Source organism: Cyrtonyx montezumae, unplaced genomic scaffold, assembly GCF_038088225.1.
Source record: "Cyrtonyx montezumae isolate F1298 unplaced genomic scaffold, pur_monq_1.0 scaffold_6, whole genome shotgun sequence".
In the NCBI taxonomy this organism is placed as follows: domain Eukaryota; kingdom Metazoa; phylum Chordata; class Aves; order Galliformes; family Odontophoridae; genus Cyrtonyx; species Cyrtonyx montezumae.
Genome location: NW_027072067.1, coordinates 15919763 through 16035579, shown reverse-complemented (window position 1 = coordinate 16035579; position 115817 = coordinate 15919763). Strand labels below are relative to the sequence as shown.

Here is a 115817-nt window from a genome sequence, read left to right as displayed (position 1 = left end):
CCCACTAGGAAAGTCCTACTCCCTCCCACTCTCCAGTTAGCAGCTCTTTATTCTCCGCTACAAACGTTGCAGGCAGGCAGGGAAGTCACCTCTACTGGGATCATGATTACGAAGAGGAATGTAAAATCTTTTCTGAGCTCTACTTATGCTCCATGCTCTACACGGATGTGACAAGGATGTCTCCCAAAGTCACTTGTAGTTGTCAAAGCACGTACAGCAGTGAGAGCAGGACAGAAGAGGTTCTCGCAGCACTCAGACCCTCAGCTGTGCTAACTGAGCTCCAAGGCCTTGCTCTGAGGAACTCAGTTCATTTCTCCCACGTAGGGCAGCTGCAACCAATGAGATTCATATTGATGCAAAGGACCCAGCTGTATGGCAATGAGGATGTGGGAAATCATGGTTCAGACCCCATCCTCTGAATCACAAAGGCAGATAAATGCCTGTCCTGTTTGCTGTTGCATCCATCTTGCTTCTGCCTACCCTGTACTTTGGAAAATCTGTGCATGCATTCCCCACATATTTCAGTACTGACTAAAGCCATGTTTGCTAGTGAAAATCTTGGATCACAACTGCACAGACCAGGTTGATCAGAGAGCACATAATGGAACACCACACAATGACACACTTCCCATGCCCAAAATGAAGAAACACTGCATCAATTCACAGCTGACCTTACCTTTTCTCACAAATTCCAATGGGAGTCTTATTCTCAACATACCACACAGCTGAGTAATTTGAGCAAACGAGAAAACAATTTCACCACCAGGCAGACTGCTGGCTTGGATGCAAGCTTCTATCACACAGAGGTGTTGTAGCAAAACCACGGACACTGCAGCAGTGATCATACAAGAGTGCCAAAATAAATAAATAAAGGGGGGAGAGGGGTGTTAAATGGTACACAATGACCAAAATCCCTTAAATGCTACAGAAGATTCAAGAAAGGCCACAAGGGCAAGTCCCACTGCACCATGCAGTACAGCAAAGTGAGAAGATGTGCATTTTAAATGCAACAACAGGTTAAAAGAGGTCGTTTCCCTGAAGCCACACTTCTGCCCATCTTTTAACATTCACAGGAAAAGGCCAAAACGTACCAGAGAATACCACAGTCTCACTGAAATCAAAGAACAGAATTCACTGAATTCTGGTGACATATATACAAAGAAACTAACTCTTCAGAAAGGACATAGAAAAAAAGACTACACTGGAAGGTTAATGTCACTACTACTAATCCAGCTCCGCAAGACCCAGTGCACACACACCTTCTTAAAAAAAAAAAAAAAAAAACACTACAAAAATACAGAGCTTGCTTAAAAAGTCATTTATTTGTACTTTAAGCCAGAGGATCTTAATCAACACAGAAATGCACTGCTATGCCTCCTTGGGAGCTATAAACAACCGGTGCACTTGTCAAATAAAAATACACAAGAATTGAATGATACAGAAAAGCTACATAGTTCCTTACAGGTACACCCATGTTGTGTAGGTGTACACATGCATACACTCACAGAGCAGTTTCCAGTTTCCACTTGTAAGAAAAAGAAACGATAGCAAAGCTATCTAAGCCCACTTGGTAATATACAGGCAATCAACTCAGAAGAACTCTCACCTTTTAGAAATGCAACCAAGTGCTTCCTACTCCGCAGTTCTTTGTTGTACAACATGCATTTGTAACCTGATGCCGTCTTAAATGGCTTTGGGCTAAAAGGAGGTGCTCAGCAGCTCTTCACATAAAGCCCCTACATATCTACCTTCAGCAAGTTCAAGTATAACACAGCAAATTTAAAACCTGAATACTTGACGCTGATACAGCAAGGTCTTGGTTACACACTTAACTTTATGCACTGCATATCAGCCTACCAACTGGAGACAAAATGCAGAGTACCAAATAGATGCTGGGTAAGGGCTTACCTTCACACGACTGGGACACAGTTGCTGGGGCTGCACCCCGTTGTTTCTTTGTCAGCATGAAAGGAGATTCGTTGTTAGCAACACGTTCAGTATGTTGGAGTTTCTACTAATTCACAGAAAACGATTTTGGTTTTCCTTTCTGCATTACAATGACAATGCTCAGTGTGTTATACCACTGGATATAATTAAAATATGAAAGGAAGGGGAAAAGAGGATATAAGGCCCATCTAATTATTTACACATCCCATTACAGAAATAAATGATGGCTGATTTACATGAATTAGCCACGAGTACGAAATATGAAATAAATGAAAACTGGTTCCTAAATAAGATTAATATTGGAGCCAACTACAAATCAAATGTAATATGGTTTTGGAAGCTGTAATAGAATATAAATTAATAATTCCAACAACAAAAAAATCAAAGTTAAGTAATTGTTTTAATACATTTTGGAGAGCTCAAATTACAGCTTTTTTTATGCTGAGAAAAAGCACAGCGGGGAGAACTCTCCCGTTCCTCTGGCAAGTTGCTATACTAACAGGAATCTGCATGTTTAAGCATATACTTCATATATTTTAATAGTTTTTTCTTTCTAAAAATAACATAGCACCTTCTGTAAACATAAAAAGCACTGTTTTGATTTCTAAACATTTTATATGTAATAATGCCTTTGCTTTGTAATGAATTCCATTCCTTCATTTTAATGTGCCCATAGTTAGAGGGTTCTGCTGAATCAGAGCTTACACAGCCACAGCTTTCTAAACTTCAGAGACCTATCACCAGAGGTAAACTGTCTGGGCAACAAGGCTTTTGCTCTGCAACTTCCTGTGCCTCATAGACAACACAAAAATGATGGATTCAGAGTGGCCAGCGTGCATCTTATCCACCCTCATTTGAGCTAGTCAGCTTTACTCTGGTATTTGAAAATATAGTAACAATAAAGCCAACTAGGACTTCTGGATGTTCTCCTTACTGCTAACTTAAAAGGCTTACCTCTTATCACAGGCTTACATTATCTTAAACTTTTCAGAACAGCATGCTGAGTTTTCCTTTCATTGCCTTCTGCTTTTGAAGGTTAGCTTGTGTTACATTTCCAAACTTCTCTGCGTTCAGAAACACAGTGTTGTCTTTTTTTTTTTTGAGAGGCAACTAAAACTTCAATTGAAATAGAAAATAGGACACATTGTGGGAGACAGTAACACTGACACTTAAGTTGAAACGCGCTCTGGTTCCCATTGTGAAACTCTGGGCTTTCCATCAAAACAAATGCAGAGGTGCCTCTGTCCTTAATGAGACCATTTACACTTACCGGGCAAAGCCTGTAAGATAACATCTCTGAGTCACACAAACTGTTGATTGCAATTTGCAGCACAGAGGTGTGAACAGACGTTTCTGTTTGCCTGCCGTGCTGTGTAGGACCAGCAGAGGCCTGCAGTGAAACTGCTAAAACCAGGGCAGCATGCTCCCCATCTTAACACCTTCTCCACTCGGATGATTCTGTCGCAATGCAGTTTGCCATGTTGTGTCTTTCACACATCACTCTTACGGATGTGTCACAGACACTGTCACACCTCATGCGCTTGGAAAAAGATGCCTGCCCTGTCATTTGAAGTTATATTCCACACATATGAAATAGCTCAAACTGCCATTTCTTTGTTGAGCCTAAGTTCAGAACCAACTTCTGCACAACTTAAAAAAAAAACAAAAAAACAGAAATTATAGCAAATACTGATGTTCTTAAACAAATAACCAAAGTAAAGTCATCAAACAGAAGTGAGAATCATCAACTCTCCCTGTTGCAACCAAAAATTAAAAAAAAAGACAAGTAGGAAAAGAACAAAAGGCCATGAAAGGGCTGTTCATGTGAATCTCCGGGACTTCTTCAGACTTCAAAACTTCAGAGAGTTATTAGGAAATTGAATAAGGATTATTTTTCTGAGATTAAGAGGTAACATTCTCCATTTCAATGCTTTAAGACATCCAGGTGCCAGCCACCTAGGTGCAAATTTCATATAAAAATACAACTACATTTAATATCTGTGGTTGGCCCCCAGATAGACAATGACACGATTTTCGTACACCTTCTTCATCGTTTTCTCAATTTGCTTCAAAAACACTTGTGGAATTCTCCCACATAAAGTGTGCACTGTATCCAGGAACTTAGACTGCAGAGGATAGTACAAAGACTGGAAGAGATTGTCTTCAAATGGAAACTAAAGAAAAAAAAAGAGAAAAACGGTTATTAGTTCTCAGTTCAGCTCTCCTGGTTAAGGACAAGAAGGGAAGGCTGCTGCAATGTTCTTCAAGAAGAAAGAATGAGGGAACTTCAGCACAAATTCACACATCCACGCACATGCAGATAACGTTTCACTACATTAGTTGGTGACAGTCTGTTACTTTGCACATGGATCAGGAAGCTTACAAGCTGAGCTCTTCCTTGAAGAGGAAACAGACCTGTGTCTGTATGCGAGCTGCTGAAATGCTTCCCTGCCTCCCATGTGATGGAGGAGGCTCCAGGCATTCAGAGAGTACAAGATTTTATTGGGCATTTGTGAACCAGAGATGCTGTGCCAGCAGAAAGAACTGTTCAATCACTTCTATCTCCAGTACTACAGAAAAGCAGTTTATCAGACCTGATTTCAGCTTTACCATAACATGAAGGATTGTTCAATCCCTCTCTGTACAGCAGGACAGACTTACAACACCTTCATCATCTGTGACTGATGGGTATACTCAGCTTGATCTGCTGTAATAGCAATCTGAGTGACTGCTAAAGCCATAACCCATACTGAAATAAAAGGACAGCCCCTATCAAAATCCAAGACTTACATCACGTATCACTTCATAGAGTGCCTTGAACGTAGGCTGCTTATCATCGTGGTAGACACCTCTATTTCCATGCAGGATAGAGACACCTTCTTCTTCTGCACCTTTACAGTTACTCCCATACATACAGTGGTCAGGCCGGTAGTTCCACTGACATGGAAACACATAGAGACACTCTACCAATGTCAGTCAGGGGCAAGGGGGAGGAAAAAAACAATAAAAAAGGCATGTTAAATGTGTTACAAGTTAAACCAAGTTTCTGAAGAAAAGCAGGGATTGATAGTCAGGAAAAAAAAAACCTTTTACAAAGGTCCAAAGCAGCAATTAGACATCGAAGCTTCCTCTCCTCTGAGGATGGCTACACCTCTCTCAGCACTGTGAGACTGGAACTAACCACAAAAGTAGGCAATGCAAAGGCCAGGTACACCACAAAGAATAGGTGCAAACACAACCCAACAGTTTGTTTTACAAAGTTAAAAATGACAGAACCAAATCTAGAGAGTATGTGCTGCATGGCACTGGTGAGAGGTTTCTGCCCTAGGAAGGAGTTTCGAGAGTTACACAACAATTTGTTATATGGACACAACGCAGAGCACAAGAGGCACTGTATCTTATCCATAGTCCTCCTGAGAGTTGTTATCTGGTAAATTCTAGGACCTAGGCTATTTTATAAAGGTGAGTCTAATTTCTCAAAGGACCTTGAAGTCTTGTTTCTCTACTGATCTTTCTTCTTTTTTTTTTTTTTGGCTTCCTCCATGCATGTATTTGCAATATCCTTACAACGAATCATGCCAGTGCCTGTGATCTTTTTGCCATAGAAATGGAGAACAATGAATCATTGCACTATGCTGGCAGTCTCTGTCAGAAGCACTGAAGACAGAATTCTCCACTTGGCCTTTCTTAGCTTCCCAGAAAGTCTGCAGCTGGTCCTGTGTGATTGCTGAGGAAGAAAACACAATTCTGATATATTTCTTCCCCTAAGGCCTCTCTAGCAGAAGACTGCTCCAGAGAGAGCAAATTGTAAGTGGTTTCCACTTAGTATGACCTATCACACATCCAGAATTGCTCCCCAGTGTTGCTGAAAGGACAAGAGCTGCAGTGCCCCAATCCAAACCCTGCTACAGTTAACAGGGACCTTTCAGTAAGCCTGAGCAGATGTTCCTGAGCACAACTGCTCAGCAGGTTACTATGAGGAGAGGATGTCATCCGGTGCTTATCAGCTTTTTCTATGTCATTTGAGTATTCTTGATCTTCTTCTCACCATGACTCTTTCACACATTTTTTGCTGTCTCAGCTGGGCTTGGACTCCAGCTGCTCAGCAATCCTTCAAATACATTAATCATCAGCCTTGGGAGACAGGAAGAAGGGTGCATCTTTTCAGGAGCCAGGTAACACAGATCCATGCAGTCCTAAGCCAGCACACTGCATCTATAAAAAGCCATCTGCAGCAGTCTCAGGTGATTCCTTCCCAGACCAGTTTTAACAATCCAGCAATTTAACTCCAAAGTCTGGTATGCTGTTTTAGTAGCATCCGGTTATTTGGTTTTCTTTTTTTACAAACTAACATTAGACAGCACAAGAAAACTATAAGTTACAAGGAGAAGGTACACAAGAGTTCCAACGTGTGGATTTCACAGAGAATGCTTATATTATTATTGTTGGTTTATCTCCCCTCTTCCACACTTAGATTAGCAGCTTGAGTTTGACTTCACAACTAATCTAATTTCATGTCTTCCTCTAGAAGACCCTAACATTTGTGGGGTTTTTTTTGGAAATTAATTTATAGTCTCATAAATAAGATTTCTTCCACTTCATTTTTCCCCAAGATTGAGGCTAACACGTGGCATACCAAGGACACTGATGTTTGGCATCAGCCTGCCATTATCAAATGCTAGTTTGCTTTGCTTTTGCTTTCCCTTATTTTGGCTGAATTTCAATTACCAACACTATGACTCCTTAGAGTAGAAGAAAAGGAGATGGAATAAAGGAAGATAAATCCAAACTGGTCCTGTTCCTAAGTTCACCTGCAGGTGTACTTGCACATTATCCTCATGCCAGAGTACACTATACATATCCGGAGTAACAAACAGCACTTTTTTGCACATAGTAAAGTCAATACATTTTCTTAGCACAGATAAACATCACTTCAAGAATCCTTACCTGGGTTGAAGTAAAAAATAATATTTAGTAAATCCTGGTCTCCCCACGTGATATAATTTTTGTACTTTTGATATAACGGATATAACATTTCCTCCCAAGTCAAACCAGTCGGTATCACGCTGTTCTGCAGGGAAGAAAAACAGAAACAATGAATTAATACTGTGATTGTTGACATGATATATGACTCAGAGCAGCACCCACGTATCTGTAGGTCTGCAAAGCCGTGTCAAGATACCTAGAAAAAAGAACTGCTAAGAAATTTTAACCTGTTAGGGCTGGAACAGTGAAGCTGATTGTGCTCTATTCGTCTAACTAAACAGGAAAAGAAAGTCTTCTGGGTCTAGCTCTGATATTAGCTCCTGCTATTCAGAACCCTCCTATACTGAGCAACACTAGGGAGAAAAAGTGGAAAATAAATTCAGGGATGAACTGAAAACTGAGGTAGAGAGGTGAGAAAAAATGCAAACTGAAAATTATTGTCCTTTCTTAGGGAATTCTGATATTGAGAGCAAGTTAGTTTAATTTCTTCAATCAAGCTGTTCCTGAGATGTTATAGGTAACCTCAGGCCTTGAATGAGGAATAAGATCGCTCTGGGGTACATACAAGTCACAGAAAACATGCTCAACAAAACAAGCAATTTAACAAGTCAAGCCTTCCATAAAAAAAAGAGGAGATGTCAGTTGAGGCAGTGAAAACATTCCCTTCTCATTGTTATAAACTCACAGAATCACTCCTTCTGCAGTAGAAAACAAAATTTTATTAACAGTAGATGCAAACGATTCCCAGTTTCTCTGGATATTACAGTGAGCTTCTCAGTTTTAAAACACAACAGTGATTGCACTGAAGGTCCCCAACACTATTCTTTAATGTACTTGTGAAGGAAGAGTGAAATGCTGAAGAAGCCAGTTTCACTACTGCAAGACTGCTTCAGCTGCAAGTCCTCAGCGCTCCAGCCTCATGAGGACACCCCTCTCGTTTTAATAATCACTTTCATTTAGGTACTAGAACTGTAATAAGCACTCTGTATTCTTCAGATTCTTCACAATACAAACTTCACTTATTTTTGTACTACACTTTAAAGATGTGGAAAACCCATAAATCGCTAGCTTCTGCAACAGCTGTATTTCTTCTCACCCTGAACTGAGTGCTGCGTATCCGTGTTAAATTCATTAGCATCACTCCAGAATTGACTCCAGTTGTCCCATAATACGGGTGACGTGCAAATCGACTATACCAGCCAATCTTTGGTATTTCATGTTCCGGGGCCATGGCAGCTAGCTGCGTGGAGTTGAATTCTTTCAGGATGTGCCAGATGTCATCAATGGGCCTCAGGAAGAGAACATCGGTGTCCACATAAAGGAGAGAATCCACATCCTTTAAAATAACCTTTTGGGTTTGAACAGTACGGAGAGGGAGAGATAAAAAAGAAACCAGACAGACAACGAAAAGGAAGATTACTGTCAAAAGGTACTTCTACATCAAAGTGCTCTTATCAAGTAAGTTTCTGTTTTATTGTCTGAAATGTGATTACAAACAGGAACAACAAACCTTCCTATTACAACCACGTGCTCCTACAAAGAAACTCATATTCAATATTAATACATATAAATGTTTTACATTAATAAGAAAACCTTTTTAATCACAAAAATGCACAAGTATCCTCCTGAGGAACAGAACATTTCCTGGTGAATAGAAATGTCCTATTAAAACTCATCAGATCAGATTCTGATCTCTGTTATCAGACTCCATATCAGGAATAAATGTAAAGTTAGTCAAATCACAGGGGTGTAAATGTAAATTAGATCCAGAATATTTCATCTACTCTTTTTAACAATGTTCCCCCTTGTGGCTATCCAAGTGCTTACATGCTCATTCCTTAATTTGAGCAGGGCAAATTATTATATATTGCTTCAGTAATTGAGAACACTCCCTGGCTGCCTGCACCAGCTATTTGAAAGGCACTAAATATCACTCGCTTGGGTTGACCATCAAGTTCAATTCAACTTTTGTTGCTCTTCGTTATTTGCTAATGAAAACTGCTGAGAAATTCCTGCTCTCATCTCCAAACCCCGTTTCTCACCCTCTTCGCTAGAAAGGTAAATCCAATGGGTTTGGACTTACACCAGGTGTTGGATTGGAACCATCAGATACTTGTCTGATTGTGGTGACACTAATGACAACCTCTCCTGTCTACGCAGATAACACTACCAAAGAAACTGAATTTTACATGAATTGAAACGTACCGTGACAAAGGTTATTTGTGGAAGACTGAGAGAACAATAAGATTTTGATCAAATGAACAAAATACTTTCTAAAACGTGGTCAGCAGACATCCATTAAGACGCCAGATCTGTGAGTACGGACCTGGGTGAGACTGTTCACCTGATGGAACGCTTTGCAATTGAACTGACATTCAATTCAACTTAAATTCCTGACATAACTGTACGTTCCTCCTACATAGCAGGAAGGGCAAGAGAAGGCAAATGGCCATACATCTGGCTAACGAGGATCTCCATCTAAACAAGCACTCTACTGTACAGGAGGTTGTAACAATGCACTGTCATTAATTCTTTTTTGACATAACGCTGTATGTGAAGGTACCAATCAATGAGTGACTCTAGTAGTTCAAGTAACACTCTAAAGAGCTGAAGTCCAATACTTAAAAAAAAAATTACTTTAAGTCAGCAGAGGACAGCTAGTTGAAAAGAAGAAAAGGATTTTTAGCTTAAGGATATTCTTGATACTGCATATTATTATGTAGCACCAACGAGACCTAATTCAGAGGGATCTACTGTATTAAGTCCTACAAAATGAAAGTATTAAAAAAGGAAAAATCCCCCCAGATTTAGTCCAAGACACGAGATAACACTCAAATATACAAAGAGCACGATAAGAAGCTATTAGATTTTGCCTGGGGATCTGCAGTGAACTGGAGAGCAAATCAGGATATATTTTTTTTAAATAGTGCCCTGGTAGAGAGACTCATTTAGGCACCTCCTAGCAGAGGATTAAGGGGAGAGCTCAATGTGCACGTGGAAACACCTCTGAAACCTAAGTGTCACTGTGAGTGCTGCCTCTTCCAGCAGAAAAACTTTTTTTTTTTCATTAACTGCAAACACATGCGTGAAACTAACTCTGTGATCGTTTTCCTACATATCAATGGAATTCCAATTTCATTGGAATTTCAATGGAGTTACAATGGGGATAAAAGTTTGTTTAAATAACTCTGGTGTTCCCATTGTCCCATAGCTTTCAGGGAGCTCTACTTTCAAACACGGTGTTCCAAACCTAGATACAGTTTTCAAACCATATTTTATGCTTTCCACTGACCTCAAAACAATATTTAACCTTTAATGATTCAAAAGCAAATGAGAGAAGGTTGTGCATTTCTGACTGCTGATTTTCAGATGTCAGAAACAGCCGAGCTACATAAAGCAGGTAGAGGTACCATCCTTCGCTCCCTGGGCTCTGCCCCAGTCAGGGCAACTGACTGCAGGTTAAGGCAGGTGCATGTCTGACCTGCAGCAGAAGCATCACAGGACTGCCTGGTACCCTGAGCTTGGCTGCTGGCGCAAACCACGCAGACATACCTGACAGGCTGTGATGTTAAAATGAACGGTCAGCTGCACTTGTCTCCTTCCTGGCTCTGTGGGCACATACTGCTTAAAAGAAGTGTGATTATTTTTTTTTCTCAGCTATAGGGAGCATTCTTAGTAAACACATCAAAATGTTCCACACAGAATTCACTATATTTAGCCTGACACTTCACTTAAATACTCAATTATCTGTAATTTCATTTCACAACTTCTGTCTCTGTAGATTCTCCCGTGTTAGCAAGACTGGCAAGTAATAACGTGCTACTGTGTAAACACATATTGGAATACTGGGAAGTTGTGTTACACAATGGTTTGCAACTGCTGGTGTGCCAACGTAGCAGAGCTTTATCCAAAATTAGGGATGAATCAGTGAGCCACAATTAAGTTTGTATCTTGATGCTAAAGTAGTACTGCAAATTTGAGTTACTAAATAAAGCTGTAATTACCAATTAACTCAAGTTACAACAGAATTTTGTCTAGATAAAGCCCTTGCATCTAGTGTTGCTCCACTGACTTACTGGGTAGGTCTCGAGGAGACCATCATTCTCAAGGAGCACACAGGGATAATGTTAATCTACCTTCAATAACCTGTAGTGTCTTGAGGAAGGTCCTAAGCTCTGATAACTATTATAAATAATATCTGTGTTAAAATCCACATCTTCCTTGTTCTGCCTTTGAAGCCCACACTGATGATTTTATTGAAACAGATTACAGCAAGGTATTTAGTTTTGAGTTTCCATGGAGTCTACCTGTGAGAGCACTCAAAGGCTACTGCGTATCTGTAGCAAAAATAAGATCAGATGTCACAGAATGCCTCTACAAAAATGCAGGCTGCCAAATGATCATCCCAAATATCTGAGTAACCCAAGCAGATACAACAAATTGCAAATACATTCATTAACCTGTTCCCCAGGAAAACCACTTAATTACTACAAGCTGTAGGATCGCATCCCATAGCTCTAGTTCCATCAGCCAGTGAAAACTCTGAAAGATTCTCACACAGTTTTCCTTTAACACATTCCTCATCCCCTCCTGCCCACTTTCACATGCCTGCTGGTGCTGCTGAAGAGATTCTTTGGCAGGAAAGGCACTTGTGAATCAAAGGCTCACATTCCACTCAGGCTTAGCATTATCAGGAACAAGACAATTTGCACGACTGAGGGCTAAACAGCTGATAAACTCAGCTACTGCTCTCCTGGGATCCTCCCTAAATCCAGTCATATTTTCCACTGCTGTGGCAGAAAATGCTTAGCACAGGAAAGGAAGAGAAATATATGTAAGTCAAATGAGTCCTCTACACAACAACACTAAATACATTCTGCTCCCACCATGTGCAGACTGGACTTTTACAGCACTGTCTTATTCAAAGGAGACATTAGAACCTGGTTATCAAGTAAGAATAAAAATAATGGTGGCTGAAATTACCCAGACTGAAGCTGTGAATTTGAGTAGCAGAAATCCAACTGGACACTTGCTACCCAGCTATCATGACAACTTGTTTTCCTCATTATATCCACATCAACTTGGCGTCAGCCACAGCTATTCTCAGACAGCTATGTGTACTGAAAGCCATAAACCTCAGCCTGACAACATGCAGCATCTTGCAATTGCCCCAAGAGAAACAAGCACTCACAGTTTGGGCTGCCTCACAGTTTTCCTAAGAAAACATGCAATGGTCTAATATTCCTTGCAAGAAGTTACTGGGGAACTCTTGTCTTTGGAACCAAAAAAAGCTCGGCCCAGCTTAAAGGAATCAGTGTGAAAGCATAACTTCTATCATCAGAAAGCTGATAACAAAACCATTTCTGTGACAAGTGTCTCTACCAAAAAGACAAAAACACTGCAGATCTAGAAAAAGCAGAGAATTGTGTTTACCTAGTGAAAACAGCCCCATCTGAGTAAACCCTTACAACCAGTCTGTATAGAACTAACACTGAAGGATTATTTTCCAGGTGACATAAATATTCACTCAGGGAACAGAGGATCCCAGTTGAAGACAAGAGTTACTTCCAGCCCATCTGGCCTTTGTGCATTTGAAAGCCTAGCCCTAAATGGCAGATAAACAGAACTGCTGACAGCACATATTTTCTCACATATGTATTCATAGTCTAAAGTATGTGGACGTGCAGCTGTCTCCTGACTGTTTCCATCTGAGAAAGTAAAGATTTCTTCGTCTCCCTATTTCTCAGAAGACACCAATGCACAAATCTGGACCATGTGAGCAGCATGTCACTATTGGAGTCACCCCAATCACCCAGCAATGCACAAGATATTTTGATGCATGTTCTCGATTCCACAGAAATTACTTTATGCCTAAGTTCTTTCAATTTTGCATATTTCAGCGCATGCAAAACTGTTACCAACATGTTACCTCTCTCCAGCAGCCTTAAATATTTTCCAAATTTACAGCTCTGTAAGTACACAAATTGTCCATGAACCTGAGTATCCCATAACACGAGGCACGTGCATGAAATCCGACCTTGTGTATGCTGGAATTATTACCTTAAGGGCACATCTTACACTCTCTGCTTACACAAGAGATTACTGAAAGCATCATTCTGAGGGCTAACATATGGAAAGGGAGATAGTGGATAAAGAGAATATGTTGACTGCACACTGAAAAGAATGTTATTTATGGAAAGCACGCAGCATCTACCCTGCAAGAGCTCTCACACTGAGTCTCAAGTGGAAGTTCCACTGAGAGCCTGGACAGAGACAAATAAGAAACATACTCTTCCCTAGCAGAAAAAAAAAATAAGGCTGGATTTCTGGTTTGTTTTTTTAAGCAGCAGAAGTACAGATCAAAATATCTTTAAGCAGATGTTTCAGCCTGAAAATTGTTTTCATATTACACCAGCAAAGCTTCCTTTCTGTGAAAATAATCTTTCTTTTTCTTATTTCTCCTTCTTTTTTCCCCTTCTGAAGCAACCTACTCAGAAAGCCAGGTGCCTTACCGGAAGAAAAAGGCGCTGGGCAGCACATGGTTTGAATAACTTTTTCCATTCCTGAGCGTTTCCCACTGAGAAGGTTATTGGGTAAATGTTGTATTCAAACTTCTTTGTATATGAGGAGGGCCATTCCTGTAACTGAAAGACATTAATGGAAGAATTAGACAGTACATATTATATAGGGTGTTGTTTTTGTTGTCTAATATGCACGTATAGGGAATTTAGAAACCACTTCCAGTAATAAAATACTCAGTTGTTACTCGTTGATGTCACTGTTGTGCTCTGGGATCTACAGCTTACAACTAACCCATGTATTTATTTACCAAACGACAAAGAAACTCACTTTCTTGTTGAATTCAGGCTTAAGGGAATCCTCGGAAAAAATGTGAAAGCAGAGCCTCCTGTTGCTAAAGAGAACTGCTGATTTCAGCATGATGAGCGTCTCTTCCAGCCGGTCCCCACACGCCACAACTGCCAGATGCATGCATTGTGGAGATGAAGGCTCTTTAGAACGTTTTTGTTCTCCAGGCTTCCTGAAAATTCATAAAAAGACACGTAAAAATACACTGAGGTAAACATGAAGAGATTTCTGAACCAAGAACGTTTTTTTTCTTCCTTGCCATAATGTAGAGGATCAGGAGGGTTTATTCCTTGATCAGACAACCACAGAAAATGCAAGCAGGATGCTGATTTCTGTCAATGGTACAAATCCAGAGTGTTAAAGTTACATTGCAAATAAATAAACTATTTTCAGAATTTTCCTACATTTCTGGTCTTGCATAATCCACTGCACTACATCCACACATGAAACCAATTCAAAAACACAGTAAGCTGCAGTCTGGTTTGCGAAGTGCTTTTCTTGCTAGCTTTGAGGATATGCAGCCAGAACGGCCAGTCTCCAAACACAGTGCAGGCTACAGAATTACAGCCACTAATTTCATTACCAGGATCACTACTTCTGGCTAGATTGGAATAAGACAACTAGTCCTTACTTAAAAAAAAAAAATCACCCATCCATCCATATGTAAATTACTCTAAAAGTTAATTAATTTTGCTTTTAAAAATGCAGGCCTTAATCCTGGCCTGAAGGTACTGGCACTGTTTCAAAGGACTGCTCTGTGTTTTACAGGGAGGAATCCCTGAGATTTTGCTAAAACACAGATTTTTTTACTTTATTTATTTATTTATTTTTAACAAACAAACATATTCATTTGTCCCAGATGAATCAGACTGCGTTCCACGAGCAGTCTAAGGCAGAACTGTAGGGTTTTCCACTTAGCCCCCATGTGTAGGCTTTAATAAAGTTTCATCTGGCCTGAGCCTGCTCAAACACGGCACACTCAGGCTAGCTGCTACTCAGAAATATCAGAGCTCTTTCTGGGGACTTGGAGATGTTTAGAAAATATGGCCTTTTGGTTTTATGCCCACCCCCTGCAGTAGTACAGAGGTGAAAATCACATCCTGCAAGAAAAATACTACTATATTGTATTCACATTCCAACAGATAGCATTTATGCCCCTTTAGATGGATTAGGGGTGATAAAGTAAGGAAATCACAAGCACCATAATCATTACAGTAAAGTTTGAAGGCTAATCATAGATCAATAGCAGCTCAGCAAAGAGAGGATATCAATCCCTGTCTCGGCACGATAATATTATTAATCAGTAAAGTTAACAATATTAACCAAAAGTTCTGAACAAAAATTATAGTTAGTGAAGCTGTCATTATCTTTTTTCTAGGCATTGAAGTGCTACTCAGTGTAACAGCAGCCTCCGCTACGTTGGAGAAACCAGTGTGTGTGTTAAGGAATATAAGCCAATGGTGCTTTACTTGCTATACAAAGCAATATGTTTCATTAATGGTCTGAAGTCTTGGGCTTTAGTCTTAATTAAACTTCAATTTTATCAGTGTATAAATAATAGAATACCACATCTACATGAAGTGGTATTTACTCTCCAACCTATTAGTGTAAAAACCATTGAATTATTGAAGTGAATAATTAGCTGCTCACACAGACCCTGCTTCGCCCCACCCCCCATCTCTTTAATGTTTCCTCTTAATTGAGTCTCTAAATCAAGCCATATGCAGGATGAGAACTGCTTTAATAGGGCCTGTGGCAGTACAGTTCACTGGGAGAGGGACTGAACTCGGAGCTTTAACTTTTCAAACCCTCACACCAACTCGCTAAGCTGGGGTTTCTTTGCAAATTTTAGCCACAGTGAACTCCCCTTCTGCAGCTATTTTGTACTGACAAAACCAGTATGCTCATACTGCACTTCCAAAGGACAGACCCAGCAGAAGAAATCCACTGACAGCAGCAGACAGTCCCACAAGCCAAGGGAGGCATGGAGGAACAAGGGAAACCCCTTCTGCCAACACAGGCACCTTCCTGACCCCAGAAGGGGGGAGAGAGATGGGCTCTAGAGTAATTACAAGTCACAAGAACCTGGTGTCAGTGTGAATAAAAAGATGAAAGCAGCAAGGAGGTACAGGAGAATGCTGGGAGATAACAGCACAAGAGTTTTTGTATTTTGTTCTTAAAAACAAACCTTAGGAAACCAAGAGGACTGTAAGAACAAAGGTGGGCTGGAAAGGAAGGTAGAAGGGTGCCATAGCAAGAAGCATTTACAAAAATGTCACCTTAGTCTTTACAAAATCATTATTATCTGGAAGCCTGGAAAAAAAAGTCAGACCTCAGGGAAGGCAAATAAGCAGATCTTTGTCACCTTGCTCTCCATCTTCTGATTCCCCACATAAATGTATTTTATTGATATATTAGAAATCTAACTACTATAACATTGCGTCAAACTCTTCTGTATCACCCATCTGTTCAGTGAGAATTATTTCCTGTTCTCCTTTTCCTCCTGCTCCCCCATTACATTATCATATGGCTTTAAAATTAAACACTTGCCTAAGATTAAGCATTGAAGAAAGCATAACAAAATAATTGCAGAATAGATCCCCGTGAAACAGCTGAAGCCAGACTCAGTGAGACACAATGCTATAGCAAAGGCCTTCCCACAAAACAGACCAACTCCCATCCAGTTACCCAACAGCATTTTATTTACTGCATACAACTTTTTCCTGACAGGCATGGTTATTGACATCACAGAAGCCTGAGTGCTCAAGCACAACAGCACACATTTCTAGGCCTTAAAGTTTAGATTACATGCAATTTTCTTATTAGTCACAGCCAAAGTGTCTCAAACATAATTAACCCAAAACCTGTCTAAATCAATCCAGATCCATTCAAAATAATGCATTCCCATCTCATTACGGAGCCTGCTAATCTATTCAAGCCTTCAAATTTATTCCAGAGAGAAAGATAATGCATGCAGATTCTTACAAAACGCAATATAGTTGTTAGCTTTTGAAACCTTCTTCTTATTATGATCTCATTTGCTCCCGCAGCGTAAACAAGGTTAGATTTAGGCAGTGTATCAAAACTGGTGATTCACCGAGCAGGCTCCTTCCCGGAGTCAGCGCTGAGTCAATGCCCCAACAGTGGCTCTGCTATATGAAACACATTCTCTCGCACACTTTAAAATATAAACTAGAAAGTGTCAGAAAGCTTTTAAAATAAGAGATCTCACTTCAGTGCTGTTGCATAAAATTCACTGAAAGGCATTGACAACCAAAAAAAAAAAAAAAGCTGCTGAAGCTTCAACCTCCTCCTACTGCTTCGACTGAGGGGGAAAACACTCCAAACCAGAATGAATGTTTCCATCTTCTTTTATAGAGAATGTTCTTTGTTAGCGAAGTATGAGGAATGTGGGCCACCAACATGTCATTATGGCCTATCAAACTCAAGCCAAACTTGCACACAGGCAGCAGGGAGAAAAAATACCTTGACCGGTTGCCACGTAAGATATGTTTTGCTTTGGAAGCATGTTTAGTTTCCTGGAAGAAAGCGTGGTCACATCTGCCGTTCAAATGTAAAAGGACTCGCTTGCTTTATGATACCTCACACACACTGATCCGGCACATACGTGTACCTCTTCATATGAGGAAAATCCCATTGAAGCCACAAGACTTGCCACTTCCAAAAGGAATCAGTAAAACCACCATCAAAAAGTAGCTCTCCAAGCTAACCAGAATGTAATGCTTGCCTTCAGATATGCCCAAGTTGTCTAACAACCAAGGCAGGGCACATTCCCCAATGGTTGCCAGGCACCAGCCAGCTGGTAATGCACAGCTAGTAAAGCCTTTATCACGTATGACTACTTAGATTAGAAGAAATATGCATGCCTTAAGAATTGAACGTGAATATCTTCTCTTGTTCCCATGCAACTACAGAAAGAAATACTAGAGAAGCACAGTGAAGCTACAGCTCACCAAGCCTGCAGCACGACCTCGGAAACGCAGAGCACACCCCATTCTTTCTGAGTTCAGAGAAAAACCTGCATTCTTCTGGCAAAACTACACTAATTAACTTGGGAAAAAGGAACTGAACAGCTTTCCACATTCACACAGACATGACTTTGCTAAAGTTACCTGAATTGCTCATGCAGTCCACAAACACACCACCTGCAGGCCACAAGATCTTCCATCATCACACGTCTCATCCTGGAGGACTCAAATCACATACCACATCCTCACATTGATTTAAAAAATCTCCCTTGGCTCGTAAGGAGTAATTAAAATAATCATTACATTATAGGAACGAACAGGGAGCACTGACCTCAATTCAGTATATCCCATTTGATGTGCTTTACTGTAAGCATCTGCACGAGGAAATCCCGCTGAAGGAATGGGAATGCTCACTGCTGAAGTGAACACCAAGTTAAAGCACTGTGTGTTTCCTCTGTTCCAAATTCAAGCCTCTGAGAACAGCCTTAGTGCATTTGGGACAGACTCGTTAAGACAAGTAGATCCCATTGCCTGACACCACCCCCGTGCTGCTGCACCCTACCAGCATGGCACCTGCTAGCAGATAGCTTCTTACCCCAAGAAGGAAGGCATCTCACCCAACCACTTCACATCATTCACCAAAAATACTACATTAACTAACTACATTTCATGATGGTATTATCCAACAAAATGCAGATGTTTTTTCAGGAAGCATGAGAATTGGGCACTTAAAAGTGGACTTCTCAACAGTACAGGACCGTACACTGCCAACAAACACGAGGGGAAAAAAAAAGACCAACCAGAAGTGGAAGCAAAGGCAAGGCTGAAACCTGTCATTTCACTCTATTATCGTTCTGCATTGCAGAACTACAACAAAAAGTCCACAGCTTTTGGAAGAAGTACTTGCAAAGTCACTAGATAACAGATAACGTCAACTTTAGGAACACGAAGATGCTCAGTGAAATGGAGCAGTTGTTTACACTCTGCTGCAGTTTCATACTTTCTGGGCTCCCTCTGTCAGAGCTCTTGATTTCCATGATAATTGCAGAGATATGCCTCAAAGAAAAATGACTTCAGGAGGTACAGTTGCTAGTGGAAATAATCCTGCTTTAATACACACATTTGAATTCTGTCCATGATGCATTCCCAGCCGCAGTAAACATCTCCTGCATTCAGCAGGGCAACAATGCTTGCACGAAACCAACTGCTTCAGTAAGTTAAGGCACAAGAGCTCAAGAAACAGGAGTGGCCTTTCATTCAGACCATCTCTGTGAAATCATGAATCAAAGACACAAAGGCATACCAAGTTAATTAGATATGAGGTCACACGGACCATAATATAGTTGGAATGCAACAGAGAAAGCAGTCCTCCACCCGCTGAAGGCACACTGCCCATATCGTTTTCTGAAGTAATCAGAATACTTTTTTTTTCTTATAAAAAAAAAAAGCAAAAGACAATCTATCCGTAAGGTCCTAAAAAGAGGAATAGACTACATCACAATTTCAAACTCTTTTCTGCTGCAGTTATGCACTCAAAACAAAACACGAACAGCTTCAAACGTTCCGGAGCCGAGCAGTTTGGAGCAGCGGTAAAGCAGCCAGGCAGCTCCCACGTCCCCGCAGCGTTCCATCAGAGCGGGTCTCGCTCCCCGCGCTGACAGCAGCTCCGGAGCCAGCGGGCTCCACATCCCGCACGCCAGCCTTCGGAACAAGGCCAGAGCTCCGGGAAAAGCCGGAGGATCGCTGCCACGCGCAGGAGCTCAGAGGCAAAGCCTCCGCTTTCGCGGCAGCTTCGGCGCACGCAAACCCGCACGCTCCAAGCGGAGCACCCCGGGGCGGCTTCCACCGCCGGGCAGCTCGGGCGCTCACCCGGGCTGAAGGAAGGGGTGCCCGGAGGGGAGCGAGCTCCCGGGGCAGGGCAGCCCGGGCACGGCGAGCAGCGCTCCCCCCGGGCGCGATGTGCGCGCCGTTACCTGGCAGCGGCGAGTCCGCCCCCGGGCGCGCTCCTCCGCGGAGGGCTCCGGCTGAGCCTCGGCTGCCGGCGGCCGAGGGGCGCGGCGGGGCGGGCGGGCGCGGAGGGCGGCGGGCGGGGGGGCGCGGCGGCGCTGCCGGCCAGCAGGTAGAGCAGCAGCAGGCTGCCCAGCGCCAGCAGCGCGGCCGCCACCTTGCAGGACAGCCGCATGGCGAGAGCTCAGCGCGCCCGCCCGCCCCTCCGCGCGCCCGCCGCCGCCATCGCCCGCGGTCCGGAGCGGGGACGTGGCCGCCGAGCCCCGGCCGGCGCCCGGCAGCGGGGGCGGGGCGCGCCCTACCGTACTCTCTGGAGTAGCCGCCCCCGGGCGGAGTTATCGGCAGCGGCGCGGGCGCTTTGTGGCGGAGCGCGGTGCCGGGGAATTGGCGGCAGTTACCGGTAGGAGGAGGCCGGGCTTCGCGCCGCGTTGCTGCAAGGTAGCTCCGGTTTCCAAGTACGCAAAGCTCGCTCCGCTCGCGTAGGAGTTCAGTGCGGACGGAATGGTGATGGGGGAGGGAGAGGAGAGAGGGGAAACGGGCTCTGCGTGGTGCGCTCGTGCCCAGGAGCCCTTCCCGCACCTCGTCCCACCTGCTGCAAGCTGCACTGTAACGGGGCCGGCTGCGCAGCGTGCATAGCAGCGAAGGAATACGAACATCGAGGAGCTCAAGTAATGTTTGAGGTTGTTTTTTTTTTTTTTTTGCTTTTTCAGTTGATGTCATAACGAAAGCAAACAATGCCGTCACCCGTTAGGACACCCGGGATCCCCCACGGCCACGCGCGGCGAAGCGGGGCAGAGCCGTTCGCTCCTGCGCATGCGCGCCGCCCGCCTCGGCTCCGCGCAGGCGCAGTGAGTGCTACTGCGCGGCTGTGGCGGGGCGGCGTGGGCTCGGCTCGGCCCGCCGGTCCCGGTCCTGGTGTTTGTCTGGCGGTATCTGGTGGATCGGTTACCGGATCCCTCGCGTGTCCCGGAAGCGCAGCCCTCGTGGGGGGCGACCCGAGTGCCGTAGGAGGTGCAGCGGTGCGCGGTCAGTGGTTTTGCTGCTGTTTCCCATTGTTTTAGGTGCTGGTTTGTGGCCAGCTCGCTGTGAGGCTTGAAGCTGAGCTTACAGCAGTGTCTGTTGTAGGAGTGAACGGCTGTAGTTAATTCCCTGTGCTCCAGATGTTTCTGTTTGTTTGCATAAAGTTGCTTTCTAGCAGCGCACCTTCAGATGACCAACGGCAACGCGTTTTGTTCCTGCTGTCATCGTGAGCGTTACTTTGTGACGGTTCAGTTATGTGAGAGTCTGAAACAACCTGAAAGAGCCTTCAGGAGTCGCTTCCTACCGCCATAAAGCGAGGCTGCTCTCAGCTTTTCTTCTTCCCCTCTTATAGGGCCGTTCTGCTGGTGCTGTTTCTGCCACATTCATCATGATAACCCCGGATTTTGAGCTCAGCCAGGATCCGGATTTTCTTACCATAATCATCAGAGTACCTCATGCACGACTGTCAGAGCTTGACTTGTTTTTCGAAGGGGAAGATTTCAAGTTTTATGCAAAGCCTTACTTTCTCAGGCAAGTAGCAAAAGCATTTAAAAATACTTCTGACTTCATAAAATAAGTGTTGGTAGAAAATGAACTTAAGTTTGGTTCCTTCTGAACATTTCTTGTCTTTAGCTCTTGCACTGTAGGCTGCACGCAGCCCATTTTCTGCAAGGAATTGTTTTTATGGATCTGGTATATTTGTTTCCAGGTGATAAGTCACCTTAAAAAGAGCTTAAGTAACTTTTTTCTAATTTCTTTTTAGTTTTACATTAGGAGTAAACTGACAACTGAGTTCTGTGGATGCACTTAAGTTGCAGAGTGTATCTTTTCCCCATTGAGAGTACAATATATTTTGTGAGGAAAGGATTTTGATGCACCCCTGATAAAACCACGCTGTGCGGGTGCTAGGGAGTGACGTTCCAGGCTTTGTCTTTTAGCAAGTTCCTTGCTGTGCTATAGGAAGGGAACAATCAGCAGTCTCAGAATGGAAATGCTGAGAGAACCTTTGACATGTAGGAGCTGATGAGCCATTAACCCTTCTTATTTTCTGTATCTTGTTTTGTTGCATATGCTTCTCCTGTATAGATATATTTATCAGTAGACCACAAAGAATGGAAGGCTCTGACTTGGCTGTCTCATGTCTTGTCACTGTGGATTAGTTTAGGATTTTTGAATTACAGAGTCCTCCAAATGCTGGAGTCAGTGCCAAGGATGTTGTGTCTGTGCTGGCTGTGACCTTGTCATTGACTTAGAGCCACAGAGGGATCTTCCAACAGAAATCTCCTGGTTAAGTTGTTTCTACAGCTTTTATAATGTGCCTTGCGTTTGTATGGGCTGAGATGTTAAGTTGCAGGATTAGTCTCATTGAATGCCTGGCATCTTTTTTTTTTTCCACACAGATTGACACTTCCTGGAAGAGTTGTGGAAAATGGGAGAGAAAAAGCATCTTATGATACAGACAAAGGTATCATTTCATATTTTTAATGTATTTGCCATAGAGAATGCTAACTCTTCACTAATTTAAGTTTTCTTGCAGTGGAAATGTACAGAACTTCAGCGAAGTGTACGATCCTGTAAATAAGTGTAACTTCTCCTGTGTTGCATGGTATTAAAAAAACAAACTTGCTGAGGATTTGTTGCATGTAGGCTGTCATTAAGCTCAAATGACATGTCTGCAATTGTCCTAATAATGAAAAAAATGTGTAAGTCCCCTTCAAGCTGTGTTGGAGGCAGATGTGCTGTTGTTCAAATACGTAGATTGTTCAAAGTCTTGTAAATCTGCAAAGAAGAAGAGTAGTACTAAGCAGAAATGAGTTAATCCTGAGCAATTCTCTTGGCTAAGTCTTGAGAGAATGCTTAATCCACACTTAAAGGTGGAAGGTGTTTCTGGAATAAAGTAAGGACCTTTTGGAATAAGTGTGTTCGTAAGCAAAAGGGCTTACAAAGCCTTCATTTCATACTTGAAACTATAATCAGAATGTCGAGTAGCTGCCTGTGATCATCTCTTGATGACAGTTTGTTGGAGGATTCAGAATAAACTGAAGTTTGTTTTCTGTTGGTGTGTAGGAGCCCACAGTTTAAATACTCCCTTTTGTGCTTTAACATCTTTGATTTCTGTGTAATTTGTTATGGAAGTTTACAAACATGCACAGAGTTTGGTGCATAATAAAATGTCACTGCATGTATCCTAATTTCTATGAGCCTTTTTCAATAGAGAAAAAAATGAACATTTTTGTTTGTCTTAATTATTTTAATGTGATAACTATATTCTGTCTTTACTGTAAGGGACTTTTACAATTCAGTTACCCAAGGAGAGTCCCGGGCAGTATTTTGAAGGACTGGACATGCTGACATCTCTTTTAGCACCGAAGAAATCAAGAACAGCAAAACATTTAGTGGAGGAGATAGGTATGACAAAAAACTTGTTTATGTTATCAATATGAGTACAAAATGAAATAGTTATGGAAATAGATCTACACTGTAATATGTGTAATAAAAAGAAGCATATTTCTGTTGTTGTCTAGTCCAAGGAATGAGCAGAGTTTGAATGAATCTGGAGTTACTGTGGGTTATTGAAAGGAACATCTTGTAGGAGTTGTTCTGTCTATAGGCTTAGTTATGATTTTTTCAAAATGTATTTAGTATTTGCTAATCCTCTGCAGATCTTTGTACCCCTCTAGTGGCTGTATGATAAGCACACATGTGAACCTTGTGCAAGATAGCACAACTAGTCTTTGGCTTTAAGGGCAGAAGCTAATTAAAACCACACATTCTAGTGGAAGTCTTGCTTAACTTAAGTATTTTACAGAAGATGTGGCTATCCGTGTTTAATTTTGTGAATATCTGTCTTAAATTATGGGTAACTTCATTATGTTCTTCTCATGGTGCTCTTAGAAAAAATCCTGATACTGTTGAAATCAGTGGAACAATTGTTTTAAATTTCAAGCATGTATACTCAAAGCTTCAGTTTTCCTGGTCTCTGTTCTTGAAATGTTTTTAATCTACAGCAGGACCTGTGGCTCATTGATGTATGCATCTGCTCTCTGAATCACCTGAGTAACCAGTGATTTTGTTTTTGTAGTTCACTGAACTCATTTGTGATAGAGGCAGTTTAGTCCAGTGTGAACATGGAGGCGTGTGCCACCCTTTGGTGTTAGGATGGGATTGGAAAGTGGGGCTTGTGTGTTAAAGCAAGTGATATTATTTGCGTGTTACAGGTGATAAGAGTTAAATGAGATGGCTGCCCTTTGGAAAGGGGGGCAGCAAAGCTCCAACTATTCTGAACATCTGCAGTTGGGAATTTGTGTGTTTCACCAACAGAGGAAACAAATGGTTGGCTTACTGCCTTCTTGCCTTTGAATAAAGTCTGTTGTGGCTGATTTTCATTCAGCCTGGTCTACTGCGTGAGGAAATTCTCAAGATATGCTCAGTCAACTAGATGAGATAAAGATGGATTTGGAGTTGTGTAGTTCATGTGTGTGTACCTCTTCTTCCCTTCTGTTTTCTGTAAGTTATAGCTAGCCTGGTGTTGCAAAAGTTTTCTTAAAAGATGGAAACAAGAATATGCTATTTTTTTTTATCAGTGTTTGCCTTTCCTTAAGTCATATATATTCCCTACATAATAGTTTTCTTTCTCGGATCATGCAATGTACCCAGGCGTCCCTGCTGAGTTGGAGGAGGAGGAGGAAGAAGAATTTGACTGGGAAATAGAGCAGACCCTGTATAAGGAAGTTGCTGAGAGCCCCCTACCCCTTCAGTGTTGCTATGGGTTTGGGAATTTGCGCTCAGGGGTATTCCAGCGGCTGCAGGTATGTGCATTCTTTTTTTTTCCTCTCATGAATGTGCCAAGTACCTTTCTCGTTGGGTGGGCTTCCTGGTTCAATCAGTCTCAGGAGGAGATTGTTGGGTAACATCAGTTCTACTCCATTGCCCAATTCTCAGTATATTTCTTCAGTGCATTAGTTGGTAGAACAGGAGCTTTAAAATGTCTTTACTTTGCTCCTGTATGTTCAGCAGTTCATTTTATTTGTAAACAGACAAAAGCTCATCTACAACCAGTAGAATGCTAGGTAGGATAATGATTTTCATGCATACACAGCTTTTATTAAAGTAGTGGATTATATTTCTTTAATTGTCTACTTAAGTTCTTTCACTACGCAATTAAAGTAAAATAAAGCCTTTTAAAACAAATCATATAACTTCATAAATCATTACTGCATGAATTGTAGTGGTTTCAGATCTTGGGGCAGAGCGATTGCTATTTATGGAGAAAGTATTTGTATTCTGTTAGGATATATATGCTGGCTTATTACCATGACATTTCTGAACCAGTACATTTCTCATCAGCATTGATGTACCTCTACTTACTGATGTTTCAGAGGGCACTGCAGTTGCCTGTTGATTAATGTATGGCCACTTCAGAGTGGAGAACTAATCTCAAGAGTCAAAAGAGCAGTATTTGATTTTTATCTCGTAGTGGTTGTGTGTTTTTGCTGAACAATACAGTTTTCATAATAATGTGAAATAACCTGGCTACTTTATGGTAAATTGTTGATGGTTTGGCCCGGTTCCATGATAAAACCATGACATAAATAGACCTTAATAGAATTTGTAATATTTGAAGGTGCCTTAGAATTTTTGATAATTGCAACTCCTTGAAATGTTGATGTTTTATTTGTACAACGGAGCCTGAATTTCAAAGATTTGAAAGGAAAATCAAACAGCATCCTTCCTAAACTTTTACTAAAGAAATCTTGCACACTTATCTGGGGATTTATCACTTTACCTTTGTTGTACTTAGGATGAACTTGGTGATGTTATAGATGTTAAGGATCCAGACCAAACTCCAACAGATGAACGTAAGATGAAGCGCCTAGAAGCTGAAGCTGCCAAGTTTGATCCTGATCATTACCTGTGAGTACTGATTTATTTCACCTGGTGAAGTGGAATTACTTCAGTTGAAATGTATACGCTTTCTCTATGGATGCTTGGGTTTAAAATCACTTTTGGAAATGATACCTTCACTTTTTGTCTGCCTCTGTCTCCTCAGACTGGGCCATGTGGGATAGTCACAAATGTGATGCGGGCACAAGGCATTTATTCTTATTTTGTGGTTACTCTACTGCTTAACTAAGCTTGGAAGTCAGTTGGTACACAGGCAGGTCTGCTGTGGACTGTTGACTTCATGGAGAATCTACATTGGCTAATATTTTGTTTTGTTTGTTTCGTAAGACACCTAAGGAGGAGGCATAAAAATTATTAGTGTGAAAGTAAAGCAAACTGTGGTCAGTGTTCAGTCATTTGGGCACCTTTTGTATCATGATCGAGGAAGTGTTAAGAAATGTACTGTGTTTACTTCTCAAATCCCAGTATTTATACTATTGTTTGACTTGAAGAGAAAGCAAGAGTGATAAGAGGAGGCTTAGAACTTGAATCCTTCAATATAAATCCTCACATCCTTGTCATATTGAGATTTAACTACCACTGCTTTGTGCTGGGATGCATTTCCTTTTCCACCTGGCAGAGGCATGCATCTGTTTACTTAGAAGTCAGTCCTTATCCCTGCGTTTATCTTTGCTCTTTAGCTACACACCATTTCTCTCCAAAGTAGGCTTGCTTTGAAAGTGAGTGAACTTACCACTAAAGTCAAGTTTGCTGCTGGTGTGGCACTCTGTGAGTAGTCTTCTCTTTGGAGTGTTTTCTTTCAGATAAATCCAAAACAGGTGAGGTTGTTTGCCTTCATATCATACTGCAAATTCAGTAATTTTCTAGGTTTCTGATTGGCCTAGGAAAGGTAGAGAAGTAAGGAGGGGATATTATAAGATGATTTAAAGAACAGATGGTGATCAGTTTGTTCTTACTTTTTGGAGTTGTATTTTTAAGTTTTGGAAAACACCCTGGAGCCAAGTTAGGTGTGTGTACACTGAAATATACCAACATACATTATTTATTTCAATTCATATTCTATTACTTTTTTCTTTTCTCAGAGCTGACTTTTTTGAAGATGAAGCTATTCAGCAAGTTTTGAAGTACAAACCATGGTGGGTTGATGCTCATAAAAAAATGATGGCCTCGCAGGGAGAAAGTAGTCAGAAACATGACAGTCATACATGTGGTGAGAACTATATATATACGTATGTGTCACTGAATAATAATTGCTAGGGAGCCTTGTTATATTCGAGATTATCATTTTTCAAGAAAAAAAAACCAGTATGACTTTACTCTGCAATCTTCAGCCTAGAAGGCAAATGTTCTGTTACTATCTTGCTGCTTTTTGAGGGACATTTATATACTCTGAAGTATTTAGTTTGTGTGGTGTAGTATGTGAACTCTTTGGTGTCTGTAATAAATTTTGGAGTGAACTGTTGTTAAAGGCCTTTTTAGAATTTCATCTATGGCAGAAGATGCCTTTTAAGAGTATTTGTGAGCCTCCAAATTTCAGAGTAGCTGCCAGGGTCAGCAACTCATGGTATCTGAATGGAAATCAAATCTGTCTGCTCACAAGTGAGTCATTTGTTTGTTCCTGGTGCTTATCCCATTCCCCTCCCCCCCCTTCCTCCCCCCTTTATTTGTTTAATCTAGGCTTTTCAAGTAGTTGTTCCTTTCCCAGTTTGAGCTGGTTTTTTGTGCCTACTTATGCATATGGTGTAGGCACTTCACAGTGAGTTTGCCAAGAATCAGCTGTGGATGATTGAACTGTTATCAGCCTTTATCTCTATTTGATGAGCATATTTTCTGTGGAATACTTTGTTTCATTTATACAGTATCACAGATGTTCACGGTGCTTGTATTGTACTGTTTTTATGGTTCTTAAAGAGTATTTTTTTTTTCCAAGGGAAAAATCTGCATCCACTCAGAAACTAAATGGGATGGTTTTGGGCTTAGTAGATGACCTTATAACAGTGCTGTTAACAGATCACAGATTACCTTTCTGAACATAATGATTGCAGAGAATGTTCCAAGATATTGTTCTGCATGTTCTTTTATTCTCCTCTGCTCATTTCCTATGCAGTATGAAAAGTCTGTTTCTGAAGTGGATAATGATAATCCCTTCAGCAGAGGTGCTGTAACAAATATGGTGTTAGTTCATGAATAATACCTGCACTTTCACATTTTCCACACAAGTAGAACAATGGAATTTAGGTAAATTCTCTGTATTTTACTATGAATATAATCCGAACTTCATTTCTGATCTCTTCAGCCTTTGAAGCCAGAAATTAATTATATCCATCATAAGCGTTTGGTTTAAAAAGCATTGGACAATGGTACTAGAGGCTTGAAAACTGAATAGTGGGGAGTTCTTTTGTTTGTTTTTTATCCGTTCACTCCTTTAGTAAATGAAATATTCATAATATTTGCCTATGTTAAGGGATATAAGAAAAACGAAGAGCTGCTGGAGGATTTTATTGATAAAGACTATTTTTTTTATTCCAAATTGAAATTCTGAAGAAAAACACGTGCATAGGTTTGTGTTGCATAATGACAGTAACCCCCATACGCCTTTCCCCCAATTTAAACCTCAGTTTTGATAACATTGTTTGAATGGTAGCAGCAGATAGTGGTGGCAAGCAGGTAAGTAAGGGTCTGAAACTGAGGTTCTGAAACCCGAATGAGTTGTGGTGAGAGAAACCGCCATGAGAGGGAGTACAGGTTCCACTTGAAGTGCCCTTATGTGGAAATACAAGAGGGGGCCCAGCCTACTCCATCTGGAATCTGATGAAGATAGGATGGGTTCCAGGTGTTCTTGTCTTGTTTCTGTGCTTTACCAAGTCAAAGGGATTGGATAATCTGCCTCACATGTGTGGATGATGTGAGTTACAGATTCAGGAACTCTTTCAAACTAGATATAATTTGATTACCTACCTGCATTAATATGTATTCTAGTATACGTGCTTAGGGAAGTGGAAATGACTGAAAGAGAGCACATAAAGAACTGTGCTAAGTGAAAGGCCTTCATAACTACGGGAGCAATCTTACATTATTTCCCTTAGAACTGAGGAGAAGTCTGAATGTATTAAGCCAAGGTATGTTACATACCTAGAAGGATCAGGAGGCTGTTGCTGGTGGTGGTGTGTGCTTGTAGTAAGAAGCCTTTGAACACCAGCACTCAGCTATAAAATTCAAGGTGCTATGATATATACTGTGAGATGTATTACTGAAGTGAGGTGTAGTGATTCTTTGTGCCTGTTTAATTATTCACCTGCTATGTGTCAGGTCAGACTTACTTTTATAATAATCAGATACAGTACTGCTCTGTTTACGTTTATATCTGTCTTAAGGATGTGAAGGAGGAAAAAAATGAAGCCTTCATGCAGTGAGGAATACCTCAGTTTAGTCTGAGTTCCAAACTCATGTCTGATCTGACTTCCATCACCTTGCTTGATGAGGTGAGCTACTTCCAAACATTCAGCTTGGAAAGAGACTGCAGATTTTGTGGTGTTTATAACTCACAGTAGGTTTAGTACCACAGACAGCTTGCAGAAGCATCCCTCTCTTCTGTGGGAGGAAAAATTATGTTCTTGACTATATGTACTGTCCAAAGCCTTTGCACAGGAGCATGGAAACTGAGAGGTATGTTAGCAATTATGCTATCAGAAGTGCAGCATCTTGTACTGGAGAAGTCTGCTGCTCTCAGACATAAAATGATGTATTGGTTTTTCATGAGTTGTTGATTAGAGGTTCTGTCTGATAGAAAGGAGAAGTAGGAATTACAGTGTTAAGCTGACAGGAGCTTATAGTGCAGCTCATCATGGTAGTAGGTTACTGGCTGTAGAATTTGATGCTTGCTGGTTCTCTTCTTGTCCTCTGTATTTTTTGCTCCCCTAGATGTGTTAGCCACCAGGCTGCTGTGGCACTGCCTTTGCAGTATCTTCATGGCAGAGCTTTGGAGGTCTCAAGTTTCTGCTTCCTCCATGTTCTGCAGAAATGGCCCCACATACAACTAAACAAGGACCTTCAGTAAATCTTCCGTGCAATCTTTTATGAATTCTGCAACATCTAAAAGGAAAGAGATGTTATCAGCATGTCAGCACTGCAGGAAGTTTGTGACCTTTCATACCTAATCAGAAGGCACTGGAGCACAAGAGACAAATCAATAGAAAATTTGCTTCATTAGTTCTGTTACTCACAGGTTTAAGTTTACAAGGCTATTTTTTTTTTAAGCAACACTGGGGGAAATGCTGATCCTATGCAAAGCTCCTTGTCATCTTTCTAGTCAGAGCAGCAGTGCCTGTTCTCTTTTCATATCTTGGCAAGAACTTGAAGAAACATGTTTGCTACTGATTAAAATCAAAAACTATCTTGATTCTTGATTTATCTGCTTTCCATTGGCTGATCTTCCCCTATATCTAGTGCTACCAGTTTCTAACCTGCAGAGAAGTACTCGTATAAAATCTTAGCACTGCAGCATAACAGAGGTAGTTACGGACCTCCAGCCTTGGCTTGACAGGACCTGTGAGCTGAGGCTGTGCTTCTGCTGGAGAGCTGGACAAGCTGAATCTCAGATGTCCTTTCTGACCTAGAGTTTCTGTGATTCTAGGAGGCTGACCACTGAGTTGGCTCCTTAAAGGAAGCATGTTTCATCTGAGTACCCCTAACCCGTTTAGGGTGGTGTGTTTCACAACAGTCTTGAGATACTTGTGTTACACTGAACTGATTGCTGAATACCCTGAACCTTATCTAGAATGTAAATGATGTTATCTGTTACATAAAATCTCACCCCACTGTAATGAAATGTGCTGTGTCAAACCTCCTCCCCCTATTTAGAGAATAGATTGTACTTCAATGACAGTTGGTTTCTGTCTGGGGGGTGGTTAGTACAAAATAAGAATGCAAGGTACATAACAAGTAAGGGTCATCTTGGTAGCATTATGTTAAGTTTGTGTGAGATGAACTTGTGTGTTTCCTTTATACATCCGTGTGTGAAAGCACAGGCATGCTGTTGCAGGAAGAAACACAGCTTAGGCACTGACAAATGTACAAATTATTTTAAAATCAAACTTCAGAAACTTAAGATTTTGTAAGTAGCAGCAGATGCTGCTTTTCAGTTATTGATGTGAATTACTGTGGAGGTATTGTTAGATAAAGTGTTGGTAATGGCAGTACACAAAACACAGGCTTAACACAGCAATGTTGTAATTATGATTTTGCTTGTTCTGATAATCCTTCACTGTGCACTTTTATTTTTGAATTAGAAAAACAAAGTAGGTGGTGATTTTGACATGTTAATAATTAGTTCCAGGCCTGGATAATTTATTCCTCAAAACGTTTGAGGAATGGATAGATCTTTGTTTGTAAACTTGAATTATTTTCTTCAGAGATAAATTTTATTAAGAAGACCTGGTGTGTTGCAGCAAGTGAACGAACATCTTGTCACGTTTACTTTTGGGAATTGATTTTACATCTTCTTTTCTGTTGTCTAGTAGACTTGTGTTTTTAGTCATTATGGTCCAGTTGTGTATGTTGCAGTGCTTCAGAGAGTTTGTGTTTGAAGGAGAAAAAGCTCTTTCAGGAGAGAAATGTCATGAAATTCACTAAATTGATTTCTGTTTTCTGCGTAAAAACATGGTTCACATGTACATATGCTTCTGGAGTATAGAGTTTGGGGAATCTAAGATGGATTTTGTAGTGGAAATATGAAGTCATGGCTTGAAGCAGTGATTGAATGCCTGGTGGGAAGACAGGGCCAACCTAAGGGAGCTCAGGTGCATGCAATGAACCTGAGTGAGCTGAAGGCAGGAACCAAGATCCACCCCTTCCCGTAGAGGCAAGGGTATCTTATTGGAGACCCCTGCATACCTGAGGTCTTCTGAAGGTAAGCATCTTCTTTCATTTATTTCTGTGCCCACGGCTGTTGCATTTGAGAGCAGATCCTTGCTTGCTGCAGCCTGGGACCTTGCTGCTCTGCCATGAGAGCACTGGGAAACTGTTCTGCATGCCTCAGAAATCCTATTGCCTGTGACTGATTCTTATGCTAGGAAGCATTTACTCAGTTTCTTTGTAAGAAATTGCTCTGCTGCTGCAGTCATTGAAAGTGATCTTAAGTTTTGTGATTCTGATGTGGGGTAGCAGCCTTTGCTTACAGACTTCTGGCTAGTTTTTATTTACAATTTCTTTTTCTTCTTTAGCTTTGGTTTCACCTCATTTTGTGCTGCTGTGGAAGCACCACTTGTGTATGTTATAGTAACAGACAGCGTGTTTGCCCAGGAAGGGGTTTTCTGTGAAAAATACCTTTTTTCTTCCCAGTTGCACCTTCTACCTGTAACACCCCTGATGTGATACCTCCTTGCACTCCCTCTGCAGCCACTTGCAGAGCAGGTTTATGCATTGTTTCTCTTTTCAAATGTGCTACAACACTGCACATACAGCTTTATGGATAATTGCTATAGGAATGACGGAGGTGACCCACTGAACAATCAGCTTACTTACCAAGTCCTTTTCTGGTAGAATATAGGTTGATCATCTCTATTACTGATTTGGGGCATAGTGCTGAACTGCATTGTGTTAATGGAAAAACGCAGTCCAACTGCCACAGTTTTACTAAATTGCCATTTTGTACTTGATCGTAGCAAGTGGAAGAGATTGGCTTTCTTAAGATGGCATAAAAGCAAGAAGTTTTTTTGTGGGAGCCTGTAAATAAATGGGGGCTGGCTCCATTCCAGAGAAGTGTTTAGCTCGTAAAGGAGTTTCAGTAGGAATTTAAATCAAGTATTTCACGGTTATGAAGCTGATAGAAACATTAAGAAAGTTCATAAAGAGGAAACGCTCAGAAATGTTTCTTCTAATTTGTAATTTGATGCCTTGAGATGAGGAATGCACATATGTATGTGCCTTTGGCATCATGAGGATTTGTTTCAAAGCAGCCATAAAATTAGGAGTCTCATAGATAGCTCCTGGGATAAAGGCAACCACGTGTCTTAGAGGGCTCCCCTCCATAGGATGTATGCAATGGTTTGAGGAGGAGCATCTCTAAGCATCTTTGTGGTCGTCATCCTTAGGAGAGAGAAGTAAGCAAGGGATGGAAGAAGCAACTTGATGTACTGGTTTGACTAGCTAGGCGAAGCTGGGGCAGCTTCTGGTGATGCTGGTACTTGCTCATAAGGGAGTGGGACCTCACAGGGCAGCAGAGTATCTGCTGTCGTGCTGTGAAGTGGCTCTTGGTCACTTTGGGGCTGACCCGATGTGCCTGCTACATCTCTCGGGACAGGAAATCAGAGCCTACTGACACGTACTGCCAGCACTCCATTGCCATCCTGGATGGAGATCTCTTAGCTCAGGCTTTTGGCTGCTTTAATTTTCTGAATGACTTCTTGATTTACTTTGAGTTTGTACAGAGATGGCTTTTAGCAGTTATCTACTTAATCTCTGCTGTTATTTTAAGGTAATTCTGTCATCCTCTCTGAAGTGCTTGGAGTGCTCTTCAGAAGCCTTACCATTCAGTATTCTCTCTTCAGCTCTTCATGCCCATACCACAGCTCCCTCGAGAACTTCTGTGATGCATTATTGCTGTATGACAGCTGTAGCAGTGGTGTTTTCCTCCTTATGAAACACAGAGCAGGTACAGGGTCAGATGGTTCGGTGGTCTGGCTCACAGTAGCTGTTTTTAACTGACTGGGATATCCCTGTATCTTTCCTTTTCTTCCTTCTTTGTTTCTTTAGTTCTTACTCTTCTCTAAAATAAAAATTGCAGCTGTTTTTGATCTCCTGTCTTCTTTTTATCTCATACACTGTGGACTTAACTAACTAGTTTACTGAGGTCTCATCTCTGTATTTGTCTCTGCAAGACACCTGTGCATCCACATAAACCTTAGGTGCTTTGAGGCCTTGTGCTCACTGGTGTGTACACGCAGTACTTGGCAGGGCTGGAACTTTGCGAAGGTTATAACAGAGTTAAATAAATAATGAAAGTAAGAATGATTTAGGCTTTTTCTCAAGTGATAAATGACTTGTGATTAGTAATGCTTCTTTTTAAAGAGACTATTAAAGTAGTATGATCACCTTTTAAAACGAAAGTGTCAGCTTTAAATTCGTTATCAATTAAACTTTTTTGTAGTGATCTTCTCTGAAGAAGAGAGAGAACAACTGAGGAAGTTCACAAATAAGTCTTATCTTCTGGATAAAAGAAGTCGTCACCATGTGTACCTTGGTTTAATTGATATCCTTCTGGCATACTGCTATGAAGTCTGTGTCAATGAAGGAGACAAAAATGTAAGTAATTGGAAAAAAAGAAATGGGGGAGGAAATATAGTATGTTTTACTAACGTATTGCTGGACCCTGTGCTGTCACTAGGGAATTACCTTTTGAAGTGAACTTGCAAACATTGAAAATATGTAATTGAGTAAGATAAAATGAAAAACATGATATCTGCATGTAGAGGTTATTTCAATTCTGAAAAACTACTTCTGGAGCAGCATTTTAGGTGTGGGAAAGAAGTGGAAGGAGATGGAATTTACTGACAGTTCTGTTCCTTCCTATTGTAATCTGTCTTGATTTATGTAAATACTGTAAATATAGATTTCATGAGATAATTTTTATATATATAATTTTTAACCATTTCATAACATGTTTATGCTGATTTGGATTCTGGAAAAGCATAAAAAACCATTAACTCTGTAGGGTTGAGACTGTAATGTTTTATATAGACAATTATTACATGTTTATAACAAAATAGATTTATTTATTTTTTTGATTGATTGATTTTTGGGTCTAAGTTTGTGGATTGAGTACAGAAAATATTTTTTGAGGTATTCTGGAAAATACAGTGAGCACTGTAAGGTCAGCAGATACCAATTTTCTTTTTCCTGGTATTCAAATACTGGAGGGAAGCAGGAAGGCAGATGTGGATTTTCAGTATTCTGGTGTTTGCTACCTCTTGCACAGAACAGCAGCCTGCTTTATTTTGTGTTGTGTTTCCTGGGCTTAGTGTAGGGTATAAGAATGAAGAAAAATAGAAAAAGTTAAGCATTGCTCTTTTGCAGTCCTTTGTGAGCTTATCTTTTTAAAGTGGGCTTGCTTCTCACTTGCAGTGTTGTTCCTAATATCTCCACTGCTGGTATTAGCCAAGGAGATGTTTTCTCTATACTTTTTAATCAGAATTTTGTGATGGAATCAAAACCATTCGATCCTAATCAGATTGAACTGCGAACCACAGACTTTAGTATTGCAGGCAGGAGTGTGCAGACCTACCTGTTCAATGCAGGAGTCATGGGGCTCTGTGTTGCCTGTTACTGCTGCATGGTATTGCAGATGTGAGGAACGTATACCAACCTTGATCAGTCTTTACAATAGCTGTGTATGGTATATGTGGGAAACACACTGTCATTCTTTGGCTTTTATGTAATGGGGAAACCAAGACATTCAGGCCATGGAAATCTTTACTAGAGCCAGGGTTATGGATCAAGGCTTCCTGGCTGTTGGCTGTGATCATCCCAGTAGCACAGGAATATTATGAATGTGTCACAATTAAGAATAATGGTGCTTTATGTGTACTGCTGCCTTTAGGATCCTCTCTGAAAGCCAGAAGTCTTGACCTGTTTTCACAAAACAAGGCATTGTAGCTTGAGCTAGATATTTCCAATATAGAAACCTTTTCACTTCTTTAACATCTACATTGCAATATCATTTTTTAATGCTGTCCTGTGATCATTTCAATGCACGTGTTATAATTACTCCTTTATATTCACAAAGGTTCTTAAATTGCTGCCAGAGCTTCATCTTAAATAGTTTGCCAGTGGTCTTGAATATGGAATTAGATAATACTTGTTTTATGCTCTTCACTTAAATCAGGTTGAATCATCTTGGAATATCAGGAAACTGAGTGCAACATTGTGCTGGCTGGAGGTAAGTTAAAGCACAAAACTGTATGTTTTGTATTTGGTGTATTATTTATTTTTGGTCTTGTGCCCTTCTTCCTGATTAGGGCAAGAAAATAGAGCCTTGTAGCTTCCAGATCTCTTCCCATTTAACTGGCTAAAGCAGTTCTGTGTGTTAAGATGGAAAAGGTGCAAAAAGCAGTTGTGATTTCTTCTGTCCTGTAAGGCTTGCTCTGTTGGCAGGCCTCAGTTAAGCAGTTTTTTGCCCACTTCTGGGAGTTTTGCTGCTACACTTTTCATCTTCTTAGTTCATTGCTCTGCACTTCTGGCTTGCTTCTTCTCTTGGCTGCAAATGAGGTGGCTTCTGGCATCTCTGTTCTTCTGCGTGGCTTCAGAGTGCACTGGAGAGTGCAGCTGGGAAGCCCAGAAGCATCTGCAAACCCAGTGATAGGAAATGTTCTTACAGGGATGTAACTTGGCCTGCATACCATTACTACTTATGGGGGCACTGAGCTAGAAGGGACTGTCCCTCCCGCACTGCTGACATTACCAAGCCAAGTTCTCAGTTTGCAGGAGCAAACATGAGATTTCTGCCAGGGTATTTGAGTCCCACAATCATTTCGAGGAGTGGGGAATGTTATATCTGGTAATAAGAACTTGTTCTGCTGACAACAGGTCAGTCAGTGCTCATTTGTGTGAGGCAGCAAGTCACAACAGAGTGCAGCTGAAGTACAGTTGCCTTAACGCCCCAATTCCTTCACTTCTGTGTCCCAGCAGAGAGGATGAGTGCACACAGAGATCTCCTTCACTACTGCAGTGGTTCTTGACACAGTCCATGCCAGCAGTATACTTCACACCCAGCAAATGCAGTCTCCTGGCACCAAGCTGTTAGTATCTCTATCTGTTCCATGAGCACGTAGGGGTGGGTCTTTGCATCAATCTGTAAACAGGATTGCCTCAGCTATGGGCTGCTGGAGCTGACTGCCATACATGCACACACACTAGGCCCTAAATATTAAATAACAGAGTAGAAATGATTAAAATCCTTATTGGTGATCCATTGAAATGAAAAGTGGTTTGAGGTGTACGTAGTCATATCATGCAAAAAAAGTGTTTGCTGCCAGCAAAGCATTTTTATTATTTTTAATAAATTGTGAATTCAAGATGCTGTAAGTATTTTTATTTAAACCCATAACTGGAATATTTTGTCTTTTGAAAATGAAAGCTGGAAAAGAAATTGTTCTCTTAAGAGAATATGTGATAACTCACTAATTTGTCTGGTCTGTGTAAATTAGAAGTCTTCCTCACTCATAAGGGAGGACGATGAGCTGCTTTCCCTGTCTTAAATATCTGTAATTTTCATGAGAGGCAGAGTCTTGTATCGTTTTTAAAGGACTTACATATGCACATGTATTTTGTTAATATCATGTGGTTTTAATTTTTTCTATATTCTTAAAAGGCTTTTTATAGGTTCTCCTTATATACATAATAATGTGAGGCAGATGTAATTTATTGCTTTAATTTAAGGAATGGCAAAGTCTTAGGTTAGATGTTTAATGTTCCCTAAATTCTATTTTTAATACAAAACCACCAAAATGTATAGAACTTCTCTTACCCTGCCATGCAAACTGAATGTGCAGTATCTTGTTTCTATTCATAGCATGTTGATTTTCATCAAAGTACAGATTTCGGATGCATAATATCTAAAACTGTGCCTTTTTTCTGTGCAGCTATGACTTTTCTTTCCTAAAGAAGTAGTAGTAGTTCTTTGTGTTGAAAGGTACACAATCTAATTGAGATTTTCCACTGACACAAACAGTGTTTCACGAGCATTCATGATGTCCTGGTATCTTTTGGAAGAAGAGTAGTGTGCTATCCACTGTACAGACATTTTGGATTGGTGACACGTGCCTTCAGTGATACGGTCATGATACTGCAGCTAGGTAAGTTACTTATAAAAATTTTTGTGCCACATTCACCTGAACTTGATGGCCACATTCCTGGACATCTTCTGTTTTTGGGACTTGGGAGGTAATAAAATTAGTGTAGTTACCAGGAAAGAGCCTGTGAAGCCACTTGTTTACTAGCCAGTGGCTAACATATACAATTGTGGTCTAAGTTTATTCCATAAAAGTGTTATAAATATCAAGCATTCAGGACCAGGCTGGATGGGGCTGTGAGCATCCTGGTCTAGAGGGAGGTGTCCCTGCCTACAGCAGGGGGTTGACACTATGTGATCTTAAAGGTCCCTTCCGACCCAAACCATTCTATGATCTCTACTTGGAAAAAGCTTTGATCAGTGCTAGTATCATAACAGATGTTGTCCAGCTGTGTTTTGTGAAGCTTTAGGAGAGGAGTCTTCAGTGAGACCTAGAGTGTCTGTGTTGAGCAGGCAGGAGCTGAGTTTGGCTAGAACTCCAGGCCCTCTGATGACAGGCCTGTGAAGGCCCACTAACGTAATCTAAAATTGTGATTTATGAAGAAAGATTTGTTGAGATTTGGTGTCACAGTCACTAATTTGCATTGTTACGTGGCAGATGAGTAAATGTAGTGGATGTTGTAAATGATTCAGGCTGGCAGCTTGACAGCTAGAACCAAAAAGTTTAGCAAAATTTTAATTCCACATATAATTTCTTCTTAAAAGAGCGCACTTCACTGTAGTCAAAATAGTTGAGTTTGACAAGCCTGGCTTGACAAGCATTGAAGGTGATAGACTCTAAAGTTCATCACTTATACTTGGGATTTTTTCTTTTGCATTCTGTCCTGACTTTATGTCAATGGCTTATCTTCCAGACCAGTATTGTTATTAGCTCTGTTTGCTTTACACTTGGCAGGTCTGTTCTCCACCCTACCACCTTCCACATCTTTTCACTTTAATTCTCTTGTCAGAATTTTTCAGCATGAATTTGCTGAAAAACAAGAAGCAAAAATGTTGTGCTCGAACAGCAGGGGGAGTTCTGATCTCTTTTTTCTTCAATATATATCTGTAAAAAGTAGTTCTATCCATGTTGAGGTTTCATAGCCTAGGAGGAGCCTGTCTCTTGGGAGAGGGTTATTAGATTCCATTTGCAGTAGTGGTTGTTTTCATTTGAATGTTTTTCTTTTTCCCCTCATTAAACAAGGAAAATAATTTATTTTTTATTTTTTTAGTGTTCCAGCACTTAACCCCTTAGCAACTTTCAAGCTAAGGCAGGTGATTCCAGCTAATTGCAAGTTGTATTAATCAGGTCTCCTTTTCCTAAAGGCTCATTGCTTATGGAGAGAAATAAACTGACTACAGAAAGATTTGTCTGTGGCACGAGAAAATGGTCAAGCTTTTTGTTTTTGAAATCATTTTCAGCATTTATCAACTGTACGTTAAACTGCACTTTTTTTGAGCCTGAAATGAATTTTTCCTGGAGGCTCAGTTGGCCAAATTACTATTTAAGAGGAGTAGAAAAAGTTCTGCTTGATTGAAAACCATGGTTGGATGCTAGGCAATGGTATCACTTACATTGGAGTACATGATTGCTGTGGTCCTGGGTACTGGATCCTGCAGTGAGCTACGTTTTTTTAACACAAATGTTTCTGTAGAATAAAGAAAAATTATGATTTGTTGGTTTTTTGGAAGGGAATGATAGGGCAAAACTGTTTAATTGTGAGTTACTTTACAGCTTAATCCATGTGGCTGTGCTAAAGTTTGGGGTGGCACAGTGCAGAGAGAAGAGGAAAGGGGATGCTGGGGAAGGGGGCTGCTTCAGCTGTGGAGAAGTACACTCCTGGCTGTGCCTTCAGGCTGGGGTCTTGCAGGGATTCCTGCTGAAGTCAGGCTCTGAGGGGCACAGTCATCTGGCTGCTGTTCTGAGGCTGTTACAGGGTGGGTGTAGACAGCAAAATTACTAACACCTCAGAGGGGAGGAAGCTGATAAAAATCTATTTCCAGGAAGAGCTGCCGTTTTGAAATGTTTGCTGGACGTCCACAAGATTTTTAGGGAGGGTGACCCTGCTTACATCCTTAATGACCTCTTCATTACAGACTACTGCATCTGGATTCAAAAAATCAAGTAAGTTCTGAAGTTGTTATTGGTGGGGGGGGATAGTGCCATCTTCAGAGGAGTTGTGTTTTTAAAAAGAGGTGTGAATTTTCTTTGGTTTTGGGAAAGAAAAGCTTTGGGGAAAACTCATGTTCAGGTTGAAGTTGTCTTGAAAAATAGTTATTTAATGCATCTTTCTCAAATATATGAGTTGCAGAATGACAATATCACTGCTGTGTGTATCAGTGAATATAATGCCTACGAAGTCAGCCATAAAAAAAAAAAACAATTTTTAAGTACAGCAGAAGAAAATGTACGTTAGATATAAGTGACTGATGCATTAACACGTTTACTCCCAGACAAATACATTATGTACCAGTTAAGCAGAACTGACAGCTTCTGGAATGAGGGCAATTAAGCTATCTTTTTGTCATAATGACATGGCACAATAGTTGTCTGTCATTAGGAGAACAAGAGAAACTGTAGAAACCACTGCCTATTTTTAGGATCTGAATTGGGAAAGCATTTAAGCATGTGCCCAAGTCATTCTTGTTCAGTTTATCAGTGGAGCATATGCTTGAAGTTAAACATGTTCTGAGTGAACAGGGATGCCTTTCCTTTTGCACATGTTGAAGGGAAGTACTAAATTGACTTTTTGTTCAGAAAATATGATCAGTCTGAGAACGAGGATTTCCAGTCAGTTTGTTACATCCCTCTGGCGATTGCCTCTGTAGGGAAATTTTGGGAGTGGGGGATATTTAGTGATAACTTTATGGTCTTTTAATGAAATTATTTGTGTCCATTCAGTCTGGATACTTTCTCTGTTTTTTTCCTAGCTGTTCTTTACTTAATTCAAGCTTCATTAACCTTCTTTGTCTCCATTTTCTCTTCTCTATTCATGGCTGTAATCCCCAGGTCACTCTTCAAAAATCTGTGAAGAACTCTTTTTTTTTCCCAAGAGCTTGGGGCCTCCTTGTTCAAACAGTTAAAACAGATTGTGGGTTCTTCTTCCTGGAGAATCTGGGCACATTAAGAACAGCTGAAAGCAACGTTGGTGGAGAAAACTCTGGGATATGCAGTTTTAGGAACAAAGCTAGTCTCAGGCAAAAAAATGTAATGGGTATGTCAAATGGTAGAAGGAGAATATCCTTTTTAATAGTGAGTTTCCAGGAAGGGAACACCACTGGTGATTACTAGCTTTTAAATTTCAGTGTGGGAACAAAACCTTATAGCCAATAGTGTGCCAATAGCTGATTACAAATTTGGTTTGAGATCATCGTTTGGCTGTGTCTTAATTAGATGAATAAGTGAATGTGTCACTGGTCTGGCAGGAGATGATTTATTTTAAGCAGTGTGTCTGGAATTGGAAACAATTAAGCTGCTGAGTAAAAACAAATGCAGGTGGCTGATAGTCAATTGGATATGGTGAATACAGTCTAGTTCTTCAGGGATTTTTCCAGATAAGCTGATTTTATTCAGGTACCTCTTACTTAGAGGAAAAAGAAGATTCCTAAAAGTATTAGTCAAAGCAAGATATTAGCAACTGAAGTTTCACCTTCCAGTTTGCGGTCTTAAAAAGCAGGGAAAACTAGGTTTAGGTTTTTAGCCTTTCTTTGAATTGCTTGTGAAGTTAATTATTTTACCTATTGCATAAAATGTGCTGTAAAATCATTTTTAACTGTTTGTTGGGTTTTGAAGAAAGGGAGCATGTTGCTCAGCAAGATCAGAAGGAAGGGAAGAGTAAATATTAACCTGGGTAACAAAAGCTATACAAAGACCTATGGAGGCAGCTTGTAGAAAGTCTTGGCAGGTGGTGTCAACATTTATGTTGAAAAGCCAGATGCAGCCAGATGGAAAATTGCATCTTTAACCCCTGAGGTCATAATGACATGTCATCACTTCATTTGATCACCCTGCTAAGTGAGCTTATCATCTGCCCTGCTGTCACTTCTGTTATGACTTTCATTTCCATAATAAAATTAAATTTAATTTGTCTGGTTTGCATGCCTTTTTTTTTTTTCCTGTAGGTCAGAGATTTTACAAACCACTGTGATACATATGGCAGCTTCTCCAAGGTGAAGTTAGAACCGAATTTGTATCGCTAGTCTGAGCTTCTCAGTTCTTCCACACTTCACTTCAGTGCAGAAAGCAGGAGATGAAGCAGAGGTGATCTTTGAGGAAACCAGTAGTTGTCTCACAGCTGCATATGGGCTGCTGAGAGCAGGAGAGTCAAATGCAGGTTTATTGCAGAACCCTTTCCCTTTTGGAGAGGAGTTCTGTCTGTGACCCCATAGCATCCTTTGTAGATGTCAGGGCAGTTTACCCAATGACTCGCACTGTGTTCCCTTACGCAGCCTGCTGTCTTTCTCCAGAGCTTTCTTTCCTTTTGCATGTAGTTATGACTTGTACAGCAAAGGAGCTCTATTACACTAAGAGAGATGAGCTGCTAAGTTATTTCAGCATATACCATGGAAGTTTGCCTGAAATGTGATTTATTATATCTGTGTATAGACTGCTTTAGTGTATGCATGTTCTGTGGTCACAATTTCACGTTGCAGAGTAGGTGTACTCGCACCTGACACAAGCGTAATCCTGCTAATTTTGGTAACATAGGTACAACATGCCAGTTCAAACATGGGCTGTTTGCTTTAGAGTTAAGAACCATGATTCCTGGTGGCATCTGTGCAGTCACTAGAAGCTGATACATTATTGGGCTTAACTATATAAAAGCTAACTCAAGTATTCCTGAACATGTTCTGCCTGCTTCTCTTGATTTGCAGGTGATACCTACCCTGAAAGGTAGGCTAGCTTCATAGCTCCGTTCTCCTTTTCATCTCTGTTATAATGGAAACCTAGTCCTTGTTACAACATAATTACCTAGTCTGAAGCCAGCAGGGAGTTGCTGCTTTATGTGTAGGGTGTGAAGTTCTCTAAGTAAATGTAGGATTAATTACACTCACAGTGTGTCCTCGGGGTGATGAGATTGACTGTGATCGTTCAGCTCCCCTTTTCCTTTTCCCTGGGCTGTCTGAATTACTGTTTTAATCAATACAATGCAATGTGGGCCTGAAGTTTTAAGGTCTGGCATTGCAAAGGCATCAAGGAACACAGGTCTTCCAGGAAGAAATAAGATCACTGAAATTTAGGGATTTTAGTGCCTGTGTCATCTCAGATTTTTAAATAAAGCAGTAAGGATCTCAATCTTCAGTGTTATTGTTGCATTGGTAAAAGTTTGGTAGAGGGAAGATTCCTTATATTCCTCCTGACTGCTTTGTTGGCTCTAAGTGAATGTGAATATGAAGAGACTTAAAGATATTTAAATACTTGGAAAAAACCCAAACTGCTAAAATCCTGGGTTTGGACGTGTAAGGCTGCCTGCTGACACTGGTTCCAAAACCACGCTGATCATCAGGGTAGTGCAGATAGCTTGCTGTTGTGCCCATCCAAACACACTGTACCATTGAATGTTCAAAAGTCTTTTCCTCAGTTTAAATATTTGTACAGCTGTCTGTCTTATTAATTTGTGTTAAATTCTCTGTGGAGAATTTTATGTGCAGTATTTTCTTTGCAGCTTGCTACGTGTATGGGCCCCCTCGTGGTGTTCTGTGCTTGCTTTAAGGGCAAAGGGCATTTAAGTGCATGCAAGTCTTTTGGTCCTTGCTTTTTATTTTATTTTATTTTTATTTTTTTGCTACTTTTAGGGTTGGTGTTCATTAAATCCTATTCATTCTTCATGGTATTGCAGTGTTCTTAAGAGTAGCTTAGCTGTGACATCCAATGAAGGGCTGTGCTGCCTTATGAGGGGTGCATGGAGGAGATGTTGACTGTGAACATCTATTAGGACAGTACAGAGTTCAGAAAGGAGGATTCAGGAACAAAACTATCCTAACAGGTCTTTAAATAGTGTACTCCTAACGCATTAATTTATTGATGAATGGTATGCTATGAGTGCATTAGTTTATTAGACTTTCTGTCTTGGGGGGGGAGGTGGAATTTTTAACAGAAGGAAGATTACTCCGTGGTTTAAAGCATTCCCAAATGTTAGAGGAATATGCAAACATTCAGCTGTTAACCTCTTAGGTTCAGCAGCCATGAGACAGAAGAACAAAGGCACAAGCAATCGTGTATTCTTGATGAACATCCTGCTTCTTGGATTTCGGGATCAGACTGAGCTGTACGATATGTTTGAAGCACTTCGTGCAGTTTTATCCTTACTCAAGGTCTCAACTCTCAGTATTGTACTTTATGTGAGTTACAGTTTCATGCTCAGCAGTGCTCTGCCTTCGCTGTAGCTCAGGTATCACTTTACCTGTTTGCTGCTCGTGGTAAGTGTAGTTTAGTGAAGGCTGTCATCATTTCAGGTTTGTTAAAGTTCCAGTTTTCAAAGTAGGTGCTGCAGAGGAAAAACTGCTGTTACGTTGCTGGCTTTGGAAGCAGCCTTACCATTAGCATCTGCTTTCAGTGTGTGTTCTGATGCAGCTAGTTATGTTATTTATCAGACAATTGCCAGCATTATGAAAATGCCTTCTTTTGATTAGTTTGATCCATCTTGGTTACACTGAAGCCTCTTCGCCACCAAACAACTTGTTGGACTGTGAAGGTCACTATTTTGGTGGTTATTCTTTCCTTTGCTGTTGTTGCTTAATGGTGTAAGCCATGCAGGTGCAAGAGAGAAAGAAAAAAATCTTGATGTTGCTCGTGATCACATCTTCCAGCTGAATGCAGTAAGAAAGCCATTTTATCTGGTTACACAGGCATCGTTCGTAGTGTCCTGTGATGTCTTGCAATGGTAGCTCACAACTGCAAGCCTCAATTACTGTAATTCCTTCTTAGCAGGCTTTACGTGCTGGCATTACTGTTGCTGGCAGCAAGTTCAGTGTGCAGTGCTCCTTGTGCTCACTGCTCAAAGTAATCAGGCTGCATTAGGTTTGCTTTCCATTCACTTCTTTGGTGGCCTGTAGCAGTGCATTAACTGTCAGATGTTCCAGCTGGTTTTCAAGCTTCTGCTGTGCATGGGAGTGGCTGCTTCAAATGGTCAGGCTCACTGGGGTCTGTTTTCTGCATATTTCTGTTTACATACTACCAAGTGTTGGAATTCCTCGCGTGTGTCATAGGAAATACTGGGAAGGGGAGAAGGAACTGGGGAGAGATGGGCTCTTTTATTACTGGATGAAATGAAGATCCATGTTTTCAGAGGTTTTGTCCAATATCCTTGGCAATCTGTAAGAAAGTGCAGTGCATCTTTTTTTAGATTCATGGTAACATTAAAAGCGGTTCTTTTTTAAGTAGAGAATAATGATTTGAACAGATGAGTTGCACAGACTGACCCAGATTGGCAACATATGCTTATTTGAACAACATGTGTTTTAATACAGTCAATTATAAGATGGCACACTTACAGTAAAAGATTGTAGATCATCGTTGAGGGTTTGAGAACATGAGATAGTTAAGGGCAGTAACTGCAGAAAAATGGCTTGGGTCATGTTTGAGAAGTGCTGGAACCTGAGTACGTGTGCCTCCCTCAGTAGGTGGGAGAGCAGTGAGTGCAGAAGAGGCAGAATAGTGTCATTTCACAGAAGGTGGCATCACCTGTGGGACAGCTCACACTAATTCCAGCCTCTGCTTCTCAAAACAAGATTGAGAATTGGAAAGAGCAGTGGGAGCAGAGGCTCCATCCATTTATGTCTGATTGCTGTGTGGTATGGGAGGAGTGAAGAAACATTGCAGTTCAGTGCTGAGGAAGTTAGAGGTTGATGTGGACCTGTCTACAAGTATGATGGGGCAGAGATTTCTATCATCTGTTGTGTGACATAAAGGTAAAATCCAAAAACACCTCTAGTTGGACGTGGAGTGTGAAGAGTTCACACCAGCAATATGTTCTTACGCGTTTCTGGTGAAGGGGAACCATGAGTTGACTCCTTCTCCATAGGTTATTGAGTTATTCTTTACTGTCTTGTTTGTTTTAATCAAGGTGGCATGACTCAGAAGCATACCCTGTATTTCAGATGTTAACTGTGGGTCTTGTACAGAAATGGTATGAGGTTCCTTACAACTTATTGTTTCTCAAATAGCTTTTTTTAGCCCTAAGAAGGAAGTGCTGTCATTTAGCACATAGAACCTAGGTGAGGGCTTATCAATTTCTTGAAATGAATGTTGGCTGCAGATGCTTGAATTTGGTAGAGAACCCACGTTTATTTTCATGCCAAGTCATTTGCTTTTAATCCTCAGATCACAGTTCTTTGATTTAAAAATAGTAACTGAGAATTTGCAAGCACATTGTGCTTCTCATCTTTCACTGTTTTGATGCATGTTTTTAATATAGTTTTTTTGTTTACTGTCATTCTGCACTGCTGTGCTTCTCATTAAATATTGCATCTTATTTAAGGCCTGAGCTGTCACTTCACTTGTTTGTAGAGCAGTAGGTGTGCACAGTGCACTTTGTAAATAACAATACCCAAGTAATGTAATATATACCTTAAGAGGCTTAAAGCAAAACATTGTTTGCCCTGAAGGCTGAAAAGTGTGATAGACAGGTGGATATAATGCTAGAAATTCTCCTTTATGTATGTTTTAGCAAGCCCTGTAAAACAAGGATTTTTAACAGGGGATTTAATCTCTCCTCCCAGCTGCTAGCTGCAGTTCCCTTTTGATGTTTTTCCTCTCCTTTCCTCTGTTTGTTGTTTTTTTCCCTATTTATTCCATCACTTTTCTGTGGCTCGTATTCCTCCAAGCTGTGTCTGAATGCACCTTGCTGTGGGTAGAGAAGGGAGAGAAGAAAGCCATTTTTTTCCCCCTTAGGCTATTGCTTTGATTTTCCCAAAGTTGTTGGGAGGCAGCTCCTCTCTGCCTGCAGAAGGGTCAGCAGTGGGTGTCACGTCTTTCAGCCTGCTCGTCTCAGCTGGCTGTTCTGCCTTGGTTTGGGCAAGGCAGTGCTTGTGCTTGCTGCCTCTGAGCAGGAGCAGTGTGCAGCTGTGATCAAAGTGGGAGCTGATCTGCAGGCTGCTAATGTTTTCAGCCCTGTCTGGAGCATGCTTGGGTCAGTGGGTTGGGACATTATCATCATTGCAGTGCCTGAAGGTGGGATCATGCCCTGGAGCCCCCGATACTAGGAGCCCTACAAGCATGGTGGGACGACGGGGAGGAGGCAGGAGCAGGCTGGTTAGTTTGGGCCCCTGCAGATGTGTGCTATCCTTCCAGGAAGGTGCTCAGGTCTGGTGAATTTCTGTGTTGAGATCGTGTGTGTTGACAGCAGTCTGTGTCTGGGTTGGCTGCAGGTGGTGGTTGCCATTAGAGTGCTGTGGGTGTCAGTCAGAATGCTGACCTATCTCACTAGGATTTGATACACTAGGATGTATTCTTAACAGTGCCTTTAAGTCTGTTATTATTGTTTCCATTGCTTTTCTAGTGCGTGACTCCACTAGCATTATTCTGATGTCTTCTGCACTGCTTTTTGTGACCATCTTTGATTACCACGTTATAGTACAAACTGTATGATTTACAGTGCTAGGAGTGCAAGATCCTAGATCATGAGAGGAGGTGGTAAAGACTTAAGTTACGTGTAATGGCAGTTGAGATATTTAAGAGCAAGATGAGGTTAATGCAGAGTGAGTGCTGGCGTTCCATTTCTGTAATACAGTCAGTGTTTGCCACCACAGTTCACAATCTGTTCCTTTCCTGCATCTGTTTTGTGGTGAGTTATGTTCACCTCTTATTTTATTTATCGTATAGAACTTTGGAAGCTGTGCCATTGTTAGATATTTAGGCTTGTTGCAACTCACTGAAGTTATTTTGGCAACAGTGATCTGTTTCTAAACTCAACTAAATATTCTTAAAATATAAACATTGATTCCTTTTTGTAGTCCAGTATTAATTACAAGTTTGTTTTTTCTTATGAATATTATGATAATAATATATAGGTAACTGAGCTGTACTTGATTTCTTTCATGATGTGATGTGCTTAGTTGCAGCTAACCAAAAAGACCAAGTAATTAAAGTAAAATATTATACTGGAAAGCTTCATCTTTGTTTAAAATATTTATAAATGTGAAATTCAGCTCATACAGTATTTAGATTCATTACAGAAGAAGTGCTGTGGAATTTCAGGAAAAAAAATGGAGAGAAAGTCACTTAAAATACTCAGATTTATTAACAAGAAGTCACTTAAATTGAAATGATGGTGCAGTGCTTTAAGTTTGATTTATATTTAAGGGTCTGTAGTACTTTAAGCTATGTAGATAGCAGCTCGTGTTTACAAGGCTGTGAGTTGGATTGCAGCATTTCACTCTTAGCTCCCAAATTCATGCAGTGCCCTTTGAAATGCAGAATTTCAAGATGAAAGCATTTTATATTTCCCTTAAGCCCATTAGATTCCTCCACATCAGCCATTGCTTTGTGCTCAGGACTGCTGTGTGCTACCTGAAGACCCATGGTGGGTTTCCTTTAGCCGTTCCCTCTTGTGTGGAGAGATGTATTTTCCAGACTACGTCTTGAACTCAGTGCTCCCATTGTATGGTGTGGTTTTCCTGTGTTTAAGGTACAGATTTGGTGTGCAGTGAATGCTTTTCCAGTCCCCACTTTGATGTCTACAAGAGAAGAAGGGGAAAATGGGTCTGTAACCTTTGTGCAACAAACCCAGCCTTTGTGCCCTGGTTTCTTCTTGTTCTTCAAGGCTTCCATCGTGCAGGTGGCAGCACGTACAGTAGCTGGTGTAAGCACTGATACAGCCATGCTGTGGTCCCTCAAGCCAGTACACGTGTAGCTGTGTTCTCCCTGCCTTTTTCTCACAGGAGTGATTATTTCAAATCTACCTCTGAATATTTTCATCAAGGATGTAGGAATTTAAGGATCTTTTTCAACTCATCATCTCTCTCAAATTGGATTGAAGTTGCCTATTACTTCTGAAAGTTATTATAAGGGAAGTCATTATCACTAAGTGAAGAGATCGTCTGTGTAGACCCAATTTATTTAGGCTAAAAATCAGAATCTATTATCTTGAGAAATTGAGAAAGAATTAATCTTAATATGCAGTTGCATAAAATATCCTGAATAGACTGGACACGTTGTTTTAAGCCCTTGGTTTTTCATAAAGGAATTTAGAAACTAAGTTGTTCATAGCTCTGTGTTCTGGAGTCTGTTTATTCCCCACGCAGGCAGTGATTAATCTAGTACTACATCACATGAACAAATGTGTTGTGTTTACACTCATCTGTCTTTCTTTTGGTGCAGATAATGTGTAAGATTAGTTAAAGTTTAGGTCAATTTCTTAGCTGAGTCCTGAAGAAAATTGTTCTGTTTCTCGTTCACAAACACATTACGTTCAGCTTTGTTCCTACGTTACATTTGGTACTCATTGATCAGAGCTAATGAGATTTTAATGGGGTTATTTATTGGTTCTGCCTCTCACTATAAAAATGTATAATAAAGTAAGTAGGTGGAACTGCTGGTGTTATCTCACTGGCTGTTCATGGTGCTACCTTTGCTGTGATTGTTCAGATCTCACGAGGCAGGTAGGATTCTGATGGACTGACTTTCAGATGGTTTGTTTCAACAATCTGGAAACAGTGATTTATCAGTAGATGTTACCTGTTCTGTAAATGTTTTTCTGTTTAAGGAATTCTGTTGATTTACCCTCCACTTCTTGTAGGAGGGAATGGAAAATGTTTGATTTCCAGATTTTTCTGCTCATTAGGGACCTGTGGTATTGTCTGTGCGTGGAGCAAGGATAAAACATTGTCTGTATTCTTCTGAATGAACATGCTTCTTTCCAAGGAGGAGTTGCCCTTTGCGTCAGTTAATGGGTGTATTTTCTTTTCCACTTCATACCTCAGACTTGAGGGTAGTGTTGTTCTGCTTCGTTAAGTTTTAGCCATGCTTCACTGTTGAGACTGGTTGTGTTCCCAGAACTGGACAAAATAAAATCTGTGAGTAGCTCCCTAATCTTGCAGGAAATTGGAGTAAAAGAGTATGTAATGCAGCAGTGTTTGCAGACAGGCAAAGTGTTTGTCACTGTTTAAACTGTACCAAGACTACAGTCTCTGCCATGGCTTACTTTCAGAGCTTGATTTGGAGGAGGGGGTGTCACTTCCAGCAGATAAACCTTGTGAGAAGTCTACTAAGCATTGCAGGGCTAACTCTGAGCTTGCATTTTCAAAACTGTTTTCTCTGTGGTTAGAAGTCCTTGAATAGTGAAGCACTCATTAAGAATGACCTTGAAAGGGGAATAAAATGTGGTGAAATATTGCATCTCATATTAAAAAAAAAAAGCCACACTAAAGGGTGTAATTGAATCAGAGACTTCTATCTCTGTGCAGATGCCAAAGCTTTTCTTTCCTAACCCATGACTGTAGTAGTCTGGGTAAATGAATGGTGTGTTTAGTGTGATGAGTTTATGATGGCTACTAAATGTCCATTTGTAAGGATTATTTTCCTGAACTGGAGGATTTTTTTGTTATTTAGTGTTTATTAGTGACCATTTAGCCTGTGGACCCAGATGTTTCTACATTCATGACATTGTCTTCTGCAACCAATGGCATTCCTGTTATTCCTTCTGTGTTTTACAGTCAGAGTTGATCAAATGTAGCCTTTTTCATGTCTTGAATATTTTATTAAAATCAAATTGTCCTTCATTTCTGTATCATATTAATTGAAAAGCAATTTCAAACAGCTAGAAAGAACCAATCTATAATATTTAGGTGTGGAGGGATGCTTCGCCTTGTTGGCTGCCAGTGATGGTCCATGCAGCAGCACCAGTGATGTCATATTGCAACCTGTCCTTGCCCAGTCTTGTGGCAAGGTGGATGATTCTGTTATCCCTTGCAGTTTAACTAGTGTCTTGCACACACTTCCACACTCTCTTCATCTGAGCTGCTGAGACTCTGCTTTGGGATAGTATCTGGTGATGCTCGAGATAGTATTAATTCCAGAATTGTTTTAATTCTTACAATGCCTCTAGCTAAGAAGTAGTTGTGGGAAGTTGTAATTAATGCTGCTGGGTATGTAATTTGGAACACATTTAAAGTGGTTGTACTCTGGGCTGGTTGTACTGCTTGTTATCTAACCTGTTTTATTTGAGAAAATGGGTGTGTGTGAAACTTCCTCTCCTAAGTCTGAATTTTGCCAGGCCTCACTGAGAAAGGTAGTTTAAACGTAGATTGGATGCTTTCTCCTTAAACTGGGTAACTTCTCATGCAGTAATCATATAATATTTGGACAGCTGGGAGTACTGCATGATCCAACAGACAGAAAGAAAGGCTTTAGCTTAATGCAGTGGCTTTGCTGTGAGATGAATCTGACATGTCCAGAGCCTCTGCTGGCTGGAGGTAAGTTACAACTGCTGTGTGTGTGTGTGTCAGCCCTGCCCACTGGCACACTGTGATGCTGGTTTGTGTTTGAATGCATCTGAAGGAATTGTTGACCTACCAGGGGAGGCTGCTTAGCAATGGACCCATTTTCTTCCTTGGTGGAACTTAGAGCACTACAAAGGCAAGTCTGCACTTGAAGTATCTACTGTTTCTTTCAGATTTGTTTATCTTGCCTGTAAGGCTTAAAGATAATTAATGTAAAGCGTTTTACATGTAAAACAGGGCTTGTCAGCTCTGTAGAGCCAAGTTAGCATTGCTAGCATGGAGGACTGATTCCCATTGTAACACAATTAATAGGCCCTAACCACACTGGAACAGCATCATATAACAAGACGTCAGCTATAAATCTTGGTTCCAAGACCAGTTAGGTTGCATGCAAGCACCAGGCTGGTAACCAAAGCTGCTGTCAATGTCTTTGATATATAGGTTCTCATGCGTTGTTGCTTTTGTGTTGTACTTGGGCATGAACAGTTCAGTCTGCCATGACAGCTCTTGTGCTCTGTAACACTGACTCGATTGCAGTTGAGCAATAGTAGATGGGCAAAATTCTATTGCATTGCAGTTGTGCTTTGCTATCTGTTACACCTCATTTATACCACAGAGTTCAGAAAACTTGATGTTTGTATACATCTGTAAGCACAAAGCCACGCGAGATTCAGTAGAAATAATCTGCTGTTGACAAAAACAGGAGCAGGCTAAGCTTGTACTGCTACAAGGAAATACTCTGGGTCCATAGTGAGATGTTACTGGCTCCAGTTCTTAAAGGCTGTCAGGGCAATTGGCTGTTTACTGCCATGTTTGCAAATACTTTGCGCAGTATTTTCATTATGCAACTCGCATGCCATGATCAACTATGCAGTTCCATACATCATACAGAATGAATGTGGAGTGCTGGTTTTCATATATTCAAGTTTTCTGGGTTTTGTTTGATTATTTATTTCCTTTTTTAATATAACTGAACTACTAAGGCAAGAGATTTGGATGCAAGGCAGATGGAAAGACCAGACCCATTAACTTCCTTTAAACCCTTTCTTTTTGTGCTGTTTCTCACTGAAGCTATACAGAAGCATAATTACATAGTTTTACTATAACACATGAGGAAAAGTAGACGGTTTTGTCTGGATGTGTCCCCATGTGCTGTGTTTATTCTCACCCTTCTGTGGCCAGGTGACTTCCAAAGGTTGGCTTTCCTTCCAGCTGATGTTGAACCTCCCTGCAAAATCTCTTCTGATACTTTGTTCTTTTCACACAATTGTTCCTGGTTTTCAATCTGAGATGTGTGAAACTGTTTTTTTTTTTCTTCTTCTTCCACATTGAGAAACTTCTGCTTCCCGGACCAGGATCTTACAGCACCTTGGTCCTGAAATCTTAATTTCAGACTCAGCAGCCCGAGATGCCTTGTTACCTGTTCCTCAAAGCTGTGCATTAAACATAACATGCATCTGATCAGTTTAACCTGTAATTAAACATTTTCCTTAAGCAACTGACATCTTGATAACTAATAATTACCTTGTGTGGCACCTTTAGAGCCTACTAGGCAGGTTTATGTGAGAACACTATTACCATAATAATAAGATATCATTAGCACAAATGCACATACTGAATGAGTGTGTCTTAAAGTAATCATGCAATTCCATTAATCACACTTGAAAAATTAAAGTATTTGCTGTTTAATCTCTAAAATGGTACTCCAAAGACTTTGGAAACAGCAGGACTTGTTTACAGCAAGTCTCTAGTACATGATATCTCATTTCTGATGCCTCATTTTTGTTTCCTGAATTGTTGCTTGCTTTTCAGCCAAGGAAATCATCAGCTCAGAACCAGAGTACCCCTCAGAAGCATTTCCATGCTCTGATTTCCATGCTTTTTGCCTTGTTTTTGTCCAGAAAGTAATATCACCTTTTTCTTAAGGCTCGTGTGTAATGGACTCTTGAAACTGAGTTTTCCTTGAAATTAGTTAATTGCCTTTAATCGAGAGGAACTGATGCATGCGAACTGTAATTAGTTACAGAACCACAGAATTGTAGGGGTTGGAAGGGGACCTCTGGAGATCACAGCGTCCAGTCCGTGGTGATGGATTGGAACTGGATGGTCTTCAAGATCACTTCCATCTCAAACCGTACCAAGGTTCTGTGAAAATAACATTCTAGGTTTTTAATGAGTGCTCAGAAGACTCCTATTCTGCGTGGCATGATGTGACTTCTGGCGTGTCGGTGCAGTAGGAGGAGGTTGTGTAGGTCTGCATGCAGTCTGCACCCTTGCTCAGTCCTGAAACGTGCTCTGTGACCTTCTGTGTGGTGCTGGCTGTCACCGTGGGACACAGCTGTGAGAACTGAAGCAAAGCAGTTGTAGATATCAGGAGGACAGATGGAGTTGTTGGCCTTTTGCAGGCATTTACTCATTCAGGCAGAGTGTGTGTTCGTGCTGTTGCTGTTAGGAGGGCAGAGCAGGCTGTTCAAACAATGGCATCTTCTGATAATCCTTTGTAAAGATGAAAAGCGTGTTCTTCTCCCTGTGGTTCTAGCCTAGCTTTTGAGAAAAAGGAGTACATGTGAATCTTGAAGCCACAGCCTTTTTGCCAGTCAGTTACCATTATTTTGTAGTCTGTTTTGATCAATTAGGAGGTACGCTGAGCTATTCAGAGGAAAAATGCCTTTTGCAGCTTGATGCTGTCCAGTGAGACCAGTGTTTGTGTGCTGCTGTCAGGCACCAGCGTTCTCATTCATTCTCTTTGAATTCATGGATGGAAATGCACTTGAGTATACAGTGCTCAAAAACTTGCAGCATAGGCAGGCTGTTCTTCTGTCAGTCAGCACTGCATCTAATTGTAGTAAACCAACGTGTTGAGTCAGGCATGGCATCTTCTTCCCACCTCTTGTCATTAGTAATGTGGAGCACGTTATTAGTGTAAAAACTTACACAATGCCATGCATCTCCTTAATAGTTGACTCCTTTCTGTGGCATGATTCTATATCTAAGGTGTTAATGGCGTTGGAAGAGAACAGTGAAGAGGAGGAGGGAATGCTAAGGAAGTGATTTCAAGGCCTGAATATCTCAGAGGAAGCACATCTATGAAGTATTAGAATAGTGGAAACTTTATGTATGCATCATGCACTTCAGGAAATAAAGTGACAGATGTGATAGAAGAGATGAGTGGATAAACAGAACTTGAAAAATGGGTTGTCTGTCTATAACAGCAGATGTAAAACAGGTGGCTGGAGCTGAAGGTGCATCACCAGAGGAAATTGTGCATGCAGTTGCTCATGAGTGACCATAAAATTAAAAGGAGCTGCGTGTGAAAGAGGTGTACAGAACGATATTCTGTCAGAGTGCACATTTAGGTTGTGGAGTCTGGCTGTCCACAAGAGTATGACAGGTTGTAGGGCAGTGGAAGACATTGCACCCTCATATAATGAACAGCACTTACAGTGGGAGGGGATGTGCACACACGTGGAGTTGGAAGGAGGTGGGGAACCAGTTTCAAAAGCAAAGAAGAAAAGTGTTTTTGGTGAGGGATGTGAACTTGGGGGACTGAAGGCATGTACCAGCTTCTCACCAGTGAGTTCAGGAAGCAGATTTCCCAGCAAGCCAGATACTCCTGAAGAATCTGGGACCAGTGTTTATTTTGGAGATTGCTTTGATTTGTGGTTTAGTTTTTAGCTTTAGAGTTAGAAAGAAAAAAAAAATAGTTTTCTGGTGCTTCAGTTGCCTCTGGTAAACAATTTCCATAGTCAGTTGATCTGAGGAAAGTTAATGACTGTATTCCAAGTTGGGCTTTTAAATGCTTCACTCTGTAAAACTGGTAAGAAGCTGCATTACATTTCCCTTCCCCCACTTTTAAATACAATTCCTTTAGGAGGGGGGAAAAAAAGAAAAAAAAAAAGAGTATGTTATACTGAGTAATTATCCCCCCTGGGAAATAGAATATAAAGATCTTTAAAATCATTCAGCTGAGAGAACGAGTGCTTTAACTCCTGCCTCGCAGGAGTCATGTATTACATTATCAGCTACTTGCTCTGGTGTCAGTGTGTCATGCCTTGCAGGTTAGCAGGTTTTGGCAGAGGAAATGAAACCCAGTCGGTTACTGCAGGATTTATAGTAGACCTGCTGTTGCAGGAAGTGGTGAAAAGTTGATTAATAGTCCAAGGCTGAACCCCGCAACAAGGAACAGGATGTGTGCTTGGGACTGTATAACTGCTTTCCCCCCTGTCTGCCTTCCCATTTTGAGGCATTCTTATGCTTTTTGTTCTCTCTGTTTATAAGTCTGTGATGGGCTTTCCTGGTAAAGCAGGAGCTGACCTCAGAACACTTGAGGGAATGGAGCTTTCAGCTGGAAGACAAAGGGTAAGCACAGTGTGCAGCCGGCGTGCCGAGCATCTCGTGGCACTGCAGATGCACTGAGGTGGCTGTGGAGAGAAGGTGGCACAGACACAAGGGCTGGGAAGTGTAGGATGAGGAGTGTAGCTGCAGGATAGCTTCTCCAGCTTTTTGATGCAGGTTCTTCAGTTCTGGGAGACCTGGAATACAGGTGTGCAATACGTCGATATATTCCGATTCATTTTTTTTAACCATTGTGTTTTCTGTGCTAGTAAATGCATGTAACTCAAACTAAATGAAATCACGTGCCTTTTTTGAATGTATATTTCTAATAGATGCTAAAAAAGATGGTGTGTTTTGGAGGGGAGATTGGATCTGATTTCAAATAACCTGTAAAAGAGTTGTGAGGCTGTTAAATATGTAACCAGTACAAAACTAGGAGACAGTTGGAGGCATCAGAAAGTTCCAGGAGCATTAACAGTAAAAGTTCAGCACTGGAAGGATGAAAACAAACCCACAGAGGTGCACTTGTTTCCCTTACTGTGTGTTGCTGGAACATCAGTGGTTTGTTTTCTGAAAATCTCCAAGGTCTTTCAGTGGGATATGGCCTAGCTTTGTGAGAAGAGTTACCCTCAACAACAGTAATTATGCGTAGCTGTGATATTTTTCATGCAGCATCTATTTTTACAGTCATAACTGAAGTGGACAGTTTGCAGAACAACTGACTAGCCAGCATTGAAGGCTTGTGTTCTTCACGTGAAATGGGAATATCGTGTTTGTGAAGTTAAATAATACGCTTTGTTCTTCTTCTTAAAGGTCAAAGAAGTTGGCTGCACTTTCCGAATCCTTGCAGAAAACCACACTTGCTAAATCCCACTTAGGATTTGAGCTAGAAGAGCTGGAAGCAGCAGCAGTGCTGGTACTAGAAGAGAGCAAGTTAACAGCTGCTGGCATGGTTTCCAGGCAACAGCTGCCATCCTCTGAGCTGGAGACAAGTGACTCTGAAGAATCAAGCAGCACTTCATCATCTGAGACAGAAGGGTCTGATTCAAATGAGCGAGAGTCCTCAACTGCTGGAGATGGGGAAATAAATTCTTTACAAGGCATGCTTCAAGAAGAGAGGACAGCTCCACTTATTGACTGTAATGGATTAAGGCAAGGCACAAACGCTTCTACGTTTGAGGTTAGTGATGAAAAATCAAAGGTTTCTTTGCAATCTACTTCTGCTCCTGGAAAATTGATAGAAGAATTAGAAAAGCAAATGCACACTGCAATGAGACTTTCAGAACAACCTGAAGGATTGGCTGGGGCAAGTGGCTTTGCTTTACGGGAACAAGAAGAAAACCATGTGTCTGAACCTGGCAGGTTTTCCAAGGTTACTGCTGGGAAGGGGGATTTCCTGGAGGTGCCTTCAAAGACAAATCCACTGCTTTTTCTTGGCAGTGCAAGTGAAGATGAAGACTAAGGGGCCGTGTTAGAGCACGGTGTGACCCACTAGCAGCACAGCACAGTGCTGTAGCAAGGTCTTCCCAGGGCTGTCCTAACATGCAGAGAGAAGTTAGTGTTTTTTGTCTTAGTGTTGACAGTTTGAAGGACGAGATTTCTTTGAAAAGAATTGATATGGCTGTATGGTACTCCCACAGTTAATTTTTTGTTTTTATTTTTCAATGCCACAAAGACTGAGAATTGGTCTCTACATGCAGGAGTGTAGAAGTTCAGTGAACTTCTAGAAAGAGTTTTTGTTAAGCTGTGTAATAGAACGATGTAATCAAATACTACTGAAGTCATGTGTAGTGTTTTAGTTATTTTTACATGTTGGGATTTACTTGAATGATGTTCTCATGTTTGCAGAAACTTGTTTGATGTTTTCCTACATTTTTGTCATATTGAAATACTCCATAGCCAACTATTTTAAAAATATTGATGGTTATAATGTTAAAAATGTAATTAATTCTGACAAATCATGTACATTCTACTTTTTTGCAAAATAAAGGAGTGCTTCAAGTTTGCATTTGGCTTGTATTTCTGCAGTTTTCATGTGAGTTATTTCAGCTTTTGACTGACAGTAATCCTTTTGTGCTGGTTTTGAAATATTTCCACATGTGCACCTTACTATTGCTTTTTTAAAGAGCAGAAGTCGTAATGGTTTCTTCTGTATATGCTGTTAATATGACCAAAGTAATATTAACCAGAATGATGAAACAACATGGCACAGTGTTCTGGAGTCCAGGACTGAAAGCAGTGTCTACACCTAGCTTTACTTGTTTGTTGAATAGCTTTGGCAGACTCATTTGCTCCTTTTTGTCTTTCAAATGTTGAAATAATCCATTCAATCTGTATGTTTTGTGCTGAAAACCAGCAGGCCGGTTGTCTTCCCAGACAGACTCCTTTTCAGTAGGAACTGTGACCCTGATCAGCCAATATTTTTCATGTTTAATACCTACCAGTTGCTTAATCAGCCTCTATGTTCTGTTCCCCAGGGGAGGAACCTTTCTCATCGTGTCAGTGAGCACTTATTCTTCTAAATGCTTGCAATAAAATCTGTGCTGTAGCTGCAATTATGTGGTGTACGTCTGGGGAGAAAATGTGTTTAAAGAGAAGAAAGTAACCTTCCTTCTTGCTGCATTACACGTGTGAACTCCAAAGCATCCTTCAGTTGAACGTGGGCTGGAGAGAGTTGAGCTAGTCTGAGTTCTGTGTGAGCTGAGTTCAGAAATGCATGTTAGAGGTTGCCTACCAATTTTTACCCCACCCTGTGTCTTCAGCTCTTTTTTCTTTCTCCCATTTTGTGACATGCTGTTGAATGCATTCTTTTCCCAGCAGACCTGCTTAACTCTGGGGACTGGCTACCTCTGCAGACAACGTGTTGGGTTAATGTTTGCTCTGCCTGTCTGATTTCTTAGTGCCATTTGTGAGCTGTTTGTGTGATGTCAGTGTGAATATCTGTGTCTGTGCAGTGTGACACTGTTATAGATTCCAGATGAGAACTTGGTACACACGTGATGTTAACTCACAGACAGCTTTGCTGTTGCCCTCACCATTGAGGCCGTGCATGGCTGAGCTCTTTCTCTTAAAAAGACATTGGTGTCTGCTCTGTTATTGGAGGCTGGCAACACGCTGTGCTTCTCTCTGCTTCTGTTGCTGCTGTTCCTCTGCATTTCTGCACTTGGTCTTGTGGTATCACACCCCTAAGACCCATTTCCATGCCCAGTTAACCTCCACTTGGGGTCATTTTTGATGTTCAGCTCTATCTTTCGTGAAATTCCTTTCAGCGATTGCAGGGCCAATAATGGATGTTGATTTATATATTGATAGCACTTTTATGAGCATTTTAAGTGATCGTTGTAGTGAAGTGGGAAGGTTTTTCCATATGGAGTGGGAAGATCTTCATGTGTGACTGCGTTATCCAGCACGCCCAGGATGAGCAACGTTGGTATGAAAGAAGTTTTGCCTCTCTGAAAAGAACACAGACCTTTTAAAAGAAAACTGGAGCTAAGTTTACTTGTTTAGCCAAAACTGGGGCTTGCTGAATCCATGAAGCACAAACGTTGGAAAGAAAACAAAACATCCTGCATCAATGCTGCAGGTTATGGGAAGAGTGAACTCCAAGGAGGAGTCGAGTTTATATAGTGAAGTGATTTGGGTGGGTGTGTAGGAATTGTTCCCAAGCAGGTTTTCCAGGCTGAAAATCAGCTGATAAATGCAGGATTCAACAGCTGTGTGGTTGGTTCCGTTGGTTTTAAAATTCTCTCTGATTTTTATGCCCTGCCACAGTTCACTCAAGCTCATTTACAGCACAGGTGGTACTTTTCTTTAAGGCATTTGTTGCTCCGTTTTGTAGTCAGAGCTAAGGGAGCAGAAGTCTGGACAGGAGTCCTGCTGAAAGCAGTGTTGGATGTGAGCTGAGTCTGAGTGGAGGAACTATGGGGTTTTGCTGGAGAAAGGGAGATCGTGTGTATGGAGGACTCTGGGAGACAGCAAATGGAGCTGGGAGCGAAACCTGTTTTCTGCTATAAGCAGTTAACTTTATCTTATAGATGTAGGCACAGACAGGGAGTCCCTCATGCCCAGGAGCTATCTGAGGCCATGAAGATGCACTGGTGTTAGTCAGGACGCTTGATACTGCAGTGCTTCGAGAATGAGTAACGTTGGTGTTAAAGCAGTAAGTGTATATCAGAAATAATCAGGTATATCAGAAACAATCAGGTAACTTTTTCTCCTTTTCTTCAGTGGAGACAACGTCACCCACAGGATGCTGCAACCTCTTAATTCCATCCAGCCCTCTTTTTTTTCTTTCAGGAATTGATCTGTTCATTTTCATTCCAGCCAGCTCTAACAGAAAGTTCGTAGAGACTTTATCGTGAGAAGGAAGCATTGATTAGAATTGGTTTTGCTGCAGTGAGTGATGAATTTGGCAAGGGAAGGAATTCCCAGCACCGGAGCGGGCAGGCTGGGCAGCCCTGTGCCGCTGGCACGGCGCGTTGTCAGCGCTGAGCTGCTCGTCTCAAGGCTGAAGAAAACAAACAAGGAAACACATGTCAAAGAGATAAATAGCTCTGCTGCTCAGAGCTCTCCGTGGAGGCCGTTGTCTCCAAGATAAGGAAGAATGCACTCTGAAGCTGAAAAGATAAGGTGAGAGAACAAAACAAACGTGCGGTTGCTGCGGTCATCCCTGGTGGTGATCCAGGCACGGTCCCCCTCCCAGGGGCTACGCAGTGACAGCGGTGAACGGCCAACGTGAACTCATAACTTTGAAATATTTCAGCAGTAGGAGGCATTCTTACCTTTACCATGTGCCAGATGCTCGCACAAGGCTCGAAGCGTTTCGGTGTTGTGTTGTGGATCTGTTTGTTTCCTTTCTGTGGTACCTGTGGTTGTGGGCGATTCCGAAACGGAGACCTCGTGCGTTTGGGTCCGTAGTATTGGGAGGCCTATAAATCACGTCATTTCTGTGTTTTTGGAGAAGTGATGATGCTGTTTCCACAAACCCTGCATTCGGAGACCTGACTTAGGTCGCAAATCCGGTGATGTTGGTTTGCGTTTTCTTAAATGCTTTCTCGTGTTCAAAAGCCACAACGTGATTCAGCACGGCCTTTGTAGGGCGCTCGAGGACGAGAACAAAAGCAGTGCACCTCGGGTGAGAAGCGCGAGCTGAGCGCGGGGAGCTGGCCCATCCCTCAACCGGCAGCGCAGGCAGGTGACAGCTCAGCAGGAGCTCGGTGGCAGCTCCTGGCAGCAGGAGCTGTGCATCCTGCAGCTGTGGGCGTGGGGAGGGCCGGGCAGTGCAGCGCGTAGTGAGATGTTACGGTGGAAATCAGCTGTTTATCAGGGTGAGAACGAGCTGCTGTGCCCCGAACCCGGCCATTCAGACCTTCCCCCTGGGGCTGTCACCGCGTTTTGTTTCACGTCTGAGGTTTTCGGCAGCAGTTAGGCAGAAACATCTCGTTTCCTACAGCCAACAAATTGGGATTCGTGTTTTGCCTGGGTGTAACTCCTCCTACTCTAATACGCTGCATTGTCCATTGATTTGCCTAATTACGCGTATTACTGCAGCGTAGCAGCAGGGGTCCTCGGAGGAGGAGACGGCTCCATCTGCTCTGCGAGCTGCTGAGAGGCTCAGAGCGGAGGGGAGGAATTTCCACCCGGTGCAGGTGCTCTGGAAGGAGAATCCCACAGCCAGGTGCTGACAGCAGCTCTGTGCAGCTCCTCGTGTGCCTAATTACCCTGCAGTGAGGCTTCCCTGTTAAATTAGAGCAGGCAATTGCAATTGGAGTCCTGAAACAGAGTGGGGAGCGTAGCTGTGCTGGATCTATTTCCCTACCGAGACCCGTGTCTCTCATTCAGCAAGATTCATGCCCCATTCAGCAGAATTTAAAAGCACTTACCTGGAATTAGATGATTAATTTGGAAATCAGAACGGAGAAGTGTAAAAGCAGACGAGGTCAGAGCCTCTAGGTCTGGGAAACCGCTCCGGTGATGTTCCACATGACAGATGCAGCACCGTGGTGCAGGTTTAGGAGGATGCTGCTCAGCAGAGTGCAGGCTGGGCTCTCCTTGCTGTCTACTTGCTGCTCTGGACATGCAGCTTTACATCTCCATGGCTGCTTTCCCTTCTCGCTCTCAGGACTGCAGATGGATCAGTAGGATCGTGGCCCCTGCTGACTGCAGCCTACTGCTGGAGAAGGAAACTCACAGCATCCTCTGGGTCAGCCTGGCTGGGGGTACTGAGCACTGAGAGAGAGATGCTCAGGGATTGGAATGTGGTGGGAATGACGTGCCTGGAAGGGGAATGGCTGCCAAGGGTCAAATCCTGGCATGTGTCCTTCCCTGCACCAGTTCTTGGTGTGCTGCTGCACTCAGGCAGCTGCACACAGCACTGCTCTTGCATCTGCGTGCTGTTCTAACTCGGCTGTGACAGGCAGATTGCTCTGAAGGATTTAGCCCTGTAATTAATTTAGGAATTAAGTTGTCAGAAGTAGTCACGTAACTGAGAGCATGAGAGGCAGTGGGGTTTTTGGCCCATCCTTCTGTCACTGCTGCCCCCTCACCTGGCCATCCTCTCTGCCCCCAGCTGTGGCACAGGGATGGGCAGAAAGTGTGGTGGGGCTCTGCCAGTCACAGCCACAGAGGGTCGGGAGCTGGGGTAAGGGTGAGTGAAACAGTTGTCTGGCAGCTGAGTGAAGGCTTTATTCCAGAAGACAGCAATGCTAATGTGGTTATGCCATAAGGCTGTGCTCCTTTGGGATTTGAGTTATGAATAATTACTCTGATATGTGTTCCTTGAAACTGTTTCCTATGGCCAAAATCGGCTCGTGGAGCCTTAACGCTGTGCTCTTAATGACCCTAATGAAAAGTCCTACGTTGAGCTCTTCCCATTAACTGTAGAGCTGGTTGGGCACCAGCAAACATCTGAGCTGTGCGGGTGGCAGAGGCAACGTGCGTGTGTGTGAATCAGTTTGTCTTTCCAAGGGGCTAAAAAGAAAAGTCTGAGGAGCTCCTGCTTGCAAGGTGATGGCCCTGAGTGCTGCTCAGCTCTTGCTGTGCTGGCTGCTGCTCGCTTCTCCCTGGGGAGCACTGTGCTTCCTGCCCACCAAACTCTACCAGTGGGAGTGCTTGGGCAGCAGACCGTCGATAATTGGGGCTGGGTGCGTGTTTCTATTCCCTCAGCATTGCTAACCCTCTGACTTGTGCCTTAAATCCAAGGAAGAAGCAGAACAAGTACCAGACCAGTCCTTTGGATCAGCTGGGATTTCATAGTGATGAGAAGATGGTGAAAGCTGCTTGCTCGTGCTCTGAGGATGGGAACACCAGAGGTGCTGCAGCGGTGGTGATGCTGCAGGTGCCTCTGCTGTCACTGATGTGATAGAAATGTTTGGTGGATGTTTTGTAGATCAAGGAGAGCGGGCTGAGTGACTGACAGCCACGGGAAGACGTAAGTGCCTGCTGACATTCAACGCTGGAAATGTGGTTTGAGTGCTGAACTGACCGCTGCAATTACAAGCCATGTGGTGAGCAGACGTGAACTCAGGGGAGATGTTACACTGCTGTAATAGCAGTGTGAGGCAAGGCAGGAGCAGGTGCACAGAACGTGGGATGTGTTTAACCCACCCCAAAAATGCAGCAGTTGTACTCTGCTGAGCTGAGCAGGGGTTGCTGTGCTCTTGGCTCCGGGCCCTGCAGCACGAAGGATGCTTTCTGGTGCTGCGAGCTGGGGGACAGCTGCCTGCAGGGACATTGTGCTTGGGGGGGATGTTTGGGCCACAGAGTGTCTTTTTAGATGAGGATCCTCAATGAGGATCTCACGGAAGCATTTTGCAGGTCTCCAGTCCCTCCTGCACCCCATCTGTTGGCTGTCAGTGTTGGGTGGCTGGGTGCTCCTCACTGAAAGGTGAACTGGACAAGGGGCTTTCAGTCTGTGTGCATCGTGGTGCTGCTCACTGCGAGTTCTGGTTCTCTTTCTCTGTTGCGTTTCCCCATTGCTACAACAATTAATTAAGAACGGTTCTGCTGAAGCCTGTTGATTAATTTGGCACTTGGAAGCTTAATGAGGTGTAAACCCGCAGCCTGCTGCTGACACGGTGATTTATATCAATTGGTGTGATTAGCACAGGTCCTCCATCACTGCTGTGCTCCTCCCTGCGATCCGTCACTGCCCGAACAGGGAACCTCAGTGCTGCCCTGTGCTGCTGCTCACAAGGGCAGTGCACCCAGTGGAGGTGTGCCCCGAGAGCAGCAGTGCCCAAATTGCTCCAGAGATGAATGAGAGGCAGCCCTGCTGGGTGTACAACTACCTCAGCTGGGTGCTGAGAGGGTTTCTTTGAAGAGACAGCAAGCACCTGGCTGGCTCCTGTTGCTGCAGGCTGTTGGCAGCCTGCAGTGCATGGCTGTGAAATCCCTGTGGGTTGCTGTGCTGTGATGGTTTGTTAGCAACGTCTGCTCCTGCACCAACCCAGAGGTGCAAGAGCTGCTGTGATCTCTTCTCCCTTCTATCGCAGAATCATAAAATGGTTTCGGTTGGGAGAGACCTTTAAGATCACGTAGTTCCAACCCACTGCTGTAGATGGGGATGGCTCCCACTAGACCAGGTGGCTCACAGCCCCATCCAGCCTGGTTTTGAATGCTTCCAGGGGATCCACAGCATCCTCAGCCTCTCTGGGCAACCTGTTCCAGCGTCTCATCACCCTCACAGTAAAGATTTGCTTCTATCAGCCCCAGGCAGGGGCTGAGTGAGGGCTGAGTTCTCTGCTCCCTGGTGATGCCAGCATCCTGTTATCTCCATGTTCAAGCAGAAATGCAGCTGCTCAGAGCTTTGCTGAAGTACATTGAGAAACAGTGTTCTCACTGGTGTGAAAACATAAACCCACAGCTCTGTCTCTGCTGCTCAGAAATTGTGATTTTATTGCATAGATGTTCATATGTGGGGTGCTGGTGTACAGCCCCGGGTTGTGATGAGCATGCATCAGTCCTGTCCCTGTGGTTCAGACTGGCTTGAGCTCATGCAGCATAGAATGGTAGCACAGCATTTTTTAAGCCTGACTGATGGGAGGGGGGGACCTGAAACCAAAAACTTAAAAAAATTAGGCTGCACCAAAATAAACTGACCTTAATGTGTTACCTTAAAGTGGAATAAGCAGGTCAAATGGATAAATGAATAAATCTAAAACCCAGTGCAGCCAAGGTACAGACCTTTCCTGCCATCCACAGAACCTGAAGGCAGCTCTGCAGTTGATTCTTACAACAAACACGTGTGCTGTGTTCTCTTATTCAGTGTTACGCTTTTAAGTTGAGCACTGAGGCATGGACAGAGCCATTTCTGTACTGTGACAGTTGTGTAAACTGATTGTAACAGCCTTTCTACTTCCAGAGCAAAGAGTCCTTCGAGTAAATGAGTGTTTGACCCGTAGCCACTGGGAGCAGCATTCGCTCTGGGGCCCATCAAAGCCTTGTGTGGAGAAATATAGTTTATTTTAATGACATTTAAACTAATGAGCTTGGCTAATAGATATTTTTGAAGCCCTTTATGGGGGTTCAGCTTTGGGACAACACGCCACTGGGCACAAATGCTCATTTACTCAGTGTGACACCAGAGAGCAGCCTGCCTATTAGTAAAGTATTTTAATTTTTTTTTTTAAAGAATCCATTTCCATAAATTACCAGTGAGAAATAAATCAAGCAGCTGCATGTGGGGGTGCACAGAGCTGGGGTGCCCCACACCTGTGCTGCTGCTCTGCCCCTTGCCTGGCTGAATGCTCCCATGTGCTCTGTGTTTGTTGGTGTAAGCTCTGGGCAGGGCAGGAGTTCTCAGCACCGGTGCATCCATGGCCAGCTCAAAGTGTCTGCATTCCCAGTGCTTGCAGGGCTGGGGAGAGGAAGCTCTCACAATAACATCATTGCATGGAGGAACATGGGAAGGAGGCAGAGCTTGGAAGAGCCGTTTGCCTGCCTGGAGGCAGGATTATCCACATCAAACCACCACGGGCAGCTGCTTGTTCAGCCCATCCTTGTGTGCTGCCAATGCTGGAGATCCCACAGCATCTCATTGCTGGCAGTTTCATTACAGCTGGTGGCACATTGGGCAGTGAGCACAGCCAGATCTGTTCTCCCCTTCAGCAGCAGTGAGGTGAAGCTCCTTTACACTGCAGCACACAGGGCTGCTCCGTGGGCACAGCCTGCTGGTACCAGCAGCCTGGCTGCACAGTGAGCAGATGAAGGATTACAGTGATCAATTTGGTGAGAAGGGAGATTTTTCTCCGTCTGTCCACCCTCAAGGCTCTATTTCCTCATAAACCATTCCCGGAGACATCAAGAAAATTGAAGCTGTTCAGAAATGGAAAAGATAGTTAGCCCAAAATGAATGAATATCCAATACAGCGACTGACTTTCATGAAACATAACGGGAGCAGCGGGCTGAACCGATGGCTTCCCTGCAGCATGCTGATTTTTTAAAGCAGAAACACGCTTCTGTAGCGTGGTGCTTGCAGCAGTGATGCTCAGCTCCACCTTGCACTGCCTGGTGAAGGTCCCAGTGATGTGCTGGGTGTGGGTTGGCATCCAGCACTGAACCTCTGCCCCACTGCACGCCCTGGCCCTGCTGTTTGTGCTCATTAGCAGAGCCCGAGGGCTGAGGACTGGTGCTGGCCAGCCTGGGCTGCTGCAGTTGTCTAATGCAGCATCCAGGCTCCCAAGCCCTGGGGCTTTCTGTTCATTTAGTAACCTAATGTAATGCATTCTGATTTTCTTTTTTCTTTTTTTTTTAAGGGAACAGCGGAAGATGAAGAAGAGATGATGTTTTAAAGGGTTCATGTGAAGCTGTCACACTTCCATGTTCACGTGTCCCTGGCTCCACTGATACTGCGGCTGGGTTTCCTGGAGCTGCAGAGCAGCCCCTCCTCACCTCGAGCAGCCAGGGTGCTCCAGAGCCCTGGGGTATGGAGGTGCTCCTTGGTGTCACAGCAGTCTCAGAACTTCGTGCTGTTGTTGTTGTTTCCTCTAGTTCGCTTCAAGAATGTTGCTGAGTGTGAGAAAACAGGAAGCTCTGTCAATAGCAGTGTTTTTTTCCTTTTCACAGACACCCTTTGAACTCCCTTTATTCTGCCTCTCCTCCTGTTACATTTACACACCCTATAAAGAACCTCCTGGTGCTTCCAAGTGCTTTTACTAAGACAGGAAAAAGGTATTTTGTTATTTTCTCAAGTCCAGTCTTACTCTCTTCATTAACCGTAGACAGCTTTCAGAATAATGATTGCAGATGGTTTTATTGCTGATCAGCCTCCTGCCCTCCCAGGAGGAGTATTTCTGGGAGAGGTACTCTTTCTTTGGTTGCTCCTTTGGGTTTTTTTTTGTTTTTTGTTTTGTCTTTTGTTTTTTGAGGCTTTACTGCTGTATCCCCATGGGCTCTCCTGATTTGCTCTGGTGTGCACTGGAGAACATTCAAATCTTCCACAACAGTTCCCTGCTGTACGTGCACTCCCTTCCCTACAACAGAAACATGGCAGATCCCATATTAAGGCTCTGGGACAGCCCTGCTCCAGGTGCCCTCCACTGCTACTGCTGTTCCTCCTCCCCATTGTTGCTTTTCTCTCTGTTGGCAGTTTTTTTGATATCAGACTAAGGCTGCTGTGGCTTAAAGCACTGCTTGGAAAAAGTTTTCCCTCGTCCCCTGGAGTCAAACCACTGAAAAACCACCCAGCGAGCCCCATTAGCACAGCACTTAATGATGGCAGATGAGGCTTTCTAGAAGCTTAATGAAGCAGGAGGTGAGACCACTCCCACCAGCCTTGCAGCCTAACGAAGGATTTATCTCTGCCTCTTGTTATCTCTCTGAATGATGAAAGCTGTGTTCACCACCATCTATCTTCAGCTTTCTGGAGCAAGGCACTGACTGCAGCCCCGGGGGGGGAAAGTGGCTGGGGGTGTCATTCTGGATGCCACTGCTGCAGCTGCTGCTGAGATGTGGTGCCATCCTGCTACAAACTGTCCTGGCATAAGCCTTCCTGCCACTCTGCTTTGGCAATTCACCTGATTTTTAGTGTCAGTTGGAGGTTTGGGGCTGGGATGTTCCTCACCAAGTGTCTGAGCTGCTTGCTGCCTCCACTGTCACCGGTGTAAGCCACAAGCTTCTGAATACAGCCCACTGCTCCTGGGGTATCTATACCCACACTGCTGTGTTATTAGGGCTGGCACGTTTTGCAGGAGCTGAGCAAAGGAGGAGTTTCTGAAGCAGCACGGTGGCAGCCTGGCAGGTCATTTTCTATTCTACGTGTGGCTTTTGCAGCAGCGTGTGAGCGATGAAGGGCATTAGCTAAATAAGAGATGATTTAGTGGTGATGGCACTATTGGGCCACGGATCCCACAGCTGCTAAATTTCAATATAAACTCCGTAACTCTGGATGCAGAAGGAAGTGAACGCGCACTAGAGACTGTTTCTGAATATATTCCCCCCCTCCCCCTCACTCCAATAAAAGGCACAAATAATAGCATATTTTTCAAAGTGCGAAGCACTTTCCATTGCAAATAGTTACATTAGATTTGCATTTCACAGCTGAGTGGCTGTAGCTGCTTCTTGCCACATCCTCACCAGTGACACGAGGGCAGCTGCAGATGATCTACCACCATCCTGGGCCCAGCGTGCCTGGATTTGCTGGGCCTGATGCTGATGGCAGAGTCCTGCCACAGCAGCAGCAAGCCTGGGGGTTCTGGGTGCTTCCTCCATAAAGGTCAGTGCACTCACTGTGCCCATTTTCTCCAGAGATAATCAATGCAATGCAAACACTCTGTTGACAGTTATGGCCACCACGGAAAGCTCGTTTTCAGCCTTTAGCACTGGGGTGGTAGAACTGTTGTAATGGGCTCTGCTGGGAGCTCGCAGGTTGGAGCCATTCTGCCCACCTGATGGCCTTCCCCTCCTGCACTGAGAAGCACTGACCAAGGGGGAAGGGCTGTGAGGACAGGGAGCAGCTGGCATGTCACTCACAGGGCAGGTGCTGCTGGAGCTCAGTGCCCCTTCGCTGCCTCTCACTGCGATAAGAGCATTTTTTCCTTTCTCTTATCTGCAGCAGGCTCGATGACATTTCTGGTCAGTCCCTATCATGACCTTTCCACTCAGCACATTGTTTTATGCCTTGTCTCAAGGTTCGTTGTTTGCCATCTATATCTGTGTTGGCTTTGGCACCTGCAACCCCAGGGTATGGGTGTGAGTCACTCCTTACCTGGCAGGGGAGATTCCTCATTAGTCACCGTGCTGCTGTTTCCCTCCTGGCAGCCCTGAGGTCCTCCCGTTGTGAGCACTGCTGTGTCTGAGTGCTGCCTGCCTCCAGCTGCATGCCCTCGCTCCCCACAGAACCAGTTACTCTCCTCCACCTCTGCATCCCCACTGATCCTGTTGCCCATGGGGTTGCTGCTGGTTCCTGGCCTGAGAACAGAGCCAGGCTGCACCTCAGGCAGAGAGAGCTGACGGAGAATCCCTCCTGGTGCTCCAGCCCAGTGCCATGGCCACCTCCATCTGCTCAGGGAGGGGGTACAGGGCTGGGGATGGCATGGGGCCCTGCAGCCCGCACACCCCCACATCAGACCCGGCCCCTTCACCACACTGCCCCAGAGAGAGGGCCAAAGTCTGCTGCAGCTCGGGTTCTCTGCTGACTCAGTGAACTTTGCACCCACATCCATTGGGGAGGACCCGTGCCCCACACGTGATGCTTTTCCATCCTCAGCTGTGTTTTTACAGCTGTGTTTTATGGGTGCTTTGGGCAGAGCTGATGCCTACATTTGGGATTGTGATCTGTATTTCTAAAGAACAGCTCACGGGACGTTATTTGTGGGCTGGGGCTGCCCCAGAAGCTTGGGATCGTTCTGGTGCAGCTGCATTGCCTGTGCCAAGCGAGAGCATCACGCTCCCTCAGCAGCCTGAGCACGGCTGGGAGGATTTCCTTCCCCTGCAGCTCTTGTTAATGAAGATTGGCTTAGCAGGGGGCAGCTCTTCAGGATTTGGCACTTCCTATGCTGCATGCTCAAGGAGGTACAATCTGTTGGCAGACCTTCCCCCAGAAACGCCCTCGAGCTGCAGCTTAATTCATTCCAGCTGGGCACTGCGTGCACGTCTCAGCCCCGTCGTGTCCCAGCTCCATCATGCCTCAGCTACAACGTGTCTCAGCCCTGTTGTGCTGGCAGCACCAGCACTAGCACTCCATTCTCCACACATGAGGAACACGGTGCCCTCTCCACCCCTCCACCAAATCCTGTCTTCCAGTGTGAGCTGTGGACGTGACACCAGCCAGGCTTTTATTCAGTATTCTGGGCAAGGTTTGCACATATTTTGTTGCTCTAAATGTCTGTTTTCTTTTTCCAGACCCAAAAATGAATCTCCTAGCTGTGCCCATCCCAGAGCCGCTCCTGACACAGCTTCCCACGTTAGGGCTTTGTTGGGATGCTCCACCTCAGGCAGAAATCAATTGCTTTTCAGTCTGGAGACAGAAGGCAACCAGTTAGCCACACTTCCTTATTTTTGTTTAAGTGGCCATCACGTCCTAATTACAGTTTCTCTTTTTTTAACTACTGTACTCAATTTACAGCCTAATTACCCTTACCTTGTTTGTTTAATGAAGCTGATATAACGATTCCTGTGATCTTCATGAAACGTTACGCCGGGATTTTATTTTTCACTTTATAAACTGCGATTTTACATTAATGTTTCATAACCTCAGGTTTCTAATCATAAAGTCATAAGGAGTTTAATTGATTTGAAACTAGCCATGCCCTGAAGTGTGTACATGTCAGATTGATTCAAATTGATCCAATGTGCTTAAATAAAGCTCGTGCCAACAGCGTGCAGCACCTTATGCTACCAGATAGTTGCCCAAGGGCCTCTGGAAGCTTAATTATCTTGGTACCACCCGTTATTGACTGGGAGATGCTTTCGGGTGCATTGCTGCAGGTTGCAGGTTTGTTGCAGGCCGGAGCAATGCCCTGGGTACAGGTGCAGGTGTGGCACAGAGCATCAGCCCCAGCAGAGCCGGTCAGTAGCAGCTATGATGCAAAACTCCCCGTGTGCAGGCAGCGGATGGGGTGTGGGCAGTGGGATTTATCTGCACTGTGGGGCCAGGGGGTCCTTATCTCCGCAGCGGGCTGATGGAGCACAGCTCTTTCAATCTGATGAGCATGCAGGCAGCATGCATAATTCTCGCAGAGGTTTCCTTCCAGACTAAAAAGACTCTGCAATCTTTATGCGCTTGGAAGATAAAAGGTAATGAGACTCCGTACATTTCCTGCCCTTGTCTCTTTACCAACCTTTCAATTGCTTCCAAAATGCCCTTTTGTAACCTCTCCATTAGGAAGAGATTGGAGGGCCGCATTCTGCTCTTACTGCAGGCAGAGCCCATGGAGAGAGCCCCGCGGAGCCGTCACGGAGCGGTCAGACCCGATGTGCCCTGGGGGGCAGCTGCAGCACCCCGGGCCGTGGCAGGAGGCAGCAGCAGCTCAGACACCTGCGGTGGCACGCATCAGGCTCTCTGCTTGCTCTCATGATGTGGATGCTCAAAGCATTCCCACACCTGGGAGCAGCAGAGCACACACACCACTGCTGGTGGGCTGTGTCACCGCCCCACGTCTGCCCGGTGACAGCCTGCTCCTCACAGCATCAGGCCTCTCCTCCCAAGGCATTGTAATGCAGTGAGGCACGCGCCGGCACATCACCAAATGACCATTGATTTCCCAGCAGGGCGGCTGAGCCCCGGGCAGGGAGCTGCTCTTCAGCCCGGCTGCGTGCTGCGAGAAGTCAGTGAGGTATGATCTGAAGACCCAACGTACCCAGCTGACCCCGCAAAGGGCAGCAAGTGGGAGGCAGTGCAGTGTGTGCATGATGACAAGTGCATGCCTCGGGCTCTGTGCCAGCACAGCAGCACTCCACCTTGCTTCTCTATGGGTCCATGCCAGTGTCCTTGTGCCCAGCCAGGGCATGGAGCCTGCAGCACGCGGCCGTGTCAGGCTGTGAAGGTTGGAGACCCCTGAGCTGCTCAGCAACAGCCCCTGCCCCACTATGATGGCAGCTCCGGGACTCATTTGGTGACCCAGGGGTTTAGGATCTGAGATGGGTAATGGCTCTGCTTGGCTAATTCAGCTGGTGGCAGGGGGAAGGATGTGGGTGTGCTCCCAGAGCTCACCTTCAGACCTCACAAACCACACTCCATAGCTGGGACCTCCTTGGGCAGCGAGCAGTGCCCTGTGCATGCAGGGAGGTGTGTGGCTGCAGCGTGGGGATGTGTTTGTGAATGCAAAGCAGCCACTCAGCGAGCCACCAGGGCTGGAGGGTAACTGCTGCTTAATGGAGCAGCTGTTGGCTTCTGTTTTCCTCCAGCAGCTTATCAGAGATCATCTCTTCAATCACAGGCACTTAAAAAATCTTTGACAATCAATTCATATTCTACTCCGTGCTGGGGAAGAGAAGAAACGCTAATAAAGGGCCTCCCATGATTGCTTCCCTAATTTCCTTTGGATGAGATAAGTTTAGGCCCCAGTTCGTAAAGTACAACTTGCAGGACATGAAGTTGTTGTTGTATTCAGAAAAATGCTGCCAGCCCATAAAGAATTCAATTTTGTGATTCATTAAACCTTTATTCCGCGTCTCTATATCACACCCTTTGAATGCATAATCCCAGACAGAGTCGATTGGTAGAAAGATAATCCTATTTTTAGCTTGGAAAAACATCCATACAGCGGCAGGGCGAGGCAGCGACACGAGAGCCCAGCGCTCAGCACCGCTTCAGGAGAGACTGCAGAGGGATGCAGGTGAGTTAGGGATGTGCAGATTCTCCCCAGTGCTGCTCTGACCCCAGCACACGCAGCTTCCCTGCGCTCCCACTTGCTGTCTGCTGGCAGGGAGCTGCCTCTGCCTCCTGATGGATGATGGGCATAAAACCCTCCTGCTGAGTCGGGCGGGCTTTATGGCTCCGTAACTCATCCCCAGGGCCCCACGGCGGTGACGGACGGCTCCAAGGCCACCGTGTGTCCCTGGCGGGATGGGAGAGCCCGAGGAGTCCTCTGGGTGCAAAGGGTGCAAATTCCACGCCCCAGATTCTTCTCTGGAGGGCGAAGGGTGATTTCGGGGGGGGTACTCTGGCTCTAAATATCCAACTGTGTTTCCCCAGGAGGAGCCCTCGGAGCAGTGCAGTCCCCCAGCCCCAGGCGTGAGGGGAGGTCTGGGCATGGAGCTGGAGGCCAGCTCTGCCCATTTCTGAGTCCAGGTGAGGAAGGCCTTTCATTTGCTAACACTTCTGTTCTACTTTTACTGTTGTAATCGCTATACAAATGATCCGACCCCTACATTTCCCAGCCCATCCAGAGACAGTGGGCAGAAGAATGCTTCTTTCCTGGCCACGTGTGCCATCTCTCCAGTGCATCTCTAATGGGAATCGGGGTTGGGGTTGTGCTGTCCCCAGTATCCAACAGACCCGGGGCTGCACCACCTGCAGTCATCTGGAAACAGCCCTGGGGGCCCTGTGAGGAGCACATGGACACCCACAGCCATCTCAGATCCCGTTCAGGTCCCATAGCCACCACTGCTCTGTCTGACCTTTCTCTGCCTGGGCACGGAGAGCAATAACTCAGTGCTGCATTGCCACCAGCACCTTAATTGTTCTCATCTTGTGAACGAAGATAAAGGTCGATTCGGAGCTGAGTTCAACCAATATGTTCTCCATATGGACAAGAAATTTTGCCTTTGTGTTACCCATGTGCTGAAGTAGGGATTTTTTTCTTTTCTTTTTTTTTTTTCTTTTTTTCTACGGGGTTTTAAACTTCAATGTAGCTAAGCACGAGTCATTAAAAAATAGCTCTGGCTACGAGAAGAAGTAATGGTATTTATAGGCAGTTAAAAGAAATCACTGCTTCCCATTTAATGCTCCGTCTCAGCAAATCACTTCAGTACATGCCTAAATTGCAGCACATGATGGATCCTCCCCGCGCTCAGCAGCATGTGCTCTCCCTTTGATATCGGTGGGACCTGAGAGTGTTCTGAAGATGGGAAGAGCCGTATTTATTGGCTTCAAATGGGCGCTCGGTGCTGGGCTGCATCAAGGCCGTTTTATTAGCACAAAATTCGGAGATATTACATCAAAGCCGATACTATTTATAAAGAGTCACATGCCACTTCTGACGATGAGACAACTGTGGGAAGCGATCAAAGGTTTGAGGGTGAGGTCCCAGCACCACAGACAGATGGGGAGGGCCGGAGCCGTGTCCTACACCCGTCCCTATGCCCCGCTTATCGCTTATCAGCTGCCAATATTGACACGGGTCTCAGACACCCGGCTCGAGGGCACCCTTGTTTAAATAGTGGTGTTAACAAAGGTGCTCAGGTGTCTGCTGTCCTTCCAGCGCCAGATGCTGAAAATAAACAAACAAAATGAAAGAAGAAGTAGCCAGAACCCATGACGTTTTGATTTTTGCAGGGCTGGTTTTGCTCCACCATCCTGCTGCCTTGTTCTCAGATCTCGCAGTCGTTCGTGTTTGATGTGGTGAGGGCTGGGGGCTGTCTGAGCAGGGGGAGTGCAGGCGAACGCCGCAGAACCCCACTCAGGGGCTGCTTTGGGACCCTGTGGTTCTCTGCCCGAGGACATGGGCACTGCAGCCAGCGGTGGGGACACCCTTTGGTGTCTCTGGAAGGGACCCCTCACTCAGCCCTTTGCTAAGGCTGTGAGTCCCCTGGAAATGTGTTGCCCACAGCCGTGCTGCCTGCAGCAGGAACAGGGTTTCTCTTTTCACCCGGGCTCTGAGCAGGGATCACAGCCTGGGGAGCTCGAGGCTTTGGTGTGTGGACTTCCAGCAGCTTTCAGATCTGCTTTAGCTCTACCTATGTTGAACCAGCAAATAAATAATGTATATGAGAAGCATGGTAATGTGTTGTGGCACCGAAACCCTAGAGATGGCTGAATAATAAATAAAAGCCTCTCCTTTTGTCATGGCCGTGTCCTTGCTCCAGACCCTGCAACTGCACTGCTAACACTTGGGCTGTGTGGATAAGCATGTTTACTGCTCAACATGAGCTGCCCCTGAGCAGCCATGCTGGGGCTCCATCAGGCATGGCAGGGTCAGGAGGGAGAGCTGGGGATGGCAGCACTGTCCTGCTGCCCCCGTTGACCTTCAAAATGTGAGAAAGGCCAAAACCCACACTGGCCCCACACATCCTCACCACCGGCAGAGAGAATCAATGGGGTGGGTTTGGTCTGGAGCAGAGGGCATCATCGGTCCCTGTCTCTCTCTGCATGCTGCCAGGTGCCCGAGCCCGCTCCAGCCGTGCAGGTGCCAGTCTGAGCAGCACTGCTGGGGTCACCGGGTGCTGCTGGAATTGTGCTCAGTGGGTACACCTCCAGGAGCAGCAGCAGCGCAGGAGGAGCACCATGTGTTCCCCTGACGTGGACAGCAGAGCCCCTGCAAGATACTGGGGGGAAGTTTAATGCCTCTGCTGAGACACAGCAGTGCCTCCTCATAGGAAGTGAGGAGCATTTGTCATGCACCTGAAGCGCTTGCCTCAGCAGGGCTGATGGGAACCAGCTGCACGTGTTTGGGCTCATGCCTTTGCCCAAGGTGTGGGGTCTGGTTTGCTCTCATTGTAGCAAAGAGAGCTGTGCAGGCTGTGGGGGAATGCTCCTGGACGATGCTGTGGGGCTCGGGACTGTGTCACCATGGCTTGCAACAAGCCGTGCTACAGCGTCAATAAAGGGGCAAAGAGAGCTCAGCGCAGGCTGGTGCTGGGCTACCACGAGCAGGGAGCATCCATCAGTCTGGGCAGCAAGGAAAATCCCAAAACAGCAGGGAATGTTCCCTGCAGGAGCCAGGCTGCTTGTGTTCATCATGTCTTGCGTGCCCCTTCTCATGCTCAAAAAAGCCCTCATGCCGTGTCATGTAGCACTGGGGAGCTGACTGTCTCCCTGTGCTTTATGAAGCACCCCTACATGATGCCCACATCCCATTGCTCAGGTACCATGTAGTGCTGCAGCAGTGAGCAGGGATGCACAGCCCTGGGGAGAAATCCTTTCCAGCTGCAGCTGGCGGTGTGGTGTCCCTTCAGAACATGGAGAGCTCGAGATGCTGTTTAAAATCCCATGCACACGCTATTGCCATTCACCAAAAGGTATTTTGACAGGGCTCTGTGATGCACTAATTAGAAACAGCCACTTAAAATCCACATCTGAAACACGCTGTGGGATTGAGGTTCAAGGAGTGCAGGTTTGCTACAGACACCGGATTCCTAAAGAACAATTTCCCACACCTAAATAATGATGTTTTCCATCATGTTACATCCATTAGCTGAAGCTTGGCAGTTGCATCCATCATAATATGCTATTTCAGGGAAATAAATGAGTGTATTTTTCTCTCTCTGAGAACCAAGGCACAAATATCCAGCTGCTGAAATATTGAGCAGGTTTACAGAGACAGACCCAGAGCAGCTTCTGGCTCTGGTATCTTCACTCAGACACAGACATAGGGATCTTTATCCCAGGTAAAGATTTCTGAGGATGTAATCACAGGATATCTGGAGACCCCAGTTCTCCGCATGGCAAAGCCAAAGGGAGGTTTGAACCTCAGCTGTGGAGCGATCCTTGCTGCTCACAGCACAGTGCTGAGCTCCGGGGCTGCAGAGCAGGATGGGAGCAGCGTGGGGCTGACACAGGGCAGCTGTGGAAAGGGGGTGGGGGGGTTGAGGGATGCTGCTCCTGGCAGTGCTGCTCCCATTGATTTCCAAAGCAATAAAATGGACCTTTAGCGAAGCGCTGCAAAGTTGCATAAAGCACGTTTGATGGATTACACCTATCACAACTTTTAGTGCGAGGAACAGGTACAATTAGCAGGCTGCGTGCAGGATCTTCTCTGCAATTTTTTCCTTGACATCATCAGTAATTACCTGCAATAAACACGCTGCTGCCGAGGGCAGCTTGTCAATCACGTGGCAGCATGCCCCCGGAGCACCATAAATCCTCTGCCACAAACTCTGCTGGCAGAGCCAGCGCTGCCAGAAGCTGCCCCCTGCCCCTGGGGCACTGCAGAGCCGTGCACTGAGCACCGGTCCCACTGCCACCCCACAGTGCCTCCTGCCAGCCCGACCGGCCCTGCTAGAGAGATCTGGGGTTATTAAGCAAATGTGATTAATGAATTAAAGGACCTCTGGCACGCTGGAGTGAGGCTCACCGGGCGCCGGGAGGATTCACTGCCAGTGCTGCGGGAGCCGTGCCGGGTTTCTGCAGTAATGCGATTAACACTGAGCCCATCCCCGAGCATCCCCCGGGTCGGCTCTGCCTGGATGAAGCCCTGTGCCGATCGCTGCACTTGGGAGGGATGCAGGAAGGGATGCGGCGTCGCAGACGTGCGCTGAGCCCGGGCTGCAGCCGCTGCCTGCTGGCAGATTGCAATCAGCTGTGGGCAGATGGCAAGAGATGGGGATCTGCTGGGGCTGAGAAGCAAACTGCTCTGCTCCGACGGCGGCCGTGCTGCCTGCAGGCAGGGAACCTTCCCTGCTGTGGGGTACAGCGATGGAAACGCAGGAACTCAAGCAGCTTCAGGTTGTTGGTAGGCTGGTTACCCTTCTATGCTGCTGTAGTAAATCCTCGCAGGTAACTTGGTTTTGCAGATAGCTCCGTGCTCAGTGCGGTCCCCTACGGTCTGGTTTTGGCTCTTCACCCGCTCCCGGGGAAGGGATTCATCACAGTCAGACCTTTAAAATCCTGTCGCCACACCAATTCCCCACACTTACAGAACCTGACCGCGGTGTGAAAATCGATATTTATGCTAAAGAGCGTGAATGTGCTGCTCCCCAACTCACTGTTCTCTGGGACTGAATAATACTGCAGCAGTGAGAAACGCTGCTGGATTTCCATTTATTTGGTAATGTGAGCAAGTGTGCAATGTTTTGAGACGAAGGAAGGAGGCTGAGAGAGGAGAGAGGATGCTGGTAGGGTTGGCACACGGAGAGGATGCCCCAGAACCCCTTGCCCAGCATGCAGGAGCTCTGAGCACAGCAGGATGTGGCTGCTGGATCTTCCTAGAGCACTCTGAGCACCCATCCCAGGGAGCAGAGCCAGAGCGGTGACACACGAGTACAGAGCGTTGGTCAGAAGGTACAAATGGAATGTGAAAAACCAACAGGAACTCCCAAAGTGGGTTAAGTTCCTCAGTGCATCCAGCAATAGCCGTGGGACAGGAGGGGCAGGATCAGTGCTGTAGCTCAGAGCTGAGCCGTACCCACTTCAGCTCAGCTTCACACCTGAGTGAGGAGGGCTCAGTTATTAAACTGCAGCCTTGCCTTGTGCTCGCCTTTGGGCATTTTGGGTTGCCGGGTCTCTGGGGCAGGATGCTCTAATGCTGCTTTTATACCACGTCTACCGCAACAAGGGCTCTTTAATTGGCTTGTGGTTCCCACCAGCACTGCAGACACCGAGCGAGCGGTGGAGCAAAACGCGGCAGGAGCACACATCTGCCGTGTGCTCATCTGAACCACAAAGCAGAGCCCAGGAGAACACAGCCCCAGGACACGGGGTCCCACGCGGACACGGGGCCCCACGCAGCCCCGCTCTGCTGCAGCACAGCAGCACGAACTCGCGGTGACGCGTTGCTCTTTTTTTCTCTCTTTACAAGAGGTACTCCCTCCGCCCTCCTCCTGCTTTAATCACCTTTCAACAATCCTGGAGGAACGAGTTGAGGGTAAATAGATGTGGGAACCAAGGGAACAGTTAAAGAAATCAATACAAATCACGGCATAACCTTGCCCTGGTATCTTCCTTATCACCTCTGAGCCTCTACCTGCCTTTGTCTAACAACAATCCCGGTTAATTGGATAATTAATCTAATGATCTAATTAGGTGGAATAGCTAATAGCAGTTCCCCTGATGAGGGGAAGTTCCCCTCTACCTCGCAGCATGGCTCTCGCCCTACCCAGCCCTCTGCCTGCTGCCCATGCCCCAGGGTTTCTTTATCCACACTGTCACTTGGTTTCCCTTGGACACAAGCAACGTGGTCTTCTGGAAGCAGACAGGGAAGCTCAGTGTAAGGTTACAAAAAGGTCCTTTCTGACCAACCCAAAAGCAAGGGGCAGCTGTCTGCCAAGCCAGCAGGCAGACACGGCCCTGTGAGCACTGATGTGCACCCGAAGCTCTGAGCTTCACCCCTTGTGCACGAGGGGAAGGAAATCAGCACCTGAGCACTGTGGGCACTCTGTAAGCCCGAGGACATTTCTGGGCAGAGCCATCACCACTGGCTGGGATTTGTTTGTTTGTTTTTGTCTTTATGTTTGTGTGTGTGTATATATACAGTATGGAACCAAAACACTGTGAAATGTCTCCTTGGATAGTTTGATTTTTATATTTATATATATATATATACATGTATATATATATATATATACACATGCTTTTCTAATTGCTTGGAACAAAGTTGTCTCAGCATTCTCATCTGGAAACCCCCATCCTGAGCTGTTTATTACAGCATTGTGAAAACTCACATTTAGTTGAAACTTGGCAAATGCTTTTTGGCTCGAAGTAAGTCTTCTTTTGAAGGAGTTTGCCATTAAGTGTTCAAGGGTTTTTTTTTCCTCCTTTCTGTTTTCCTTTTTGGAGAGCAGCCCCTCTCAGTCCCAGGCACAGGAGCTGCTCTGCAGCAGTGTGAGAGCATGAGTGCAGCACCGCACGTTTCCCTTCATAGAGCCAAGGCCAAGTTACTGTACCTGTAAGAACAGGTAAGCAGGAGATGGGCCTGGTGCTGCTCCATCACCTGGCTGTGTGCTCAGTAACAATGCCCCTGGCAGGGCCTGGTGTTTTCTTGTTGTGGTTCCACGCAGTAAATGTGGTTACTGTGCTCTGGTGTGTGCTGCAGCCTCAGAACAGATGGTGCAGTCTGTACTTTGCTTTATACCTCTGTGTTTTTCTTACTTCTCAGGTGGGAAGACCCAGTGTTTCAGAGAGGACGTGCAGGTGGATGACTATGCTCTATGCTAACCCAGACGCATAAGGCTCGTATGAGCTCAGTGACCACAGGAGGATGGCTGGGATGTGGTTCTGCTGGGGAAGATGCCTTCTGCACAAAGATTCCTTTTTGGCAAAAGATCTGCAGTGCCTGAGGGCCAGGCAGGACTCAGTGTGGGCTGTGCAGAACAGGTCCTGCCTCCCATAGTGCCTGGGCTCTGCAGGGTGCAGCCCCACAGCAAACTGCAGAGCCAGGAACTCCCAAACGACAGAAGGTACAGCCAGGGCTGGAAGGACCCACATTTCTTGTGCAACCCACAGTTTGATCCTGTGAGCTGAGGATGTTTCCTGGTAACCAGCTTGCCTGTGGTTCCTTGCTAGCTTAGTCTCCATCCAAGGGGTTCCCAGAGCCCAGTCTGGGATGGCTGGCAACCACAGCACTGTCACTAAAATGAGAAAAAATGGCATCAGTGCTTTTGGTTCCGTTTTTGCATCAGCTTTTCTATTTTCGCACTCCCATTGAGTTTCCACGACGGAGCTGTACCTGCTCATGAAGATACCCATCTATTATCACCATTTAGTATCACTGATCTGACAGTTTCACTGCAGTGTTCAAGACAGCTTTGTTGTTGGACAAGTAAGGAGCTGGATCTCTCTATAGTGGGGATTTCAGCCTCTTCAGGTGCTGCAGAATTAGTTTAAGTTACTGAATTCCGATGGTGACTTGTAATTTCCCCCCCACTCCTTCTTTTTATTTTTTTATTATTTATTTTCTTTTATTAGATATGATTTTTTTGGACATTGTGCTTGCAGGTATCATTGCTACGCAGATGCTGCACAGATGTATTTCTCGTTTCCCACTAACTGTGTCTCAGCAGCACGGTGTGCTCCCTGCCACAAGCCTCCACACTCCGTGGGCTGCATGGGGCTGGAATATCAAGGTGCTTTTTCTTGGCTGCCAGCAGAGCACAAAGGGGGGAGGCAGATTTGGCGATGATGCTTGTTTCTATGGATAATAATCAATAAGACCCATTAGGCAGACAACTACATACATCACTAAACTTTGACCTCTGCTCTCCAGAGCAGTCCCAAGATGCCTATTCATATGCCGGTGACATCCAGATTGTGCTGTTGCAAAAGCCTCTTTGCTTGGGAAGGGATTACAGATTTAAATTGCACAGCCTTCGCTATCAGTGGAGTGCAGCGTGCAGGATGCTGAGCTGCGCCTCTGCTTTTTGTTGCCTCTCTTTTCTCTCAGCAGAGTTTTGTGTTTAACGCTGTTGCACACACAGCTCTGTGTGCCTCCCTACCTTTCTGGGCTTTCTGCTTCTGCCTTCTGGCAATTCAAGGGTCTGCAGACCGGGGGATTCTTGGCACCAGCTCATGCTTGCACATTGCTCCTCATCTTTCAGATCCCTTTTCTCCTGAGTCGCTCTTCGGCAGGCTGTTTCTGATAGAAAGTTTTTGGCTTGCTGTTTGAAGTCCCTGATAGTCAGCATTTGATCACTTGCTAATTCAGTTCTAAAACTATTTCCCAAAGAACCCATGAAAGACCATCTATAAATAGACTGTATTAAAGGAGAACTTTAAAAAGACCCTTACTTTGCTGAACAGAGGAAACTTTAAGTTTTCTGGGATGGCAAAGAACACACACCAAATTTAGAAGCAAGTCAGAAATCCCTTGGTGTTTGAGAAATCCACTTCTGGAGTTCTCCTCCCCTTTATCCTCCCCTTCCAAGGAAGATCTGCTAGGAAGCATCCAGAGGAGCTCACTCGGTGTTGGGGGTGAGCAGGGAGATGTGTGTGTCCTGTGGGACACCGACTGAGCCCAGGGGGGCACAGGGCAGGGGGAAGCACGGTGGCTGCTCTGCTGTGCGATTCCTTCTGCAGGGAGTTGAGGTCCATCCTGACATCTCCTGCTCCCATTGCAAGGCTGTTCCCTGCTCTTCTGAAGGTTAGAAGCAGATGTCGGATTTCCAGCCCACATGGCCAGCACAGCTCGGCTGTGCTCTTCGTTCTTGTCTGTAAGCTCTTTTATTGCCCTGACATGATGTCTCCTTCCCCCAATCCCTTTTGTGCTTTCAGAGAGCAGCCGTACCCCACTCAACCTTTGTTTTCCCAGGCTGAGCAAGTTGATCTCATAGAGACTTCTGTTAAATAGGCTTTCTGCCCCTCTGACCATCCTACAAGTTCTCCTTTGTGCCTGTTCCAGCCCAAATCCAGTCTTCAACTGGAGAATTGTCTGGAGAATGTGGAGCATGGATCTTGCCTATGCCCCGTGCAATGCCACTTGCTGTTCCCTCTCTGCTGGAACACTGGACCTCTCTGCTTGACATTTGCATTTCCAGAAGTTAGATCACACTCATGGCACATGAATCATAGAACTGTCAAGGTTGGAAGTGATTTCTGAGATCCCTAAGTCCAACCCCAAGCCACTGTGCCCACTCTCAGTGCCGCATCTCCTTGGCTCTGGAACACCTCCTAGGACAGTGATGCCACCACCTCCCTGGGCAGCTGTGCCAGTGCTGATCGCACCTTCTGAGAAGAAATTTCTCCTAACATCCAACCTGAAACTCTTGTGGAGCAGCGTGAAGTCATTGCCTCTCATCCATGAACAACTGAGACAAGTCCTTTCCTTTTCTTGTATGTCAAATCAAGGAGAAGTCAAAGTATTTTTATTGGCACCCAACCGCCTCTGTCGGCTAACACTGCATTTAGCCCCAGTTCGCTTTATCTCAGAATTATTCTTTGCTTCAGATGTGACATCTGCTTCACATCTTTGGGTTGTTATACAACCCCTCATTTTCCTAATAGGGTCACTACTGAAAAGACAAGTCATGCTTATCCCAGGGCAATTTCAGAGGACCTTCCTCCAGCCTGGCTGTGCTCCTCACTTCATCCCCTGCTCCATGCTCCCAGCTCAGCTAAAAATACTCCGACTGACAGCTATCAGTGTCCTCACTGAAGTCTGGAAAATGCACACAGCACAGGAACTCCTCCTTATCTCTTGTTTTTCCCCCACAATTATCAGCAAAGTCTCTCCGTGTCTCTCTATTAACCCAACACACTTGTTAGCTCAGTTCTCTCTGCAGCAGGGTGCATAAATCTCAGCGGAGCACCAGGGCTATCCATTAGCGAGTTCTGTGTTTACACAATTCCTCACACAACGCTTTCCCCAAAAGCTTACGGACTCAGCCTGGGCCACATTTTTAAGGATCCTGTCAAGCGCTAAGTGAGATTTCCAAGAGCAGTTTCCTCTTGCCTCCTTGCTGGCAGCAGCACCTTGAGAGCTGGCAGCAGCTGAGCTGTGCTGGAAGCAGCGCAGGGTGCGGCGAGCTGGCCACCGTGCTCCTGGCCACCACTGCCCTCTGCTTGGCTGTTTTGGTCTGTGGTGAAGACTTTGCCAAGGATACTCCTGCAGCAAACATTGCCCTGGTTTGTGTGAAGTCTGTCAGCTCTCACATAGCCTTTTTCTTCCACCACCCTAGGTCTTCTCAGCTTGGAAACCAATGCTTCGCCCCTCAGCAGGATGTGTTGGGCTCTGCGAAGTGGATGGCGGCTGCTAATGGGCTCTGTGCAGATGGTTCCCGATGCTTACCCTCAATTGCTAACTTCCCTTTCCACCCACTTCCACTGAAAGGTGCTAATCATGCGGTGAGACACAGCCTTCCTGCCCCGGAGAGCAGCAGCATCGCTTCTGGTGCTCCCAGCGCTGGGAAACTCATAGAGACCCCTATGTGCTGAGCCCCATTCCTGGGTAACACATTCCCCATTAAATCCACAGAGAAGTCATTTACAAGCGGTTAGAGTTTGGGCTGCCGAGGACAGCAGTCACTTCTGAGAAGTTACACAGCTCTGATGCAAAATCACAAAAATGCATCTTTACTGCAGCAGCTAACGGGGCCGAGGAGCTCGAGTTAATGTTTATATTTGGCATTGAACCCTACGTACAAATACTGACTTTGGCTGCATGCGTAGCGACCCAGTTTGTTTTCATATCCATTTCTACCAGTGGTCCAGGTGCGTGGAAATACCCCCATGCTCTCTGCACAGGGCTCAGGAGCTGGGGCCAGGCTACGAGGGCTGCCAGCGGGGTGTGCCTCTACTTGGGGGGAGGTGAGCACTGGGGTCGGGGCCCCGGCTTGTTCTCTGAGCTGGAGCTGGAAGCAGGAGCAGGGACGGTCCTCCTGCAGCTGAGAGGGACCTCAGGAAAGTGGCCGAGTGCAGTCGGTACCACTGAGAAAGTGCCATTTTGTTGTGCCACTTTGTTTAACGCAGAGCGATGGCAAATGGCTGTGACAGCAAATGGAGCTGGCTGCTCCCAAGCTGAAGTTCCAGCCCTCTTTGCCTTAGTGTGCTCTCCTTTGCCGATGTTGTCCCCAAACACGTTGCTGTTGTGGCCATAACAGGAGGCACTCACACAACAGGCCGCCGTGCCCTGTGCACACCGCCGAGCTTCTGTTCCCACACACGTCCCCGCAGCAAACACGGATGCTATCATCTAAAAGAGCAAAAATGTTTGGAAAACAGCAGATGCAACGGGAAAATGACACTTCCTACTTGTGATAATTACACAACCTTAGCTCTGCCCTCAGAGTACATCTGCTTCTTGCTGTACTGCTCGGGAACTCGCAGGGAGAGGGCTCTGCACAGCCCTTACGTGGGGAGGGGGGACTCAGTGGGCAGCGGGGGTGGGATGAAACCTACTGCTTGTGGACGAGCGCGAATGGCTGAAGCCTTGAAGCAGCATTGTGCTTCTGTCCTGCTGCAGTAAGAGCAGATCCTTAAGTCCGTTACGTTGGTTTGCTTCCTAAGCAGCAATTTATTTCTTTTTTAATTGTTTTTGCAGGCTCCCTGCTGCACTGTGCTTCTTGCCACGGTGACGTGCGCTCTCCACCGTTAGGAGATGCTCCTGGGCTTTGTCACCTCTGGAACAGAGGGAAGGACACTGGAAAAAGCCACCCACCCTGCAGGACTTGCACTCAAAGAGCTGAACCAACTTTTCTCTTCATGTGATGATGTGGGAAGGGGAGAAATGTGCTGTCCTGTGCATCCACTCCTGCAGGGATCTAAGCTCTACGGATGGCTGGAACCATCACAAACCGGGGGGTCATCGCCGTCCTCCTTTCCCCCAACGCCCCTCAGGAAGCTCGATGTGCAGGGAGTGTGACAAGGGCCTGTCGCGGCTGTCCCCTCGGACCACCACAGCAGGCCGGGGGCTCGGGGCTGCCTTGGGCAATGCCACTCATTGCCAACTCAGGAGTTTTGCCTCTGTTGGAGCTCATGTACGGATCGGCACCGGATCCGCGAGGCTGACGGACTGCGACCGCGCTGCCAGAAGACTTTAAGTCAAAGCCGTCTGCGCGCGGGACCCAAGGAGAAAAGCGGACACTCGAGGGCACTTTGTGAAGCCCTCGCGAAGCTGCCCGGGCTCGGAGGGGCCCCGCGGTTCCTCCGCCGCTGTCCCCCGCACCTCCGCGAGGCGGGCAGGGCCTCTGCGACCGCCCCTCCCGTAGGAGCCCCGCGAGGGGGAAGGGAAAGGGTCGCGGTGAGCTCCGAGGGGGCGGCGGGCGGAGAGTCCCGGGGTGCGGGGGGGGGGGGGTCCGGCGGGGCAGGGCTCGGGGGCGCTCCCCGCTCAGTGCCGCCCCCATTGGCCGCGGAGCGGCGGAGAGCTCCGCCCGCCGGAGCGGCGCGGGGAGGAGGAGGAGGCGGAGGAGGAGGAGGAGGAGGGAGGGAGCCGGGCTGCGCTGCGCTGCTAGTCTGGAGCGGAGCCTGGCAGCGGCAGGAGCGGCGGCGGCGCGGGGGTGAGCGGCAGCCGGAGCCCGCCGGCCGGAGGCAGCCCCGTCCCCCCTCTCTTCCCCCCCCCCTCCCTCCCCCCCCTCCCCTCCGCCCGCCCTCCTCCCTCGCAGCTTTCTTTGTGCGCAGGGCAGGGGCGGCCCCGATCCATGGTCATGGGCGACAAGAAGAGCCCGACCAGGTGAGCTGGGGGGGGCGCGGGGGCGGGCGGGGAGCGGCGTCTAAGATGGAGGGAGGAAGGGAGGGGGACCCGGCCCGGCGCGGCGCTGCCGTGTGCGGGGATGGCGGCGGTAGGCCCCCGCGCTGCGGGCGCGTGGGGCGGGGGGAGCGGCGGCGGCGGAGGGGCGCCCTAAGATGGAGGGACGGAGTGCGGGAGGGGCGGCCCGGCCTCGCCTCGGCGCCAGGTGCGGGACTGGGGCGGGAGGCGGCTAAGATGGAGGGAGCGCGGAGCGGGGGGGAGGAGGTGGAGGAGGAGGAGAAGTGTGCGCGGCTCTCCCCGCCGGTGCCGGGCTGATCTGGTGTGAGAGCAGCAGCCATGGCGGCTCGGCTCGCACACGCACTCCCGCCCCGCACACTCACTTCTCCCAGACAAAGGGAGATTTAACAAGGTGGAGGCGGCGGGCGGGCGCCGAACACGCCTCCCGGCCTTCCAACTCTCCGCCACGCCGCCCCTCCGAAAAAGGAGGGCCGGGGGGAGACGGCCCCCGCTCAGCGCTGCCCCCGCCCCGGGGCTCGGGGCGGCCCTCCCGGGGAGCGGAGCGCTGCGGGCTCGGGTCGCGCCGCGGAGCGAGCGGAGAAAGCGCTGGGTTTCGGGGCTCTGTAATATGGTTCCTAATGTGTGTGTTTTCTTTCTCTCCTCCTCTCTCTCTCTCTCTCTCTCTCTCTCTCTCTCTCTCTCTCTCTCCCCCCTCCTCCTCCTCCTCCCGCTGCTTTTCTCCTCCTCCCCAAACGCACGCATACACACACACACGCACAACACTTCTCTCTCTCCCTCCTCCAGGCCGAAGAGGCAAGCTAAACCTGCGGCCGACGAAGGCTTTTGGGATTGTAGCGTGTGCACCTTCAGGAACAGTGCTGAAGCCTTCAAATGCAGCATCTGCGATGTCCGGAAAGGCACCTCGACCAGGTACGCCGCTCCTCTCCGGATGATGATGCTGAGCAGTTGGTTTTCATTGCTCCCTGACACCGGTTGTGTGCCCCCCTCCCCCCCCCCCCCCGCGATATGCTCCAGCTGTCCCCATTTGAAATAGTGTGGTTCTTAAAAATTCTCTTTCAAGCGCTTAATTAGCCCCAGGAAGCTTGTTCCATGGCTGTGGCAGCGACCTGAATCTTTTAGTTCTCTGCTTTTCTGTTGCTGTTTTGAGAGAGAGCTCTTAAAGCTCTGCAGGCAGCCAGGAGTGCTCAGGTGGTGTTTTAGGGCACCTGGCTATTTGAGGGGAGGCATACCTGTGTGTTGTGCTGGAGTGACAAAAACTGAGGGTTGAGAAGTGAGGAGGGCAGCAGCTGGGACCAGAGATGTCAGCAGGGCACAGCTCCCACGCTGAGGTGTTGATCTCTGCCTGTTGTCACCTGGAAGGGATTGGCTGTGGTGGGGATGAAGCGCATTTCGGAGTGCTTGAGCTGTCAGCTCTCTGACTGCCTTCTGCTGAGTAACTTTGTGTGGTTGTGAAGCTGACATGGAGTGGTTAATCTAACTCCTCACCCCCCCCCCCCCCCAGTTGTACTCTCCCAGTTAGCTGGTTCAGAAAGTTTGTTCTGGAAGGACCAGTTGGTGCTAAAACAGGCACATGGTGCTCTTCTTCTGTTTTGTTGTACAGCAGTCTCCTGATTTCCTCTTTGTAAATGTGCGTATCCCAAATTGGGTTTATGTTACTCCTCTCCATCAGGGCAGCAGTCTGTCAGATATGCCCTGTGGGAAGCGTTGTCCTTTTCCTCCTTAGGATGAAGCAGGGTGTTGGGGTGCTGCCACGGGCAGGCTGTTCTCGTGAGTTGGGTGTCTTGATGGGATGGGCAGAGGAAATGACGGTGTTGCTGTTTGCCTGCTCTTTAAGCAGCCTGAAGTGGTGGTGTTTTTTAGTGCTTTTGGGCCATCAAAGCTCTCTGAGTTACAGTCTTAGGATGTGGTATTTGCTGTGCGTTGATTACAGGTAGCTCTACTATGCCGAGATACCAAACTGTAAAGTTCTTTTATGTCATTGAACGCAGTGCAGCTCTCGGGACAGCAGCACTCTGTACGTGCGTAGATCTGATTCTTCTCCAGCTTTGTTCAATCTTGTTTTGTCATGCAGCTGAACCTTCAAAGCATGCTTGAGTGCTGTGGGTTTCTCTTCTCTTGGCTTTACCTTGATGCAGGTAAAACACGTTGGTCCTGCAGCTTTTGGTGTGAAGTGTGCTGCTACAGCACACTGAGCCCTGCAGCCATCAAGAGCACAACGTGGGGTATGTGCAGAGTGTTTGTAGGAGGGGAGTCCTGACAAGGTGTAGGAGTCCACATCGAGCGTGACTGGTATCATACTGGGCTGTTTTCATTTGGCTACCATACTGATGCTTGTTTGGAGAGCAAAAGCTTTATTATTTTTTTTCCTCTTTTTTTTTTTTAAGTGAGAAATTTCAAAAGGTTTGTTGAGATAGTAAGAAGGTTTTGTCTTCTAGAGGGCTCTTCAGAGGGAAAGCAATTGATGGTTCTCGTTAACAAGTACAGCCTTACTTGCAGATGTGATCCACGGGTCTGCAGTGCTGTATGTCTGTTTAGTTTTTTTATAGACACTTATGAATGGCTTCTAATTTTAATTCATTTAATTCATCAGCTTTCTATTCATTTTTGCTGCTTTCTAAATTGCTTTTGTTTGTAGAATTTGAGAAAGTATTTTAAATACTCAATGGACCATCATGCCTTCTTGCATATTTATGTCATTTATGACTAAATATGAAGTTCACTCACAACATTCAGTTGTATGATGGGAAGGACAGGGGCCAGAGCACCCTGTTGTGATACTGCTGACTGTTTCTGTGTGTGATGAACAAGGCTGGGAAATTCATCAGAATTTCTTAAGTGAATGACTGATGTAAGGAAACTGTGTGAGTTATGATTGATAATTTATTACCTGAAGCATGATGAGCTTGACTTCTGAGTTGTAATTTGATGAGTTGATGACGCTTACCTCCATGTGAAACTGCCCTGCATCACTAAGGCTCACTTTGATAACGCTTATCACAAACATAGCCAGTGCTCTTTCTAAAAAACTCGAGTGGAGGGAGAACATCATAGATACAATGAGGCAACTTGTTTTCATCAGATCTTAGTGGGAAATTACAGGCTGCCCAGCATTTCTGTGAAGATCTGATACAACCTGTTCCTCCTCCATAGAATCAGTTCTTTGCTGTAGAATTTCAGCTGACGAATATTCTCCTACCTGAGAACTAGTTAGGCCGTAGCTAATTTTTACTGTGTGTCTGGGTTCTCAGGCTTGATCTGATCTCTGTGGTGTGCATGGGAGTGGGGCTGGCAGCCTCGGTGAGTTGGACTTTCTCAGCTCCAACTATCCCCTTTCTGTTGGACTTCAGAAAAGGAGCTTTAATAACAGTAAAAAAAAATGCAGAGCGGTTGCACGAAGGTCATTCTAAGCCTGTAGTACTTACTTGAGTGTTGGATTTGATGTAGGGTGTCACTGATTCACTTTCCTCAACTCTGTTCTTGCTTTTTATGGTTAAACTTCACTTCTGTGTACTCCAGCAAGTATGTTGAGTGTGGAGCACTTCTGTGAGGACAGCAGCAGAGATGCAAGCTGTGTTCTGTGCTACAGCATCCAGTTCAGTGAGGTGACAGTTTAATTGGCCAGCTTGGGAATGAGTAATGGCAACGTGCTTGCTGGGCTTTGCAATCATTTTCTTTCCTGGAGGTTTCTGCATTGGTGCAGTGGCTCAGGAGCTGCTGCTGTCACCACTTCCATGTGTGCCATGCTGCTCGGGTGGCTGCTCTGCTGGAGGCCCTCTCCTCCTGAATGCAGAGGGATGGAATTAAACTGCTGCCGGGAGCTCTGCTCCACTAACACACGTTCCCTTCCAGTGCCCTTTACTACTTCAACATGGAAAGAAAGTTTACTTTGGATTTCCTGAGAATGTTAGGCTGTGTTTGGCCTTGTGTTCCCTGTTAAGAGGAGCTGTACATCCCTGTGTGAGGTGTCATGACACTCTCACTCCCCTTCCCCATTCTTTCTCTCTTGGTTCAGGGTTGTTGTGTTCCTCTGCACTTCTTGGAGCTGCCTCTCTCCTCCAAGCCTGGCTGCACAGGGTTTGCTTTAAGTCTTTAAGTGGAGTGGGATGTTACTGTATTTCACAGAAAGAGTTACTGTTTTTGAAGTTTTCCTTTTGGTAAACATGTCACCAGTGGTGGTGGAAGCTTCTCGTGTTCCTATTTGTCTGATATAGGATAAGTGTTTTCACTGTGTGAACTTTGTTTCCTCCATTGTAAAAGTGTCTTGATTACAGAGAAACGCTCTGGAAATCATCACCTGAAGATGCGGGAGCAGCACTGAGATGTTTGACTTGCAAACTAAAAAACAAAAAAAAAGACTTTATATGAAAAAGACAAGTTGCAGTGTCTGTCTTCTGGAAGGCCTGCATTTAGTAATAAGCATTTCTGTGTATTTGTTGTTAGTATCTGTGTGTACCCAAAGCACATGGTCTGGAGATCAGCATGAGCTGATTCAAGTGTACGTTTCATTGTGGAGTACTCAAGGAGTGTATGTCATTGGGTTTTCATTCTTCTGCCATCCCTGTTCTATGGAGGACAAGCTTTAACCTATTCAGTACAACTTCAAAGTGAATTTTGTCTTGTCTGGATGCTGGCCTTCACTCCCCATCACTTCTCCAGGAGCTTGTTTTGCACACCTGCAGTGGCAGCGCTCACACCTTGCAGGATATAAGACACTGCTGTGCCCCATTGCCAAGTGCTTTCCTGCTCTGTCCTCGGGCTGGGCTGACCAGAATAGACACCAGATAGCCCTGCTATTCCTGGAATGAGGAATTGCTTCTGATCCCGACCTCTGCAGAACTGAAGCATGCCCTGCTTATTTGCTGCCTATTAGCAGGGCTGCTCTTTTAAAAGTGCTTACTGGTGTGTAGCTGTGGTGTAGGTTAGAAACAAAGTGGTTTTCATTCACTTCTTTAATGTTAAATATTTCACCCACATTAGGGTGGACTTTATTTTGTCATCATATCTGGCCTTTTATGTGGGTTATTCTCTATGAAAATCGAGTATCTGCCTCTTCTGGTAAAAAGCTATCATGGAATGGAACTTGATGCTTCTGCTCTAGAATATTAGCTTCGCTGATTGGCTGTTAAGACCTGTGATGAAGTCACCTCTGCTTGTCCTGCTGGTGGCTGAAGTTCATTGGCAGCAGGGTGGTGGTGGGGTCTGTGTGAGTCCAGAACCTTGTGGGTCTGAGGATGTGTCCCCTCATGGTCTGACTGCTGGAAGTGGGTGAGAACAGCATAGTTCTGCCTCGGTCGTTTCAGTTGCTGGAATTCATGATACGTGTTTGGTAAATGTTTGCTCACATGCAAGGGGTTCTTCAGACCTCAGTTTTCTCGTATCTTATTTACCAGCATTGTCTGAAACGGATTGGCTGTTACTTTCTGAATGTGTAGGCGAAGAGCACTTTTACTAGGTTTAGCAAATGCTCAGTGGTGTGGGAGCTAAAAATAGGAGGAGCCTTCTGTGAATCTAGCATTTTACAAGCAGAAAATGCTGATTGTTCACAGCAAGACCTGAGTTCTCAGGCTGTGGTTTGGTGATACACCACTTGACTTTGTGACTTAAGTTGTTGGACCTCAGATGCATCAGCCAGCATCAGTTATAAACTGACTGGTACAGATTCAGCTGCTGTTTTAACCAGCCTAGAGTTGGTCTGTTAGGCTCTGTCTGAGCGGATGAAGCTCTTCAGCTGCAGATCATCTATTATCTGTCATCCTGGTGCAAGCACAAAACTGGCATAGGATCAGGCTCCTGTGCCTTGGCAGCTGGGAAGGAGTGAGAGCTGTGTCCTGGTTTGCTCTTTGCTGATGTTTGGGACCAGCATTAATGATTTGGTTCCCCCGATCCTGGATTTGTTTCTCAAGCTGCAGCACTTCTGGGTTCATTCCACGCAGGGAGGATCCTCTGTTGATGTGCAGCATCTTGGGATAGCTCTGAACTATAGTCTTCATGTTTGTGTACCTGAAGTGTTGTAGGTGTCAAATGCCATGGGTGCTGTGTTAGCTGCTGGGGCTCACTTTTCTTCTACTCCTTTTGCTCTTGAAGATTACGGTTAGGGTTAGTGTGTTCAGTGAGGACAAAGTGTATTGTAGCTTCCATGCAGAATGCCTGTTTGAGTTAAATGATTGCAGGTGGGAGGGTTTAAAGATCTATCCCTAATTTCTACTGATAAATGGTGGCACTGAGTGTGTTAATCTGTCACTGATAACACCCAGTGTGGGTATTATTTATTTTCTCCTTCCTCTATAGGCTGCTTTTTTTGGAGACAGGAATCCAAGTCAAAGCATGCATGTGCATGTAGGAGGAGAGAGCATGCGGCTCTGTTAGTGCTGGGCTCCCTGGGACACTGGGCTCCTTCTCTGCAGGTCCGCATGGACAGCTTGTAGGCAGAAGAATGCAGGGCGACTCTCTGCATGCCTTCCTGACATTGAGTGAATTGTTTCTTGCTCCTGCCAGCTGCCCATGGAAGAGGTGTGCATCTGCAAGTTCGGTGTGTGGGTTTTGTGCTCTGGTGTGGCTTCATCGAGCACATAGAACCAGGTCTGAACTGGAAATAGAAAAGCTTTTCTATACAGGGCTGCCCTGAGGAAGAGGTGGATACAAAGAGCAGTTCTCTGTGGACACCTTCGACTTGTGCAAGATCTTGACTTACTGTCTTGTGCTGCATGTTCGTGTTCCCAGCAACCCTTGGAGCTGCAGAGCTCTATTGGGGCTGAGTTATTAGGTCTGTGCAAACAATGCGTGTGACCCACAGCCCCTGAGGGATGAAAGGTGTCAGGCAGTGTGCTGAGGGCTAGATGAGTTATTTTGGTTGGCTTGCTCCAGCTTTTGTGCTTGGATGGCTCTGCCATAACTCCAGGCTAGTTGGCTGCAGGCTATGAATCAGGTGTCCACTCCGCTTTAGGAGCTGGAATTGCACAGCTTTGCTGTTGTTGCTGCAGTGCTGGTCCTCCCTGCTCCCAGACTTGGAGGGGCAGGCAGTGGCTTCCACTGGTAAGATTCAAAGTTGTCGTTGCCTGCACAGAAATATGGCAGGAGGATGAGAAACAGGCTTGGAGGAGTGCTCCTGTGTTTGTTGGGCAGAGGACGTGCTCTCGGCGTTCTCCATTACGTGCAGGTCTTTTTGTCTGTGTGATCCTTCCTTCCAGGAAACCCACTGACCTATTTTGTGGGCTCTCAGATGGTTCTGTAGGTTAGTGGGTTTCACTTCCACAATGTAGGTCACTTGCAAGGTGCGTCGGAGTTTCGTAACGCAGCTCTGACCTGAAATCACATTCACACGCACTATAGATGTGGCTGCGTCCTGCAGCTGTGCTCTTCATCTCTTTGCACTGCCCTCCTTCTTCCCAAGGCAGAAGGAGAAAATGTAGGCATTTCCAGAGGGAGGTGATCTTTCAGGAAGGCTTAGGAGCATTTACACAGTGTGTGTGTTTCAGCGCATTGCTGTTATTTGCTGCTTCGTCTTTAATTAAGACGTGGTTTGAAAAAAAGAAAGCAGACTACAAATACTGCAGATTGCATTCATAGTGTAAGCAGATGTCAGGATTACAGAAGGTGACAGTGCCTACGTTCTGTGTGTGCAAGTTCTTCTTGGAGGTTGCACGTGCTTTGCTTTCCTTTCTGTTGGCCACAACTCCATTTAAACTTCTACTTACGTCTGGAGGTACGGCCAAATCCTTCGTGTCATTCTTCCCATAAGCCAGCTGCTAATTAGGAGTGTGTTCTTTGTAGCAGAGTGCTAATTGGGATGCTAACAAATTCGCTGTCAGCTGAGCATTGGAAGTGGTGTGATGCTGTGTGGCTCAGCCATAAGGCATCGCTGCTTGCTGGACTGCAGAGGGGCACATCTGGGACCCTGCTTATTTTGTAGTAATAGGCCGTGCTGGAAGAGCAGGGGAAGAGGGGTTGAAGCAGACTTGAAGCAGGATCCTGAAAGTTGGCAAGAAGCACACTGCCTGGCTCGAGGTGCTGCCCTGCGGTTGCGGAGCAGCCCGTGCTGCAGGGCTCAGACACACACATAGCTGTGTGCTGCAGGAGCCTTCTGATCTTAAATGGGTTTTAACTTCCTGACGCTTGAACGTCCTGAAGCTCACACTTTGCAGCAGTTTGCTGAGAGCTGAAATGTGCCATATTTAAGCAAGCACAGCGTATGCTTGGTGTCACTTGCTATACGGAGGTGCAGACTTCCATAAAAACCTATCTGCAGCTTGATGTCTGAGAGTGTCTGGGAGCTGCAGAATCTCCAGCTTTAGGATCTTGTCTGGTTGGTTGTCTTGGAATCCAGTGGCAGTAAACCAAGCCGGTTTTGGGTTCTGTTTAGGGGTAAACAAGGAGTAAATGTTTGGACGTGTTTCCCGAAGCAGAGTGTTCTTTGGGATCTCAGAGTGATGATGGATTGCCTGTAACACGCAGAGGTGCTAAGTGAGACAAAATATCTCGCTGAGATAAAGCTGCCTACTTCAGATTTATATTGTTGAGTAGACAAACGTGAGACTGATTATAATCTTGAAATACTTTTCCTGAGCTAAATTATTTTTGTGCGGGTGGAACGACGTCTGGGTAATTCATGTGCAATTTAACACAGCCAAATCACAGAGGTGGATGGAGGATGCAGAAGTGCTGTGTGAGGAAGGTGGCCAGAGCTCTGTGGGGTTTGTGGGGTGCGTGGGTTAGCAGGGAAGCTGTTAATTGAAGAGGATTCCTCCTTTCTTTTTATTTTTTATGTTATTCTGGATGTGGTAGAGAAATACACAGAAGGATGTGTGTCATCTCTGACTTCGTTCAAATGGAGGCAGTGTCCCTGGGGCTGTCCAGGCAGGTGTGGCACTAAGGGATGTGTAGTTATGGGCACAGCAGGATTGGGCTTGGGGATCTTAGAGATCCCTGCCAACTTCAATGTCTCTGTGACTTGTTTGCAGGTGCCAGTGGGGATGTGGCATTGGGGTGATCTGAGTCTATGTGAAGGGTGCTGGGAGTCACCTTTGGGAAACGAGCACACTGAATGTCCTCAAGCTGCCATTCTTTAGTCTGTCTGGTTGTATTTGCTGTCTGCTTGAGCTAGCCCAGGGAATTTATGCTTGTGCTAGGTGCTCCATCCATACCTGCTAAGGAGCTGTTGGAATGGGGTTCTGCTGCTGTCTGGGAAGTGAAATACTGAAAGAGCAAGGGCATCTAAAAGTGGCTGCACAGTAACAAGGGAATAAAGTGGCACTAATTTACCTAGGATACATCTTCTGCAGTGAGATACTGTTGTCAGCGAGAAAGGCATTTTATGATCCAATCAAATGTGTGTTCTGCTGCACATGGAGTTACGGTGTGAAATTGTCAGCATTGCTGGCACGGACTGACCGAGTGCCCGCAGGGCTGTGCTGTCACAGAGGGGCTGTGCCCGTGTGACTGCTGCAGTCCTGGCTGGGCAGAGATGGGAGGTGTGTTCAGGCAATGGGATGGGCATGGAGCTTCGGGGGGGCAGAGCTGCACTCCTAAAAGCTGCTCTCCCGTTACTTGTTAATCCTTATTATGGTATATGGCTTGAATTGTTGGTGGCTTTTCCAGTGGTTGGTTTTGGTCTTTAGAAACATCAAAATGTCTGTGGGAAAAATCCCCAGATGGCGTTCTTCCACTCTCAGCTGTGGGCTCCAGTGACAGTGTCACCATGTCTGCCAGAGGTATTGAGGAGCATTGCTTGGGGGATGGGGTGCGTACAGCTCGTAGGGGGGCTAAGTTCCTTTTTGGAGGATTCAGGTGTGTTACTGAAGACGTGAGGTTGTCAGAGCTGCCTGGTTTCACATGTGGGACAGCAGTGAGAGGCACACTATATCCTGGGTGTGGGAATGTGGCACTCTGGGTGCAATTAAGAATCATTAATTAGAAGCACTTGTTGCCGGATGTGACTCAAGTTGGTTGCAAGTTGCTTCACTCCTGAGGTCAGGAGGATCCCTGTGTTCAGATGGTGTCCCTGGGGCTGGGGTCTCTGCGTGGGGATAGGTGGCAATGCCAGAGCTCCAGCTGGGATGTCTGCAGGTTCATTAGCTCATTTATTTACAATCACTGCTTGAAAGCACCTCTGTGAAGTGAGAGAGTGCCTTTACATGCAGAAGTACAGACCTAGGAGTGCCTCTTCTCCACTGCTTGGTTGTATCACCGGGTTGAAACACGCTGGGAATTTACACGACTGCGCTGAGTCTGCTATTACTCAGCCAGCATTCAAAGTGATAGTGAAACTGCATCACAAACAGCAGCTTTCTGACCTGTGTGAAGAGGGTGACGTTTTTTTCCAGTTACGCATTAACCAGCAGATACAAAGTCAGCAGTGCAGAGTGGTGGAACATCCGTGTGCGTGCCCAGTGCCTGCTTTGCAGGCACACAGATGTCAAGCAAGGCGTAGGAGATGGTGCACAGTAAAGGACCTGCTGCATTCCTGCACCAGTTCTCAGTTTTTTTTCCTAAGGGACAGCACCTAGCACTTGCTCATTTCTAAAAGCCTGCCACAGTGTGGTTTCCTTGTTGTGTTTTGTTACACGGAGGCACGTGGCATAAGGAGATGCCTATTTAGGCACAGGTATGGGAACGTGGCATGCTGCTGTAAGGAATTAGTTTAATAGCAGCTGGTGACTGTATTTCTGAGCATGATAGCTTTGAAATGTCACGGTGGTTCGACAGGTAGGTGACACATGTGGTTGCAGCATGTCCTCTGAATCATGTCCAGGGACTGCAGAAGTCAGGGCAGCACATTCCTGGCAATTGCAAGAGCAGGGTCTGAGGCAGATTCCTGTGAAGAAAGGAAGTAAGCTGGCATTAAACTGAAGGTGTCTTTGGTGGTCTTCCTTCATTCCAGGAGCTTTTTTTTTTCTCCTGTAGCAATGAATTGTGTTGTATGAAGCCCTAAATGAAGCTTCAGGGACAAAATCTGCTAAGCAGAGACCCCTCTCATTGCCTCGGTCATCCCAGTACCCTATGAAATTTGAACAGTACTGAGAAAAACTTTGGATTTTATGCTTCAGCATTTATATGCATGTCAGCAGCAGTAGTCTAACCAAGACCAAACAACTCCTTGTTACTCCATGGGAGGAAACAAAATGCTCAGTGCAACGTATTCATAAAATATTGCAGAGCCATAATTCTTGATGAGTCTCATCTGTCCAAAGTTTATTCTTTCTGCTGCCGACTGAGACAAGCTCTTGGTTTTGGTGTTAGTGTACAAATTCAGTTGTCCCCTTCCACCTGTGCTCATGTAGATCAAGAAGATGATGTTCCTTCTGCTGTGCCTTTGTTTGTTGAGCTGGCAGGTGAGTTTTAGCTTCAGCAGCTCCAAGTAAGGCTCCTCTTAAAAGGATTTCTGGCTCAAGGCAGAAGTTTTCTTACCCCTCTTGAACTACTGGGACTGTTGTGTTTTTTGAAATCCTATCCATCTCTTCACAAAACTTTTACAAGTACTGCTTGAGTCATGTATAGCCTGAAGAATATCCTGGGGATAAAGAGGCTTAAATAATCTTTGCTTGGGCTGCTCTGTTGTATAGCTTATATTGTACTGAATGCATGGAAAGGACTGATTTCTTTTTCTCCAGTGCCTTACTGTTACTCTGAGTCTGAAGCTGAGCATTTACCTTAGAGAAATTTAGTGGGCTAAATTAAGGAAGGTGTGCAAATGTGTTTTGGTGTAAGCTTTTCATTGGTGATGCAAATGTTGTGGATCTCACTTTTCAAGCAGTTGTCAGTTATACTAGCTGAAGTCTTACAAGTCAAATGGAATCCTATTGTAAGGAAAAAGCTTTCTGATTAATAACTACATGAGTGGATACATAATTTTGTTTCACTAGATTTCTGAAAAAGCGTTGCATGTCTTCTGTGGTTGATAGCAGACAGAGCAAAAATGGAGAGATATCGACATTGCTTTTACTAAAAAGACGTCGGTATTCTCCTAAAAAATCAGTGCTGACTTCCTGCTTATGGATGTAAAGATGAGTTTAAAACTGAGCTTGTTATTCTGCAGAATGTAACTTCTTGTGCTCAAAACATGCAACAGAAGCAATCCCATGAAAATCAATTAGAATAATAAAGTACAGCCATTGCAAAATAGCATTACAATAGTTAAGTAATTATCCCATTGCATGACTTAGCAAGAGGGATAAATAATACATGTGGAATTGTGTTGGAGTTTGTGAGCAAGGTTGGTGCTGGCAGCACAAGGAGGAAAGAGTGCCGATGGAGCTCCTGCCAGGAGAGATCTGATGGGGTGAAGCCTTGTTGCCCCTCAAGAGGGGGCAAAACTGACAGTGTTTTATTTTTTTCATGCTCATTTTGAGATAACTTTCAGGAAGAAATCTTCATAGTGCCATGTTTTTCCTCCTTGGTGTGTCACGTTGGAGAAAAGGCTTCGGAAACTTGAGTGAAGTTTCTTGTTGAACTGCTCCTGGGAGTACTCAGGTTGGTCTTGAAGGGTGATGTGCTCCTTCCTGGGTGGGAAGTGGTCCCACTCATGTGATACTCAGCTCTGCCAGCTGCAGGAAGAGGGAGCGAGTGAAGGGACAGGGACTTAGTGGCACACAGAGGTGGTGTGGTGTCTGCTTTTGAGGCTCAGCTGCCAGGACAGGGTATGGCTACTGGCTGGTGCCATCCCAGGCCATGGAGCAGCACCTCTTGGTGCCTTTCTCATTCTCCTCCCCAGTGCCCTTGTCATCAGCACAGGACCAAACCAAGAATCCTGCTCGGTTTGGATCTGTTATTTGCCTTTGCGTTGCAGAAGTTTTCCTTTATTGTGTAACGATGGGTACTACATAAAACAGCTCTTCAGGCTGAGGATAATGAGTGTTGTGTAGTTGCTTTTTTGAATAGAAATTGCAGGGAAATTGTGCAATGCCTTTGTGTTATATGTTGCTGGTAGAGCTGTGACAGCCCCTCACCACTTGTGTTTTGGGGAAGCTGAAATGGTCATTGAGATTTCCCCAGTAGCTGCTCTTCTGTGACAAGCTCAAACGTGAATGTCCTGAGGATGCAGTGATGAGAATGCCAAGCTGCTGCTAAAGGAGTCTGATAAAAGGTTGGTGTAATTGTGCTGTTTGCTTACTTCAGCTGTCTAAGCCCTTGCACCATACTCCAAATATTAATTAATTGAAAAAAGAGAGTAATTATCCTGGTACATAACTTGATAAAGGTTTCTAAAATTGGCACCTTAACGAATGTATTGATTATTTCAGAAGTAATTCCCACCTCTTAAAAGAGCAGCTCAGTGTTGGGATGCAGTGCTGCTGGGCGTGCTGCAGGCCTGCCCTCCACTTCTGGGGCTGCGTGCGTTCCCTGTGTCTGTGTGTTCAATATTCACTGTCACTGACCTTGGATAATTAAGAAGTCTGCTGTTTGGAGGAGATAAATGCCACTTCTGTTTGGCACATGACTGATTAGCTCAGCTGTGGAAGTGTGGTTTTCTGTGCTGCTGGCAGGATGGATGCTGCCCTGCAAAGCTCTGCATCGCTGTGTGCTGCAGGGCTGAAGCTGTGGGTAGAGGTCTCCCTGGGCTCCAGCACCTGAACCACTCACCGTGGGCCTCCTTTCTCACTCAAGATGCTGTGCTCCACTTGTCCTGGCAGCATCACTCAGAGATGAAGGTGGCTAATAGCTTGCTTTTCTGTTTGTCTGTTTTTCTGGTCTCTTCTTAGTGGTATAGAAACCATCTTAGCAGTAGAAGCAAAGCAAACCAAAGAATAGCTTTAGAAACACAACTGCATCCATGCCAGGGTATTTTAGCTGTTGTCAACTTCCTTTACGTTCTTGAGAGACAGAACAGTGGTGGCAAGTAGTGTTCTGCTGGGCTGCTTTGTTTGCACCCAGCAGGGCACTGTCCCTGGTGGGATCTCTGGGTGTGGACACCCTGGAGGATTGGGGATGACATGTGCTTCTTACAGACACTGCTAGTGAAGCCAAATCTGTAGCCTTCAAAATCTGGAGGACTTTGTAATCTTCCCCCCTGCGAGGGTATTATTTATTTGGGAAATTGCATAATGCCTGTTATGCAAGCAGTCTCTTTTCAGCAACTGTTTAAAGTGTATTATAGAAAAAAGTGGTTTTTTTTCTATGTTAAATTCAGGCTTTGAGTGGCACAAAATAGATTGCACAACTGGAGTGTTTTAATGAAGAGAAGCTTTAATGAAGCTTGTATTCTATTTATAACAGGAGTGAAGCAGTGTAGCTCTCACAAACACTCACACCTGTTTCCACAAAGAAGTTCAATTCCCACCATGCATCCAGTTCTGAGAAACAGTGATTAAGTGCACGGACTGTGTTGCAGATGAAATCAGCACAGACCTATTAAATTGACCTATGTTTTTTTTTTTCCTGGAATATCTTTAGTAAATAAAATCTTAGGTGAAATGGATGCATACCCCACTTTACAGCATCTTACTTAAGGATTTACTGCTTACCTTGAGTTCTGGGTCCTTTTTTCATGTCTTTCCACATCCTGGAATAAATCATTTGGTAGACCAGACATCTAATGTGCATCTTGCTAGCCGGTGTGGTCTTGTTTTCAAGTTTCCCAAACAATGTGAATTAAAAGCAGCAGCAGTTGATGAATGGCTGTTGCTGAGGCTGTAGGAGGGCACTGGAGCCTTTGTCCCCTGAAGTGCATGACTCGGGTGCCTCGCAGTGTGCTGGGCTCTGGCTGTGAGGATTGGACACTGATGGACAAGCAGGTCAGTGCAGCCAGCTCTCTGTTAGGAGGTGCTGCATGAGAGCTCTGTAAAATGCTGCATAGCTACTTTCTTTGCAGACTTTATGTTCAGACTAGGTTCTCGTCAGTCTGTTTAGCTCTGAGTGCTTTCTTTAATGGGATATGTCTGAGTAGAAGACTCGGTTCAAGCACAGGAGGCATAAGATGAAGCTGTTGTCACAGCCTCTGCCTTTTTCCTGTGCATTGCTGTCTACTGAGAGCTTTTCAAACTTGCCTCCAGGTCAGAAGACCTGTTCTGCCCAATTCTGTCACTGGAACCTGTCTTATTAAAGCAACAGATGTGTGTGTTTGTGAAACCACTCTGGTGGTTTTGTTTATATAGCAGTAGTGGGAGCGTGGGTCCTGTGCTTCCAGTGGGCTGTGCGTAGGCATGCTGTGCTGCACTCTGACAGGCCAGCTTCATGAGACTTGGCCATGTAGTGTTCTCTTTGGAGACTTATTTTCAGGTATTTTATCTTGCTGCAGGAAAGTGGCAAAGTGTGGGTGCCTGCCGTGCTTGCCTGCAGGGCTGCAGCGTGCTGGGGCACCTCTGCAGCAGGTGGGATGGAGAAGTGGTGTTGCAGCACAGCCTTTTCAAACATCTCGTGCTGGCTCACAGTGTGGGTTGCAGGGTGTTAAGGAGCCAGCTTGCTGGTGTTTGTGCACACTGTGTAGGGGTTTGGTGACTGCTGATTCCATGTTGGAGATGGAAAGCTGTTGCTGAGGCTGCAGATGTACCTACGCTACAGGGTGCACCCATGGTGCAGAGCTGCTGCTGGCAATGATGAGGACAGGAGTGCCAGATGGGAGCATTTGAGATCAGGACCGTAAACATGGATTTACACCTTCATGCGAGCATGCAGGTCCCAGAGGAAATAAAACAGATCTGTGCTGTGTCAGAAAGCTGCCTTGAAGTGGAAATCCCTATGGAAGAGCTCTACCAGCACTGCAAAATGAGCACGCTTGTTTACAAAGGGCGTTTGTGGCCAGGCTTCCTGCTGCAAACACACGTGCCTGGAGGTTCAGCCCCAGCCCTGTAGGACCTCTGGCTGTGCCGGGCAGGAGGAGCCCGCTGGGATGGGCTTGGAACTGAGCCTCAGGTGGGGCGGACCTGAAACACTGGCAAGTGTTTGTCGTATCCACAGCATCCAGATGTTTGGGGATGGTTCCATATAAAGATATATTTTTAAGCAGCTTCTGAGACAACACCCCACCTCAGCCCTAGGCTGGGAGGAGCAGCTCCCAGCAGCAGGAGCTGGCCGGCTGCGGGGCACGTGTAGCTGTTGGCCGGAGCTGCTCACCCTGCACTGAGCAGCACACAGCCAGCTCTCTCGGGCTGCTGCTGCAGAGGGAAGGAGCTGCGTAAACAGGGAAGCTGTGAAGTAAACAGGCACCAACCCAAAGCTGGCCTCTGTGCATCCCAGTTACTGGGTCTGAGTTACTCTGTCTGCTGTTGAAGTGAACGCGTGTAGGAAAGCTCTCTGCTTTTGTGCTTGTGCCGTAGTGATCTTTTCCATTCATCTTTCTCTGATGGTTGCTGGGTGATTTGTTTGGAGCTAAGTTCCCACTGACCCTTCAAAATAGTTCTGGATCTGCATGTCAAGGCGCTACTGTCCTTGTTCCAGCACAAAAACCTTCTGTTGGTAGGATCCCACAGCTTGCTGCTGCTGGGAGCCACCACAGCAATTAAAGGACAAAGTTAGGAGGAGATATTCTGTTTTTCTTCTCAGTGGGTTCTTGCACTGTTGTGCTGACCCAGGAGGCTTTGGCTCTTTTCTCCCTGGCTTTGTTGTGGTGTTGGGGATACACATTCCTAGGAGGTGGCTGCTCAAGGCAATCTGTGCTGTTTTGTGTGTTGTATTTAAGTATGTGCTTCTGTTTTTAGCTTGCTTTTACTTGGAATAAACGATTAGCCATGCAAATCCAGGAAGAAATTAGAAGAGGAAGTGGTGTGAGATGGTAGTATCTCACTGACTCATTTCTGCAAATCTGTAGCAATGAGTAATTTCTGAAATCTGGTGGATGTGTGCCTCTGATGTGGTGTGATCTTGAGGATCAGAAGAGCTCTATGTATTTTCTTCTACTGTAGTCATCCTGGGGCAAGTCACTGCCACAGCTTCCCCATTGTAACATGGAAATGAACCAAACTGATAAATACAGGTGGCACTGGGGTGGGAATACACCTGAAGCACCAAACCTGGCCCCATCTGACTGCTCAGTGATGGTTTTCAAGACTTCCATTTAGCAGTTCTGGTGTTGTGTTTGGTATTACCGAATAAGGAGTATGTGTATCAGCAGCAAAATGGTCTTACGACACTGTGCCTAAAAATTCCTGTATTTAGCCATGGAGTTGGGAACTTTTCTGAGAATTCATAAAGGTCTGTAATCTGACATCAGATACAGTGTAGAAAATCCTGGAGTATGGGGTCTGAGGGGTTGAGAAGGATGCACTGTGGTTGGGCTTTCTGTTGTGCGTCGCTGTGTGGGGATAGTGAAACTTCAGAGGTACTATGCATGCGCTTCCATTTCCAAGAAAGCTCTCTCTGACACATCTGCACTTCATTCATCTGCAAACGAGTTTTGCTTTCACCCTTTGTTAGGAACAGCATTAAACGTGCCCCTGTCTGCTAATTGCACGTGGTCTGCTGCTTCCTTCTAAATAAAGTTAACCCCAGAATCTGCACTTGCAGGGCCAGCCTGGAGCTCCGGCAGCACGCTGAGTGCTGTCACCGCTCTTGCTGTGCGTGCTTTCCTCTCGGCAAGCAACCACAGCACTTATGCATGCATCTCCTCCTCCTGCAGCTTTGTGCAGCTGCTGGCAGTGCCCTGGGCTTGGTTGTGTCCACGCTCAGCTGCTGCCTTGCATCAGGCTGCCAGTCCCCCGTGTGCTGTGAGTCGGGCACGAGGCCAAGGGCAGCTCTGTGCCGGCAGGGAGAAAGCATCAGGAATCCCAATAATGCACACAGCAGTCCCTGTGCTGCTCGGTCAGTGGAGAGGGAGCGAGTGAGCTGTGGAGAGATTGTGGGTATTAAGTGGGATGGGTAATGAAAGGCTGCTCGGGCACTGATGGGAGGCTCTTTAAATGGAAAATGACTTTAAGTGGTGGTGCCGGGCTGGTTGCGGTGATTTGCAGCTGGCGTGGGTTCCTGGCTGAGCTGGTAGCTTTCAGCAGCGATAACTGCTGCTGTGTGATGGAGCACCAGGGTTGTTTTGGAGAATTCAAAGAAAGAACTTCCAACAGAGCTTGCTGTCTTTGCAGCTCAGAAGGGAAGGCATCTGACTGCGTTTCTGTATGTTTGTATGGGACTTTTTATACAAATGAAGGCAAGGAAGAGCTGAAGTGAAGTCAGTTCCTCCAGCCCAGGAGCAATAATTCTGAAAGCCAGAGCGGTGCTCCTGGGGCTGTGCACTGCTGATTTCCCTGACATGGGCTCCCTGGGCTTCCCCAGCAGAGTGCTGTGCTCAGGCACAGGGGGCTTCACTCTCCTGTCTGTGTTCTGTTCTCAGTGTGTATCTCATGACGAGAAACAACGCTCTAGGGCACGTGGTCGCCTTTTAAAAAGGCATGCCTGCCTGCATCCTTGTCTCAGAGCATCTGGTGTTCCATGAAGTGTTAGAAGAGCATGCTGCTCCACTGGGCAGGGAGCTTTCCTCTCGGACCACAGGTAGCAACCATTTCTGTGCAGAGTGTACTGTGGCAAAGCTCAGCTTCTCATGAGATAAAGCCTTCCCAACGTAGCTGAATGAAAATCACTGCCTTGCTCACTTGGCTCCTTTTCATGGCATCCCTGGAGGTTTAGGGCCTACTGAGACTGTTCAGCATCTGCTGTAGAACAGGTAGCATCTCATCTTGCTGCTGTGTGAATTGAGCCTGGCTGGTAAATGATAGAGAAGTCTTTTTTTTTTTCCCCAAGCATATGGAGCGCTGCCGTGCCACGAGCACAGCATGATCTGACACCAATGAACTCGCACACCCGTGTGCTGCAGGTAGCTCTGAAACACGGGGACTCCAGAGGAATGGCTCTGCTGTTGTAAGCACAGAGCTGTCAGCCCTCGTGCTGCCCATGCACCTTGCTGCGGGATGGGAAGTTGGGGCATTGTTTGCTTTCCACGGGATTACACACAGCTCAATAACGAGTCCAACAGGAAGGAGCGTTCCAGGAATGGTTTTGTTGTAAATCTCAGTATTTTATTGCACACATTGTGGTTGCTGCCAGCTTTATGAACTGTTTTCCAATTTTTGCTAGCGAGAGCAGCTTATTTCTGACATGCGAGTGAAATCGCTTTGGTTTTATCATCCTTTGGGTGATAGCAGGCGAGTAAATTTTGTGCTGAGATCAGTGAATATTCCCTAACAATTTTAAAAGTGGTAAATCAGGGATCGTTTGATAGTTTTGCAGTGAGGTGTGTCTGTGGATGGAGGTGCCAGAAGCAGCAGTGCCACAGCTTTTGCAGTTTTGGTGACCAAAGAACCATAGCCAAAGGAAAAGCAATCAGGCCATCGTGTCTTTACGTTTATGGCTGCACCTGGTTTTGTATAAACTCAGTGGATTTTGTATATGGTAGCACACTTTTCCTACTGCTGTAGAACTTCTTAACTTCGATTGTTCTTGCAGGGAAGTGTTGCAGAAGGAAGGGTTTTTGTATATGTTTTTTGTATATGGATTTGTATTTTTGTATATGGATTTTGTATAAACTCAGTTGTGGATTTTGTATATGGTAGCACACTTTTCCTACTGCTGTAGAACTTCTTAACTTCGATTGTTCTTGCAGGGAAGTGTTGCAAAAGGGTTTTTGATCTGGAAGTGAAGCTTTGCAGAGGACCTTGTGGCTCATCACTCCTGAGTGCAGCAGGAGCTCTTTCTGTGGTCAGGGTTGTGAGTCTTGGTGACAAGCAGGGGGACTTTATGGAGAACAGTAAGCCTACTTCTCCAGTGGAAAATATTCCAGCTGTTCCCCAGACATACCTGCTCCCTGGCTTTATCCTCACAGTGTAACTCTGCAGCTTGTGAGCATCATGATTTGTGAATATGCCTAAATAGTGAGGAGAAAGCCAACGCTGAGGCTCCTGGTAAGATGTAAGTATTATGCATTCCTACAGGCATCACTGAAAGAGCCTCTGACACCGCAGAGTGACTGATGGGCAGTGACCAGGCAGCTTCCAGTAAATGCTTTCTCCTGTAGTGCTTGTGTTTAATTTAATGACCTTTTAATTCTTAATTTAAGGACAAAAAAAAAAAAAAAAAAAGCTGAGCAGTCCTGGCTGTGCTTTATCTGTGCATCTCTGCCCTTTGCTGTGGAGCACAGGGGGGCAGCAGGGTTTGCTGGGAGCTTGCCATAGGTGGCCATGCATTTTTAAACAGACTTTGTGTGTTCTGTAGTGAACAGTGGTTTTGTTTGTGTGTGGTCAATATTTTCTTTCATTTTTTTCTTTCTAAAATGTTCAGACCTAATGCTGGCAGTCCTACAAAACACTTTGCTGTCCTCATGTACGGCTCAGAGCAGAGCCTCTCCTTTCTGCTGACACAACTGTGTCTTGCTCATGAAAGCACTGAACCTGCAACCCAAAATTAGATCTTCCTTGGGTTAACTTCTTTATTTTTAAACATTTACTCCAAACAGTCAGTGCTGAAGGAAAACTCCCTTCTTTCAATGGAGTACTGCTCAGTCACGTGTTTCTTGCTGTTTGACCTTTTGTTCTTGGTCCTGTTTTGCTGTCCTGTGGTCTTGTATTACACAGGGAGCCTCAGGTGTCTGCACACAGCTCCTGCAGTGCTGTGTGGTTGTACACTAAAGGTAATTTGTCCAATCATCTGTTTTCTTGTTGCTGGAGAGGGCTGTGTGGTCACCACAAGTGAGCTGGAAAGCATGCATGCAAGGAGGATTGCTCACTCTCTCATGTTTATGGCTTAAATTCTCTAAAGTTTTGGTTCTTCTAGGTGTAATGTTCCTTAAAGGATGTGATTTTACTCTTTTTTTGTTGTATGTATCCATGCCTAACCTCCCTTTGCAGGATTTCTCTGAAGTGGGATTACTGTACCATTGTTCTGGTGCTGGTGCTTTCATAAACACATCAATACTTTTAGTCCCGTTTTTCCTTTGAGCAGAGACACACTCATGTGTTCCTGGGATTATTAAAATAATCATGTACTTCAACTTTACGCTGCGCTGCATATGAAACAGATTTCCTCAAAAGAAGCAGAGAGCCTCTCAGAGGTCTGCTGTATCACCACTTGCATCAAAGCTCGAACAGCATGAAATTACCCAAATCCTCAGTACTTCATGTTACATGAGGCTTTTGACTCTGAAATCCCACTTGATGCTACTTTCATTCTTCTGATAACAGAGTTGTAGGAAAGTAAGAGCAATTCTAATTAGATCCACATTGCTGGGATTGCCTGAGTCCCCGAGTGTGCTACTGTGGCTGTGAAGAAGGGCTGCGGTTTGCATGCTGTGTCTTCAGGAGATGGGTGGCTTGTGTTGTCTCGAGAAAGCAGGATCAGAGAAATCCCAAACAGATACAGAAATTAGGGTCACATGAAAAATACGGTGAGACTTATCCTCCTTTATCCCCCTGCAAATCCAGCTCCGAGTAAACAGCACATGCTCAACTCATGGTGTGATCTGTGTGCAGTGCTTGTGCTCTACTTCTAGCCCTGAAATGGGTTTTCAAAGGCAAGCTTGAAGATACTGAAAGAAGCACACTGGGGATGCTTGGCAGAACCTTAGGAGTATGGTGCTTTCTTGTTTTGGGAACACAGCAGCATGTAGGAGCCCTTGGTGGAAGGGCTGACACTTCCCATGGGTTGCACACACTGTCAGTCACTGGGACAGACCCAGGGTATGGCCCAGCCCTGTTAGCGAAGTGATAGGGTGTGGTCCTCTACCTTAATGCTAGGTAAAGGGAAACCATCCTGTCCCAGATGTTTGCATTGAAGAATCGTTCTTATGCTCCTCTGTAGGCATCACTGCAGCAATTTTGGCCTTTATGTTGCTAGTGTGAAATGTGGGTGTATTTGAGACCACTGTGCTGTGTTGCATCTCTTCAAAGACATTTTTTGTGGAGACTGGGATTTGTTAGCTGTGTTGCGTGCATGGTGACCTTTGACTAAATGGTGAGATAGATATTGGTGTGCTGCTGAGAAGAGCCTGAGAGGAGGTTTAATTTTTGTCAGCTGAATATGCTCACGGTTGGTATGATTTGTTTTAATGTTGCAGACAGCAAGCTGGCGGGAAGGTTCGGGATAAAGATGGTTAATGCTCATTTCTGAGGCTCTGTGTGGTACAGAAAATTTGGAAGGGGCTTTAAGTTTCTGTTCAGGTTATTACACTTGAATGATAACTCATATTAAGATAATGTGTATTAGAGTTGAAGCATTCTCTTTGGAAAGTGCCAAAAAAAAAAAGTGCCAGATGGGAACAGAATTAGGGTCAGAGACACTCAGCCACATTGTAATGTTCAGAAAAAGAAGGGGGGGGGAAAGGGATGTGAGAATGGGGCTTAGTTCGTCCCACTGGTTTGGTGTCATTGCTCACACCCAGGCAGGCATGGTGAGCAGTGCCTGGTGCAGGCTGTCACCCCATCCTGGGAGACTGAGCAGCTGGCACACTGTGGGATGGAGCAAGGCTGGGGTACTGCAGGCATGGCCCTTGGTTGTGGTTACTATGGTTATGGCTTTCTGTGCTGGAAATATGCTGTTGCTCTTGCTTTGTTTGGCTTCTTGTGAAGGGCCTGGAACCAACAGGTCCTGGCTGGAGCTGCACTGCTGGCCTGACTGCAAGGCACTGGTTACTGCTATTGCTATTGCTGTTGTTAGGCTGGTTGCTGAACTTCTGCTCTGACTTGTTCTTTTTTCTTTTTAATGGGTGGCCTTAACTGATAAGTTTCCCCTTTAAAATTCAAATCTTCTTTCAAACAGCACAAACTACAGCTTAGTAGCTGTTAAACTTGAGAGTAACATCACAAACTGCAACAGAATTAAAAGCAAGGAGACCTGGAAGGTAGTGCTCTCAGGTTCCCGAGCTGGGACTTCCCACACTCAGCCCGAGGTTCTGATTTCCCTGCCTGGGTGAGCAGCAGATCACCGTGAGCAGGGCAGGGGAAGGCAGCTCCATGCTGCAGGGTTAACCATGCAGGGAGATGGTGTCTGCCCTTCCTTTGAATGTTTCTTGATGCTTGAGATTTTTCACATTACTTTTTAAGTGAAGATCAGGAAACAATGCACAAACATCTTTTTTTTTTTTTATTGTTATTTCTGTAATCGGATTAGCTGCTGGCAAGGAAAAGTGTCATAACTTTCTGTTCCTGGAAGAGCAGTGGGTCAGCAGATTGCTTCAGAGGAGCTGCTGCTGCCAGCTGCGTGTGGCTGCGTGGCTCTGAGTGACTTCTCTGTGTAACAGAAGGCTTTGTTGCACACTTGCTCACAGTCAGCAGACAGAAGTTGCTGTGTACCAGGTTTCTAGGTGCCTGGAGGTTGGTTGTGTCTGTTGCTGGAGCAGGCTGACCAGGCTGCTTTGCTTGTAGGGCAGCAGCCACCAGCTTCCCCCAGGTGTGTGCATTGCCCCATAACACTGAGCAGGGCCAGAGAGATGACAGTCTGAAGAGCGGGGTAATCAACGGGGTGGCATTAACGATGTAGGTGATGATTGGGTTAATGGGGTTCAGTGCTTTGTGGTTCCAGCAGCTGTCAGCAGTGTGACTGCAGAGCAGGCAGGTTCACAACAACCTGGGAGCTGTGTGGGGTTTCCCCATAGTTTGCACCAGTGCAGCTGCCAGCTGAGTGCTGCCTTAAGGGGCTTTCCTTAACCTGTCAGTATCTGGTCTGTGCATGGAGCTGGAGCTGTTAGTGTTCGGCTCCTAAAGGAGGGCTAATGGAGTTGACAACTCCGTTTCCATCCCTTCCTAATCACAGGGAAGTGGTGGGGTGTAGGTCATAATGGGACTGCTGTGTGCTGGGTCAGAGGGTGAGCTGGTGAGTTGCTAAGCTGAAAGTTTGGTTGAGAAATGCAGAAGAAACCAAGCTATGAATTACTTGGGACTGTGAGTGTCAGATTCTTGCATTTTTTTTTAATTTTTTTTGTATAAATCATAATTGAAATCATCTTTGCAAAACATTTTTTCTTACCTCTGTCGTCCTCCCTTTTTCTTTTTGTCTCCAACCTGTGAGTTGTGTTGCTGTGCGTTGTTTGAACTGTGCACTGCTTGGTTTCCTTGCTCAGACTCAAGCTGTTGTGGCAGTCATGGTGAGAGCTGCTGCCTTGAATTGCCACATGCCACAGTGGTGAGCAACTGTTCCTTCTGTCCCATGCTGAGGACCTCACAGTGAATTGGAGGAGCTGACACTCCTGTGCTTCTCTTTCAGCCCAAATGTACATTGTATATATCCCAGTGCTCCGCTCGGGGCTTTCAGACAATGGTGCTAGGACACCGTGCTGGGGGCTGGCACAGCCCTTCTCCCTATAGGATGCTGAATGCCTGTTTGTTTTCAGTGAATTTCAATCCTGGTGCCTGGGACAAAGCCATCTCAGTTACTTTCTCTTGTTCTTTGTTACATGTGGTGCTTGCTGCATCAGTGCACTAGAAACTCGTTTGAAAAAAATGCAGCTGGCATATTCAGTGGAGCCTGATTTTTATCAGGGAACTCACTTCTGTCATTACCTCTGTTCCTTCTATTGAAGAATAGCCCACGTGGTGTGCTTGGCAACTTCTTGGAAGCTGCTCTTTGCTGCTGTCCCTAGACTTGGGCTGTGTTTTCAGGTAATGGGTGGAAGGAGGGGAGCATTATACTTAAGATATTAGATGAAACTGAAAGTGATGACACAGCAGTTGGGAGCATTTCTTAATTTGAACATTAGTGTCTTGTTTGGTAGCAACAGTAGTACTCAGCATGAAACGAGGGCATCCATGTGGCATTTCTTAAGTGAGGTATTCTTCCCCAGTTGCCAAAATGGGTCTTTGCAGTGCTGTCTGTGAAGTAATTGTTGCATTATAAGTCTGACTGCGTATCTCTCTGTTGTTGTAGAAAACCTAGGATAAATTCTCAGTTGGTGGCACAACAAGTTGCCCAGCAGTATGCAACCCCACCGCCACCCAAGAAGGAGAAGAAGGAGAAAGTGGAAAAGCAAGATAAAGAAAAACCTGACAAAGAGAAGGAAATCAGTCCCAGTGTCACAAAGAAGAACGCTAACAAGAAGACTAAGTAAGTTTCAAGGATGCAGTGTTAGATGTGGTGTGACTTAAGCAGTGCTGTGCATTGATTGATTGATTGGAACATTGTTCTAACACCATCTCCCCTCTTCTGCCCAATTCTTACAGACCAAAGTCAGATATTGTGAAAGATCCTCCTAGTGAAGCAAACAGCATACAGTCTGGGAATACTACAACAAAGACGAGCGACTCAAATCACACTTCAAGGTAACTGCATGGGAAACGTGAAGCTCTTAGTATCTGAGAATTGTGCTTAATAGCAGACATTGCTCTTTTGGTGGACTGACAGCACTGTCTAATGGTATAGCTGGTATGACACGACCTTCCTGCGCGTGTAAAAGCACTCAAATGCTCTTCTGGTGAGGATGGATTCAAGCGTAGAATCATAGAATCACCAAAGTTGGAAAAGACCTGCAAGATCATCCAGTCCATCCAGTAGGAAATACTTGTTCTATTAGCCACTCAGTTCTCATTTCATTGCTTAAATCATGTCACCTGGCAATAATGCTTCTTGGCTGGACAGAGTTCATCAGTCGCCCTACTGATGGTCAAATTCTCACTGTCATTTGATAGCAGTAATTGAAGGCTTACTCTTTTTATTTCCTTACCTGTAATTAAGTCACAGTAATTGTCAGGGTAATTCCCTGAGTATGCTGGAGTTAAGACTGCATGAGCAGATTTGTTGGAATCTTGCTACCAGCAGGAAGCATGAACGGTTGGTTTTGTATTTATCTGTCAGAAATGAGCAGCTGTTCATGGGGAGAGGTCTGGTCCTAGTCTGGCCTACACTGATACTCCATGCTTGTTTTCCTTAACTAGTGTCTTGTGCTTTACTTGCTAAATCAAAAATTGGAAGTCCAAGTTCAGGTTTTATGTTCCTGAGTGTACAGAGCTACAAGGTACAGAATTCAGAAGAGCACTTCTTGTGTGGGCTACATAAGAGTCGCATCTCTTAACGGTGTTCTGTAATGCAGGGATTTTCCAGTGGAGCTATGTGAACTGATGCAGTGTTAGTTAGCTGCAAACAATCATGAAGTGCATGTGGACTAAGATTTCCACTGTTGTGTTAGTGTTAAGATTGGCAAGATGCGACTCCTGAAAATTGTCTTGGAGGACATCAAGTAACAGAAGGAAAACATGTAACGGTGACTGTCCTTTACAGAGTAATTCATTTGAGTGTAGTAAAGGCATTGAGATTTGTTGTGCTTAAACTAGAAGACAGAGCTGTTTGTGGTGACTCCTGCCAACTGTCTTCCTCAGTGCCCAGAGATTTAAGTGTATATTCCCCAGCTGATTGTAGAAGTACAGCATTATTGCAGTGATATTTTTTCTTGTTCTTTTCAAAACATTACTTCCTTGGAGGCTTAGGGTGCAGGAGACTCGATGCACTTGACTAATGAGATAACATTATGTTGATAGATTGCATCAAATAATTTTCTCTCCTTAAAGGAGTCACTCTGTCTACTGCAGGGTTATCTAGTTCATGTTTTGTGACAAGACTTTGTCATTCCTAATTAATCCTTAATAGTATCAGGTCTACCTGGACTATTTTAGGGAATACATAATCTCCTTTGAATATTAAACTCTCTTTAAGTGCTTAGTTTAGTGGAACTTTCCTTACAGCTCAATGCCCTCAAGAGCATTGTCAGTAATCTCTTGGAGGCCCCAATTTTTCCAGAGTTCCAGGTTACCTGTTTTATTAGTCTCCCTGCCCACGTTTCTGAGCTCATCTTTGAAGGAGTCCTGTTTGGACTCATGGTTATTTCTGACAGAACACCTTTGTTTATTCTGCATTGAAATGCATTTCCTACTTGGCCATAAACCTTTTCAGCAATGAAGGAGGATGTGAAGTGTCAAAGTGCTTGGTCAGTGGTGGCTTTGGAGAAGCTGCAGCAGGAGCAGATGTTGGGTGCTGTTGTGGGGTAGAGGCAGTAAGGTCTGTTTGTGTATCTGGGCCAGCGTTTCTTGGGCTGTTTCTGAGTAAGAGAGAAAACAACTGCCTCAGCCCAATTACAGGAAGAGCTGGGTTTCCTAGAGGAACTAGGGGCTCGAGGAGGAAAATACGTATGCGTACTATGCTTCCGGGAACGCTCACTGCTGGGCTCACTGCTGGGCTCACTGCTGATGGTGGGGGCAGCGCTCGCCTGAGATGTTATCGAAAGTCGGCGGAAACCCCAGGAGTTGCTGAGCTGGCTGCCCTTCCTTGTCACCCACAAACGAGGTGACATCATCTCATCTGGTCTGTGGTTATGTTACACTTGCTCACTCTAGCAAGTGCGTATGTGCGGCACGTGGGCGCGCGTCTCGCTGCTGCCGGGCTGAGGGGAGCGGGGAGTTTTACTCGTGGGTATTCCTCTGTGCTCAGCATTCTGGTGGTGTTCTGTAGCTATTAGATGTGTTGCTCCTGCTGTGCTCGTTAGAAATATACAACCTGTTGTATGAAACACCTTCTAGGCTTGATAGGAAAGTACTGCTTGTGGTGTAGCAGCTTTGTTTTTGTGAAGGAAGTTTGCAGAGATACAGTTAGCTATCTCTGAAGCTGTACCTTCATCCTTAATGCTTCTTTCTATTCTCGCTAGTTCTGGGATACCAAATTAACCTTTTAAGGACTTCCTTCTTGTTAACTTAGCACTGCAAGCAGGGTATACATGGCAAATGCAAAATCAGCTTAATTTTCTCTTTTTTTTAGGCTGCATTAGCCTAATATGCTGTAGACAAAGAGAAAATTGGTTTAAAAGCTGCAGCTATCCTTCCCTGCATCTCTTGGAATTAGGCAGTTCTCAGCAAGCTACTTTTCACTGAAGTATAAAGACTCTCCTTTTTAATTTCCCTACTGAGAATATTCCACTACTTAAGTCTGACCTTTAATTAGGAGGAAAAGCTGTAAATTGCAGCAGTTGCTGAAGCTGACTTGGAATTGGTTGGCAGCTGGAGGAGTGTCCGAGGCTTGTTGTATCAGGGCTTTGGACAGCCCCTGAAGCACACGTGAATGTCAGCTTCCTAGAGTCTAGACCCTTATTAGCTGCATTACTAATTGAATGATAGCACAGCATGCAAATTACCGAGATAATCCCCACTATAAATATCAGTTTCTCTTCTGTTGTTCCTTTTTTTTTTTTTTTTCCTTAACCTAAAGAGCTAGCTGCAAGAAATATCTCTGTATGTTCTGGATGTTGTTCCCAATTGCTTTGTTTCCAGAGGGAATGTTCTGAGCAGTTTCATACATAGGCTGATTGGGCATCTGATTTGTAGAAGCTCAAAGCAGTTGGAAGAGGAGCCAAGTTGTCCCAGTGCCCACGTTGTTTGCAGCTGCAGAGCTCCAATATGGGAATGAAAGAGCAGTGTTCAAATGCTTTAATGTGGCTTTGTACTGCGGAGTCACAGCCTTGTCTCATAACATCAGGGCGCATGGGGAGATGGAGAATTTAGATAACAGAATCTTTTCATCCTCCCTTTAGGGAGGAGATCCCTAGGTCTCCCTGGCTGCTGGCTGCTTGGCTCTGGCTTAGTGTCCTGCCTTCCTACAGAGATAGGTGAGGATTACTGTCAGCAGCCCGGCACTGTTTGCTTTACACAGCAGGCCTTCCCCCTAGGATGGAGCTCCCGGCTGCAGGGAGCAGGAGGTCAGACCTCTGTCCTCTGCTGTGCAGCATTTGCTTCTGCCTGGGTTTTCTTTCTAATTAGTGCAGTCTGTGCAGGAGAGTGTAAGGAAGGCCACCAAGTTTGTTGTATGCTGGGATTTTTTCTTCTTTTTTTCTAATGAACTCTTCCTTTCTCATTTGCTTTCGTTTTGTTTATAAATGTTTTCTCGCTTGTTCTAGACCCAGACTGAAAAATGTGGACAGAAGTACTGCACAACAGCTGGCAGTCACGGTGGGAAACGTCACGGTAATTATCACAGACTTTAAGGAAAAGACTCGCTCCTCTTCCACATCATCATCTACAGTGACCTCCAGTGCAGGATCAGAACAACAGAATCAGAGCAGCTCGGGCTCTGAGAGCACAGACAAGGGCTCGTCCCGCTCGTCCACGCCGAAGGGGGACATGTCAGCAGTCAATGATGAATCTTTCTGAAAGTTGCACATGGAGTTGTGGAAACTATGAATCAGGGTATGAAATTCAAACACTCCACCTGCCCACGCCGCTCACATCCTGGAGAGCCTCTTCTGTGCTTGAACACACTTCCTTGGACATCGACCGCTTACTGATGCAACCAGGATAATTTCTGCTTGCCGTGGGCATCTGGCCACCAAGGAATTTCTCACCCTAATGATTACTCTTGACACTTTTATGTATTCCATTGTTTTATATGATTTTCCTAACAATCATTTATAATTGGATGTGCTCCTGAATCTACTTTTTATAATATCTGCTGTGCACAATTTTCCATGAACGTTACGACTTTTGTTTTGGGATAGGGAGCGGGTGGGGAGGGAAGGGGGGGGCTTTATTTATTGCATTCACAAACTCCATCCTCTTTCAACATATCCTTTTTAAGTTCAGTTCTTCTTCCAGTTATACTGTGTACTATCAGTTTTGATATAAATTATATATAAATATATATATAAATAAATATATATAAAGGGTTATTTGAAACCAATACATGGAAACGCTGGTGCTTGAAACACTGTGAAGTGAAAACAAAATATTGAGCAGTTAAAGATCTGGGACAGTCCCCTTCTGTGAAAGTGCTGAAACTGAAATGGAAACTAACTGGTCGTAGGTGAGGAGCGTTCCTGGAGGTTCAAACCTAGACAGGACCCATTTTCTTGAGTTGTTCCTTCCCCATTTCTTCCCTCAGCAATGGCTGAAGTGTACTGAACACGGTTTGGATTTTTTTTTTACACCTCAGAGGTGGTCTGCTCCAGGCAGCTGTTGTGTTTGCACTGGGGTAACTCAGCTTGGCACTTTGCAGGTTTGTGTCCAACTGGAGTGTAGGTGCTCGCAGCTGGGCTGGCGTCAGCATGCCCAGATCCACGTGCTTTGGTATCGCGAGCGTCGCTGTGTCATCCGTAGCCAATCCCACAGAGGTTTGGCATTCCTTGGTGTAATGAACTTTGGCTGTTTTCCAGACCTGCATCAGTGACTGAGGTAGCTTTAGAACTGGATTTTGTGCTTGGGGTTTCAGGCAGTGGTGCCATGGGCTGTTCCTGGCTGCAGTGCCATCAGCTCCATGTCCTGTGCTGTGGGATTGCTGCTCTGCACAGTTCCAGTCATGCCCCCAGGCAGCTGAGCAGTGCCCAGTGGGGATGTCAGGCTCGTGGCAGCAAATGCTCCCAGTATCCTGCTGCAGAAGCAGTGAGAAGCTCTGGAGAAGCTCTCGTTCCTTCGTGCTCTGACCTATTCAGGCTCATTCCTTTTCCTGGCCTGTTAGTGTTGCTTTACAGTTTACCTTCCATGCATTATCCTGCTAAAACACTAATCTGAAGAGGTGGCAAGAAACCTCTTTGGCTTTTATTCTTCATTTACTGGCCCCGGAGTGCTTTGCAGTAATCTCAGGCACAGAGGCCGTGGCTTTGCTCAGCATGGATGCCTTACTTTGGGGTATGATGAAAGAGGGCCGCTTTATTTTTGTTGGACAACGTTGTGCCGGCC

General features: G+C 45.2%; 3 protein-coding genes across 3 annotated transcripts; 2 read left to right on the top strand and 1 right to left on the bottom strand.

The window, feature by feature from the left end:
• Positions 1-2761: 2761 nt before the first annotated feature.
• GXYLT2 (glucoside xylosyltransferase 2) lies at positions 2762-19971 on the bottom strand. The gene is made up of 7 exons (XM_065749673.1): positions 19763-19971; positions 13783-13972; positions 13446-13577; positions 8030-8281; positions 6895-7018; positions 4738-4910; positions 2762-4121 (listed from the first exon to the last, which is right to left on the bottom strand). Exons 1-7 carry the CDS (start codon positions 19969-19971, stop codon positions 3939-3941), a joined length of 1263 nt encoding a protein of 420 aa, XP_065605745.1. The 3' UTR covers positions 2762-3938.
• Positions 19972-21196: 1225 nt separating this feature from the next.
• On the top strand, positions 21197-57307 carry SHQ1 (SHQ1, H/ACA ribonucleoprotein assembly factor). Its single transcript, XM_065749888.1, has 11 exons — positions 21197-21347; positions 22217-22281; positions 23103-23225; positions 24474-24625; positions 25618-25730; positions 26804-26931; positions 33868-34022; positions 35602-35655; positions 37447-37570; positions 39550-39670; positions 56134-57307. The coding sequence occupies exons 1-11, from the start codon at positions 21205-21207 to the stop codon at positions 56780-56782; spliced, it is 1827 nt and encodes a 608-aa protein (XP_065605960.1). The 5' UTR covers positions 21197-21204; the 3' UTR covers positions 56783-57307.
• A 27730-nt stretch (positions 57308-85037) lies between these two features.
• On the top strand, positions 85038-115400 carry RYBP (RING1 and YY1 binding protein). The gene is made up of 6 exons (XM_065749887.1): positions 85038-85063; positions 85185-85236; positions 86056-86181; positions 110038-110214; positions 110331-110429; positions 114044-115400. Exons 2-6 carry the CDS (start codon positions 85205-85207, stop codon positions 114294-114296), a joined length of 687 nt encoding a protein of 228 aa, XP_065605959.1. The 5' UTR covers positions 85038-85063; positions 85185-85204; the 3' UTR covers positions 114297-115400.
• Positions 115401-115817: the final 417 nt, after the last annotated feature.

Coding starts and splice junctions, on each gene's coding strand:
- RYBP (XM_065749887.1), top strand. CDS start 85,205: ATGGTCATGGGCGACAAGAAGAGCCCGACCAG. Junction 85,237..86,055: donor GACAAGAAGAGCCCGACCAG/GTGAGCTGGGGG, acceptor TCCCTCCTCCAG/GCCGAAGAGGCAAGCTAAAC. Junction 110,215..110,330: donor AACGCTAACAAGAAGACTAA/GTAAGTTTCAAG, acceptor CAATTCTTACAG/ACCAAAGTCAGATATTGTGA.
- GXYLT2 (XM_065749673.1), bottom strand. CDS start 19,971: ATGCGGCTGTCCTGCAAGGTGGCGGCCGCGCTGCTGGCGCTGGGCAGC. Junction 13,578..13,782: donor AGCCTGAATTCAACAAGAAA/GTGAGTTTCTTT, acceptor AATGTCTTTCAG/TTACAGGAATGGCCCTCCTC. Junction 7,019..8,029: donor TACGCAGCACTCAGTTCAGG/GTGAGAAGAAAT, acceptor TCTTCCCTGCAG/AACAGCGTGATACCGACTGG.
- SHQ1 (XM_065749888.1), top strand. CDS start 21,205: ATGATAACCCCGGATTTTGAGCTCAGCCAGGATCCGGATTTTCTTACC. Junction 34,023..35,601: donor TCAATGAAGGAGACAAAAAT/GTAAGTAATTGG, acceptor CACTTAAATCAG/GTTGAATCATCTTGGAATAT. Junction 39,671..56,133: donor ATCTGGATTCAAAAAATCAA/GTAAGTTCTGAA, acceptor TTCTTCTTAAAG/GTCAAAGAAGTTGGCTGCAC.